Source organism: Lontra canadensis, unplaced genomic scaffold, assembly GCF_010015895.1.
Source record: "Lontra canadensis isolate GAN:19392208 unplaced genomic scaffold, GSC_riverotter_1.0 scaffold88, whole genome shotgun sequence".
NCBI classification, from domain to species: domain Eukaryota; kingdom Metazoa; phylum Chordata; class Mammalia; order Carnivora; family Mustelidae; genus Lontra; species Lontra canadensis.
In genome coordinates this window covers 313,471-425,746 of record NW_022631082.1, presented here as the reverse complement: position 1 = coordinate 425,746, position 112,276 = coordinate 313,471, and the positions used below count along the sequence as shown (strand labels likewise).

At 59.4% G+C, this 112,276-nt stretch overlaps 3 protein-coding genes across 6 annotated transcripts in view; 2 read left to right on the top strand and 1 right to left on the bottom strand.

Annotated features, from left to right (window-relative positions):
- LOC116882830 (small integral membrane protein 24-like) overlaps positions 1-560 on the top strand; it is a 7,439-nt gene extending 6,879 nt beyond the window's left edge. Inside the window, exon 4 of the mRNA XM_032883461.1 lies at positions 413-560. Coding sequence (XP_032739352.1) covers positions 413-560 — 148 coding nt within the window. The remainder of the gene's footprint in view (positions 1-412) is intronic.
- Positions 561-2,187: 1,627 nt separating this feature from the next.
- LOC116882892 (small integral membrane protein 24-like) lies at positions 2,188-3,539 on the top strand. The gene is made up of 3 exons (XM_032883540.1): positions 2,188-2,323; positions 2,438-2,549; positions 3,267-3,539. Exons 1-3 carry the CDS (start codon positions 2,188-2,190, stop codon positions 3,391-3,393), a joined length of 375 nt encoding a protein of 124 aa, XP_032739431.1. The 3' UTR covers positions 3,394-3,539.
- Positions 3,540-12,266: 8,727 nt separating this feature from the next.
- Positions 12,267-72,413, bottom strand: NFIC (nuclear factor I C). Of its 4 annotated transcripts, none has more exons than XM_032883536.1 (11): positions 72,283-72,413; positions 56,808-57,339; positions 31,043-31,114; positions 27,530-27,604; positions 26,635-26,758; positions 25,886-26,010; positions 21,107-21,232; positions 19,493-19,677; positions 18,743-18,890; positions 16,799-16,884; positions 12,267-12,474 (listed from the first exon to the last, which is right to left on the bottom strand). In XM_032883536.1, the coding sequence occupies exons 1-11, from the start codon at positions 72,283-72,285 to the stop codon at positions 12,457-12,459; spliced, it is 1,494 nt and encodes a 497-aa protein (XP_032739427.1). In that variant the 5' UTR covers positions 72,286-72,413; the 3' UTR covers positions 12,267-12,456. The 4 variants fall into 4 exon arrangements, with proteins under 4 accessions (XP_032739427.1, XP_032739426.1, XP_032739428.1 ...); XM_032883535.1 differs by lacking the exon at positions 72,283-72,413 and adding an exon at positions 66,174-66,306; XM_032883537.1 differs by lacking the exons at positions 18,743-18,890; positions 72,283-72,413 and adding an exon at positions 66,174-66,301.
- Positions 72,414-112,276: the final 39,863 nt, after the last annotated feature.

Genomic DNA, 112,276 nt, shown 5'->3' with positions numbered 1-112,276 from the left:
CACCCACCCATCCATCCACCTATCCACTTCCTGCACCCATGAGCCCAATGATCTATCTGTCCATCCACCCTTCTACACTCCTATCCAGCCATCCATTAGCCCCTCATTCTTCCCCTCCTCTAATTAACCTCCCATGCTGTGTATCTATTCAACCCTCCACTGCAACCTTCTGGTCACTTCTCTACCTATCTACCTATTCATCCATCCTCCCACCCATCTCCAGCCACCTGTCCATCCATGGGATGGTCGAGTCTTAGTTTCTGCCTTTGTGAAATGGAACTAGCAAGGCTTCCTCTGTTTTGAGGACTGTTTTGAGAATTCAGCAAAGGTCAGAACACCTGGCCCAGGTAGGTGCCAATTAAATGGGAGTGACTGTTTCTCATTGTGGTCTGGGCCCTTTGTATCCCTACAGTGAAGAAGGCAAGAGGGAGAGGAAAGGGGAGATAAAGGACCAGAAGGGCAAGATGGCTGAGAAAGAAGGAGAAACGAACTCAGGGCTGGAGCTGGAGGAGAAGGAGTCGTCTGGAGGTGATGGGAAGGTCACAGACATGGCCATGTGAAGAGTCGACACTCGCTTCCTCCAGGCAGCTGCCCACAGATGCCCCTTCCACACCGTGTAAGCAATGGCCCGGATGTGAAACCACCATAATAACTCCAATGAAGAGGCATGGGACGTGCCCTGCCCCGCCAGGGAGGGCTCCATGTGCGCATGTGTGGGCTCTTTCTGCCCTCCTTCCTGACTTGTCCGCCTAGTGATTCTTCTTGCACTGGGAGCATGTTCTTGGTTGTGGAGAAACCCCCAAGCCCCTACCATCTCATGGCTCCCCCTACTTCTCCCCACTGCCTGATTTCTTTTCCTTCTCCCTTCTATCTGTTGGCCAGAACCTACCCTGTCCCACTCAGCCCCGGGGACCAACACCGGGTAGGGGTTGCTTTTCCGAGACCTGCATTAAAGAATTGATAAGAGCCGTTCAGAAGGGTTCCTGTTGTCTCTTGGACTCAGTTTCCCCCTGGGGGAGGCAGATTTTGGGGTTGGGGTCAATGCTCGTGCGGGTATGGGAGAGCAGGCTGCACGGAGCCCAGATGCCGCCCCCCCCCCCCCCCCCCGCCCTCTCCCTGCAATCTTGATTTTGCTCCCTGAGCCCTGGACTTTGAGCCCCAGAGCACCATATCCTAGGAAATCCTCACTACCCCACCCCTCGTCTGGGGGTCACGTGACCCCATTCCTGGGAACTGGGTAGGGGAGGCTGCGTGCCCCAGGGCTCTGTGTTCCCCTGGGAAGGGGCAAGTACTTTCTCCTCCCAGTTTCCAGCCTCCCCTTTCACCTCACTTTCTCCGGGCCCTGGACCTTGCCCTGGATGTTAACTATTTCTTAATAAGGACCTTGACAAGGACTGGCGTCGGGGCTCGGTTCTGGGGCTGATCGCTGGGGTTGTTGGTAGGATGTAGCCAAGGCTGCTAGAACACTTCCAGAATCGTCCACCAGGGGGTGCAAAAAACATAAATAAAATCAAGATAATACAGGCCCTCAGAGATGCTCCCAGGGAACCCGGGGCATTTCCGTCCTCCGTCTCCATCAGTGCACAATTAGTCCCGTTTCCCAGCTGAAAATAGGGAGGCGTAGAAAGAGGGATGCCACCCGCCAGGCCTCGCGGGCTGCAGTTAGCAGAGCTGGGACGAAGGCCAGGCAACCCGCGTGATGAGGGAGTTTATAGGCTCTTTATAGGCTGAGGTCGGGTTTGGAGGTTAATGCCCTAGGATGGGAGAGGGTTGGAGTGCCGGCGGGGGGGCGGGGCGCTGTTCATGGATGGGGATCCTAGCTGGGAGCACGGTGTCCCTCTGGAATGCTGTGTGGCCCCGGCAAGGTAGCCCCTCGTCTGCACCCTGAGGACAAGAGTTAGGAGGCTTGAAGCAGTTTCCAGGGCCCAAGAGCCATGGCAAGGCCTGGCGCACAGTAGGCGCTCGGGAGATGAATCCCCACCTTTCCTGAGCCTCTCCCGTAGCTCTGGCTGTGGGGAGTGAGGGGGCCAAGGGGGACATTAGGGAGACAAGGTGCTGGATGCCCTGAACGCGGGATCCCTCCCCAGCATACCCAGAACCCAGGGAAGGGGGCCCCATCCCCCCACTTCCTGCAGCACTGGCCACACCCTGCCCTGGGGTGTCCCGGGCAGGCTACTTCCTCTTCTAATGGGGTGGCATCCCCAGAACCCGCTGGCTAGAGGCGAGGACAGACGGACAAGGATGGACAGATTCCGGATGACCGCTGGCCCAGTCTCCCTTCTGGCAGCTCTGGTCCTGCGGCCGGTTCAGGCCCAACCCTGTTGTAAGGCCTCGGGAGGGAAAGGAGGTGGGAAGGGAGCTTCGCCCACCCCCCATTCCCCATTACCGCCGCCCCCTCCATGGCCCAGCTGCTGACCCCGCCCCATCCTGCCCGCAGTGACCCAGAGGAAGCCGTGGCTGGTGGGGTTGGGAGCCATGCTGGCCGCCCTCTTCCTCCTCTTCATCCTCACAGTGGTCTACGCCATCTGGTGCAGCCAGTCCCGTGACAGGTGGGCCCCCGCTCCTGCCCGAGTCCCTCCCCTGTGGAACCTGAAGGGCTCAGAGCCACTCCCCTCCCCCCGTCCTGTCCTCGCAGAGCCTCCCAGGAGGCAGGGCAGGGCCCCGGGGGTTATTCTTTGATTCAGAACCCAGGGAGCCTCGTATAACCTCACTGTCTTCCCTCCTGACTCTCTGCCTGAAAAGCAAGGGGGCTTCCCTGAGTCCCCAGGGCTCATGTGTGTGTCAGATGGGATCCGTAAGGTCCTTATCACCTCCCTTCAAACCCCACGCATTTATCCGTCCCTCCGTCCAGTCCTGTGTGTGTGTCCCTCCCACTGTCTGCACCTCCGTCCACCTTCCCACCCACCCTCTGTCCGCATGTCCATCTGTCCATCCATCCACCCATCCACTCATTTGCCTGCCGCCCACCAATCAGCCCGTCTCCCTGGCTCTCTGCCAGTTCCCTCACCCACGGTCCTGAGACCCGGGAGGCCAGGCGGGGCCGGGTGTGAAGAGCTGGGTTAGGGCCCCGGAGCTCCCGAGTGGGCTCCCATGCGCGCTTCTTGTTCAAACAGCACCGGTGCCCTAACCTGTCTGAGCTCAGCTCAGCTCAGCTTCTGCACGGTGGGAGCCACAGGAGTGCAGGCTCAGAGGTTCGGGGGGATCGCGAGGCCTGGACACGAAATTCTTATGACGTGGGGTTTTCTGGACCCTTCTTGTCTCCGCAGCAAGAAAGAGAAGGAAGAGGGGACTGTGAGAGAAGAGGAGAAAGAAGCAGAGGGCAACGGGGGGCTGGAGCTGGAGGAGAAAGGGGGGCCTCCAAACCACGAGAGAGTGCAGAGCTCCTCTGAATGAAGGCTTCCCACCTGCCGCCTCCAGGCAGGCCTCCCAGGGATGCCCAATGCCTGTTCTGCACCCTACAAGCAAAAAGCTGGTCCTGGGGCCAGGGAAATGATGCCATGTGGGGTTCAGATGAAGTATCCCTGAGAGGAGGGCTCAGGTCCCGCCCCACGTCCCCCCCCCCTTTGCATTTACCTGGGCCTTTATACACCCCCTTCCCCAGCCCCCTTCTCAGGGGTAAGAGGGACGGTGGGAGGAAATTGCAAAGGCCCTACAGTGTTTGCGGGTCCCAGATCAGGCCCAGCTGTCCCGCTGAGTGGGCCCAGCACATGGCCATGTCCTGGGAGAGGAGGGTCCCCCCCTCTGGGCACTGATTTGCTGGTCACTGTCTGCAAGCTGTTCCTAGGTGCGGGTGCTGAGGTTGGGAGGGAACGCAGCGTCCTCCCCCCACCCCCGGGCAGCTCCCCAAAGGCTTGAACTCCCAGCGTCCTTGCTGTGCAGCCTCAGCGTGTAACCTAACCTCTCTGCGCCTAAGCTTCTTGTCCAGTAAAAGGGTGAGGGGAGTAACTTGATCCTTTATAAATTGTCACGAGGATTAAACGAAACAGTGTCCATGAAAATCCGAAGCACGGAGCCCGGAACCCAGAAGGTGTCTAATAAATGTCAGCTTTTCGGGAGGCTGAAATGGTGGGGATGCGGCCGGCGCGTGGGAGGCTCCCGCTCCGGGTGGGGGATCTGGAAGGGCACAGGGGGCGTGTCCAGGCCGCGTCCCCGCGCCCCTCCGCCTCTTGTTCCTGCCAGGGGCGCGGGTTCGGGTTCCGAGGGGGCGGTGCGGAGGGTCCTGGCGGGAGGCAGTGCCTCGGCCGCGGGGGAGGGGAGAAGGCGGGGCTGTGCGACTCCCCGCTCTCCGCGGGGGCCGGGGGGGGCAGACTTCTCCCCTAGGGGCGTCTGGAAGTTGTGGGGGTCCTGCGGCTGTCACAAGCCTGCACCCCTTTAATGGCCTGAAGTCGGGGGTCCAGGGCGGCGAGCGGCCTGCGGTGCGGGACCGTCCCCGAGCCCAGAGCGGCCTCACTCCGGGCGCTGGTGTCTGCGGAACACGGAGGCTTCCCGCACCGTGGAGGCCCGGTTGCCCCCCGCCCCGCGCCGGCCGAGCCCCGCCCGCCGGCCTGAGGGCGCCGGCGGACCCCTACCCCCACCCCGGTCGAGCTCCCGACCCGGAGCCCCCAAAGAGGTTGGGCCTTCGCTCCGCCAAAGAAGCTCCTGCTGGCGCCCCCTTTCCAGCTGCGGGGAGCGGCTGGACCGGGGGCGGGGAATGGGGCGCAGGTGGCTGCGGGCCCCTCCCCCCAAGACCCGGCTCCTGGGTCCAGAGCCTCGCCCGTCCACAAGGGGGCGCCAGAACCTCGCTGCTGAGGCGGAAGCGCCCAGCCCTGTCGGGGTTGGGACGCGGGAAGGGGACGTGAGGCATCTGGGGGGCCTCGGACCGCCCCGCCCCCGTCCCGACGACTGTCGTCTGTTCCTGCCTGGGCGGCGGCGTGGGGCCACGCATCCGCGTGTAGTGGAGGGCACTGTGCCTGCTGGTCCCTCTGTGTGTCTTGTCTCCCGGTTCCCTGGAGAAAAAGCCCAAGTCCTCCCCGAGGCCAAGACCCTGCAGGACCGGCCCATTCCCTCCCTGTCCTCCCCTCTTCCCCGGGCCCCTCACAGAGCTCCAGTCACGCGGGCCTCCTGGCTCTTCATCCAGCGTCCTGCCCCAGGGCCTTTGCACAGACTGTGTCCTCTGCCTGAAACACTCATCTGTCAGATTTCCAGGGTGCTGTGTCCCTCCTATTCATCTGTTTAAATGTTAACTCCTCACGCGAGACCCACTCTCCTTTCCCTTACTTTGCTTTACTTCTTTGGCACTTACCTCCTCTGAAATATATATATATATATATATATATATATATATATATATAAAAGATTTCATTTATTTATTTGACAGAGATCACAAGTAGGCAGAGAGAGAGAGGGAAGCAGGCTCCCCGCTGAGCAGAGAGCCCAATGCGATTCGGGGCTCTATCCCAGGACCCTGAGACCATGACCTGAGCCGAAGGCAGAGCCTTAACCCGTTGAGCCCCCCCAGGCGCCCCTCCTCTGATACATATCTTACTTATTCTTATTGTTTACCACGCGTCTTCCCAACTTGGAACTGTAAGGGCTATGAAGGCAGGTTATTTTGGGCGTTATGTTCCCTGCTGTGTCCCCAATACTTGGTACTCAGCAGATGCTCAGGAAATCTTTGCTGAATGAATGGGACTTTGCCAGGTGGAAAAGAGGGAAAGTGTTCTGTACATTTATGGAGAGAGCTGACTGCGTGCCAGGTTTTGTCCTTGAAGCTGGGGAGGGGGTGGGCTTTCCCGGCACAGAGCAGGTGCTGCACAGACGCCTGTGGGGTTTGTTGACTGAAGACCCTGGGGAGATCCAAGACTGGTCGGGGAGGAAGCTAGACTGGGGAAAGGTGTGTGGGCCTCCTGGAGGAAGAGGCAGTGATGAGCAAAAGAACAGCAGGAACCAAGGTTCAGGGCCGTGAAACAGACCAGTGTAGGGGCAGGGAGACCATAGACCACCAGGAGCATTGCAGGAAGGACCTGGGCCCTGAGCTCACGGATGTCAGCATGGAAATGGTGTCCCTCCCATGGGCACTGCGGACACGGATGTGGGTCCAGATTGCTCTCTGTGCGGGCGCCCTGGGTGCCTGCCCCCAGCCCTCAGTGCCAGGAGCCTCCCCCCAATCAACAAATGTCCCTAGGCACTGTGGAGGGTCCCTGGAGGCTGCTGGACAGAGGCCAAGGTCTCAGCCGCTGCCCGATTGTCCCGCAGCCCCAGCCCCTTCCCTTCCCTCTCACACAGAACAACCCAAAAAGCACAGAAAGGAGGACCCAGGACAGTCAGCGAGAGTTGAAGCATAGCTTGTTTAATTTTTATACATTTTTTTCTTCCTTCTTTTGTCTTTTTTTTTTTTTTTCTTTTTTTTTGATTCTTTTTTGGACCCCCCCCTTGTTTCTTTTTTTTTTATTTTTTCTTTTCTTTTTTTTTTTTTTTTTGCATAGGGAAACAAACAAACAAAATAATAACAGCCAGAGTCACTTTCTGTAAATGGTACGTAGGTAGGCGCATCTGCAAAAACCGAATGACTGCGTAATATACAAGGTTATGACCAGAATATGCTGCGGGTGGCGGCGGCGGCGGGCGGGCGGGCGAGCGGGAAGTCGGCTGGTCTGCCAGCCGTCCTGGGACCCCGTCCCCGAGGGGAAGGGAGCCGCGGGCGGCAAACCCAGCCGGGACCTTCTCCCGACCTGGGTTCACGAGCATGGGGTGTGTGTGTGATCCGGTGTGTGTGGCAAGCAGGAAGCGAGAGACAGAGTAAACTATCCTGGTAATATCAGTAAAATACAAAATGGGGGGGGGAACCTCAAAAAGTATCTCGGAGAGAAAAGAAAATGAAAGTGAAAAGCAACACCACCAAAAAGGTTTTCAGAGAAAGTTAGGAAGGAAGGAAAGAAAAGGAAAAGGAAAAGAAAAACAAGAGCGAAGAACAAGGAAACTCAGGGGGTCTCTGTCCTTCCTCCCTGCCCTGTGCCCTCTTGTCCCTCAGACCCTCTCGTCTTCCCCCATGTAGGGTCCTGGGCGTGGGAGGGCAGGAAGCTGGGGGCAGAGGCCAGGGCCCCTCGGATTTGAAGGGACTTTGGTTTTGGAGGCCTGGCTGGGACCCAAAGTGGGAGGATGGGGTGGGGAGTGGACTTCAGGGGCTCCCAACCGGAGGGGGCTGGGACAGCTCCCGTCCCCTTCCCGGGGGTCCCCTTCTAGCCAGGAGGTGTGAATGGAGGGCTACAGGGAGGGCAGAAGCTTAGGGGTGCGTGACTTCCTTCCGGTCCGAGCCCTGACTCCTGTTGGATCCTACTGCCTCTTTCCTGAGGCCTGGGGGGACCCCTGGGGAACAGGGGAGGAGGACCCCAAAACCACACCAGCAGACATGTGAGGCACTGCTTGGGAAAAGTCTTGTTTTGGTATCGCTGGCAACAAGTCCCGCTGGCACAGCTTTGGGTCTGGCCCCCCTGCCTCGCCTGGGGGGTGGGGGAATGGATGGAGGGATGGACCGGGGAGGCCGGGTCAGTGTAGAGGTGGGGGCCTCAGGGGTCCGGAGGGGCAGAAGCGGGGAAAGATGGGGGCCCGCGGAGGAAGCTGGATGTAAGGTTGGGTCTCTGGAACCCGTCTTCCAACACCCTCCACAAAGAAAAGGAGAAACCGGGGTCTCAGAGAGGGAATCCAGGTCAAAATAAGTAGCCATTGTAGAACCTGTATTATGAGAAAAAACTCCAAAAATTATATATATTTATATATATGCGTGTGTGTGTACAGAATAGCCCTAAACTGGGGGGGTCAGAGTACCGTGGGAGGGGCCAGAGTGGGGAGAGGGTCCTCGAGCGGCGCCTTGCGGGGGTCAGGAGCTGCTCCTGGCCCCAGGCTCCCACCTAACTGGTCGCCGTCCCCGGGGACAGAAGGTTCCAGAGCAGAGACGGGGAAGTGTGGGGCTGAGGCTGGACTTGTCTGCTGCTTGGGGGGTGCAGACACCCCCCAGGTCCCCTTCGGGGCTCCTCTTGGGTCTGATTGTCTAGCTCAGGGCCAGGGGTTGGGGTGGTCTGGGCTTGGAACTTGGCAGGAGCCTGGGGGCCCCAGACCCCCTTCTCTGCAGCGGGACAGGACTGGGTCTTCCCGCCCCTCCACACCTCCTTTTCCACCCTTGTCAGGAGCCCATGCCCTCATCCCAGAGAGGTGTGAGGGCGACGTGCATACATCTAGGAGGCCTCTCTGTTCTCTTCCTGCACGGCTGGAGCCCAGGGTCAGGCTGGGGGGCCACCCACTGGCGGGGAAGGACCACGGGTGGTGGGGGCAGCAGGCGTGGGAGGGGACGGGGTTGGAGAACATGTTAGTTTCACACACGTGAAAAACCATGCAGGGCCCAGCGGCCCCTCCCCGTGTCTGCAGCACCAGCCCCACTGAGAGCTGGGGAAGGGGTCTGGCTGGGTCCCTGTTTCTCGGTCTTATTCTGCCTTCGGCTTTCCTGGGGGGTGGGGGTGGGGGACACACGGGCCCAGGACGGCACTACCGACTCAGCGGGTCACACAATTGGGGGCAGGCTGCGGAGGGACGACGTGGTCCCCGCAAAGACCCTCGGGGAGGGGTCCGGGTGGGACACTTCCTCCCCTCCCCTGGGTGTCTGCTCCCCAATTCTGGGGGAGAGGGGAAAGGGATAAAACCCAGAAATCTACCGCATGAAACATGACACGCAGGGACGTGAGCTCTCGGACTAAAGGACAAATCACAGCCACGGCCACGGCCACTGAGAGTGCGACCTGCCCCCGACTTGTGGAGGCATCTTTTTAAAAGAAGGCATGGGATGAGTGTCTGATGGTGGATCGAAGTCGGGCTGGCCCATAGGGCTCCTCCCTGCTCCGGGGGCAGCCATCTGCCTGCTGTGTCCCCACAGGAGATGGGGGTGACGGGGGGCCGGAGCTTAAGAGGCCCAGCCCTCGGACACCCCGCTAACCGGCTGCTACTGTCTCAGCTTTGGTCGAGTAAAAAGCAAAGGAAATTGGGAGAGAGAAGAAAAAAAAAAGAACAAAAGCCAAACAAACCAACAACAACGGAGAAAGGAAGGAAAAGAGCATGTGGAATTAAGGACAAGACAACCGTGTGACAGCCACCAGACAGAGCAGCCCGTGCCCAGGGGTCGTCCCTGTGCCCGCGGGCTGCCGGCCAGGCCTGGGGTGGCCAAGCTAGGTCTACAGGGACAGACAGACAGATACTGCATATATTGGGTTTGGCTTCTGTTTTGTTTCATCCCAGATAACCGCCCCCCCCCCGCCCCTCACAGCTGGAAGACAGAAGTGGGTGCTGGGGCAGGAGGGGAGCGCCACCCCCAGGCCGGTCTCCAGGGATGGGAGGGGTGGCTGGGGAGTCCTTTGGCAAGAAGGAAGAGGAGTTGGGGGGAGAAGAGAGCCTGGGGGGGGCGGCAATGTGACCCTGAGCCAGGGGGACGCCAGCCTGCGGGAAAGGGGAGGCAGGACGGCCACCCCGTGGGGCCAGGGCTCACCCCTGAGGTCCGTCCGCTGCTGTGGGCGGGGGCCTCGGAAGGGACTCCTCTGGAGCCCAGGGGTGGGGCTGGGGGCGGCAGAGCACCAGGGAGCGCCCCCCACTGCAGCGGGAGGCGTGGCGACGGGTGGGGATGGGGGGACAGGGCCAGCCACGGAGCCACTGTTCTGTGGATAGCTTTTCTAAGCGTGGGATTTTCCTTTTTTTCTGTTTTTAATTCTTATTTTTTTATTTTTATTTTATTTTTTACAAATAGAAATACATCCCCCTTCAGTTTTTATTTTTTATTTCATGTCATTGTTTTGTCTGTGTTTTGGAACTACACGAGCAGAGCATGCAGCTATCTGTGCGCTGATATTGTTTAAAGGTAATACTTATTCTCGGAAGGCAAGGCACATCATGTGGTAAAAAATTTCGTGCAAATTAGGAAACATGGAGTTTTTTTTAAGGTTTTTTTTTTGTATCTTTTTTTTTTTTTAAAGAGGAGGGGGGTAGTGTTGGGGGGGGGGGGGGGGGGGGGGGGGATAGAGCCAGGTACGATTTGCCATGCAGGGTCAGCCGCAGCGAGCTGGCCTCAGGAGCCAGGTCACAGGAATCCCCGACGAAGCACCATGCAAAGTTAGGTAGCTGGGGGCCGTCAGATGCCCTCCCTACCCTGCCTACCCGCACCCTAAGGTTCCCGGCGAGAAGCTTCCGGATACCCCAGCTGCACGACCCACCCCCTCCTGCCCTCCGGGAGAGCGGCCCATGCTTTGGTCCCCAACAGCTACCCCATGGAGGGGGGGCCCTGGGGACAGACGGACGGACCAAGGGTTCTCGAATGCCTCTGGACAATGGGAGGGGGCTTGGTGGGGAAGGGTCTTTCTCTTGATGGTTGAGTGGGTTTGCCAAGCCCCTTGGGCTGGTTTGGGAGGAAAGTCCAGTTTCTGGGGAGGTTGGGGGGAGGCTGGCCAGGCCTGGGGTACCAGGAGAGGGCCAGAGGCGCCAGGCTGGGAGCAGATGAGGTGAAGGCCCAGCCCAGGGCGATGGCTTTGGCCCAGGCCAGGGGGTCAGGGGTCGTGGTGGGGAAGGTCTTCCCCAGGGCCAGGCATGGAGGAGGCCGGTTGGGACTCAGATGGATGGGGTGGGAGGGGTCCCTGTGTTCGGGCCTCGTGACCCAAGAACACCTAACACCCCCTCCCAGGCTCCCCCACCCAAGATAGCCATCCTGGGGTGGGGGTGGGGATGGGGCCAGGGAGCCGGGGTTGGGGGGGCACCCGGGGTCCCCAGCTTAGTGTTTTTGGAGCGGCTCAACGGAAAACATTTAGCAGATGGGAGGTCCCCCACATGGCCACAGGGGACCCCCCCAGGTGCCGACCTCCCCTGCCCCAGACAGAAGCCCCCAACCCCACCCCTGGGCTCATGCGCACCGTGGGTGCCCGGAGGCCTGGCTCTGATGCAACACCCCGGCTATGCCCCACTTCGGCAGGGGGAAGATGAAAGTGCAAACCGTGGCCCCCCTTTGGGCTGGGAGGCGCCAGGGAGGGGTGTCGCTCCAGGATGTAAGGCACTGGCAGAGGAGGCAAGGGAGGGCCCGCTGGCTTCCCCAAATCCCACCCCCGTGCCCGAGCACGGCAGGGCTTGAGGAGTCTAGCTCTGCCCCTTGGGCCACCTGTGGGGAGGGTCCCCATCTCTCTAGCTCTGAGGGGAGCACAGCAATGAGGGTCAGCGACTGGAGGTGGCTGAGTCAGGGGAGGGAACGGAAGGGGCCCGCGGCCACTTCCCATTCCAGCTGGACAAAGGGGGGCGGGCGGTGGGAATCAGGCACTTAAACCACTCGCTCCCACCTCCCACCTCCGTGGGCTAAGCGGGGGCAGGGGGGTCCTCCCGTCCCAGGGCTCAGGCGGATGGAGGCTCCAGACAGGGTGTCCCCTCCCCAGGAGCTCTGAGTCTCTCCACTCTGCCCCCCAGCCCCTTCCTCGGAAAGTGCATTTCTTACAGTGTGTGCAACGTGGGTCCCTTCCCGGGGGTGGGGTTGGGGGTGCGGAGCAGGGCCAGCGGTGGGATGCGGGGTGGGGGGCCTCCTCTGCCGGGGGTGGAGCTGGGGGGCAATTGCATAGAGACTTTTCTTCCCAAACAGGGTAGGCGCGCGGCTGCAAGCCCAAGTCAGAGCCGGGCCGGCGGGGCCAGGCGGGGGGCCCTCGGCCACAGGACGCTCCTGATAATGCTCCCGCCACGTGTCCCAGTGCCCTGGCGACACCCAGGGTCTCCCCACAACCCTCTTCTGCCTGTGTCATTTCCCCGCCCACCCAGGCCTCCACATCGGCCTCTGCTGCCTGCCACCCGCCCCCGACAGGACCCCCCCAGCACCCGCCTCCCCACTCGGCAGACACCGAGGCCCGGCGGGCATCCCGGGCGGCGGGGGCACAGGGAGAGGTGGCTTTGCTGGGTGTCCTGCCCGGTGGGGCCCGGGCCGAGGCACTGGGCCGCGCTCACCTGGTCTGGGGCGGAGGCGGGGAGCGGGCGCCCGCCCTCGGAGAGCAGCAGCCGGAGATGAGTGAGGACTGAGGACGGCGCCGCGCGGCGAAGCGGGCCAGACGGGTGGCGGGGCCTGGCCGCGGGTCGGCCGCGGCATCCCGAGAGTTCTGAGGGGTGGCCGTCTCTACTGTTCGTCGTCTTGGATGGGTGGGTTTATTTTCATGGTGGTTTTTTTTCTGTTTGTCTTTTTTTTGTTGTTGTGGTTGTTGGTGTTTTTTTTTTTGTTTTTTTTTGGTTTTTTTTTTTGCCTTTTTTCTTTTTGCTTGTTTCCCTCCTGCGTGTGTGCGTCTGTTCTGTCCTTCCGGCCAGGCTGGGAGTCGGCAGGGTCGTCTCGCTCGCTCTAACTTTCCACTGAAAACGTGGGCCGGGGCCGGCAGTGCGGCCCCCTGGGATTCCCGCGACGGAGGAGCAGGGCGTGGGAAGAAATCTTTCTTATCCCAGATACCAGGACTGGGTGCCCAATGGGGACACACGGAGAGAGGAGAGAGGAGAGAGAGAGAAATGGGGGTCAGGCTCCCACCATGGACCGCACTGGCCACTGCCCGGTGCACCCGCCTCCCCGGGACCCGTCTCCCGTGTCCCAGACATGTCATAACCTGCTAGAGGGCCCCGGACAAGGCTGCTGGATGAAGCGCAGCGCGCCCAGTGGTACCCGATCTCTGGAGAAGCCACCGAGAAAACGCGTTTACGGGGTAACTTCTGGCCTATCCTTACGCCGCACCAATTTTTTGAAACTTATTTTTATCACTTGTTTGTCTGGGATTTAAACCTATTGGAGCCTCCTGGGGTTCTGCTTACAATTGGGTCTCTGCGCCTCGGTGCCCCGAGTCTACAAAGTGGGGAGAGGCTGTGGCTCTGACCCGGTTTCTCTCTGCACCCCGAATCTGTACCACGTGCCACACCGTCCAGGCGACTGGAGCTGTTCGCTTTGTTTTTGAACAAATGCTCTCCCATTTAACGATCCCCCCACCAGATCCCCCATGAAGGAGGGACTATGCCTCCGGCCATCCTGTTTCAAATAAGAAAATATGGGCTCAGAGAAGTCAAGGAACTTGCCCAGGGTCACCAGCGTGGGGGCACCAGAAGGGAATTCCAACTTGGGCCTACGCGGCTCTGGCCCTTGCCGGGCCCCCGCCTGGCCCTGGAGAGATCATGACCTCCACTTTCCATGGGGTGGGGGGGGGTGGGGGTGGGAGGGACTGGGGCACTGGGTTAGGGACGGTTCTAGCCTGGGTCTCCGCAGGGAAGCCACAGAACAGCCCTTTCCTGGAAAAGCATCCAATCCACCTGCGGGAGGCCGGCCCGGCCCCCCCCCCACTCAACTGAGGCTGCCGCAGCGTCGTCCCGCACCCCTGCTATCAATCAGTTGTGCCTCTCCATCCGCCTCAACTGAGGCTGCTGCAGCGTCGTCCCTCACCTCTGCTATCAATCAGTTGTGCCTCTCCATCCGGGACGTCCCTGTGGGCCATCCCAGTGACCTGGCGCCCTGGCTCCCAGCCCCCCACCTCCAGCCAAGTTCAAGTTCATCTTGGCCATTACCTCATGTCTGGTTTCTGTTGGCAACCAGACAGACTCTGGGCGTGACCCTCCCCCATGGTGGCCTCCCCTCAGCCCTTCCTCCTTCCTCCCTCCCAGGCCTCTGGTCCCAGTAACTTAACATCCTCCCCCTGGGCTGGGGTGCCGGGGGCGGGGGAGGTCCCGGCTCTGGGCCCCCCGGCCCTGCTGGAGCCACCAGTGTGCCTCCAGCATGTGGCTTAGCCCCTCTGGCCCCGGCTGACTCATCTGCTGGGTGGCGCCATGTGCTTCTGGGCAGAAAGGGTCCTGGTACAAAATGTCAGCAGGGCCCCGTGGGGGGGGGTCCCCATCACAGCGGAGAGGGGGTGGAGGTGTATGGGCCCATGGAGCCCCACTCTGGGGACCAAAGTGATGGAGGGCTCAGGACTTGGGAGGGGTTGGTGGGGGGAGATGAAGAAGGTAGGTAACTGACCAAGGGGGAGGGGCTGATGGGGAGAAGGGGATGTTGATCAGGGGGAGGGGTACTAGTCTGGGAAGGGGAAATTAACCAGGGTGTAGAGGCACTGCTCAGGGAGGGGGATATTGAGGGGGGAAGGGACACTGCTGGGAGAGGGGTTGCTGATGGGAGAGGGGCACCGAAGGGGGGGGAGCACTGCTCGGGGAGGGGGATACTGATAGGGGAGGGGCACTGTTGAGGGAGGGGCTGTTGATGGGGAAGAGGACATTGGCTGGGGGAGGGCACTGATGTGGGGGGAGAGGAAGACAGAAGATGGACAGGTGTGGGGGGGAAAGAGGCTGCTAGAGCCTGGGGGGAGGAGCTGGGGGCTGGCAGGGCGCGGGGGGGGGGAGACAGGAAAGCAAACGTCCTGGGAATAATGATGGGGGGAGACAGAAGTGCTGACTGGGTCAGAAATGAGAGGCCTCGAAGCTAAGAGCCTTTTGCATCAGGGCTCCAGGAGCGGGCAGCAGGGTCTCATGGTCTCCTCCCTTCCCTTAAGGGTCTGCAGGGGGCAGGGAGCAGGCGCCTGACCCCACTAGGGAACTGGGGCACCCTTAGTCCAGGGGCCAGGGGTGCAGCTGGCTGCAGGGGCTCCCCTGGAGTGGCAGTTCCCGCTCACCCAGGTTGGGGCCTCACCTTGCCCACATCGCAGGCCCCCTCGGGAGCCTCTCACCCAGCTGGCATCTCCCTTCCATGTCCTGTGTGCCCCAGCAACACCAGCCCCAGAAAGTTCTTTCTCATTTCCAGACCCAGCTGTCCCTCCCTCACTTAAAATCCTTCCATGGCTCCCCACGGCCCTGAGGACGAAGCCCACCTTCAGGATGTTTCTCCAGCATTTCCAGCCTTTGTCAGTGCCAAGCCTCTGCCTGGGCACCCTTGTCCTGCTCTCCTGCTGGCCAGCCTTTGTACCAGCTCCAATCCCTCCCTCCCCAGGCAGGGCGCTAGGTGCCTCTCCCTGAGCTTCCCTCCACACCAGCTGGGGCCCACTGGCCAAGGGGCGGCCATGAGAAGTACAGAGAACCAAAGTATGCCCTGGCCTGCCTCGGTTTCCCTCCTCTTCCAGAACATCGGCTGGAAGGTAGAGGCTGAGCATGGGGAGGTGAGGGGTTGGGAGCCCGGAGAAGAGTTAAGCAGGCAAGGTGTCCCCTGGCCACTTCCGTTTCGGAAGCAGATGGGACATTCCCAGCCTCTAACTGGGGGCAGGCGAGGAACCACGGGCTCCGGAGCCCTGGGGAGCGGGGGTGTCCATGCTGGGACTGACAGAGGGTGGCTACGGGGTCCCCAAAACCCAACGTGCAGAGTCCTGGAGTCGCCCCAGCTTTCTGAGGGCCCCTGACCAAGGGGTCCCTGTCTGGATCCCAGCGGGAGCTCTCCCGAGGCGGAGTACTCAATATTCGGAGCGGGCAAGGGTATGTGGGGCCATCTCTTTGCCCCTGGGGGGCCTTTCTAAAGAAAACTGGTCCAGAAGGAGCGCTCCCTGGGAGGTGTCTGAGGCCAGAAGATGAAACAGAGGTTCAGAGTGGGTAAAGCAGAGCCAGGTGTGAGCCCCGGCCTCCCGACCCCAGCATCACTGCTGAGGCCCCGGCAGGGAGGGAGGGCAACGGCTTCCCCGTACACTATGGCCCCTGCCAGCTGCCAGCAGCAGCCAGGTCTGCCCAGGAGGGTCCCCAGCTGATTCTGGTCTTAGCTAAGGACAGGTCGAAGCCACCTCTCCACCTCCTTCTCAACCCCTGCCCATGCCCTGTGGCAGCAAACCCACCCCCAGCGACTGGAGGGACCACATGCGGCCTCGGGGGCCCACAAATGCGCAGGCTCTGGGACCCCGGCAATCTGGAGATGCTGGGGAGCCCCGGGCTGCTCGCTCTGCACATCTGGGCATTGGGGGGCCTGCAGAGCCTGGCTGTTTGACATCCTCCAACACCCTCCCCAACACATACTGGGAAGCACGGACTCCGGACTCCAGACCCCACCCCCAGGCACCACCTGCCAATATACCGCCAGCCAGCAGCGGCAAGGACTCAGACCCCAACCCCCCGAAAGCTGAGAGCCACGAATCTTAGCTCTGGACCCATAGGGGCTCTGCCCTCCCCTCCTGCGTGGCCTCAGGCAACTCGCTCTTCCTCTCTGAGGCTCCGAGTCTGGTCTTCAGCTCCCCCCGCCACCGCCCTGCGGCACACTCAGCCCCATGGGGCCCACTCAGCCTCAGCTCCCCTCTCCACATCAGAGACTGCAGCCCCAGGTGCGGGCTGCGCAGGCTACTGGGGGGCCCCGTCCCTGGCATGCCTCCATTTCCCTGGCTGCCACCGGAGTCCTCGAGTCCGCGGCTACCCTCGGTCCCCCTTTCTCATGCCCCCTCTGGCCAGCAGCATGGAAGGGGATGAAGGCTGGGGGCTGCAAGCTTGGGCTGACGTGCTGTGTGATCCTGGGCAGATCCCCTCACCTCTGCGGGCCTCAGTCTTCCCATCTGTACAAATGGGCCTGGGGTGGTACCAGCCCTGGCCTCGTGGCAGCTTGGCTATGAGGGTCTCCCTGTTGGGAAGCGGCAAGCGGGGCTGGGGGCTGTACCACGTCCCCGGGCACGGGCTCGAGGCCCTGGGAGGGTATGGGCAGCTGGACCCCCTACCATGCACAACGGCCACCATGCCAGGGGTACAGCCGGAGTGGCGTGGGACCAGCAGGCCGGCCTCTCCCTGCGCCCCCAGGCGGGGCCCTCTGCCCTGCCCCGCCCCACGCCCCCCCAGCCGGCCTCTCGGCCCCTACCTGTGCCTGATAAATGCCCGCTGGATCCCTTGGTCCTAATCCCACAAAGGAACGGTTTGCAGGGGACGTGCCGGGCGTAGAGTAGGCTGCGGGGAGGAGAGAGACCGAGAGCCCGTTAGCAAAGGGGGGCTGTGCGGGAGCACCCAGAGAGAGTGGCCGCTGCCCAGGGTCACACAGCCGGGCCTCCGCACCCAGCACCCGGCACCTCCAAACCTGACGCCCTCCCTGGCCGCTCCGGGCGCCCCAGAGAGCCTACAGCGCCGGGCCCTGGGGTCCCGCAGGCGGGGCATCTGCTGATGGAAGGCACGAGATGAGATCCAGAACCAGAGACCGCCCGTGCGTTATTCAGGGGCGCCTGCTCCTGCGGCCTGCACCCCGCGCAGGGCGCGTGTGTAAGAGAGGGCGCTTTACTGATTCCTCCTCCTCTTGGAGGCCGTATAGGGAAGGCTGGGTGTTTGCAGACACACGCGCACACACGTTTATAGTTACGCTCACGTTTAGAGTTGTGTCTTCTTCCCCCCAGCTACGTTCCGCTGGTGAGGGAATAATTCCCAGCCCGAGGCTGCCGGGGAGGTTGGGGGCCTGGGACAGGCTGGGCCCAGGGTGGCGGGAGGGTCCCTGCGTGGGATCGGCCAAGCTGCATGTGCCCCTAGAACCGGGTGTGGAAGGAGGAGAGGGAGTTCACGGCCTGGTCCCGTGGACCCTCAGAGGCCTCTCTACCTAGCGAGCGTGATGGCTGCTGGTCCCATTTTACAGATGAGAGTGGTCAGGGCCGGGGTACCCAGGCCAGTACTCTCTGCTCCCTGCCTGGCGTGGCGCTGAATGTCCTCCCTGGTCTCGCTCCTCCCCTCGCTCCCTGCCAGCCAACTGGGTACCCTGCGACCTCGCTATTTTACGTCTGAGAAAACAGGAGGCTCAGAGGGCAAGGACATTTCCGTGAAGACACACGGGGACGGAACTTCAGAGACGGGATTCAAACCCGGCACCTATACCACACCTGGCACAGAGAAAGCCTTTCCACTCCTGCAGCTGCCCTGGGTCCTGGCTGGCCCTGGATGGTGGGGGCAGGGGCGCGCCTGCGGGGCCCCCCCATCCCCGGCCAGGAGTGGTGAGTGTGACGGACAGACTGAGAGGTCTGGGGTTTCGGAGATCACCTGCTCGGGACAGCAACTGAGACGGCGTTGGGGGGACGGCCCAGAGCATGGCAGCCCGGAGGAGCGTGCATGGCCCACCCTGAGCCTGCACTGAGGTTCAGGGAGAGCCACTGCTAATGGGGGTGGACTCTAGGACTGCGATTTTCAGAGCCACTTCCCAGCCTGGAGCAGCCCCGGCCTGGGGGGTGCAGGAGGGCCACCAAATGGTCATCTGGAACCACATCCAAAGGACGGAAAGTTCTAGAAGGCGAGGCAGTCAACTCCAGGCCTTGTAAGGTCAGGTGGGCAGGTGGGGACTATCCCGTCTAGAGGCGTGGCCCAGCCTGGGTCACCAGCAGGAACAGGGCCCATCAGGGCTGCCTTTTTTTGTTGAGAACCCACAACTCTGAAATTTTCATGTGAACTATCCTGACTCTGAGACAACAACAAATTCTCATTTTCCACCAACAGAAGGCATCTGGGGGCTACCTCTGCCCCCAAGGCCACCAGTCCGAGATCTTTACCTACTGCCACCTGCCTGCTGCATGGAGGAGGGCGGAGGGGCTGGGAGCGGGCACGCGGGGACCCCAGACGCCCCTCTGGTCCTCTCCTGCCACTCCCTAGGGCTGCCTTGGCCCCAAGTGGGCCCGACCACATGGCCCCCCCCGGGCCTCTATCCGGGGACCCACCAAACTCACCGGTACCCCGCGGGCCGGGCCCGAGCCCCTGACCCCAGCAGTCGGGGAGGGGGGAGGAGGGGGCCCCTCAGGGACGCCCGCCCTGCCACGGGCACCGCTTCCCGAGTGCTTACAGGGCGAGGTCGGCGACGTGCTTCCTCCCTCGGAGGTGGGTTTGGTGGCGGGGGGGAGCGCCAGCCGCGGGAGCCCAGGGGGCGGGGGTACCAGCATCTGAGCAGAAAGGCAGTGACTGGACATTTTGAGCTGACCACTTCCATTTAACTGGGAGGAACAGAGAGACAGGTGGTTAAGGCGGCGGGCGCCCCCTCTGCCTCGGGCAGCCAGCGACAGCCCTGCCGGGGGAGGGCCGGGCTTGGCGTGACCGGGCGAGTTTGGTGGGTACTGCTGCCGCCCCCTCGCCTGGCCCCGTAGGCTTCTAGAAGCATCCTGGGACCCTGTGTCTCCTCCTGAAGCCACTCTTTACCCATCTGTTCCTTCCATGAGACGCCACCTAGACCTGACCGGGGTCTGACCCCATGGGTGGGGCTGTACACTCCCCTCGTCCGCCTCGCCCACAGCTCCAAAATGCAGAGGGCTCTGAACCCCGAAAGCTAGTCTGGAGAAGGTGGGCCTGCGCGGAGGCCCCAGACCGTGTGTGACTGGGGGGCAAACTGTGTGCTGTCCATTCCGGCACCTGGAACAGCCTTTGTGCTGACCTGGCCCGGCTCCGGGCACTTCAGGCAGGGGAACGCGGCCCCACTGTCCACAAAACCATTTAAGACGGGGGCTGCCTGGCGGAGGGCCCCCCGGGGAGGTCCCCTGGAGCCCTGTGTGGGCAGGTGGCCCCGTGGGGCAGAGGCGAGGCCCAAGCCCCCCAGACTCACCGGTCCAGGCTGCTGGCTGGCTGGGTCACAGGCCAGCGACACGAGATCTTTGAGCGGGTCCTGGGGGTTGAGGTGAGGCGGGTAGCGGATGGCCGTGTGCGGGAAGTAGGTAGAGGCCGTCTGGGGCAGGATGGAGGTCGTGGGGAAGTGCAGGGCGGAGGACGGGTGAGGGCTCCGGGCGATCCCTGCGGAGAGCAGGTGGGGCGGTCAGTGCAGGCTCCGGCTGGGGACATGGTCTCTCTGCGACTGGGTCTGCAGGCACGAGCCCGACGACACAGCAAATCCCAGCTTCACACACTCAAGCTTGAGTACTTCTACCATAAGCCCATGGGTTTCTGGTATCACCATTTTTTAAAGCAGACTCCACACCCAGCACAAAGCCCCACGCGGGGCTTGAACTCATGACCCTGAGATCAAGGCCTGAACTGAGATCAAGAGTCGGACACTGAACCAATGGAGCCCCCCAGGCACCCCGGTTCCATCTGGTTTTGAGACAGGACATGGTGGCTCTCTGAGGTTACGTTCCCCACCCCAGACCACACAGCCAGCAGATGGCAGACCCAGGGAAGGGCTGCCCCACAGCCCACCCCAGGGCTCAGCCAGCTCTCCGTAGACAGTGCACTGGTTTCTAGCACATTCTCTGGGCAACCAGTATGACAATTCCTTTCAGGACACTCCCATCATCCTGAAAAGCAACCCTGTCCCCATCAGCGGTCACCCCCTGTGCCCTCCCCAACAACCATGAGTCCCCACCGGCCCCCTTCCCGTCAGTGGAGGAGCCTGGTCTGGGCGTGTCACATGCGTGGACTCACACCCCGTGTGGTGCGGCCTTCTGTGTCTGGTTCCCTCCCCAAGCGTCGTGGGCTCGGGGTCCGCCCGTGGGGGCACCTCACTCCTACTCACGGTGAGTAAACGGGCCTGTGTGATACTTGCTTCCTTTTCTTCTTCTAAACCACCCAGTAATTCCTCGTATGTTCACTCTCTTTCTAGAACATTTCCATCCCCCTCAATGGCAGCCCTGCTTCCGTGACCACTCCCTCCCCCTCCTCTCTCCAGCTGCCAGTGAACAGTGTGGACTTCTGGCTTCTCAGGCCCCAGGTTCTCCTGCAGCTACTGGGCTCTGCCCACCACTGCCTGGGAGCTGCCACAGACGGCGTGTCCACGGGTGGACGCAGCCAGGCAGCCATGGAACCCGTGTGCGTGTCTGCCCTTGTGGGGCACTAGAGCATCATCATCGTGACAACCGGCTCCCCGGCGACATTCAAGCCCTCGATCTAGCTCATCTGATCCTAAACACAGTCCCCTGTATCCCCTGGGTGGCCTTCACGTGGCCTGGCCTGTGTCCACCCCCTTCTGGGATCTCCCAACCCTGTGCGGGCTGAGTGTGAGATAAGGCGAGCAGGCGGAGGGGGCAAGCCCAGCCCAGAGCTCCTTCTGGTACAGACGGGGACACTGAGGCCTGAGAGACAGATCAGGGCCAGGCGCCCCGAACCATGGCACCTCCAGGTGTTCTTGCCTGGCCGGGAGGCGATGGCAATAGGACTCATGTTCAGAGGGCCTGAGGGACGTCCCTGGCCGAGGGGGACCTGGTCAGAGGGACCGCCGCGTGCTCACCGCTGTGCACGGCGATGACAGGCCGGTGGTGCTGGGTGAAGCTGGAGAGGCGAGGTGAGTCCTGGGGAGATGGGCTGTGGAAAGGTGACTTGTCCATCTCTGTCTTCTTTACCGGCGACGAGATGCCTGTGTGGGGGGGAGTCAGAAGGTCACAGGGCCGCAGGCAGACAGAGCCCGGCCCTTCCTTCTCCCAGCAGCCCGGGGGGCGAGGGCCGGGGAGCCCACTGTCCGGGGCGGGGGTGGGAAACCAGGGCTCCGAGCACAGAGTGGGTGGTCGCCCAGGGTCACATGGGCCGTGGAGCGAGGAGCCTGGTGCCCATGGAGGGCTGCGGACACCAGGCCTGGCCCCCGTCTTCTCTCCTTCTGGACACAGGCAGGTCCGCTCGGGGCCCCGACCCCCTGGGCCACCAGGGCCCTGGACAGAAGGCCACAGGGTCCCTCGGGAAGGTCCACCGGGCAGAGATGTGCCAGCAGGACGTGTGTGGACCTCATCCTCGCTGCAGTGAGGACAGAATTTCCTGTGGGGCCATTGCGAGGGGCAAGGGAGATGGGACACAACAGCTGTCAGACCAGGGCCTGGCACCCGCCCAGCCTGCAACCCCAGAACAGGGGCCTCACCGTCTCCCCAGGGCACCCGGGGGCCCTCCAGAATCAGGCGAGCCCCCTGCACCCCCACCCCTGCCATCGCCCAGATGTGTAGGTGGAAGGTGATAAGGGCAGAGTCCCAGGCCCAGCTCCACCCCTGCGACCAGGGCACAGGGTCTGCAGATAGATATGCTTAGAAATGATTTTTAAGAATATTACTCAGAGTGACATGTACCCACAGAGACCCAGAGTGGACTCAGGCGTGTTGGGGGTGCGCCTTCCCTCCCACTGAGCACTGCGGACGTAGGGGCCGGCCATCCGGGGTGGGGGCATCCCGCCTGCTGCAGGCCAGGCAGCATCCCTGCCCAGCAGTCCCCACAGTGTGACAAGCACACACTCGGTCCCTGGGCCGAGTCGCCCTGGTGGGAGCCACTTGGTTTCCGGGATATCTGGTCACACAGGCCCCCCAGCCCCCTCCTGTGCTGTGTTCCCTTGGCCACGCTGCTGGGTCCTGCCTCTCGTGGCCCTTCCCACAGCCATGGTGGTGGTGACCAGATCTGGGAACCAGCGCCCCCCTCCACAGCCATGGGGGCAGCCAGGAGGTTCTGCTGTTACAACCCTGCTCACTAGACCTGCATGCACACGGCGCGGGGAGTGCGTGAGCCCCGGGACCCGGGTCGGTGGGCCTGGACGCTGGGCAGCCGGGATTTCCCAGGGAACCACTCTGCCCCGAAGAGCCATCAGCTGGCCCCGTCACTCTCTGGGAGGGGCCAAGGGGGCGCTGAGCAGTGTCCCCAGCCCCAACACCTTGGAGCCAGGAGCCCCTTCCCAGAGCCGGAGCAGCGACAGCCCTGTCCTGATGTCGGCCTGGGGTCCCTGGGGGCAGAGCGGGCAGGGCACGTTTGGTACCGCTCCCAGCAGCCCCGGGCAGGGCTCCCAGGAGTCACCCTCACTCCACAGATGGGGACCCTGGCTCAAGGCCACCAAGCTGAGAAGTGGTGGAACTGACTCCAACCTCCACCAGCCACGCTCTGCACCCCTCCTGCCCCCACCGCAGCTCGATGAGAGGAGAGGGAAGCCCCCCCACGTGACAGAGAGAGCAAGGAGTCGCCTGCCTCACCCAGTACCATAACTGTATGTGGGGGGGCCCATGCCCCTGGCAGGATGGCCCCAGGAGCAGCAGGAACCAAGCAGTCTGGAGGGTGCCCCTTTCTGGCCCTCAGGGGTGTGTAATCAGGGAAGGCCTCAGGAGGGGGTGGCCAGGAGGAGGAAAGGCACTCCTAACCTGGGCACAGAAAGGGCAAAGGCCTGAGAGGTGGGGCTGTGGGGATGCTGCTGGGGGCAGGGGGGACATGATCCCTCCCCCACTCCCAGGCCTCTGCTGCCCCGGTAAGGGATGCTGGGGTGGGGTGGGGGGGCTGTTAGCTGAGCACTGCCCTTGTGGCCAGAACAGAAAAAGGGAGAGAGTGCTATAATCAGCTTAACCCTCTTAATGAGCAGCTAATTGGGGGCTGTCTAGACAGGAAGCTGGAGGAAGCCAGGAGGAGGAGAAAATGGGGGAGGGGGGAAAAGATGGGAAGGAGAGGAGAGGGAGGAGGGGCAGAGGAGGGAGGAAAGGAAGAGGGTGGGGGGAGGGCAGAAGGGGGAGGGGAGGATGAGGAAGGGGAAGAGGAGGGGGGAGGATGTGAATCTATATTCCCCACCAGGCTGGGAGCATCTGCAGGGGCCCAGGCACCCACACAGCGGGGGTTTATACTCAGGGCCTTGAAGGAGAGAGCGAGTTTGCCATCACCGGAGGCAACCAACTGAGGCTAGAGGGGACAGATCCCCTCTGACATTTCCCTCCGGCCCTGTACACAGCAAAAGCGGGTGTGGGCTCCTCCCCGTCTTCTGCCACGGCTGCCACTTCATGCTCAAGGCAGGAAGTTGAGACCAAGCTCCAGTGACTCTCTCAAACATTTCCTTCCTTTTAATGTTTTTGGGGTTTTTTGGAGCTTCCTGCATTGAAAGCTAGCTTTTTGACTTCCACCCCTTCTCTTTTTCTCATCCACAGACTCAAGGCTATAATTTTTCCTCTCGGGACTGCGGTGGCTACATCACAGAGGCTGTCCTCTGCCTCTAAACAGCATGTTCCTATGTAGGCTGTCTCGCCAATCAGAGCCAGTCTCCCCAGTATCTGCTCTACCCTTCTTCCTTAGTACCAGAACCCTTAAATTTGAGATGGGCACATAATTGTTGAAAATGACATCTCCTAGTCCCTTGGAGCACAGTGTGGCCATACGACCAACTCAGGGGCACAGAGATAAGCAAAAGAGGTTAAGTGCATTTTCTGAGCATTATTCTTAAAGGGCAAGGACATGCTCAGACTTGACCCTTCTTCTTTCCTGCTGGCTGGAAAACAGACATGATGGCTGGAGCTCCAGCAGCTGTCTTGGACCATGAGGTGGGAACGAAAACCACATTCACTGGAGCATAAGGCAGGAGCCCAAGTCCTGCACACGATACATGTCCAGGGTTGCTGATGGCTGAACATTTACTTTTGAGAGAAATGCCCCGTCCTTTTAGGTTTTCCGTTTCTCACAATCAAACTTAGAGCCTATTAAACGCAGGATTTTAATAGAGGCAAACCTGACAGAAACGGGGAATGCACAGAGAGAGCGAGTCACAGAGACACTCTGACCCATAAATCAGAGCGGGTAATAAGTAGATCTGCCCAAAGTTAGGTAGCTGCTCTGAGAGCTGGCCCAAGGGAAGAGCAAGGACTCTCGGGGCTCGAATGCTACAACCAGATGTCTTAGAGACCGACTCCTAGAGATGAGAATTTTATAAAGACACAAACAATGAACTGTGCCCCGGGCACTTACTCTGTGCTTTAAGAAAGTTGCTTTAAGCACGGGCCTCCTTCCACCTCCAGGAGAGAACAGTTAGCTCATCAATCCCATTTGGGACATAAGGAAACGGGGGCTCAGAGAAGTCAAGTCACCTGCCCAAAGTTACACAGCCCAGGCAGCGAGCCACCGAGCCAGCGGCCCAGCCGCATTTCAAACCCCGGTCTCTCTGCTGTCCAAACCTGCTCTAACGGTAATGTTAACTGCCTTCCAGGAATCCTGCAGGTGCAACGGACACTTTGTATAGACGGAGTTTTAAAGACAAGCAGGCCCTCGGGGTCAGGGGGGAGGAACAGAGGGGGAGGAGACAAGCAAACCACTCTTCGGGTTTCGTGGGTGTGCAGGATATGCCAGGCTTGTTTTAGGGACACCAGAGGCATTAACTCAGGTAACCCCCACAACAACCGCAGGCGGGGACTGTAGGCACACTAACAACCCCATTTCACAGAGCAGGAGACCGAGGCTCAGAGCAGCGGGCTCCCCAGCGTCCAGGTTGGCAATCCCAGGCCAATCCGTGGCGCGAGCCCCCATTACGCGCAAGAGTCGGGACGTGGCGGTGCTTCTGAAATCTGGGGCGCGGGTCCCGCGGAGGCTCTGCGCGTCGCCAGGGACGCCGTGCCGGGGGAGAGGCAAGCCCAAGGGCCGCCCTGCGCCCCAGGTCGCGACAATCCCCGAGGCCGGCGCGCTGCAGAGCAGAAGGCCGGATTCCTCGGAGGAGAGCCGCGGCGGAGACGGGGACCCCCGGGGAGGGAAAGCCGCACAGGTGTCCCTGGGGAGCCGACGGACCCGCCGCCCCCCAAAACGGGACCCCCGCTGCGGAGGGCCCACGCAGGCAGCAGCGCGACAGGCGGACACGAGGACACCGGGGGAAGAGCGACGGGGCCCGGAGGGCGCGGCACTCACTCGCGGGGATGCGAGCTCCACAGGACCAGGAGGACCCAGGCAGAGGGGACCCCCCCTGACGACGGTCTGTGGCCGACCCCGGGGGGCAGAGTCCTGCTCAGAGCGTCCAGCTCTGCCGAGTCCACTCCGGAAGCCGCGGAGACGGACCCACGGGGATGAAGCCTTACCAGGCAGCGCACACGCTCCGCTCTCCCCGTCTTGGCGGAACCAAAAAGCTCGGGAACGACAGCCCGGACTCCCAGCGGCGAACCGCCCGTGCGACTACAATTCCCAGGAGGCTCCGCGGCTCCACACCCCGAGCCTTCCCGCACCCGGGGGCCCGCGCAGTGCCTGCCGGAATATGTAGTCCCGGCCGCCGTAAGGCCGACCCCGAGGCCGGCTCCGCCCCCGCCGCCAGCCCCACCTCCTTCCATGTCCTCAGTCCAGTTGCGGCTGCTACTCGTGGGAGAGCTGGGCGAGGTGTAGTAATCGCCGCCGGGGCTCGTGTCCACGTCTTCCTCCATCGAGCCCGATTTGTGCCGCTTGCTCCTAAAGGGTGAGGGAAGGAGAGAGCAAGCCGGTAACCACGGACACCCGAGGGTGCTGGGCGGGCGGCGCTGACTTCCGGGCCCTAGAGGGCAGGGCGGGCGGGGTGCTCTCGCGAGACGTCGCGGGAGCCGCGTGAACACCTGCCTCCTCTTGCCTCCACCTGCCCATTGCGCGGACGGGAGGCGCGCGGCCGGGGGCAGTGAAGGGCTCGGGCGGGGCAGGCGGCAAGCTAGCGGGCTGCGGACGGAAACCCCGGAGGCCTGGCTCGTCCCCGGGTCTGCCGTAGACCTCAGAACACCGCGGCCGGACCACGGTCCCATTTTACAGATGGGGAAGCCCGCGCAGACGGTGTGACCTGCTCCAGGTTGCAGAGCGAGACCCGGTGTCTGCCTTCTTGTGGGCTCTCAAGGGCCGGGCTCATGGGACTCAAGGCTGGGGGAACGCTGCCTGGGGCGTCGGGGCTGGGGAAAGCAGCGCTTGGGGCTCATTTTTGAAGGATCAGTAGGAGTTTACCACGTGGCCCTTGAAAGCAGGCACTGCTGGGAGAGGAGTGAGCCAGCGGGGGTCAGATGGGCGTGGGGGAGGGGTCGTTGAATGCCCCCGAGGCGGGGACCAGGCACGTACCCGCTGGAGGAAGTGCTGGGTAGGGTTCTTCTCATGCCCGTGCTGGCTGGATTCAGGTCGTACGCCAGGTGCCCCTGGAGCTCCCCCAGGGAGAAGTTGGGTCCTGTCCCAGTCACCACGGGGGCTGCGGAGGGCAAGAGAGAGCAGAGTGAGAGAGGGTGCAAGGTCCAGGGCTGCCCTGTGCCCTGGAGGGTGCCGAGAGCCATCTGGGGGCTGGCCAGTCCCAAAGGGAATGCCTTCCCTGATCAGCGTGTTCCTAATTTGGCTGAAACTGTCCTTATCCTATGGATCAGAAGAGCAAAGCTGGCAAGAGAGGCCAGGGGCACGCTGCTGAGGCAGAGCCAGAGCTGGGGGGCCAAGCTTCCGAGTGCTCCCTGAGGCCAGGCTCTGCTGATGGACAGGGAAAACGACAGGGTGAAGGCGGGACAGTGCCCAGGACTCCCTGGGGTGGAATTGAGTCGGGGTGTCACAGGAGTAGGTCCCCAGCAGGTCCATTAGGAAGGTAAGGGAACAGGAGGCAGAGAGAGGAGGGGGGTGGGGCCCTTTGGGGTCTCCTCCTGGAGGGGTCGGGAGGCCCCAGGAAAGGACACAGGGGCAGAAGGCTTTCCAGCACCCTCCATCCAGCATGTGGAGTCTGTTAACTGGGAAGGAGCGTGTCGCCCTGACCTTGGGCTCTAGGGAGGGCCTGGATGCCGCCCTTCCTAGGAACCTTGGCTTGGTGACAGGGGAGTGGGGCAGGGTGAGGGCTCCTCGCCTCTCCCTGAGACCCTTTCTCTCTCAGAGCCACCCCCCCCAAAGCCCCTTCTTCTCCAGTGCCCCTCCCCTGTGGGGGTCCCTCCCCTGTGGGGGTCCCTCCCCCTCCGGATCCCAGCACAGGGTGGGTGGGGACACTCACTCCGGGACACTTGGATGAGCTCTGTGACACTGAACACACCGGAGGTAACAAAGCTCTCCTGGAAATCTGTGGTGTCTGGAACAGGGAGAAAACGGGGCTCACTGGATCTGTTTCCTTCTTCGACACGCCAGGCGCTGGAGAGGTGGCCACATCTACCCCTGCAGCCCCGCGGCAAGACGGAGGTAGAAGCTGGATCCGGGTTCGAATCTCAGCTCTGCTGTCCAGATCTGATCTTGGGCAAGTCACTGCCCATCCCTGAGCCTCCCTGCTCCCTAATCTCGGAAGTGGAGGCTGCACACCCCGCCATCTAGGGAGGCTTACACGTAGAAATCAGCTGCCCAGGAGGGGCTGGCTGGCTTTCTTCCCGTCACTCCTTACAACACGCGATGCCCCATCTTCTTACCCCTCCCCCTTCAGACTGGGAGCTCTGTGATGTTCTGTGTGCCCAGGTCCCACAGTGTCCCTAGGCCCAGACCAGAGCCTGGCCAGCAGCAGCGGCTCAGAACCAAAGGCTGAATGGAGGTCTCCCTGCAGCAGTTAAAAATCCCCAGTGTCCCCAGAGCCACTTCTGCCTAATGTCAGAGGAAGAGGGACCCACCTCTCTGGTGTGGGGTGGCCAGGACTCATTTTATGGGTTTGGAAACAGGTTGGCTCCGAGAGGGCGGGAGGCCTGGCTGACCTCAGACAGCTGGGAGGCCTGTTGTGCCCCCAGAGGTCCACTCGGGCAGGACTCACTTACTTGACAAGCACTGACCAAGTGCCTTCAGTGTCCAGCTCCAAGCTAGGCGCTGTGGACACTGTGGGAACGAGGCAGACACAGTGGCCCGCTCTCCTGGGACTCACTGTCCAGTGTGGGCAGTGGACACCACGTGACATCAGTAAGGCATAAAACCCTGTATGTAAATTGTGCACAGAGCCGTGGTTTATGACAGCCCCGACTGGAAACAATCCATCAGCATACTAACGGAGCCACAAAACGTGGTCCATCCACACAGGGAGCGTCCCTTGGCCGCGAGCAGGAGTGAGGCGCCCCACAGGCTGCGCAGGGACGGACCCCAAGCCCATGACGCTCAGGGAGGGAACCACATGGGGTGTGAGTCCACGCGTGTGACGCATCCAGAACAGGCTCCTCCACGGACAAGAAGGGGGTTCGTGCAGGCTGGGGGGAGGGGATGGGGTTGCTTTTCAGGTGATGGAATGTTCTGGAACTAGACGGTGATAGTTGCACAACAGCGCGAATGCACTTAATGCCACCAACTGTACCTTTGCTGTTACGTGAATTTAACCATGATAAAAATAAATTTAGGATCATGAAGTCCAAGGTGCCACGTGTCATGCGGTGGTAGGCAGGCAGGGCTGGGGGGCCTGCTGGAAAGGGGAGCTGCTTTACACAAAGGACTCTCAGGAGGCCTTGCTGTGGGTGACATTTTACCAAGACCTCCTGGTAGGGGTGGATAAGAGGAGTGGATGCATTAAAATTGAGGAGATGGAAAGAATGGCAAGTGTTGGTTGCCATGATTGGAGTGATCTTAAACTTGCTGTTTTGCTGCCTCCCCGGGCGCCACAGTATTCCCACCGGTGGCCCAAGCAAAGGCCCTGGGGTTGGAGGCCAACAGGGCTGGAGTGAAAGGAGCCAGGGAGGGTGGTCAGAGTGGGGACCAGACCAGCAGGTGGGCAGCTCTAAGCTTTTTGGGGTGGTGAGAACAGTTCTTCCCCAGGCCCCCAGGGGGCAGCACGGGCCACAGGGAGCTGACCTTGATGCCCAGCTTCCCCAGCTGTGGGAGACCCAAACCCTGGCCCGTCCAGAAACTGCAGCCTCCCTGGTTAGGAGCTTTGCGAACACCATTTCTTGTGCAGTTAACTATATTCCCAGCCCCGTGCTGGGGGGCTCAGGGCCACAACATCCCTGGGAGGGCAGGGTGAAGGCCCCCCAGTGTCCAGGGGAAGTGGCCATGGCCATTTCCTGCCACCCAGCTGGCCAGCTGGTGTCAGCACGCCCCTCCGCCTTCCCCCCACCGGGGTTTCCTGTTTGTGCAGCACTCGCCCAGCTCCATCTCCTGGGGACTCCCTGGCGGGTGGGAGGAAGTGCTTTCCTCTGCCAGACGCTGGAGCTCCCCATGGGACCAGGCCAAGTGCCGCTGCCCCCGCCTGCCTTGAACATCTGGCTTGGAGGCAGGCGCCTGGAGATCACAGGAGGCCAAGGAGGACTCAGGGTCACAGACGCCCAGTGGTGAGCAGCCTGGGGGGCTGTGAACCTCCTGGAACCCTCCGGCCTCCCCATGCTGGTCCTTCCCACAGGGATGTCCTCACCCACCGTCTCTTTCTTCTATTTATCCTTCCTTCCTTTTCATCTCTCCTCCCTCCTCGCCCCTGGTATGCCATCGCTCTAGTTTCTCTTTCTCTCTGCTTCTTCCCTCCCTCTCTCTTTTTCTTTCTGCAAATATTTATTGAACACCTGTTGTGTACTAGGTCCTATTCAAGGCACTGAGGACACAATAGTGATCAGGATAGACAAAAGCCTCTGCCCTCAAGGAGGTGACGCTGCATTAGAAGAGAGACACACATGTGCGGTCACTAAGCAACTAAGCAAATACATATGCACTCACTAACTTCCTCAGAAGGAAATAAAACAGAAGGTGGACATTGAGAGTGGCTAAGGCTGCTTGAGATCAGATCTCAGGTGAGACTCAGGAGATCCAGAGGCAGAGACAGAGAGAGAGCACAGTTAGCTGTCCAAATAGCAAGCAAAGCACATGCAAAGGCCCTGAGGCAGGGACTGGACCTGGATCGTTGGAGGAACAGCCAGGAGGCTCATGTGGCTGGAACAGAAAGAGTGAGGGGGACACAGGGTGGAGGGGAGGGCAGGGAGGGTACAGGGACAGGTCCTGCAGGTCCTTAGGGGTCAGGGAAGGACTTTTACCCCCAGGGAGGTGAGAACCCTCACAGCTGTGAGCAGAGGAAGGCAGGACCTGACTCAGGTGCCCACAGGTGCTCTCTGGCTACTTCAGGGAGGACAGATTGGGAGTGAGAGGACAGAAGCCAGGGGACCAGGGTAGAGGCGACCGCTCTGGTCCAGGGAGCAATCATGGGAGCAGACCAGAGCAGAAGCCGGGCCTCTGCAGCTTCTGAATCCTTTCTGTTCTCTGGGGCTCTGCTCCCAGCCCTGCCTGAGGCCCTCCCACTTCCCACCAACGTAAACATCTGTTAAATGTCTCACAGGACTGCAGGGCCCCCTGGGGCCTCTCTTGTGAGGTGAGCACCTCAGGGACCAGACACTGGGAGCTGAGGGTCGTGGGTTCCCACCCCATCTTCCTGGGTGCCCCAGGAAGGCCTTTTAACCTCTCTGAGCCTCAGCTTTCCCATCTACACAATGGATCAACAGGGGCACCTGTCCAGGGCATGTCTGTGGAGAATGAACCCAGGAATGTCTGTGAGGTGCCCATGCAGGGCCATGCAGGGCCACGCAGAGCACACAGGGTCCTCCCGCTCACCCTACGCTGTCCCCAGACTCACCCAGTGTGATGGGCTTGCTGTCCTCCTGGTCGGAGCCCATCCCTGCCCGGGGACTGCCACTCTGCTCCGCGTCTGCAGAGAGAAGGGGGAGGAGGTGGTGACACTGCAGGAAACCCCACCCCAGGGGGAGAGGTGACACCCGTGCTGGGGCCAGGCTGGGTAGTGCCGTGGAAAAGTGGTCCCCGATGTGCCCGGGCCCTGGGATCACCGCTTGGCCCCTTCCCTTGGCTGCTGCCCCACGGGGTCATGGGCGTCCAGAGGGTCCCCTACACAGCAGAACCCATGTGCACGGCCTGGCTCAGTCGCAGGCTGGAGATCTTCCCCTCCCTGAGCCTGTTTCCTCTTCTCTGAAATGAACGGAGCTCATTTCCTAACTCGTGAGGGTAACTCACTCACCCTGCCTTCACCCAGGAGGCAGGAGCTATGGTTTATGCCCATTTTACAGATGGGGAAACTGAGGGCCAAAGAGATGAGTCCTTGAGCCCTCAGCGCACCCCCCCGGCCTCTGCCCTTGAGGTCCTGGGGGTCCAGCCCTTGGTCTTGGGTTGTCACGCAGGGGCCCCCAGGAGGGGGCAGAGGGGCTTCCCCCTGCCGCTACTCTACCCCTGCCCACCCCCCTGGCTTGGGGGCTCCCTCCCACCCTGGCGCCCGCCTCTCCATCTTATCTAAAAATAATCAGGCTCCTTGGCAGACGGGCGAAGCAGACAGACGCTGAGCTCAGCATTATCAGCTCTGGAGGACTGGATGGCGAGCAGCGCCAACCCCCCTCTGCACTCCCTCCACATCCACCCAGGACCAAGGCAGGGGTTGGGGGGAGCCCATGGTCAAGCCCAGCCAGACAGAACCCCCGGCCCTACCTAGTCATCTCTCAGGTCAAAGACCAAGGTGGTGGGAATCACCATCGAAGGCCAAAGAAAGAGAATCTGCTCCTTCCGCCTGCTGCATCCCAAAGCCAGACCCAAATGCTGTGTGACCTCAGGCAAGTTGCTGAACTGTTCTGAGCCTCATTTGTCTCTTCAAATGGGTGCAAGCACCAAGAGGTGGGAAAGAGAGACTACCGAGAACTGGTTCCCTGGGGCTGTCCACACGTTGTTATTATTGTTGGTGTCATGTTTCAATCCCGAACACGACCGTCAATGTGATGCTTCACTGTTCCCATTTGAGACGTTCCCTTAAATCCCTAAGAGAGCCACGCATCTGGCGTCGTCATTGGACCCATCTTACAGACAGGAAAACTGAGGTTGAAACAATGAAGGAGCACCCACTTCTCCCTTAGGAGGTTGATCTGCATTAGTTTGCATGCGTGCCCAGACATCCCCATGCGGCCATGCCTGACGCGTCTGGCTTCTGGGCTCAGACGCTGGGTGCCCATCCCAGCTCCGAGAGCCTCAGCGGTGAGGACGGGGCCCCCAGCAACCCTGGGGTCCGTGCTGATGCCTCCCAAAGCAGCCATGAGCCCTCACCCTTTGCCCGGTGGCTTTGCACATACTGTGCATTGAGCATCTCCGGGCTGCCCAGATTGGCGGGGCCCTAAAGGGCACCAGAGCGAGGACCGGTGCCTCGGTTTTCCCACTCACGACAGGAGTGGTTGAGGGAAGCCACAGTCGTGACCCACTGGGCCGGGCACGGCTGGGCAGCGGCTGAGGGGAGTGTACCTGGCTCGGCCCCACGCCCTGTGGCTGCTCCCGGGCTGGGCAGCCAGTGGCCCCTTGGCGCTGGCCACTCCTGCTTGGATGCCATGCGGCTGGGCACGGGTGACTCCTGCGTTGGGAAGAGCCCAGCCTGGGCAGCCGGCCGTCGGGCTGCGGGCCTCGGGCACAGGACCCTCTTGCAGAACTGGTGTCCACGTGGACTTAGCAGGCGGCAGTGCCCGCCTGGCACGCGGGTGCAGCCCCAGGAGGGGGGCATGTTCCCCGAGCGCCGTCCGCAAGCTAACGCCGGGGAATCAGGGCGCTGGGCCTGGGACTCACCGCTCCCTGAGCCTCACTCTTCTCATCCGGCAAGTGGGCGCAACTCCAGCTCCTCTCTCAGAGGCCGCGCTGAACCGGAAGGGTGGTAATGGGGGCAACATGCTGGCCCACACGGTGGGGGGCTCACCCTCAGCACCTCAGCAATCGGAAGGGGGCGTCTTATTATCATCAGTGCGATTTCCCCCATTTATGTTCCGGGCGCTGGTACTTTGCACCCACCGAGAGCGATGGCCCTGGGCTAAGGCTGGCTCCAGCTGGGAGCCCTTATCCCCGTGTTCATTCACTCTGTGACCTTGACCGCAACCACGCGACCTCTCTGAGCCTCCGCTTCCTCAGAGTGAAACGGGGAAGATAGTAAAACCCGCGCCCTGGCTTTGTCAGGGCGCCAAGTCAGCTAATAAGACGTGCAAAAGGGTTGGCATGGACTGACATTCAAAAAATGGTAGTTTGGGGAGCGGCCGAAAACAATGGTGTTCTTAATTTTGGTCTCTAAGTGTTCGTTGCTGGCATGGAGAACGGGGCCCGGTTTTGTGTGTCCATCTTGTATCCCGCAGCCCCACTGGACACATTCGGTAGTTCTAGGAGATACTACGTTTGTATAGATTTCCTTGGAATTTTCTTAGCCCAGGGCCATCATGTCCTTGATAAACACGTGCCGCTTTCTCTCTTCCTCTCATCTGTATGCCTCCGATTTCCTTTTCTTGCCTTATTGCTCTGGTGAGGACCTCCAGCACAGTACCCAACACAAGGGCTGAGAGCAAGGGTGCCTTCTTGCTTCTGATCTGGGGAGGGGGGAGCTCCCTCAGTCTCTCACCACTGAGTACGAAGGTAGGCGTGGCTCTCTGCTGACCCCCCTCACTAGGCTACAGGGGTTCTCTTCTCTTCCTAGAGTCCCGAGAGCTTTTTCTTTTCTTTATTTTAATGAAATAAGTGTAGTTTCTAAACAATGATGCTGTAATTATATGCTATCTCATTACATTTTTAAAATTTAGTTTTTAGATTGTGCTTAAAGATACACAGCATACACTCTACCATTTAAACCATTTCTAAGGGCCGCCCGGGTGGCTCAGTTATTGAGTGTCTGCCTTCAGCTCGGGTCATGATCCCAGGGTCCTGGGATCGAGCCCCGCGTCGGACTTTCCCACTCCCCCTGCTTGTGCTCCCTCTCTCGCTGTCTCATACTCCCTGTCAAGTAAATGGATAAAATCTTAAAAAAAAAAAAAATTCTAAGCGCACAGCTCAGTGGCATGAAGCAAGCTCTTCCCATCCTGCAGCCACGCCCACCCTCCATCTCCAGAACTTTCCATCCGTCCCCACGAAGCACAGACTCCCCACCCCCTGCCCCAGCCCCGGCTCCCACCCTCTCCTCTCTGTCTGCGAGGACGGGACTCCTCTGGGGACCTCCCGGGAGTGGGGACCTGCGGGACGGGTCCTTCTGGGTCTGGCTCCTCTCGCTGAGCCCCGTGTCCTCGGGGTCCCTCCGCATGTGGCAGGGGTCAGAATGTCCTTCCTTTTAATGATGCCATCTTATTCTTAATTACCTCTCACCTTCAGAATCTTTCTCATCCATCTGCGGACCGTTTGCCTGTCATTCGACTCCTGAACCCTCCCACCTTCCACAGCCATCCAGCGTGAAGGCCACTAGCCACGTGTGACTTGAAATTCACACCCACTAAACTGAAACTGAGTTAGAACTTCCAGACTTCAGTGGCACGTGTCACCTCTCAATGCTCAATGGCCCACGAGCCTTCCGGTGACCGAACCGGATGGCACCGAATGTTGCCATCCGCACAGAAAGTTCCACCAGGCTGAGGGCCCCTGGAGGTTTCCATGAAAACTCCAGAGCAAAGGGGCACAGGTAAGCCCTCCTGTCCCGTCTCCGCACACAGCCGGCCCTAAAACGCACTCTCAGGTCTGAACAGATGTGCCCAGAGAGGACAATGTCGAAAGGATGGCTGGTGTCTGATGCCCCACGACGCCCCAGGCCCCAGGCTAGGAGCTTTCACGAGCCGAGTTTCACTGGGTGAAAAATTTCCGGCACCATCGGATTCAACCCGCCTGGCCGGTGGGTTTGGTAAACTGAGGCCCACCTCAGAAAGTCTATACCCCAAAGCTGATGCCAAGTTAAAGAAACTGTGTGCCTAGCACTGAGTACCTTTGCTGTTCAGGGCAGTATCTGGGGACGTCCCTAGGTCGCCATGACAATGGGGGTGCTCCTGGCATCGAGTGAGTGGGGCCAGGGATGCTGCTCAGTGCCCCTCCCCCCAGTGCCCAGGACGCCCCTGCCCCTGCAGAGAACAACCCGGCCCAGAGCCGGCAGTGCCAAGAGGGGAGACCCTGGTCTGGACACACCCATTTTCAGTGGGGATGAAAGCGCTTTTGGTGGGGCGCGGGGGATGGAGAAGCTGGACAATTTTGCTCTTTTGTGTATAAAACATGAAAACATGAATATAAATACGGCACCGGAATAGATATGTACCTGTGATATGAAACCTTCATGGGTTGCAGGGATTAAAGGAAAAAATGTCTACAAAGGATCTGCTGGGGCGGCAATGATAAAAAGAGGGGGTACATTTTGTACCCTAGTGAATTTTTAAAGGACTGTAAAGGGAGAAAGGAGAGTATGTGACAGAAACTGGATGAGACCTGCCAGGTCGTAAATATTGACCCTCTGGGCCTTTACTGAAAGTCAGCTGACTTCCCGCTGTGTGTCGTCCGGCAAGTTCTTGACATCTCTGAGCATCCTTTCCCTCATGCCTAAACTGGATGTGAACCACATGACACTTATTCCTTTCCTTTGGAAAGGAGCTGATTGATGGGCACCTCCTGGGGGACACAGCAGTGACCAAGATGGACAAAAGGCCTTGCCCTCATGGCACTCATGTCCTGAGGGGGGAGCGACAGGCCATGACTAAGTAAGCAAATACGCCAGGAGGAGAACCTCAGGCTGTGCCGAGTGCAAGGGAGGCCAAACCACCGGGAGGGAGAGGGGCTTAGGCCAGAGCTCCTGGGAGGGCTGATAAGGCCACTCCACGTGAAATGGTCCATTCTGGTAGTTAATACTTAGTGAGTCATTTCTTTGACTATACTGGGCCACCATGTTTCACCTCCACTGACTTATTTAATCAGCAAAACTCCCCCAGGGGGACAACATGGATGGAGCTGGAGAGCAGAACAGTGAGAGAAGTAAGTTAGAGCAAGGGAAGTATCATAGGATCTCATCCATGTGGAATTGAAGAAATAAACAAGCCAGTGGTGGGGGTGGGGAAGAGAGAGAAAGCAGAAGACCCACTGTGGACTGTAGAGGACGAACAGGTGGTCACCAGAGGGCACGGGGTGGGGGACGGGGGACACAGGTGATGGGGATTAAGGACTGCACTTATCAGGACGAGCACGGGGTCACGTGTGGACTGCTCACTCACCATATATCGTATCCCCAAAACTGGGGTGAACTCACCCAACACGGTACCTTAACTAGATCAGAATTAAAATTAAAAACTTACTGGGGCGCCTGGGTGGCTCAGTGGGTTAAGCCGCTGCCTTCGGCTCAGGTCATGATCTCAGGGTCCTGGGATCGAGTCCCGCATCGGGCTCTCTGCTCAGCAGGGAGCCTGCTTCTCTCTCTCTGCCTGCCTGCCTCTCTGTCTACTTGTGATCTCTCTCTGTCAAATAAATAAATAAAATCTTTAAAAAAAAAAAATTAAAAACTTACTTTAAAAGTTTACCCTGACTAAAAACAAACAAACAAACAAAAAACCCAACTTCCCCAGGAGGGACATTCAATTCTCATCCCCATTTGCCAGAGAGGGAAACTGAGGCACAAGATAGCTTGGAAGCAGGCTCCTCGTTGTTTCCCGTGCTTGCTGACAAGGTGAGGCCTGGCGGGGGCCCTGTTCCAGGGGTCCCCTCTCTTGTCGATGGTTTGCAGTGATCCTGGGGGTCCGGACCCTGGTCTCTGACCCATCAGATAAAGCCCCTGGCTGGGGGTCCCAGCTCAGCAGAGCCCCCAGACCCTATTGTACAGGCCAGTGTACCACCTGCCTTGCAGGGTCGGCTCCTCACGTGCCAGATGACCCCCTACACGGCAGACATCAGGTGATATGGCTGACACCCTAGAGCAGCAGTGGATGGAGTTACTCAGAGAGGGTGAGCAAGTTACCCAAGGCCACACAGCAAGACTGGTTTTCTCTCTCTTCTCTTAGAAACACATATATGCAAACATCTTCTTGGGTTTCAGACCACATCCACCGCTAGCTCTAAAATGCTGTTTGCTTGTGTTGTGAGTTTCCTCAGGACCTGGTCGACTCCCCCACTGCCCTGAGCACGCTGTTCCTGGGGCCCACTTCAGACCCAGCCTTCCCTCTTGGCACTCAGTGTTGCTCAGAAGGTCTTCTCCACACGAGGAAAACACAAGACGTGTCTCCTATGTGAAAACTGAAGCAGAACATGGCCAGGCAGAGAGAGAGGAAGAAGCAGGCTCCCTGCTGAGGAAAGAGCCCGATGCGGGGCTCGATCCCAGAACCCTGGGATCACGACCTGAGCTGAAGGCAGAGGCTTTAACCCACTGAGCCACCTAGGCGCCCCTTTCTAGAGCTTTTAAAACACACTGGAGGCCCGAGGGAGGGTGGGCAGCTCCCAGGCCAGGCTGGTCTCGGGCGCCTCATGGAGGCCAGAGACGCATGCGGTCAGTCCTGGCCCCGGCGTGTGACCTGGCACAAGTCACATCTCCCCACTCTGAGCCTTGGTTTCCCCATCTATAAAGGGAATATTCTCAAAGGGCTGCCTTCCTGCATGGGCACGCGGTGGAAACCTGAGGCACTCTGGAAGAGGAAGGGCCCATCACAGATAAGGGGTTTGGTGACAGTATTTTTCCAAACTCAGAATTTAAATGAACTGAGTCCTTCCTTTGCCAACTGCCCTCCAGGGCTCCCCTCTCCCGCGCCCCCCCCCACCCCGTCCCCCAGGCCCTGCAAGACCTGCCCCGTCCCCTCCCCGCTCTCCCCTCCTCCTGCTCCTCCCCTCCCGTCGCCCACTCTGCTCCAGCCACACGGGCCTCTCTGGCTGGTCTTCCAACAAAGCAGGCAACTATTGTCCCCAGGACCTTTGCACAGGCTGTACCCTCTGCCTGGAACTCTGTTCCTTCCGCATCTACAAGGCCAACCCTCTCCCATCATCCTGGGACCTTCCTCAAGGGCCTCTTTCTCCACGAGACACACGAGGCACTTCGGCTCCCACAGGAAACAGCCACACTCGTGCGTGTCGAAGGGACACTCTGGCCACCGACTACAGCCATACTGCAAGCGAGTCCCTGAGCTGGCCTGGGCCCAGTTCTCCCGACTTCCTGGGTCTGCAGGGAGTTCCCGTGCGGCCAGAACGTCACCACCTCCTGGAGCTTTTTGCTCAAACAAGCACATGACCGTGGTGACAGTAGAAATGTACACTGGAGCCCACTGACGGAGTGTACAGACTGTTCTTTCCTGTCCATGGCCATGAGCCCAAATTTGGTCTGTCCCAGCCCAGGACAAAGGCGCCGACGGGCCTCCGGTCCCGCCCTTCCTGCCCCGGGAGCAGCCACCCCTTGGCACCAGACAACTCCCTTCAACCTGGTGGCTCCAACTTCCGCCGCTCATACTGGGAGATCAACGCACAGCCGGACGGTCACCTCACAGACGTTTAGCGATCCTTTACCACTCGCCAGGCGTTGGCGGGAGGCGGGGGGAGGATGGCAGCGCGCCAAGGGAGGGAGAGACAGGCAGGAAGTGAACACACAGAGGAAGATGGAGATAATTTTGCCTGGTTCTACGTTCCAGCGAGGTCAGAAAGCTGGGTGAGGGGACGGAAAGTGGCTCTGGGGGAGACTTTCGACACAGATGTCAGGCGGGGCCTCTAGGAGGGGGCCTTAGCCACGGCGTCCTAGGAGCCGGGCAGAGGCACAGTAAGTGCCAAGGCCCTGGGGCAGGAATAAACCTAGGATGTCTGAGGCCATGTGGCTCCAACATGGTGAGCCCAGGGGAGAGAGCTGGGCCGCACAGGCCACGTGGCTGCTGTGAGAAGCTCGGGCCCGATTCTCGCGTGCCACGTGGAGTGCCATGATTTCAGCTCTGGTAGGTTCGACAGCACCACCAGCCAGGAGGCCAAGCAGAAGCCGGGAGCTTGGAGCGTGGCAGCGGGAACGTGAGATGGGGCAGCCGCTCCCTCGGAAAGTTAAACACAGAGTCCCCATGACCCAGCAATTCCACTGCCGCATGTCTACCCCAGAGAGGGGAAAGCAGGGACTCCCCGGGGATATTCACACCCCTGTGTGCACGGCAGAGGGGCTCACGGCCGCCACAGATGGACGTCACGCCAGTGTCCTCAGTGTGTGGACACACACAGCTTGGTCCGTCCCCACACGGGAACACAGCCCAGCCTTAGAAAGGAAGGGACACTGACCCCTGCCATCACGCGGAGGGACCCCGAGGACACGGGCTTCAGTGAGAGGAGCCAGACCCAGAAGGACCTGTCCCACAAGACCCCACTCCCGGGAGGGCCCCAGAGGAGTCCCATCCACACAGAGAGGAGAGGGTGGGAGCCTGGGCTGGGGCAGGGGGTGGGGAGTCTGTGCTTTGTGGGGACAGAGTCTCCGTGTGGGGGGATGGCAGGTTCTGGAGCCGGAGGGTGGGGGTGTGAGAGTACTTTCCGCCGCTGAGCTGTGCGCTTAGAGACAGTTAAGATGGTACACTTTATGTTATATGTTTTTTTTTAGCCACAAGAAAACACACACATTAAAAAAAAGTCTCTGGTGCTGGGCGAATTCTAGAATCTGGGTGGCTGGGAGCCCAGGCAGGTGTCCCGGTAGACGGAAGAGCCCGGCCCAGGGTGATGGCTGGGGACGGACAGACGGGTCATTGTTAATTTGTCATTGGGACATAGAAAGGACGGGATCTGATGAGATCAGAGCGACACTTCTCTCAAACCTGGCAGGGGGCTTGAGACGTGGGAGAGCCCAGAGTTCCCGCCTGGGCCCTGTGGCGTGTCCGCCCGGTCGGCATGGGCTGCCCGGAGAGCGAGCCGGATTTACGTTCCAACCTTCGCGGGCTTCCAAACGTAGCTGGCTCTGGCGGCTGCCACGTCTGCCTTTCGACACCAGCCAGCAAGAGAGGAAACCAAAGCCAGGCCCTGGAATTCCCAGCTCCCGGGTGTCACCAGCCATTTTTAAACATTAGCCAGCTCAGGTTCAACTTTCTCTGTCCTGGAAGGCCATGCCGCACACAGGACCCTGGCCTTTGTCCTTCTCGCCGCCGCTGCCCTGTGCCTTTCCTGCCCCCTCCCCCTCGGGCAGGCTGCAGCTACCTTCCCTGGCCCCGTTCTAAGAGCTCCTTCTCTGAACACCCTCTCCCTTGGCCCCTTGTCCAAGCCTGTGCCCTAGTCCCCAGCACACTGGACTGAGTCTGGGCTATAAATATATGCAGTTCCAAGGTCCTCCCTCCCTGTGGCCCCCAAGGCCCTGCCTAAACTGCCCTTCCCCCTACTGCCCCGTCCCCTCCCTACCCTCCCCTCCTTCCTCTCTCCCCTTGCTCATTCTGCTACAGACACAGACACACACACACACACACACCGCTCCCCACAGGTCCTCCAACATGCCAAGCCCGGTGCTGCCCCAGGGCCTTTGCACAGGTTGTGCCAGCTGCCTGGAATGCCTTTCCCGTAAATGCCTGCCTGGCTCATCCCCCTCAATTTACTCAAGTCTCTGCTCAAATGTGGTTTATGTGTCCACAGCCTCCGGGCACAGGATCTGGGCTTGATGTTAGAGAAGTTTGGGAATCCACTTCCTCATGTCCCTCCCAAGAAGTGTGACAACAGACGCCCATGTATGTCCAGTTATGTGACGACCGGCTTCGTGCCCCTGAGCCTCCACCCCCATCCCACACTAGTGTCTGCGTGAATCCCAGCACAAGACGAAACTGTGACCCTTTTATTTAACACACGCACCGAGCACTTACTGTGCACCAGGCCCTATTCTAGGCTCTGCGGACACAGCAACAAACAAAACAGACCCAAAGTCCTGCCCCACAAGGTTCACGGTCAAGGATTTTGTGCCCAGTATCCCAAGGAGGGCCGGGGGTCAAGCGGCAGAAGGAGGGCTTCAGGCTAAACTTGGACTTCGCTGGGAGCGTGACAGTGGGAGCAGAGGTTAGACCGCCCTGGGCTGTGAGGAACTCCAGCCGGAATCCCCGCTCCCCCAGCAGAGCCCCAGGGGGCTCAGAACACAGACTCCCAAACCCAGCAACAATGAAGTCGACCCGCTGTGTGACCTCCGCAGATGTGCCTTCCCTCTCTGAGCCCTCATATCTCCCTCCAGAGGATCCGAAACCCCTTCTCCAGGGGCCATTTGGACAAATCAAAGGGAAAAAAAGCGAGACGCCTGACGTCCAAGGCAATGCGCTCATCGGCCCCCCGGGGAATCGTCTGGGAAACGCCGACAAGAAGCAGGGGACCCGAGAGGCGAGGGAGGGCCCGGACGGGTGACCTCGGGGACGCCGGTCTCCGCCGGGGCCTCCCTCGCCTTGCGCTTCCTGACCCGCGTGTTCCTCGAGTCTGGACCACACTTTCCCTCTTCCTCTCCCTGCCGCCGGCCGCCTGGGCCTGAGCCAACCTGCTTCGGAGTCACTTTCAAAGAAAAGTTTCTGTTTTCTTCCCACCCGGCCCCAGCCCGGCTCCCGCGCTGCCCGGCCTGCTCCGTGGCCTGGCTCCAGCCCCGCCGGGCGCCCGTGGACACCGAGGGCCAGCGGGTCAGGGTCAGGGCCCTCCACCGCCCCCCCCGCCCCCGCTGCCTCCCCAGCACCAGCCCGAGGCCCTGGGCTGCACTTGGGGGTGCCACCCCGTCCCCGGACGCCCGGCGGGAGCTCCGGCCCGGCCGTTTCGGGGCGCCCGGCCTGAGCCCCTGGTGGGGAGGTCCCCGCAGGCCCGAGGGCCCCCCCGGAGGCCTGCAGGCTGGGACTAGTCCCACCCCGGGACGCTTCTGGCCGCCACGCCACCTTATGACATCATTCTCTGGCGGCCATTTTCTCCACGCGCCCTCCCCCGGTTCCAGATGCTTCTGCCGGCCCCAGCGGCCATTTTGTCCGCGCAGGAGGCGCTGGCTGGCACGGGGCTGGGGCTGGGGCGGGTGGGGCGGCCGGGGGGTGCCCCTCGGGGCTCCGAGGGGTTCAGCGTGCGCCCGCCGGGCGGCCCTCGCTGCCACTCGCGCTCCGCACTCCGGGTGGCACCGGGGCCGGGAAAAACAGGTTAAAAATACCCACACGCTTGGCTTCCCCCCCCCCAGCCCGGTCCCCTCCAATGTCAAATGTGTCAACGCCACCCGGGGAGGGGGCAGACTTAAAATAACTTGCTGTTTACATTTGGAGCAAATTCTTGGCTCCTCCAGCAGCCAAGCCAGGGCCTCCGCCCGCCTCCCTGGCAGGCCCGCCTCGGCGGCCGCTGTGGGGGGACCAGGGGGCGAGCTGGGGGGGGAGCTCAGGGGCCACATGGGCCCGGGCTGAGCACACATGTGCGGGCCCAGGAGGGGACGGCCAGCCCCGGCAACATCTGTGACGGCAGGGTGGATGGCGCCGGCGGGAGCGCCAGGGAGCACCAGGGAACACCCTCTTCCCAAAAATGGATGCCGGGGTGGGGGCTGCCTGGCCAGGCTGGGGGGCATCCGAGGGGCCACGGCCCCTCCCAGCTCACCCCGCTTCACGTGTTTTTTGGGCCGCACCACACACTCAGCAGTCCCGGGGCAGTCAGGAGGCCAGAGGCCAGCAGCCTTGCCACAGGAGGCGGGCACCAAGGGAGGGCCTCGGAGGTGGGCAGAGGCCTGTTCGGGGGCTGTGTGGCCGCAGGCCAGTGCTGCCCCCTCTGGGCCTCCCAGGAAAGCACCCTGGCCTTGGAGAGGGGTCGGTAGAATGGGCCCCATCCCAGCCTTGTCTGGAAGAGGCAGGGGGTCCCCAAAGGCTGCAGGCCCCCTTTGTGCCTCTGTCCCTTCCTGTACAAAGTGAACGTCAGGTGCAAACACCTCAGACCTTGGGCACTCCGTGTGACGGAGGGGCAAACTGAGCGCCAGAGACGGGCAGGGGCTTGGCCCAAATCTCACCACCAGTAAGCGGACAAGCAGATCCGAGCCCAGGGACCCTTGTTCTGGTGCCCACGCTTTAAACCCACTGCCTCGAATGCAGGCAGAGGTTGGAAACTCGAGGGCCCGAGCCCAGAGGGAGAGGCAGTGGGAAGACTCTTCTACTCTCCTGGCCTTCCTGAGACCACTCTTTGGGGAGCCTGGCACACAGTCGGTGCTCAATCAATGCTCACATGTAGTTGGCACTCAATTGATGCTTGCAGACCAGTGATGACCCTTCCAGCAGGGGCCAGCACACAGGAGGTGCCCAATACACGCTTGCCGCATGAACGACTGCAATTATCCTAATAGGGCTTGGCATACAGCAGGCGCAAACTAAATGCTTGTTAAAGGCATCGGAGGACTGCTGGGAAAACTGGGCAAATATTCAGAGGGAAAGGCCAGATTGAGGGCGATACAGACTCCCATCGGTGTGACACAAGAGGTTTCTGCCCAGGACAGAGCGTGGGATGTCACCCAAACACTCCCCCTGGGTCCTCTCAGGCCCCTGGGTCCTCTGAGGAGCAGCAAAAATCCTCTTTTGAGTAGGTCCCCCCACTGCTCAGGTCCTAAATATCAGAGGGGGGGACCTGCAGCTGAAGAAGCCCAAAGAAGTAACTGAAATCTGTCCCGGGGGGCCCAGGAAGGTTTCCTGGGGGAAGGATACACGCCGCCCTCTGACCTGTGCAGGGAGGCTTCGCCTCACCACCTGCCGCCTCCCTCAACGTGTCTGGCCCTTGCCGGCTCACAGTGGGCAAGATGGTCTTGCGCCAGTGTCTCTACAGAGTGCATGAGGCCAGGTCAGCCCCCTGCCCCCTGCCCCAGGGCCAGGCAGGGGCTGAGGTTCCCGGGCACAGGGAGCACAACAGCTCCCCCTCCATCAGCTAGAAAGCCTGAGCTACCTCGGGAGCCTCCAGGAATCTGCTCTCACATCATCAGTTGGCACCAAAGGGGAACTGGGTGTGTGTAGTGGGGGGCTGTGCTCGCATCCCCCGTGAGTCTCCCCAACACCCCAGGAGGGTGGGTCCGGAACCACAGGCTGGCCACGTAAACCCTCGCAGCCTCTTCCCTGGGTGGCCAGTAATTCCTATGGAGCCCAGGAGTGTGCCCATTTCACGGATCTGCAAACTGAGGCACGGTGAGTGGACTGGAGCCAGGGGCTCTTGTTCCCGGGGCATCAGAGCCACATGATGAGACGACCCCCACCCCGTCTTGCCTCAGCTCAGCTATGTGACTCCAGCCCAGCCCCCTGTTCACTCTAGGTCTCAGTTTCCCCAGCTGTCACATAGGGGCTGGGGAGCACACCATTAGCCTCAGCACCTTTTTCTGCTGGAATGTGGCCAGGCACTGTGGGGATTCTGGGTCTGTGGTCCCATTTTATTGGAACAAAACAGTGCCTCAGAGAGGGCAAGTCAGTTACCCATCTGCTGTCCCATCTCAGTGACTATGGTGGGTCTCCACTTGCACACCTCCCATGCCGGCGGGCTCTCTCCCTTCTGGGTCTCCTGCCTTATTGCCGCTGGTCACTGGAAAGGCGCCTGCTGTATGCTCCACGCTCACTGAACCCACCCAACAGTTACAGGTCGTCACTCCCATTTCGCGGAGAAAGAAACGAGGCACTGAGCCGGGCAGGAGCTGGGCCAAGGTCCCCTACAGTGAGAATGGGGATGAAAATGGGCAAAATGCCGCCGTGCGGGGGCTGGGCACCTGGTAGCAGCTCTCCTGGCCCCCCAGAGCCCCGTGGGCCTCCTAGGATCATATCCAGCTTGTCTGACAGCAGCGCCCGGCTCCAGGAGAGCCCCTGAGCATGTCAGGGGCGCCCTGCCCTCACTTCAACCCTCTCTCCCCTGCATATGCCCAGGCAGGTGCCTGGCCGCAGGCAGGGGGCAGGAGGCCCAGTGCCAGTCTCAGAAGGGCCACGTGATGCAGGTGACCAACTTGCATAGCCCCACTGAGCCCAGGCTGACAGCCAAGGGAACCAACTAGCAATAGGGCTCCTGCCTCTGCCTCCATTATCCCTTTCCTGAACCCGTGCAGTGGCCTGGGTCCCTCAACTCTCAGCACCTCCCTTTCCCACCAGTGTGTGTGCTCCCCACAGTGGCCAGAGGGCGCCTGTGAGCCCTCCAGGGCTCCCACCTCCTTGGGGGAAAGGCCCAAGTCCTTGCAGATGCCCCCAAGGCCCTGCCCATCATACCTGCCCCGTCCCCTCCTTCCCCTCCCCTCTCCCTCCTCTCCCCTTCACCCACTCTTCTCCAGCCCTTGCTGCTCCTCAAACCACTAGGCCCAGTGCTGCCCCAGGACCTTTGCACAGGTGGTTCCTCCCACCTGCAGACGGCCCCCTTTCTATTCTGTTGCCTTTATTTTTTTGATAGTCCTCATCATCAACTGACATTTCATTCTTGTCCTCTGTCTGTTTCTCCCGGTGACTGTGAGCTGCACAAGGGCTGCGGTTCATCTGTCTGGTTCCCTGCAGGGCCCCAGGCCCCAGAGCTGTGCTTGGCCCATCCTGAGCACTGAATCATATTTCCTGACTACCAACTGGCTGAGCACGGAGCCTGTATGTGCTCTGTGCTGGCCTAGACCTCTCGCAGGTCTTAACTCATTGCTCCCTCGGCAACCCCACGAGGCAAGTGAATTTTACAGGTGGGGAAACTGAGGCCCAGGGAGAGACGGCGCTAAGTAACGTCAGAATCAGAGCAGGCCAAGCCAGGGCTCTGTGCCCCAGCCGCTGACCTGCGGCAGCTGCGAGAGACCGGAGTCAACCATAAACAACATCAACAGCAGTAATAATAACGAGGACAAGGTGGCAGCGACGAGCCCGGAATCAGCCCGTTGACGAGGTTCCCCAGTGTGGGTTAGTGCAGGAGCCCCAGAGGGGAGACTCAGGGGACACCGGCCCCTTTAAGAGCTTCCCCCTCCCCAGCTGGGCGCTGGCCCGGCCTCCCCTTATGTAAGCAGGCCAGCTGCCCTTGCATAACCTGCTTACATAAGGAAGCAGGGAACAGGCTTGTCCATCCGGCAGCAACCTGTCCTGGGCCGTCTGTGGGGCCGGCCTGGGGCACAGGAGTGCCGAGGCCACCCAGAGTGGCCACCGGGTGCAGCCCTGTCTAAGGACCCCTGGGGACGCCCCGGGCCCGCAGACTCAGCGTCCTCTGTGCGGGCAAGCGAGAGGCTTCTAGTCTGCAGGCAGACGGGGGCTGCTCCCATTGCTCTGAAGGGGAGACTGAGCCCCAGAGAGGGCAAGTGGGCAGCCCCACGCTTCCCAGGCCTGAGCAGGGGACGGAGGTGGCAGGCCTGTGGTGAGAGGCAGACGGTGTGGCCCTAGCCAGAGCCTCTGCTTCTGAATTTCTCCGTGAAACGGGGCTGAAAATGGGAAGATTCTCCGCAGGGTCTGGTATGCAGCTGGTACTCCATAAATGCAGCCTTCAGCTCAGCATGGGACATGCTTTAAAAGCCTTTTAATTCTAGTCACCAGCTTGCCTCTTGAAAGTACACATGGCCACTGGCCTTACCACCCTGAAGCCACAGGCCAGGAGAGAGGTGAATGCCTGAGCCTCAGGTACCACAGGACAGCCCCATGGGCTTGTGTAGAGTGCCGACTGCATACCAGATTCTGGCCCAGATGCTGTTCTGTCTGCCTAACAAGCCCCGGGGTAGACGCAAGGAGCCCCGGAGACAGACGGGGAAACTGACTGAGGCTCAGAGAGCCGGGATTTGTCTGAGGTCAAAGCCAAGCCCCACCATGCACAAACCATCTCCATCCCTGGGCGGCCCCCGCCAGCCCCCGGACCACCTAACTACGAGAGCCTGGGGATGTCTGGGTATGGAACCCCCACAACGGCTCCCACCCTCACATATCGGTTCTGCCATCTTTGGGAGGGGTGTGGCTTGGGAGTGGAGGCGGCCCCTCTCCTTCCCCTTCTTGCTGGGCACTGGCCCTTTAAGGCAGCTGCTGCCAGGGCTTGTCCCGGGGTTACCCCAAGGGGCGGGTGTGGTCAGGAACAAGGGGCCCATTCAGCTGCTGCTGCCACCTCCGGGCAGCCCACAGGCTGGCCTGGGTGGGAGGCAGGGAGGAGACTGGCAAAGGCAGGGACAGACTCGGTGTGAGCAGAGACAGAGACAGTCACCAGGAGAGAGACAGAGATGAAGAGACAGGGACCCAGAAAGAGACACCTGGCCTCTAGGCTGTGCCTCCTGCCTCCCTGGTTCCCCTGAACTGAGAGTTGGAGGCAGGTCCAACTCCCAGCCAGGAGCAGCCCCCAAAGGTGCTCCTTGATCCCACTGAACCTGGCACCCACTCACTAGCATCGAAGTCCTGTAAGCCCAAAGGGGGGATCCTGGGACATTCTGGGGCGGTCCCTATCATACCTCAAACAGCCCCTTCCCAGGGGACCATTTTGGGCCCTCAGATCTACCAGAGCTGGGTGTGAGTCCCGACTCAAGTCTCTTAGCTATGTGACCTCAGGCCACTGGCTTTCCCTCTCTGGGCCTCAATTTCCCCAACTGTTTTTTTTTTTTTTAAAGATTTTATTTATTTATTTATTAGAGAGACAGAGAGACAGCACAAGTAGGCAGAGAGGCAGACAGGGAGAGAGGGGGAAGCAGCCCCCCGCTGAGCAGAGAGCCCGATGCGGGGCTCGATCCCAGGACCCTGAGATCATGACCTGACCTGAAGGCAGAGGCTTTAACCCACTGAGCCACCCAGGCACCCCAATTTCCCCAACTGTTAAATGCAATTCATGACCATCTCTACCTCGCTGGGATTATGATAAAATGAAACGGAGCTAACAGAACTGAACATCTGCTGAGATCGTAACTTGGTGAGCCCTCAGGCCACCCACAAGTGCCCCGTACATGCACTCCACAGACCAACACACTCGCGTGTGACTCTGCTCCCATCAGGTGTCACGCTGCCTTCAACTGAGGACGTACTGAGCACCTTGCCTGCTGTGAACAGGAGCTGCCCTGGTGTCCCCTGGCTCCACAACGGCCTCCAGAAACACGCCCAGGGTTCCGTGTCCCCACAACCAATAAGCGACAGACACCTACCAGGGATCAAATGAAATCTCGATTCCTATTCCTGGGACTGCCTGGTTTTAGACGCTCACAGTCACACACCCCCACGAAATGCTCCCAAACATCCTGCCCCCAACTGGGGCTGCCAGCCAGCCGGCTACCCCTAAGAAGGCAGCCCCTGCCCCTGCCTGTCAGGAGGGAACCTCAAAGAAATGAAAACCTGCCTCCTTCCCCTCCATACACATCTTTTCTGGAACATTCTGCTCGATACCCTGGTCTTAGGACAGGCTTCCTCGACCGACCTGAGCATTCCAGATCTTTGACACAGAGAATTCTAGAACCTACCCATGGGAGCTCTAGAACCCAGCTCAAGAAAATCCCAGAGCCCATCTTTGGGCGTGCAAACACCCAATGTCAGGAATTCTGGGGCCTGCCCTCAGCGCTCAAAAATATACTTAACAGGTTTCTTGGGTATTGATGAAATCAGTACTTGATTGGAGAACTGCTGCTAGGTTTCACAGTTTGGGAATCCTCATAATCCTGAGAACCCGGCTTGGGATATGTGAGATCTGTTTCCAGTTGCTGAAAAAACTCCCCTCAGAGAATGCGAGAAACTGCCCCCAGTTGTTCCAGAACCCAACCTGCAGAATTCTGGAGCTTGTTCCTTGGTTGGCAAAACCCAACATAATACATTCTGGATCCTGCTTCTAGACACCCAGAAACCCCACCTCAGGAAATTCCTGATCCTGCTCCCTGGCAGTCAAGAACACACTGGAGGAATTCTCCATCAAGGAACCAGCTTGCTGATCAGGGTTCTAGATCAAGGCTCTGGAACAGTTTCCTGGGTCGTTAAATAACCCAACCTCAAAGAACTGTAAGGCTTCTCTTAGCACAGCGGTTCTCAACTGGGGTGATTCTGTCCCTAGGGACATCTGGAGATATTTTGGGTTGTCACAACTGGGGGGGTGGGGCACTCTTGGCATCACAGGGGTCGGGGGTTGGGATGTTGATGACAGCACTGAGGAGGAGAGACCCTGCCTTTCTATAGTCAAAAGCTCCAAGGTGAGGCCTTCTACAACCTTCCCCTTGGATTTTCAGGAAACCAGCTAGGGAATTCTAGAATCCCTCCTTATATATTCTCATATATCCAACTGGGGGCAGATTTGAGATCGGCCTTGAAATTGTCTAGACTTCAGACGCTCTGAAGCAGAGCTCTGAGCCCCGACACGTGGCTGGTCAGAGTCGGGGCGTGAGTGTAACACACCTGCTGAAAGTCAAAAACGGAGAACAAATAAAATCAGGTCAAACATCTCAATAATTTGTCCATACTGATTATGTGTCAAAACGACAATATTTTGGATGCCCTGGGCCAAACGGAATATGTTGTTAAAACTCATTTCCCCTGTACATTTGTACTTTTAAGTGTGGATACCAGAAAAAAAAAAATGAAATTATCGATGTGGCCCTCACTATATTCTCCTGGAGGGAGCAGTTCTGAAGCCCGCCTAGGGGAATTTTTTTTTTCTTAAGGAGGCTCTACGCCCAGCACAGAGCTCAATGCGGGGTTTGAACTCACAACCCTGAGATCAAGACCTGAGCTGAGATCAAGAGTCAGACACGGAACAGACTGAGCCCCCCAGGTGCCCCCCACCCAGGGGGACTGCAGAACTGCCTGGATGGTGAAGAACCCAGCTTAGAAGATTCTAGAACTCCAGCCTTGGGAACTCCAGAACTTGCCTCCTGCAGGATCTGGGAGCCACCTCAGCTCTGACATTCTAGAGTCCTCCTCCCCCCAGACTTGAAAACCCCCTCGCCATATGCAAGGCATTTTCGCTGAGGCCCGAGGGTCCCCCTGACTTCCACTTCCCAACACCCTCCAAGTCAGCCTGGAGCACAAGACGGGTCAGGATGGACTGAACACAGGACCCTTCCTGGGAAGCCTGGGGCCTTGCCCCCACCCCTCTCTGGGCCTCGGTTTCCCCATCTGGACAAGACACGCAGTGTCCCCGTGTGCCCCCTCCCTCATCCGTCACCAACTCTGACCATCTGTGACTTCCTGCCCACACCCAGCTGGAGGAAGAGGGGCTGGCCTGGCAGCTGGTTGGGGAAGGGGGGGTGCCCAAGATGTCCCTAGCTGCCCTTGGCCTCCCCTGGGCTCCCTGGGCAGAGGGCCAAGGGGGCAACTGCAGCCTCGAGGTGCCAGAGATGGCCGCCACAGGTGCAATGGGCTGGCTCCCCCTCCTGCTGGCTCCTTGGGGAGCCTGGCCCTGCCCGGCTGTGTGGATGCGCGTGTGCGCGCGCACACACACACCAGGAGCACTCTGCGGGTGGCCTCGGGAGCGTCCTCACCCCTGCCTGGGCCACAGGGGTACAACACCAGGAGGGGAGCACCTACTCACAGGCACGCTCCCCCTCCCCTTCTGAGTGCCCAGCACCACCGAGAGGTGGATGTCTTCTCCGCTTCCATCGCTGACACTCCCTGCACTCGACGTGCAGAAAGACCGAAGCACAAAGCTGGGTGCCCGGCTGGCCAGAGCTGGGACCGGAGCCGCAAGCCCGTTGAGGGTAATAATCACCGTTACTAAAGGACGACAGCGGACGTTTTTATGACTTATTTATCGTGACAGATACCCACAGAATGCACTATTATTTCTCAGGAACAGCAACAAATCATTGCTTCCATGAGGGCAAAATACACACAGCACCGTGTCCACTGTCTAACTGTCTCTGAGCACACAGCTCGGTGGCGGGAAGCACACTCATCCCATTGTGCAGCCACCCCCCCTCCATTTCTAGAACTTTCCATCTCCCTGCATGGAGACTCTGTCCCCACGAAGCACAGACTCCCCACCCTGCCCTAGTCCCGGCTCCCACCCTCTCCTCTCTGTCTGTGTGGACCGGACTCCTCTGGGAGTGGGGTCCTGCGGGACGTGTCCTTCTGGGTCTGGCTCCTCTCGAGGAGCTCCGTGTCCTCAGGGTCCCTCCATGTGGGGGCAGGTGTCAGGGTCCCCTCCATCCTAAGGCAACATATCACTTTTGAGTGCTTATTGCGTGGTACCCCCGTGTTCTAGCACCCTGCATGCATTCCCTAATTTAACCCCACAGGCCCTGCTCTTACCACGCGCACTTGAGAGGGAAGCAAACCAAGGCCCAGGCAGTGACGTCACTTACCAAGGTCATCCCCACTCTTCCCAACACTGCCAGCGCCCCCCTCGGGCTCCTGGCCTGCTCTGCGTGCACAGCCCTCACCTGCTGGCTGTCTCTTTGCTGCTGACCATGAGCCCGGAGGCCGGCCATCACTATAAATACACTGTCAGCTGGCGTCTGGGCCTCGGCCCCCATGCAGGCACCTTCCCTGCACAGAGACGGCCCGTACACCTGGCTGCCCGGCCCGGGAGGAATCCAGGCTGCCGGGAGCCCCTCACCCCTCCGCCGCCCAGACACCTGGAGCGGGTGACGTGGCCTGCTGCCAGTGGAGAGCCGGTCCTGGATCACAGGTGCCCCTGTGGGCTCCCTGGGAGGGGAGAACAAGGCCCAGGGTCGCAGAGCAGAACTGAGGTGCCCCCCCTCCCCCACTGTCTCCTGGAGCTGGGGAAGAGGATCCAAGAAAGGACTGAGCATTTATGTAGTGCTTCCTGTATGCTTTTTGAGGTCACTGACTCGGGTCCTCAGTGTGGTAGACGCGGTTCTCACACTCCTCATTTACAGACGGGAAACCGAGGCTTGAGACAAGAATCCATTCCACAGGGCCTGCAGCAAGCACGGGCATAAACTGTGTCCGTCACCCACATAAATGGGGGCCCTCCCACCCTCCGTCTCCCAAGGACCCAGTGCTGGGATGAAGATTAAGGGGGGTGGAGGAGGCAGGGGGGGCCTCGGTCGGGGGCCGGCTTGCTCCTCTCCGTACCCCACAAGGTCCCACCTTCCTGCCTTCAGACCAGAGAGGGCAGGGCAGGGCCTGCGGCTGACCCAGGCCCCCTTGCTGCGGACTGAGGCCCCTTCTCCTGCCATCTGAGCCCGGGCTGCGCTTGATGGTTACCTTGGCCCCCAGGCTTGGCCGCCTGTGGGCTCTGGGACGTGGCTCACTGCTCCTTATTCATTCATTCCCCGTGTGTCCAGCACCCCCTGTTCTCGTGGGCGGCAGGACAGGGAGGGTGTGGGTATCACCCAACAGGATTCTGTGTGTTTGAATTCTGCTCAACCTCGCAGGGGCTGTGTGAACTTGGGCCCCCGTCGGAGGGTCTCTGGGCCCGCCTCCCCACCCGTCACATGGGAGGAGCTGACAGTCCCTCGCTGGCAGGCCGGTGGAGAGGATGGAACGAGCTATAACATGTGATGAGCTCAGAACCGGGTGCTCAGTGCTTGGCACACGTGGCACGCGTTGGCTGTTACCAATACCTCTGTCGCGATGGCCTGCTTCCCGCTTCCATCCAGGAGGACTTAGGGACCCTCCCTGGGGCACCCCGGAAGCCCCTCCTGCAGCCACAAGCTTCCCAAGCCGGCCCCTGCCCACAGCACCATTCTGGGCGGTTGGCACCGCACAAGGCGGGAACGGGAGGCCAGCCCGCGGCCGCGTCACCAGATGGGCACCATCTGGGCTGGCGGCTCGGGGCGGGCTGGCAGCTGCTGGAGAGGGCGGGCCTGGCAGCCCCTCCCCCGCCTGAGCCTGGCACTGCGCCCGCCCGCGCCTCAGGTTTCTCAGGCCGCCAGAGGGGGGTGGGGAGGCCTGGCTGGGCTTCAGGGCTGGGCAGGCAGCTTCCCTCTCTGGGCCCCGGTTCCTCCAGGCTCCCTCCCAAACACAAGGCAGGTGGAGAAGTGCCGGGCTCACCCGCTGCTGGCCTCTCTACCACCCTCACCAGGAAGCCACGCGGCAGGCCTCACTGCCCCCCACAGTCCCTGGAGGCCTTCCTGCTCTGTGCCTCAGGCTCCAGGCCATGCTGGCCTCTGGGCCTTTGCACTGGCTGTGCGCCGCGCACCCCCTCCCCCCTAGCCTCGTGCCTGCCACACTCACGCAAATCCCTCCGTGGCTCCCTTGAATCCTTCAGGCCTCATCCTAAGAGCCACCTCCTTGGGGCCTCCCTCTCTCCTCACTCCTCAGTCTGGGGCTTCCCCCCTCCCTGCCCCTCTCCACACTCTGCCCCTGCTTTGTTTTCCTGCCCTTGTTCTTGGTCACTGAACTGCAAATTGTCAGTTTCCGGGTCCCCCACTCGGTTGCACACCCCTCTGCACCCATGTAGCAGGTAGCCCCCTTGTGCCCCAAAGTAGAGCTCACATCACCCTCTCATCGTGGTCCCCTCAGCTGGCCCCTAGGCTGCCCCCAGGGCACACTGAGTCCAGCCCCTGGAATCAGGGCCCTAGGGTGCCTAATGGACACCTGGGGTTGCCCAATTTAGCCCTAGGAGGTGCCCCAGGCTCTGACCCACCTGGCAGCCCCAGCAGAGAAAGGGCCTTCTCAGAGCTCATTCCCAGCCCTCCATCCCCCAAATAAAACTGAGCCCCGGAGAGGAGTGCCCCATCCCCCAGGGCTCCATCCTCAGCCTCCTCATTGAATCCCTGCCCTCCCAAAGGGGCTCCTTGAAGGGGGTCAGGCCACGAACCGTCCAGACAGAAGGAGGAGGGCTGCCAGCAGCTGGCTCTCTCTGCTGTCAGACTGACACCTGCCCGACCAAGAACAGAGACTTCACTGGGACCCAGAATGAGGCTGGAGGTCCTGGAGGGCGACCCCGGCCTGTGGGAGCCTAGAACGCAGCCCCAGCCCCGGGGTGCCAACAAGGCTGCCAACATTGTACCCCACGATTTACCTCCCTCCTCTTCCACCACCATCCAGGGTGGAGGGCTGGAGCCGGCCTCAACAGTACTGCTGGCACTCACACACCCCCTCTGTCCCCCCTGGGCTCTGGGACCTCAGGCAGGTAGGGCCCTTTGCTGGCCCTGTTTCCTCACCTGCGACACGAGTACAACAGTGATTCCCGCCAGGCTGCGGAGAGAATGGGAAAGAACGCCGAAGCCCTCAGAAAAAATATCCGGGGGTGGGGGAGAAAGTGGAGTTAGGAGTCAGGGCTCTCAAGCATACATAGGAGTTTTCTATATGTGAGAGGCCTGCCTGGTATGGGGAGCACTGAGGCAGAGGGTGGAATCAGCAAATGGTAACCGTGATGAGGATGGTAGCAGGGCTGGTGCAGGGGGAGGACAGGGGTAAGAACAGGGGCCCGCAGAGCCCTTGCCCCAAGCCTGGCATTTCCCCCTGCCCCCCCAGGGGCTGCCTGTCGAGCACTTACCACGAGGACCCAACCAGGCAGCTAATCTGAGCGTCCCATTTTAAAGACAAGGAGAGGGGGCGCCTGGGTGGCTCAGTGGGTTAAGCCTCTGCCTTCGGCTCAGGTCATGATCCCGGGGTCCTGGGATCAAGCCCCGCATCGCATCGGGCTCTCTGCTCAGCGGGGAGCCTGCTTCCCTTCCTCTCTCTCTGCCTGCCTCTCTGCCTACTTGTGCTCTCTCTGTGTCAAATAAATAAATAAAAATCTTAAAAAAAAATAAAAATAAAAAAAATAAAGACAAGGAGAGAAGGCACAGAGAGGCTAGGCGACTTGTGTCGGGTCACCCAGCTGGCCAGCCGCCGAGCCAGGCTTGGAATCAGCCCTCGCCTCAGTCCCAGCCAGCTGCGGCTCGGGCGGCTGGGGCCAGCTTGAGCAGGGGTTCCCATGGGGATGATGGAGCCTGCGGGAAGCAGGGGTGGGTACAGCTTTGACCTTCCCCAGCCCACGAGCCAGAAGGCCGATCACACTGGCCGCTGGCCGGCAAAGGCATGGCAGCCGGGGGGCAGCTGGACTAGGAGGTGTCTGGGGAAGCCTGGAGGCCGGGCCTGCCTGCTGAGCCGAGGGGGGAGGGGAGTGGCTGGGGGAGGGGAGGCGCCTGGAGATTGTGCTGACACCGGCAGAAAACTCGCTTCAAAATTTTATCAGCTCAGCACGGAGGAGGTGGGGGCGGGGACAGGCTTAGAGGATGGAAGTGGTGGGAGAGGCCTGGACCGGCATGGCAATGCGTCTGCCACCGAGGCCACCCCTGCCCCCTGCCCCGGACAGCCAGTCACTTTGTCCACCCCTCTGCCTCCGCGGGCCCTAAGGCAGCTCCGCTCCAAGCCCTCAGTGGGTCTGCGGCTGATGGGTGGGGGCGGGGGAGGGGGCAGAAAAGGTCAAGGTCAAGGAATCAAGGTCGAGACTGGGAAAACCGCCCCCACGCCCTGGAGACGGGAGTCCTACAACCTCATCAAATCCTTATCCCATCGCTGGGAGAAGCGCTGCTGTTACCCCCACTCACAGAGGAAACAGAACAGTGATGTGTCCCAAGTCACCCAGCCCACAGGGCGCAAGACTCCCGCTGTCCCCACAAGACCCCACCCCCCACCCCCTGCCCCCAGCCTTCCTTCCTTCAGTCTGTCTCTGATAGTGTGCTCCGTGGGATCTGCCAGGGCTGGGCTTACAAGCTGGGGGCACCCACCTGACACGCTCAGGCTGCCCCCCGGGGTGTGTACCCACATGGGTACCAGACTCAGCCCCGGTGGGGGGGTTGCGGGCTGGTGGGCACGGGCCACGTGACCATCAGGTTCTGTGAGCACACCTGACTCCATCCACATGAAGACATTCCCAGCTGACACCTGCCACGTGGCAGGCCAGCGTTCACATGCCACATGCATGATCCCGCGACTTCCCTGGGGCCTCATCCAGCTGGGAACTCTGATAATCTCCATTTGATAGATGGGGGAGACTGAGGCCCAAGGTGGCCACACAGCCAGGAAGCAGCAGGGGCAACAGATCCCGCCGCCCTCCCAGCCAGGCCCGGGCCCTGGGCCACGAGCCCTGCTGACACCCAGAGGCCTCTGGCCTCTATGTCTTGGTCAGGCTGCCAACCCTCTGGGACACCCCACACTCAGCACTGTCCAGCTATCCCGCAGAGCTCAGCTCTGCCGCACCACTTCCTCCAGGAAGCTGCCCTGGGTTTCCCCACCCTCACAGGTGCTGCTGGCCTCCAGGTGGGGCGCTGACCCTGGATCCAGCACACACCCAGCTAGAATGGCCAGAGCCGGGAACACAGGGGACTAGAGAGGGTGGTAACCCAGCCAAAGTCACACAGCACCCATCTTCCCCCTCTGCACGAAGCTGGGACCCGCCAGACCTCCGCTGAAGGTCTGAGAGTTGATCCACTAGCATTCACAGCGCCCAAGGCCAGCCCTCTCTCAGATGGTCTCTCCCAGTGGTCACCGGCGTGTCCTCACCTCTATTTCCAAAAAGTCCTTAAGTTGCCCCTCGGACCTCCTGGGCCAGGATCTTACCTCCTGAGATCTCAAGAGCCCGCCTCTTACCTTCAACCCCCTGGGGGCTGAAGACCGCCTCCCCACTCAGACTCTCCTCGAACCGTATCTCTTGCCCTCAGACCTTCACAGCACAGGTGCGGGTCCTACCCTAACGCAGGCCAACAGGCCCCCTCGGCCCCGCCCACCGCACCTGCCTCCCCTCCCAGTCCAGCCTGAACCACCTCCGCAGCCGGACGCACGTGAGGGGGCGGCTATGCCCCCCCCCCCCCCCCCCCCCGCCCCCGCCCGCCCCGGCCCCCCCCCCCCCCGCGCCCCCCAGACCGTGGGCGCCCGCCTCACCTCGCTCGCGCACGAAGTAGGCCAGGTAGAGGTCAAGCTCCTTGACCGCCACGCCGATGTGGTGCGGCTGCACGCAGAGCACCGGGTGGCCGCACTGCGCCGCCTTGACCAGGCGCTCGCCGTCGGTGCTCTCCAGTGGGATGCCCTTGAAGAGGATGACCATGACCAGGTCCAGCCGCCACACCTTGTCGGCCTGGCGCAGGCAGTCGATACGGCGCATCTTGCCCTTCTGGTCGGGGTTGGAGAGCACGCAGCCCGGCGCCTTCTTGCCGGTGATGGCCAGCACGAAGTCCTCGCGGCACTCGGGCCGGATGTCCTTGCGCAGCTTGGCCAGCAGCCGGGACGCCCACTTCTGCTTCACCTCGGCCTTCTCGCCCAGCAGCTCGTCCTTCACCGCGCGCTCCTCGTCCTTGGACATGCGCTTCTCGTGCTTCTTGAAGTACTTGCGCTTCCGCGCCTGCAGGTTGAACCAGGTGTAGGCGAAGGCGCGGACGTGCGGCAGCAGCGCCTCGATGAACGGGTGGAACTCATCCTGCAGGCAAGAGAGGCCGGAGGTCAGGACGCACTGGGGACCGTGGGCCCACTGCCCAGCCCGGGGGACTGAGGCCTGGAGTAATTCCCAGGAAGACACCAGCCCTCCCCCAGGGAGGGCCAGGCGCCTGTGGGCAGGGGGCCACTGCAGACCCGGTCACCCCTGGGGGAAACTCGAGGCCGGAGGGGACCCAGCAGAAGTGCGTGGGGGCCAGGCGCAAACCCCTTGCCCAAATGGGGAGACCAGGGCTTGGACTGTGTGGGAGGCGCAGGCCAAGCAGAAGTTCATGGAGGGCTGTCTTGAACCCCAGTATACAGACAGGTCAAGCTGAGGGTCCCCAGACGCTTGATGGGGGCTAGCCCATTGTACAGACGGGGGAAAGTAAGGTCAGGAGAATGGGGGATGTTATGGAACTATTCGCTGTCTACTAGGATGGGGGCAGGGGCAGCAAACCCCAGTCTGAGAGCACCTTAAAGAACAATAGTGAGTATTTCATTCTGCTGCAACTACTCAGCTCAGCGCGGAATTAGCCCTAAATAGGACACACAGATAATGGGTGAGGCTGCTTTCTGATAAAACTTTATTTACAAAAACAGGTGGCAGACACTGGGCCCCAGGCCTGCAGTTTGCAAGCTCGTGCACTAAAGTATGAGCTCCAGGGGCGCCTGGGGGGCTCAGTCGTTGAGCATCGGCTTTCAGCTCAGGTGACGATCCCCTGGACCCCCAGGTCCAGGGCATCAAGCCCACATCCTGCCTCCGCCCCTCCCCCTGCTTGTGCACATGCGTGCACTCTCTCTCTGACAAATAAATAAATAAAATAAAAATAAAGTATGAGCTCCAATGTCGAGAGCTGGGCCAAGCACACAGCAGGTGCTGGATGGCAGGAGAAATGAGGCTCAGAGAGTGTCCCCAACACCAAAGAAAGCTGACACTGGGCCGGGGGGAGCGGTCTGAGGGCTGCCTCTGTGGGCCCTAGGCACAAAGAAAACAAAAATGAGGTCTGGGGGTCATTTCTATAGACCAGCCGTGCAGAAAGGCCCCCTCTGAGAGCAACATGGGGCCGTGGAGACCCCTGTCCCCTCCTGTGGGGGTGGGAGGGCTGTCTCACTCTCCGTTTTTCATCCAGAGGAACTGAGTCTGCAGATCTTCTGGGACCTGGTTTCTCAGCCTCCAGGAAAAGGGAGGACAAAGAGAACCTGGGGCTCGTGCGGGCTTCCAGAACGGGAGCGCTGCGGTCTCTTCCTGGGAGATGAGCCCTGTCCTTGCCCAGCTCTGGAAAGCCTGCACTAGACTCTTGGTACTATCCCTGACATTGTTACAATTGTTCCAGTCGCTTACAATCTGCCAGGAGCAGGGAAGGGTCGGGGCTCCGCTCCCCATTGCGTGATGGTATCCAAGGCCCAGAGAGGGGCGGAGACCCAACCTGGGGGTCCCACGGGGTCTCCGAGCCTGTGTGAGGACCGGAGCCCAGGCCCCTGGGCGCCGTGAAGACCATTGGCTGCTCTTCCAGAACAGCCTGGGGTCTCGGGGAGATGCTCGGCCTTCTGGTTGGATGTGGCTGGGGTTGGTCCCACCTCCAGGCTGGACACTCACAGGAACCCCCACCCAGTGCCCTCTCTGGGCTCTGTGCACCTCTGGCCATGGGGTACCGGGGGAGGAGGGAGGGGAATGACCTCGGATTTCACCTATTACTGAGGCTCTGAAAATAGCCTCCTGCCCTGAGCGGGATGGGGGGTGGGATGGGGCTCAGTATAGCCAGCCCCGCTCCCCGCTCTAATGTCCCCCAAGTGTGAGTCACCATAACAGCTGTGGCGGGGGACTGGACCTCAGGGCTCTCTTCCTCTGTCCACTCCCCTACCCTGGCCGGTCTGCCGAGGCCAAGGGAGAATGGAGGGGCCTATTTTAGGCTGGTCCGTGTCCAACCTCCACAGGGCCTTCCGGTGCCTGAATGCCACCTGGCCTGCCGGCCCCAGAGACGGGGAGGCACTCGCCCAGGGTCACAGAGCTAGGCAGCAGAGCTGGGACCAGAGCCCGGGCTGCCTGGCCGGAGGGGCTCGGGGTGGGGAAATGAGAGAGACCCAGGTCGCTGCTCCTGATGGCAGGGATGCCAGGGCGGCTAGAGGCCAAGCAGTGGTGTTGACGCTGGGCCACGGCTGCCGCCCAAGGTCGGTGCTTTACTGGGACAGTGATAAGAGGTGGCTGGGAAGGGGCAGCTGGACGGTCAGCCAGGTCCCCAGCCTCCTCTGCTTGAACCGTTTTCTCTCTGAACCCCGCCCCTTCTCTGGGCCCTACCCCTCTGGGTCCACTCTCAGCAAAGGTGCCAGGGAGGTGGGCAGGGGCGGGAGCCCACGTCACCAGTGACCCCAGCTGGTCCGGGAGGAAGGAAGACAAACAGTCTGTAACTGGGTCAGGGACCTGCTGCCCTCTCCTCCCTCATTCTCCCTGGGAGGTCAGCCCAGGTGAGAGGCAGGTCTGTTACCCTCTTTGTCCCACAAGACCTGCCAAGGCCAAGGCATTTTCCTCAGGCACCTCCCAATGCCCTCATTGGCTGACCAGGCAAAGGAGACAGTCAAGGCAAGCCAGCTGCCAAGAATCCTCCCGAACTCCTACGCATCCCTCAAAGCCCTGTCTCCAGTCTCCTTCTCCTTCAGGTAGTCTTTCCTGCTCCCCTCAGGGATTCCCCCAGACATAGCCTGGACCATACAAGCTGGGGTTCTGAGTCAGGCTCTACTGCCACCCATTCCCACCCTCCAAACCTGAGGCCCAGGGCTAAAGCACTCATGCCTGACCCCGGAGCAAATCACTGCTCTGCTCTGGGCCTCAGTTTCTCAGTCTGTACAACGGGCAGAATGAGATACGGCAGCTGCAGGGTGTTGAGGGTTTTTTTCCGGTTCCTGGCAACCGGAGAGGCAATGTTGCGGGGAGGGGGAGCAAGGCCAGGCCTTTCCCCAAAACACTACTTGTCTCCCTGGGACTTCCTGGCCAAAAAGGGCAGCAGCAGCTAAGTGGTGAACACCTGGGTCCGAGCCCTTGCTGGATGGGCTGGGTCATGAAGCTCCTATTCACAAACCACAAGTTTTCCCGGAAGGATTCTGTCTCCCTCATTTGTTCAGTGACTCACCAAACGATACTGAGAACTATCTTAGCCCCTCCTAAATTCGTATCCCAAACTCCTAAGCATCCTTCAGAGCCCCGGTTCCAACGTCTTTTCCACTAGGTTCAGGCCAGATGAAGTGGCAAAAGCAGAGCTCACATTCAAACCCAGGTCCATCTGGCACCAGAGCTGGTGTACCTAATCTCAAGCAATTCCTCCCCTCCAGCTCAGGGCATCACAGTGTAGGCACGACACCCACCTAACGAGGGTGAGATGCGTGTGATTGTTCAACATTTACTGAGTGTGCCTGCTGTGACGGCTTCATGCATGGTGCTGTGGACCCAGCAGTGACCCGGGCTCAGTCCTCACCTGGATCCTGATCTGGGGCAGGGAAGGATGTGAAACAAGCAGACAGATACGTAATAAAACGTCACTTGGAACAAAGCACCTTGAAGAAACCTAAAGGCGTTTGGGGAGAGTGAGGGAATGCCTTGGGGTTGTGTTTTTAGCTGGCAGTGCTCCATGAGGGTCTTTCATAAGAGATGACACTTGAACAAAGACCTAAAAAATGACGGGCCAGGGTAGGAGCTTTCCAGATAGTGAAAACAGCATGTACCAAGGCCCTGAGGCAACACCGTGCCCCATGTTTTGCAAGAATGGTGAAGACGGTGGTGTGCTGAAACAGAGTGAACAAGAAGTAGAGCGGAGGGGGTGAGGGCGGGGAGGTGCCGGGGGCTGGATATGAAGGGTCTTGTGGGCCCCAAAAAGGAATCTTCATACACGGAGTGGTGGGAGTGAAAACGTCCCACCAAACTGACCAGGGAGTCTGAACCCTGGATCTCCTGCCTTTCCTCTCGGTGCCTTTATGTCCCAAGAGGATGACGGGGGTTGACCCAGAGGGCCAGGGAGAGAGAGACAAGGTGTGGGGTCATACCTTTCAGAGGCTGAGCATTTACTGAGCTATCAACTCTGCAAAATAGGGACTAGCCTTGCATCTGCTTTCTGGAGGGAGAAACTGAGGCCCTGAGCACTGAAACCACCCACCCAAAGTCACGCAGCCAGGAAGGAGCCAAGCTGGGGCTTGAACCCACGTCCCCAGGACTGTGGACCTCTGGACTCCTCAGCCCCATTCCTGAGCCCTTCAAGCCCGTGGTCTGGCCCCATCACTGGGACTCCCCAGAGATATGCGTCTCCGAATCCCGTGTGACTCCCTTCCCCTGCTCAGTCCCAGGTCATGGGCCATCTCCTCCTAGCCAAAGTGGCAGCCTGGCCGGGCCTCTGGACTGTGGCCCCTCCAGGACAGGGATTTGGTCCTTCTGGTTCACTGCTGTGCCCTAGCACCCAGTCTGGATCCCTGGGGGAGCAATCCCATCCTAAGTGACACCTCCAAGCACCCCACACGACAGAGGATGCTGCCACCACCACCCCCCCACAGGTTTGGTTACACTCAGGAAGACCCTGGACAAGACTGGGCAGGGGCAGGGGCCATGAGCCCCGAGCAAAAGCCCTCAGGGCTCATGGCTGTTCCTGTCACCTAGCCCAGACAGTGACCGAATAAAGAGGAGGGTATGTTGGAAATGCCTCCAGGATGTTTCATCCAATCATTAGCTGAGCGACCGCCATAATCATAGCCACGTTTATTTGGCACCCACTGTATACCGAGGGTGAAGCCTTGGAGGAAGGCATGATTGTCCTCCCCAGGTCACGTGGGCAGAGACTGAGGCTCCGAGGAGGTCCTTCTCTCGGCTGGCAGAACCGTCCATTCACTCTTCCTCCCACAGATAAGTAAGCACCTACTATGTGCCAGGCCCTGCACTGAGCACCTCACAGGGGTCCTGCCTCCCCAAACCGTCCGGCGGGGCAGGCAACTGAAGATTACCATTGGCTTCATTTCACAGTGAGGACAAGGGGGGCCCTGCCCCGCACTTTGCAGCCGGAAAACCAATAACTTAGTTCCTGAGCCTCTAGAGCAAGGCCCATATGCGTATCCGAGACGCCCTCAGTCTCTGCCTTGGTGCCCCCCCGACCCCCCCCCCCGTCAGGACCCATCGGAGGCAGGGCAGGGCCATGGGTCAGTAAGCACGCATGTGGCACTAGAGGTCCACCGAGGGGAGCAGGGAGCACACGCGTGTGTGGGTTGCCAGGAACACGTGCCTTTGCGTGTGAGGGCCGTGCGGGGCAGAAGGACCCAAGATGCGGTGAGTGTTTTCCATCCTTTTGGTGTGAAACAGGGAGGGAGAACGGTTCAGGCTGGGGGTGGGGTAGGGACAGAGAGGGAGGAGGAGAGAAAGGAGGGGTTGGGGGAAGAGAGACAGAGACAGAGGGAGTGAGAGAAGGAGAGGAGGAGGGAAGGAGACAGTGAGAGAGAGAGAGAGAGAGAGAGAGAGAGAATGCTGACTCGGCCAGAATCCCGCTTCGTGATTTACAAGGCGCCTGGCCCTGGCTCACCGAGGCACCTCCGCAGAGCAGGGAGGAGGAGGGAGAGACCCAGACACAGGGACGGAGAGAGGGAGCGCGACCTGGAGCGAGGCTGTGCTTTCTGCAGGAGCCAAGCAGAGGCCACCAGACGGGGTGTGTGTGTGTGTGGGGGGGGGGGGGGGTGTTCACCGGGAACGCCCACCTGTCCAGGCTGGCCTCAAAAGCCAAGTGGGAAGTGGTCCCAAACCCAGCGTTGCCAGCCATAGTGCTGTGCCACCCTGGGCAGGCCCTGGCCGTCTCTGGTCTTGGCTCCTCTCCTAGCCCCAAGATGCTGGGGGACCCCCATCCCCCAAAGCTCAGGCCAGGCCTAGGCTCCACAGAGGCACTTAAAAAAAAACCTACTAAACCTACCAAAAGTCAGGGCTGCCCTCCTGACTCGATCTCCCCGCTGGAGAAAGGGCCGTGAAAGGGGTACCACGCTGAGAGGGATCCCAGGGCAGAAATGAAGGGAGGAATGAATGAATGAGGGAGGGGCCCTGGCGGGCTGGTGTGGCCGGCCTCAGCCCGGGGAATCCTGGGCACTGCAGCCAAGAGGGATTTGGCCCCAAACCCGGAATAACTAACGTGGCGGTGCGGCGGGCGGGCCGGGGGGGTGGGCGGGGAGAGGCAGGGAGGGAGGCCCGGAGTAGGGCCAGCGCGGGGAGGCCGGCCTTCCCGCCGCCAGGATTTATGGAAGTAACGGCTGCTCCACACAGTTCCTCTTAAGAGTAAAAGTGAAAAAGCTCTTGAGTCACCACTGAAACAGGGACGGGGCTCCCAGAATCCTCCAGGGCTGCCGCCACCGCCAATCCCCCTTCAGCGGGCAGGGCTGGGGGCACGGGGCGCGGGCACCGGGGCACCACTCCCCCCTGCTGCTCTCCAGCGGCTCCCTCCAACAAGGATCCCGGTCGGATCAGCTAAAAGGGAGCTATTTTTGGATGGGCTCAGGTTGTAAAATTAGTCGGGCAAAGGGGGGAGACGGAGGCCCAGAGATGGGGAGACACGCGGGAGAGATGGAATGGGGGAGAGAGACGCAGAGACAGACGGAGGCACGGAGAGAGACACGGAGGCAGAGACAGGGAGACGCAGACCACAGAGACCGAGAGTGATGGAGGAGAAACAGAGGGACGGGCCAGGGAGATGGAGATGGTCAGAGAGACGTGGGGTGGTGGCCCGGACAGCCAGGAGTGCACGTCCTAAGAGGGCAGTCGGGGTCCTCCCAGAGGGACCCCCAGCCGGAGACCCCAGACCAGGCTGGGTCTGCAAGGAGCTCTGTCTGGGGGGGGGGGCAGTCCCAGGGCTCTGCTCCTGGGTGGGGGGCGCAGGAGTGGAGCAAGGGAGGGCGGCCCCCTGCATTTGGGCCACTCCGTCCCCACCCTAGCGGGGGTGGGGGGTGCTCTCGGGCTGTCTCTGCCTATCTCTGTCTCCCGTGTCCCCATCACTGGCCCAGGACAACCTCAGATAGCGTTCACGGTCCTGTCCACCAGGCTGGTCCTGGGGATCAGCCTGCTCCTGGGGAGAGCCGAGCCCGACCCCGTGAGCACACAGGCTCACACCGGGGCTCAGGTTCTCGCTGCCATAGCCTCAGCGTGGATGGAGGCCTGTCTCCCCAGGAGTCCTGATGGGGGAATTCCAGGGCTCAGTGACAAAAGGCGGCCTTCCAACCTCCTCCCCTGGAATAGCCTCCCTGGCTCAGCCCCCCTGTGTGGCTCTCTGGAGCTGGCAAGCCCAGGAAGGGCAGAGGGGGCGGGGGCACCCACAGCCACCCAGGCTGCCCCGCAAGACTGGGAGGCCCAAGGTCACACGGCAACCCTCCCTAGAACCCTACTTGCCTGCAGGGAGCCTCAGGACAACTGGGAGGCAGAGTTGGGGCAGCAAGGACAGCTTCCGGGGGCCCCCCAAAGTTGTTCAGAAGGGGAAACTGAGACCTGGACAGGGGCATGGACTTGTCCAAGGTCACTCAGGGGATCATGGGTAAGACAAGCCCTGAGACCCCCCCCCTCCTTTTCTGGGGGGAGCCGGTAACTCCCCAGTGCGGCAAGAAAGGCTGTAGCCCGAAGGAGGGGGCCCCCAAGCCCTGAATAGCAGACCCTTTCCCACACAGACGGGCAGTCCCTGGGGCCCAAGCTAGGCATCCACGTGCTCCCCATAAGGGAGAGAGGAGGAAGACGGGACAGGCAGCCTCCGGATGGACTCCCACCTCCCAGAGTCCTGCACTTGGCAATCTGGAGGCCGCACTGCCCCGTCTCCAGAACCTGCCTTATTCCTCAGGAGAAACTGAGGCTGCAACCCCATCGGCCTGAAGACACATAAGGATATGGGGGAGCTGGAAGGAGACCAGCCAGGGGCGGGGTGTCCCAAAGGGAGCTGGAGGAGGAAAGGAGTCCCCGGGGGTGCGGCCTGGGACAGGGGCAGCCGCCCCCTCCCCACACACCCCCTTCGCCGTTGCACAAGGGCTCAGCCCGGGGCAGTCTGGGAGCACCGCCAGGGGTGAGAGGCTACGGGAGGGGGGCAGGGGCAGGTGCCGGGTGCCGGGTGCCGGGCTGGCGAGGGCGTCCGCAGCGCCGCAGTGCCGGGACCAGACCCCGGAACGCCTGGCCTCCCGGCTCCTCCCGGCGGCGGCGGCGCAACAATCCAGAATCGATGCAGCGAAAATATCAGATCGGTGGGGGGGGGGGGGGGGGGGCGGGGGGGGCCGGGCCGGGATGTCAGCGCGCCCCCCCCCCGCTGCTGGCGCCTTCAACTCCGCGCGCCCCCTCCCCCCCCAGCACACGTGGGCCAGTAATGGGGGGAAAGGCGTCCCGGGGCTGGGGTGGCGGGGCACAACCTTGGCGGGGGGCGGGGGGCGCTGTCTGGGGAGCACATCCGAGGTATCCTCTCCTCAACAGGGCCGAGGGGTCGGATCGGGACCCCTCGATTCCTCCTAGGGGCAGGCCGGGTCCGGGCGGGGGGTCACGCAGAGGCCCGGCTCCGGCCATGGGGTGGGGGGGAGCGCCCCCAGACCTTCCCAGGTGGGGTGGGGGCTAGCGTCCCGCCAGCCCGCTCCCCGAGTCCCGCGTTCGCGTGGGGAAGAGGCCGGGGCGCCCGGGGCGGGGCGGGAGTCCCGAGGGTGGGTCGGGGCAGGGGTCCCCGGCCCAGCCCATCCCCCACCGGCCCCTGGCCCGCGGCGGGGGCACCCCTGGAGGGGCGGCGGGAGGGACGCGCGCCTTTCCCGTTCCGCCTCCTCCGGTTTCGCGACTACGGGGCCGGGCGGCGGGGGGCGCGGGCCGGGCGAGGGGCGTACCTGGGTCAGGCAGAGCGGGGACGAATACATCCCGGGCGCGGCGGGAGGCGCAGGGCCGGCCGGAGCGGGCGCGCTGAACTTACTGAGTCATTTTTCCAAACCCCCCCCCCCCCGCGGCCGCGGCCGGCGCGCTCCTCGCCGCCTCCTCCCTCGGTCTCCCTCCTCCCTCCCTCCCGCGCTCGCTCTCTCTCCCTCTCTCTTCCTTTCCTGTCCCCCCTCCCTCTCTCCTCCTCCGTCTCTGTCTCTCCGTGTCTCTGTCTCTCCTCCCTCTGGCAGCCTCCCCCCTTCCTCCCCCCAATTTCCCTCCCCTCCCAGCCGAGCCTCCCACTTCTCAACATCCAACTTTCAAAGAAACGAGGGAAAAAAGAGCGCGAGCGGGGAAGGAAAGCCGCTCCCCCCCATGCCCCATGAACCCCCATCATAGCTATTATTACGAATTACGAACCGCCCCGGTCCCGGGCACCGGACGGGGACCAACCGGCGGCGCAGAGCCCGGTAGCCGCGGGTCTCCCAGGACCGCCCACCCGAGTCAAGTGGGGAGGGGGTGCTGGGCTGGTGCTGGACACTTTGGGGCCGGAGGTGGATTTTTAAGACCCCCCCAAACCTCCCCGCGCTGGCCGGGAAGTTGGAGAAAAGAGCCAAGTTGGGGGGGGAGGGAAAGAATGAAGAAGTGACGTGTGCAGAGGCCCAGCGCCAGCGCGCGTCTTTCCCCTTAAAGATGTACGACCCGGGGTGCAGGGCAGGAGAGGTGGGGCCCCACAGCATCCTCTCCCTCTGCTCCCCTTAGAGCCAGACACGGGCTGCAGTTCCCTGGGCAGGGAGCTTGGCTCCAAGTGCACTCCTCCCCCACCCCACCGGCCCCAAAGGTCCCAACTAACCCCAGAGCCTCCAGGAATCTGCTCTCACCTCTTCAGTTACCACCAAATGGGAACTGGGTGTGTGTGGTAGGGGTGTTCTAGCATCCCCCATGAGTCTCCCCAACATCCCAGGAGGGTAGGTCCAGAACCTCAGGCTGGCCACGTAAACCTTCGCAGCCTCTTCCCTGGGCGTCCAGTAATTCCTATGGAGACTAGGAGCGTGCCCATCTCACAGATCTGCAAACTGAGGCACCAGGAGTGGCTTGGAGCCCCAGAACCCACCTTCCTAAAGCTCCATTGTTCTCCCTCTAGAGTAACTGGGCGCAGACCTGACCTCTCCCAGTCTAAGCCCCCAGGGTTCCTGATGACCACGACCTCAAGCCTTCCCCATTCACCCCTGAATCCTCAGCCTCCACTGCCACAGCTCCCATTCCCACCCCACAGACTGCCCCTTGGTATTGTCCCCGGTAACGTGCACTAACAGTGCCCGCCCATGGGGTCCATGGGCATAAGGGTAATGACACTTAGCAGAGCCTTGACCTTCTGTCAAATGAGCAGCAAGACATTCTTAGAAAGCCTGGTGATTTTCATTGGTCTCTCCCAGTGTCCTGATGCCAAATGAAACCCTCTTGCCAACGTGGGGCAACTGCCCCATGCCCAGGGTAATGGGAGGGGCCAGGAATCCCGTTATTTTCCCCTGTTGCGGGGAGGAAACAGGCTCAGGGTCCCAGGGCTAGACTAGGAGGGAGCAGGGTTCCTACAGAAGGCGGAAGGCGTATATCCTGGGCCACTCCGACTCCGCATTGCATTATTATTCAAACAAACTGTTAGAATTCAAACAATCAGTGCTTAGCATATCAGGAGCGCTTCGCAAAGGTTTGAAAACCCCTGGCTGCTGTCAGGCGGATGGGGGGGGGGTGCATTTGAAACCCCAGGATGAATGGGGAAAGCAGGTGTCTAGGAATCCAAATGCCAACATAACATACAACAGGATTTTATTATTTGAAAGTGGCTAGGAACACAGAGAGCACAAGATTCCAAATTCACAGACATTTAAAAGTTACACTTGACTGCAGACGGTTCTCCCAGCTCGGCCCCCTCATTCCCGCCCAGCCTGCCACCTGAGCTCCTTTCCAAGGTGAGGTCCGGAGAGCACAGACTGCCCGTCTGTCTCGGAGCCTCAGTCTCCGAATCTGTAAAATGGCAACAGTGCTGGGACGCATGGAGGAGGGTTGGAGATGGGAACCCTGAGGTTACTCGTGTGAACGCTGTGGGCACAGTGCAGAGAGGAGAACTTTCTGCAAATTCCCGAACGCCGGCAGACTGTTACAAATCTGCATATTCCATAGTTCGGGTGGGAGGGGCCCTGCAGTGCACACAGTAGGTCCACAGCTGCCAGCCAGCTCTAGCGCAGGCTTGCAGCCTGGTCTACGTCTCCTCCGGCGGCAACTACACTCCTGTGTGCCTCAGTTTCCCCTCGGTGAAAAAGGGTGAAGGGAGTTCCCACCCCTTGGGTTATTATGGGTGACCCAGAGGAGACTGGGCTGAGGTCAGAAGAGGGCTTTGCACCGGGCAGTTACCTTAACAAAGCAACTGGTGAATGTGGACCTTGTTTGTGCGAGGGCCCGGAAGGGGAGTGGGCCATGTGATTTAGCAGTGGCACTTGGGAGCACAGTTGAGCTCATTGGCTAAAAAATTAAAAATGCACTCTCCTTAATCATTCATTCTGCCTTTCCTCTAACTGTCCATGACCCAGACGCACAAGCGTGTCGACTACCACTCTCTACCACTACTGGTGACAGCCTGGGAACTAGCCAGGGCGTCCCTCTGCAGGGGGCCAGGTCAGTAACGCCAGTGTGGGAACAGGCCGGACTATTACGCAGCTCCGTAAAAGAATAAGAGGTTCCCATCTGCAGATATCACAGGGGGAAACAAGCCGGAGACCAGGGCTTCTCCCCTAAGGGTGCTCTGGACCATTCTCTGCCCAGGGATCCTGGACTCTGTGGGGGAGAGGTGCTGAGCCCTATCCCTGCCTGGAGCACCCCCAGTCCTGACCACCAGCGACATCCCCAGACATGGCCCAGTGTCTCCCTGGGGTCCCACACAGGTAGGGGTGAGGAAGTGGGTTGGCTTCCACTGGGGGTAGTTTGGTATATACTCTTCAGATGTTCACAAATGGTTTGTGTCATTAAAAACAAACTTTTAAAAAAGTGCTTGGCATTCACAGAGCAGCTGAGGCAGGGGAAGGCCACCTCCTAGGTGTCCACCTAGGAACTCAAGGGCGACCACCCCTGGGGCACAGAGGGCACAGCGCCATGCCAGGCCTTGGGAACGCACGCTTGGCACAGCATCACCACGCCCCTATGTGTTCCCATTCTACGGAGGAGACACTGAGGTTCTAGAAGGGGATGTGAAGGTCTTTGGTCTTGGTAAGGAAAGGGAGGATGGGACCCAAGGTTGGCAGAGACGCACACAGCACATACAACGTGCCACAAAGAGACATTCAGGCATACACACCGTGCCACACAGATACCCATGTCACACACCTAGCAACACAAACACATAGGGATTCCCCTGAGCACAGGCCCACCCACAAACATGGACTTCCGCACACCTGGCCTCGGGCATCACAACAGAGGGCACCCGGGGACTCACAGACTCACACAAAGCACACGCATACACACAGATATGGACACACACAGGGGATGCACAGACCCACTCAAGTGTACACACAAACATGGCCACAACACACAGACACTCCTTCACAATCACACACTCAACCCAAACACTACCATACACACTCACGATCACACACGCCCACAAGCAGAACCCCTCCCAGTATCCCTATGCAGGTGCACGGGCAGAGGGGGCACATACCCATGAAATAACCACATCCCTTTCCCCTCCCAAACACCACCCCCCAGCCGGCTCAGAGCTCTCCAGGTCTGGCTGGGGGGCGGGGTGGCTTGTCTCTCCAGCCTCCCAAGTGCAGGTGCCTGGCCACAGCCATGTCTGCCGGCGGCTGCGTGTGGCTGTGTGTGTGGACCTCTGTGTGCAGTGGAGTTACCTACACCTGTGTCATGGGTGTGTGCTTGTGAATGTTCCTGCTCCCCGTGTGTGCCACCGCGCTGGGCGGCAAGGGGAAGGGATTGCTGCAGCCAGGGGCAGCCCAGGAGTCCCACTACGCAGGAGTGGGGTAGGGCTGTGGGGGGGGCGGTGCAGGGGAGGATGAGGACTGGCAGGGGGCGGGAAGTTTAGCAGACAATGCGGTCCTGAGGGATGGGGACCAAAGCATCCCCGTGTCCATGTAGGACGCCCTTTTCCCTTTCCCAAACCGCCCCCCCACCACCACAATGGGATGCAGGTACAAAGCAAAAAGCAGAGACTCCGGCCTGGCCTTGGTGCTTTTATATTTAGAAAATTATATAAAGTGCCCTGGTGTGGGGGTGGGGGTGCGGCGGGGATTCCCCTGCAGGGGAGAAAACAACACTTTGTGCCCGCCCCGTCTGGCCTCGTAGGGGGCAAGTGCAGGGAGGCAGGACTGGGGGGGGGGCTCCCAGCATAGGGAGTGAGGGGGGTTTCCGCGGCCACCCTCCTGGGCCGGAGCTGGCCCGTGCTCTTCTGTAACCAGCCATCCCTCGGGACCTCCTCCGCCGCGGAGTCGGGGGGACACCCCCCCACCGCCCCGCCTCCCTCTGGGGCAGGTCCCCGCGCACGCGCAGCCCCTGGCGGGAGAAGGCGCCGCCACCGTGCGACCGTGTCCCGGCGCCACCTCGCGCCCGATCTTCAAGCCAGGACCACCTGGGGCCCCGCGGATGGGGTACCCCGAGTCGGAGGGAAGTGGAGGGAACGGTGTGGGGTGGTGGTGAGATGAGGGGACAGAATTTTGGCATGGTAGAGGAAACACCCGTTCCTCACTCAGCAACCCCGGTTACAGGAAAAAAGGAACCTGGGGGGGGAGGGCAAGGAAGAGTGTAGACCCATCCCCAGGAATAGTCACTCTGTGCTGATCACACGCACACAGCGACACCCAACTGTCCCCCGGGACGCAGGCATACGACACAGTTCTCCACTCACCAGCAACCCCCAGGCCGCCACACATTCACATGGGGACACCCCACGGGTCACCCAGGGACATCACGGCCCTCGGGGACACACAACCCCGCCGTACAGCTTCACAACACCTTCCCACAGAGACGCACGGTTACCCAGACACACACACTGTCCCTTAGCCGCACAATGCTCTAACACATACGCAACACAACACACACAGCCACGTGGATGCGCACACACAGACACATAAAGGAGAGGACTCGACTCGCCGAGACCCACGGACCCACGGCCGGCGACGGGACCACCCAGCCGTACAGACACGCGGGCGCATCCCCGGCATCCCGTGCGGACCCGTTTGGGAGCACAGAAGCCCCCAAACGCACCCCTCGAGTGCCGGATGCCACCGACGCCCGCGGACTGGACACCGGAACCCTCAAGTGCAGCCACCGACGCTAGCGGGCCTGGGGCGCGCCGGGCCGAGACCTGGTGACCCCTCCCGGCTGGGACCCCGCGCGCGCTGCGGAGGGGCCGGGGGTCGGGCCGGGGGCGGGGCTCAGGCATCTCAAGGGCAGGCGGGGTGGCTGCCCCCGCGCGGCGCCGAGCGCAGCCGCCCGCCCGGCTCCAAGTTCAAGGCGCCCGGCGGCGGCCGCTGCGCGCTCTCCGCCCCTCTCCGCAGCGGCCATTTTCCGCTAGCTGGCGCGCCGCGCTCGCCCGGGCCGGGGCACCCTGCGGGGGCCGCCGCGACCCCCGCCCCGCATGGCCCAGGCGGGCGCCCCCTCCTCGACCCACGCTCCCCCGCGGGCTGCGCTCTCGGGGGGTCTTGCGCTCCGGGCCGCGCCCTCCCGCCTCCGGCCGGAGCCAGGGAGGAGGCGGGAGCCGGGTCTAGGGGGGACCCTCTCCCGGGAGCCCCGCCCTCCCCGCCAACTCCGCTGCGCCCGCGAGGCGCCCCCCACTTGGGGTCCCCCGCTGAGCCCCGCGCGCCAGCTCCGCCCCCAGCCGCGGGCGGGGTGGGGGGGGGGAGATCGGCGGGCGGGGGTCCCGCAGCCGCGGGCTGTGTTGGGGGGGGCTCCCCGCCTCGGGCCCCTCCTCTGGGCGGCCCTCGCCCCCCGCCCCCCCCAGACCTTGCAACTTTCGCCGGGAGCCCACGCACCACCCCAAAAACTCCCCGGGCGAAAACGAAAGTGGGGGCGGCGACGTACCATGGCGCTGCTGCGAGGAGGCGAGGCCGGCGCCGGAGCGAGCGCGCTCGGTCCCCGGCGAGGGGGGGCCGGAGGCGGCGGGAGGAGGCGGCGAGGGAGGGCGCGCGGGGGAGGGAGCGAGCGCGCGAGGGAGGGGGCGCGCCGCGCCCGCCCCCCCGGCCCGCAGGACCCTCCCCTCGGCCCGCCCTCCCCCCGGCCCCGCGCGCCGCCCGCGCCTCAGGCCGCTCCGCGCCCCGGCCCCGGCTGCGGCGGCTCCCGCTGCGGCTCCATCCCCGGCCCGGCCCGCGCGAGGGGAGGCCGAGCAAGCGGCGGCCGCGGCGGGTCGTGGGGCCCAGGTCGGGCTGGCTGCGGAGGAAGCGGATCCACCTTCGCCGCGGCGCGCGCGCGCTCACACACACACACACACACACACGCGCGCAGAGGGCTCAGGGACACTCGCGGCCCGGGCCTCCTCGACTCCGACGCGGACACACAACGCACACCGACGCGCGCAGACCCACACAGTCGCGCTTGCAGCGTGTTACAGACACACACAGCCTGCGGGCTCATCCAGACACACGGGACCCACGCTCACAGCCGAGGGATGCACACCTCCTGCAGGATGCCACGAACACAGACTCAGACAGCCTGCGGGTGTCACCCAGGCAGACACTCGGGGACTCACAGATTCACAGCCTGGGGGGGGGTCACCCAGACAACCACAGCCTCCACGCTGTCACATACACAGACTCACAGCCTGCAGGGTGTCACCTGGACACTCACGCAGATGGACAATCCTAGAAAGACATTCCAGACCTCGGACCGACCTGCACACGGACCCCCAGAACCCCTCCCCCTGGCGATCGCGCCAGCCACCCGGGCCCGTGAGTGCAGGTGTCCCGCAGTAACGCAGTCACAACAAGCACGCATAGCGGGGAGACGGGACAGATGGGGACACAGACAGAGACTCGGACACCGAGGGCGACAGACCTGGGGGGCGGGGGTCCCCTGGGGGTCCCTCAGGGGCTCCAGCGGGGCGGGGGGCGGGGAGAGCGCGCTTCGGCTTCACAGGTAGGGGTGAGCAGGCGCCCCCTCCCCGGTCAGGATTAATGGAGGTGCCTCTGCAGCGGGGGGAGGGGCGGGGCCGAAGAGGGTCAGCCCCCCGCCCCTGCCGCGCCGGCCACGGTGAGATGGGACGCGGTGCCGCAGCGCCCCCCCCACCCCACCCCTGAGCGCTCTCCCGCAGTCCCCCTCCCCCGGCAGCCGCAGAGCAGGCGCCGCCCCCCCCTCCCGCCCTTCCCTGCTCTGCGTCTGGCGCAGCTGGGGGACGACGGGAGGGGTCTTGCCCGAGTCCGGGCGGGTGGAGGAGATTCTGTTATCGTCCTACTGTCTGTGTTTCTTTCAGCCTGCGACCCCGGTTCCCCGCACTGGGGCTCCAGGACTCAGGGACCCCTTTGGAGAAGTGGTTCCTAGCTCCTCCGGGGAGGACACCAGGGGTTAGCGTGGGGGCCAGTGCCATCTCAGGCCGAGAATCAGGCCCTGGACCACACTTCTGGAGCCATGGAGGACTCTGGGGGCTTCTGGAAGTTGATCTGCGGTTCTGTGTGCGCTGCTGGGCGTCCCAGAGGCTGGGAGATCTCGGACAAATAAGATGTGACAGCAGGCCTGCCTACCATAGTAGGTGCTCAGTAAGTCTGGGCAGAACTGATCACATCTGCTCGCTCTCCCAGCTTTCCAGAAGGGAAAACTGAGGCCCAGAGAGGGGGCCTTATCTTCCCCAGGTCAACCAGCACGTTGGAAGCCTGAGGACCCTAACCCCAGCTCCTTCTCCAGGGTTCCCTGCTGCTGGGAGGGGAAGGCTGTGCAGGTGGCCTTTCCTCTCACAGACCTGAAGCCAGAGGAAGTAGGGTGGCGGTGGTGAGGGAAGGATTAAGTGGATAGAGACCCCTTCCCCCACCCTCTGTCTCTTTTACTCTCTCCCTCTTTCCACCCGCCCCCCACCATCTCTAAGCTGCCTCTGTTAATCCCCAGCTTGAATCCTCCGCCCCTCCCTCTTAGAGACCTGAGAGTTGATAGCTGCCAGACCCCAGGAACTGGGGTCCAGAGGACAGCCGGGGGGGGGCGGACAGAAGCAGCCCCCACCCATCATTTTTCCCAGAGGCCACCCCTGGGCTGCGGGAACAGTGCTTTAGGGAGCAGTTCTGTTACCCTTCCCAGCAACCCTATGAAATGGGTGCTGTTAACATTCCATCCCCTTTTCATTAATGGGGAAACTGAGGCCCAGAGAGGTATAAACAAGTGCCCAAGGTCACCCAGCTGGTCTGGAGGACACTTTCCTGACTAACCTCCTCATAATTTTAGCTTCTTTTGTGATCTGAATAGGCTGAGAATCTCTCCAGTCATCAACTCCTGTTTCCTGAGTTTCTGCCTCTGCAGAACAAGCACACACACACACACACACCCCGCCCCGGCCCCTTTCCTCCAGATGTGTTGGCCCGGAGTTCTTTGACTCCATTACATTCCTGGGAGACAGACTGAGTAGTAAATGTATGAAAAGTATCCAACCTTACAAAGACCAAAGAAAGGATAACAACCCATAAGAAAATACCATGCTCTGGCACTCATCAAATTAGGTAAAGTTTTTACATTGATAAAAGCTAGTGCTGGTGAGGATGTGGTGAAACAGGCAATTTCATAAAGTGCTTGGAGGTGAACTGGGAAAGCAGGTTGACATGCACGGCAGAGGCCAAAGACAAGTTCAGGCCTTGCAGTCCAGCTTCTGGGAGTCTGTCTCTAACTTAACATGTGAATGCCCCTGGAGATGTCTCTTGCCCTATGCTTGTGCAAATTGCTCCAAAACTGTGTTTCACAGCCCTTTTATTCATGATACTCCCTCTTGACTTTTTCTTTCCTGGTTACCTCTCATGAGTTTTATACCACGTATATACTGCATTTTTGTTTTTATACTCTCTGTATATCTCTGTTTCGTACATTAGGAGAGTAAGATTTTATGCAACCTCCCCCATCCCCTGGACCCATTTTTGCCCGTGTTGAGAAGGCGCGTTCCCAATCATGATGTCACCTTCTGATGAAATGTGATATGGTCCTTTAAAAAGAATGAAGTTCCATTAAGAACAGGACAACCACTCGAAAGGAAAAGCGTGCAGAAGGAATGAACAGGCATACTGTGAATGAGGAGACAGGAGTGGCCAGCAAGGGAATGACGCTGTCCAACCTCCTTAAGGATCAAGGGAATGCATGGTCAGGCCATAACAAGGCCCCAGGTCCCCCGATTCATCGCCATAAACTAAAAATGTCTGGCAGGGCACTTGGGTGGCTCAGTGGGTCAAGCCTCTGCCTTCGGCTCAGGTCAGGATCTCAGGGTCCTGGGATCAAAGCCCACATCGGGCTCTCTGCTCAGCGGGGAGCCTGCTTCCCCCTCTCTCTCTGCCTGCCTCTCTGCCTACTTGTGGTCTCGCTCTGTCGAATAAATAAATAAAATCTTTAAAAAAATAAAAATAATAAAAATAAAAATGTCCAGCAATACCAAATGTCAACAAGGTTGTGGGAACACAGAGCATTTCCACACTCCATTCGCTCTGGAAAAGAGACCAATGTGAATCACAGCCCCGGCCATCCACAAGCCACGTACCATGGCCTTTCCTCTCCCAGAGACATATCCACAAGAAACCTTTGCTTGTTGCTTCCGGGAAGTATGCCCCCACAACAGTCTTCGCTGCACCGTAGGAAGGCAAAGACCCAGAAACCACCTGAACGCCCATTGCCGAGAGAGTGGAGAGATGCATTGTGGGAAATTCACCTCCTGGCATATTAATCAGGGGCCCAGTGGTGTCCTCAGCCACAGGCGAACAGTATGGAGGGACGAAGCCACAGGACATCCAGTGGGCAAGGAATCCCCAGTGTTACACAGAGCATGACGGCCTCCTTGTGAAGTTAGGGTACTGAAATGAAATGATATTTTTTTGGGTGGGGGAATAACAATTGAGATACACTTATTTTTAAGCAGGGGGAAAGGATGAATTCCAGACTGGGGAGTGGGGTCCCTTCCAGAGGGAGAAGCCACACAGCAGGATGGGGTTATTGCCAAAATCTCCATATCCAGGTGGTGCTGACTGGGTGGGTATTTGTTCTATGAGCCAAGTTTAACTGCGCATACATGGAACAGTGGTGAGAGTAAGTTGTGAGTCAGACCGGGGCTCAACTCACGCCCACATCTGAAGCCCAGACAACATGCTGAACCATTAGCTCAGAAGCGTGTGCGAGAGGCGACAGTCACCATGCGGCAGGGTTGGCGGGGGGTAGAGGGTGTCCTTCTAGTCGGCTCCCAGCTGCGTCCCTGACCCTGACAATAGTTCCTGGTACATAGTACGTGCTCAATGAATCTTTGTTGCATGAATGAAAGCCTCAGAGGGACCCAAGGCCTTGTAGAATCCCAAATCGCTGGGGCACCTGGGTGGCTCAGTGGGTTAAGCCTTTGCCTTCGGCTCAGGTCATGATCCCAGGGTGCTGGGATCGAGCCCCGCATCGGGCTCTCTGATCAGCGGGGAGCCTGCTTCCTCCTCTCTCTCTGCCTGCCTCTTCTCTGCCTACTTGTGATCTCTCTCTCTGTCCAATAAATAAAAATAAAATCTTTAAAAAAATAAAAGCAAATCGCTGGGGCACCTGGGTGGCCCAGTCGTTAACCGTCTGACTCTCCTTGCTTTTGGCTCAGGTCATGATCTCAGGGTTGCGAGATCAAGCCCCACATCGGGCTCCGTGCTGGGTGTGGGGCCTGCTTAAGATTCTCTTTCCCTCTCCCTCTGCCCTCCCTGCCTCCCACTCTAAAAAGACAGGAAAAGAAAAGAAAAAGCCAAATCACATGCATATGAGTATATAATATATTGACATGCGCTACGTATTACATAAGTATACAAAACTCATGTATTACTTACATAGTGTATTTATATAAAATGTCTATGGTTCAAATATGTTATGTAGAATACATACGTATGTATGCAACATATCTTACGTGAAATGTAAATGCATTCGAAACTATTATGTATTGTTATATATTCTATAATGCATTTCATATATTATGTATGTGTGTCTATTAAATATGTTAATTAAATAATTAAACATATTTAAAGGAATCACACACACCTCCCCCGCACCCTGGGGTTACTCAATCGCAGCCCCAGCGTGAACGGATTTCCAAGATGCTTTGTTATGGGTGGGGAAAAAATGAAAACCCGGGTCACTGAATGATGAAGCCATCCTTTATGCCAGATCAGAGCCAGAGCCCTGGGGGGGCCACGCAGCGGGTACCCCCGCGTCCCCATCCGGCCTGTGGGGCAGGAGCCGTGCCTAGCCCCATTCTGCAGTTGTAGGAACTGAGACCCAGAGAGTCACTGATTACCCAAAGCTCCCTTCTACCCTCCCCTGCCCCCAGGAACGCAGAAGCCCTCCAGGACAATAAGTAAGCCCAGGGGCGCGGCCGTGCGACCGGTGTCTCTCTCTCCGCAGCATTATTTGGAGGCTCATCTATCTGTCACATACCCCAACTGCTCATGTCTTTCTCTCTTGGGCCGGCGTTCCGCTGTGCAGGGAGAGGTCACAGCTTGCTCACCCGGCTCACCTGCCCACGGGCGTCCGCAGTGTCTCTGCACGGTTACAGTTTCGTGAAGCTGCTGGACCCACTGGGAGCCAGGCCTCGTGAGTGCTCCCTTTCACTCCTCCTGGTGCATGTCTGGGAGCGGAATGGTCCTGGGCTGGGGCGCTGGCGTGGAAGTGCGCGCACCTCGGTAAGCTTTCCTTTCTCCTGGGTTAAGACCCCGGGGTAAGATGCTGGATCCCATGGTGGCAGGCCCACGTCTAGCTTTTTAAGAACTTGCCAAACTGTTTCCCACAGTGGTGGCACTGCCCATCAGCAGGGACGGGGGTGCTCGCCACCCCACCTGGGGCAGCTGAGCTTGAACAGAGAAGCAGAGGGGACCTTTCAGATGGGGCAAATGAAGGGGGAAAGGAGCAATGGGGGGTAGGTAGCAGGCAAGATGACAGATGGGACTGAGCAGGGGCTGATTTTGCAGAACCCTGCTGGCCACGTCCCCCAGGTCCCCGTGAGAGAAGCAGCGGCCTGTCTGGGGCACAGCCACTGTGCCTGGATTGCAACGAGGGACTGTTGCTTCCCTACCTGGCAGGCAAGGCCCATTCTTCTGACGGCGCTGGATTCTAGGACCTGCCCTTGGGAGGCCCATGTTGGGTTTCCAGAGTCAAACCTCACATTGGCCCTAAGTAACCTCCATATGTATACCGTGGTGGGGGGGGGCAGCGTGCCAGGGAACAGCCAGAACCTTTTAATCCTGTCTGCCTTTGGTACAAGTATTTGGCTTTTGGCTCTCTACCTCAAGGAACCAGGACAGCAGTCAAGGTACAGACAGGAGTCCCCCAGCCTGGGTTTGAATCCTGCCCGTGTGCCCCTGGGCCAGTCGTGGCAACCTTCTGAGCCTCCGTGTTCCCATCTGTGAAGCCAGAGGATCACAGTAGCCGCACAAGGACTAAATAGGTTCCTATTTGCAAGGTTCCTGGACTGGACCCAGCACGCAGCAGATTATAGGGGAGTGTCTGACTCGTGAGACCAAAGCCAGCTGGAGGTGTGAGGCTGGGCGACACCAAGCTCTGCCTCAGCAACGGGGAATAACCTCAGTGCCCAGCGGCGGGGGGCTGTAGAGGAAATTCCGCAGGATGGGGGGAGTCAGGCAGGCTTCCCAGAATTGTCAGTGGTGTGGGGAAAATGCTGGTGATGTGACATTTAAAGGAGGAAAAGTAGCATGCGATTTTTGTACAAATCACGTATTTCATAACAATAGCAAGTACAAGTTTACTAAACTCATTTTGTGCCCTGCACTGTTTAAAGTTACTCAGGGGTCAAAAACTTCCGTAAAGAGCCAGAGACTAAATATTTCCGACTTTGCCAACCAGACGCACCGACTCAGCTCGGCCCTTGTAGCTTGAAAGACAAAAGCCACCAAGGATGGCATATCAACCGTTGGGCCGTGTACCAATAAAACTTTATTTATGAACACCAGACCGTAAATTTCACGTAATTTTCACGTGTCACAAAACCTTATTCTTTAGCTTTCTTCTAACCATTTAAGAACGTAAAAATAATTCTTAGCCCGTGTCGCACACAAAAACATCTGGTCCTTGGAATGTAGTTTGCTGATCCCGGCATTCACTCATGGCTACTGCCCCATGTGAAATGTAATTGTCATCATTGTACAGATGAGGAAACTGGGACACAGAGAGGTTGAGAGACCTGCCCAAGGTCACACAGCCAATAGGTAGGAAACCTGGGAGTTAGAGCTGGGCAGTCTGGTCACAAGGGCCATCTGCCTACCCCCCAGTCTTAGCTTCTGGCTGGTAGCTGTGTAAGAGGGTAGGAGAAGGGAAAGGTGGAGGAGGGAACAGACCAGGAGAAAAGAGATTACAATCACAACAATGGTGTTAGCTGATTTTTTTTTCTGAACTCTCCTTTTCAATGTTGCCGTAGGAGGTGTTCCTATAATGGAGGGGAGGAGGATTCACACTTTGCAACAGAACCCAGTGTCCCCACCTTTGCAGAACTTTCTCAGCCCTCAGAGTTTCCCCCTCGCAAAGTCTCGTCATCTCCCCGTCAATCCGCCAGAACCCTGGAGGTTGTGCAGCTGTCATTACCCCCATTTTATAGATGAGGAAATTGAGGCCCACAGGTGGCCCTGGGGCTCTAATAAGAACTCTCATTGTGTAGGCAGCCATTTCCGGCTATTAACCCATTTAGTGCCCAAACAGCCCTGGTGGCAGGCAGGGGAGCCCTGATTAGTATGTTTGGTACAAGAGGCATCTCTCAGGCCAGGAGAAGGAAATGACTTGCCCAGGGTCACACGGTGGGGACGCTGGTGTGACCAGGTCTGCTGGGGTCCTGTTCCCTCGGAGAGGCTGGGATGGCCCTGTGCGCTCAGTGTCAAAGTTCTCAGTGCGGGGAGCCCATCACCCACTTAGGGGTCTCCACTGGGACCCCCACCACCTGGGCCCCCTTTCTCAAGGCTCTCCCCTCTCTGGTGTCTGTCTCCAGGACTGGGGGCCAGACCTGAGATCTCCGTATTTTCAGCCTGGCTGTTGCCGACCCTTACACTCGTTGACATTTTGGACTGGGCCCGGCACAAGCTAGATCCTCAGAGCCGAAATGAGGGTGAGGCACTTATCAGGGGGCTATGACGTTGCACGGAGGGAGACACCAAAAACCCAGTCCTCAAAATGGCTCATCTCTGGACACAATCTTGTTAAGAATCAAAATGGTCACGTTTCAGTGAAGACAAGGTCAGAATTACTGATCGGTGGTTTTTGGCCTCAGGCTCGCACCTAGCACTCCTCGGCCCTGGAGGTCCGGGGGGATGGAAGACCAGACCCCAGGGGGCTTGGAGGGGTGCCCTGCGGTGGACGGGAAGGCAGCTCAGGCAGAGGGAAGAGTCCAAGCAAAGGTACGGAGGCAGCTGAGTCTGTTGAGTAACGAGTGGCGGGGGGGGGGGGGTTGCAGCAGCTGGGGGGGCCTTGAAGGTCATGTCCACTGTCCTTTAAGGAGGCCCCCCCTTTTCTGCAAAATGCAGGGATGCGTGTGGATGATGAGAGCCTCCAAACTCCCTTCCCGCCACCCCCACTCCCAGCCGCCAAGTGCAAGGCCAGGAGTGTGATTTTCAGGGTGAGCCCAGCCTAGGCTTCATTCCAATCCCTTCTTCCTGCCAAAGGCTCTCTCGCCTCCTTTTGATTCTGTTGGGGGAAAAAAAAAACAAAAACCCTTTCCCTCCTCCCCCCCCAACCGCTGCTGGGAGGAATCTGACCTGGCAGAGGGCCCGGGTCTCCGCCCTCCCCCAAGCTGTCCTCTGCCAAGTGCAACGTGGCCAAACCAGGGGACCCTCTGCCTATGGTATCCCCCACCTTGGGCACAGAGGCGTGGAGGTGCTTCCTGCCTCAGTTTCCCTCCAGGAAGGCAGGAGGGCTGCTCCAGGGACCCCCCGGCCCCCTTCAGGGCTCAGCTCCTCACCTCCCCATCTCCTCCTCCCAGACCTAAGACCATCTGTTCATCATTGAGAACCTCCGCGCTGGGGTTTCATTGGCAGAGAGATTCTGGCGCTGTGGGCCAGGAGCCCTGGGCCCAAAGTGGAGGAGGAGAGGGCTGGCCCAGGCCTCAGCCACCTGACCCCCTGGGTCCAAGCTGGGCTTCTGGGCAGGGTGGGGTTTCGAGACCCCCACACTTGTCTACACATACCCACATGGACCCATGTCCTCTGTTCCCCGGGATCCGGGCCGGATGACTTCTGACACTGGCCACAACCAAGGCCCAGCTAACGGCTTAGCCAAGCCTCGCAGGCCACAGAACCTCCCCACAAACCCAAGCCAGAGGCCGCCTTGGTTCCTCCCCCACCTCTAATTCAAACAGGAATCCCGTGGTGCTAGACAAGGGGGCCGGAGCCTGCCAGCACATGGAGGTCCTGTCCAGCCTCTCGAGGCACAGAGTGGGGGGACCCCTGCCTGGTTTTCTGTGCCACGCCTGCTTCTCCCTCTTGTAGCCCAATGAACCCCTGGAGTTCCCCTGGGGCTGGGGGGTGGGGCAGGACCAGAAGGGGCACAGATACTGACTGGAGCATGAGATGGGGGGAACAAGGATAGTTACAGTCATCGTTCATGAATTCATTCAACATTTGTTGTATGCTTGCTGTGTGCCAAGGGCCACTCTGGGCCCTGAGGATGAAGCAGAGACCAAAAAGTCAACATTTCTGCCCTCATGGAGCTGACGGTCCAATGGTGGGAGACAGACGGTGTGCAAGTTGGAGAAGTGGAATGAGAAGGGCTGAGGGGTGGTATGTCCCAGGAAAAACCCTGCGGGGGGAGAGAGGGAGGGGAAGTGGGGGTCAGGCTTGGGGGTGCACTTTGAAGGAGCTGAGATGTTGGGAGGTGGAGGAGGAGGCTGCAGGTGGATGTTTGGGCGGAGAGGGTTCCAGAGGGAAGTGTCCATGCAAAGGTCCTGGGGCACAAATGGGCCTGGCATGTTGGAGGAACAGCCAGGAGGCCCATGTGGCTGGAACAGAGTGAGTGAGGTGGTGAGAGGGACAGGGAGGTAGGTCGTGCAGGGTCTTGGGGGCCGCGGGGAGGACTTGGGCTTTCACCCCCAGGGGCTTGGGAGCCCTGTAGGGCGTTGGTAGGGAAGGGCGGGACCTGACTCAAGGACTCAGGCGCGCCCTCTGGTGGCCGCTTCAGGGAGGACGGGCTGTGGGATGAGAGGGCGGGAGCCTAGGGACCGGGACCCACGGGACTGCACTGCTCCAGGTGGGCGAAGACGAGGGCTGGAGCAGATGAAGGCTGAGCTCCTACTATGTGTCAGCCCCCCTCACTTGAGCCTCTTCACGTCAGCTCCCCAAACAGGCATTATTACTCCCCCTTCTGATGGACGAGGAGATTACTGCCCAGAGACGGAAAGGCCTTTGCCGCAAATCCCACAGGGCCTAGGTGGCGCATCATATCCACAGTCTAAAGCCTTCCCCACAGCCAACAGGCCCTGCAGGGAGACCTGCCCCGTCCCCTCCCTGTCCTCCACCGTCTCTCTGCCCGCCGCCCCCCTTCACTCTGCTCCAGCCGCAGGGGTCGTCTGGCTGTTCCTCCAACACGTCCTGCAAAGAGCTGCCCCAGGATCTTTGCACGTGCTGTGCCCTCTGCCGGGACCCGCTCTCCCTCTATTGTGGTGTATGAATGACTTAATGAACTTTTAAGCATCACAGATGAGGTTTGCGAGTGCTCCCTCCAACCAACCCTCAGTGGCCCCGTATTAGGAAGCCCTAGCAGAAGGACAGTTGTAAGGGACCGACACGGCTGGATGTGGGGGACATAAAGGACCCACCCCCAACGCTTTCACCGCGCCAGTGGACTCCCCCGGGGGTGTGGCCTGACTCGCTGGGGCCTTCTCATTGGCCAGGACGTACCCAGCTTCTCCCCATAGGCCACGCAGCGGGGCGCAGGCTCCGCCCGGGCCCCGCCTCTCCCCCTGCCAGCGGGTGCCTGGGATTCCAGCCTCCGTCCTGCCGCCCGCTTCCGAGTTGCCTTTTCTTTCCCGGCGGTGCCCGCGGGCCGAGGCGGTGGCCCTGCCCAGGCATGCCGGCATGCCGCCCTCCGATGTTGCAACAGTGGCATGCCCTGGGCTCCTTCTGCCAGTTCCTGGAACCCAGGCATGGCCAGGGTGCTGATGCCCACCCCTCCCCAGGTGCGCCCAGAGTCGCGCGCACGGCGGGGACGCCCCAGGCTGCAGCCGGGCTGGCTCCTCCCCGGGTGCGGTGCGGCACGGCCCCTCTCGGAACCTAGCCGCCCTGCCCCGCTGCTCGGGGCGCTAACGAGGCCAGAGAGCAGTGGTTTCCGAGGGGGCGGTGCTGCCCCCCCCCCCCCAGGCCTGGGCCATCTCTGGTTGTCACAACACGGGTGCTCCAGGCAGTTGTAGGAGGGGGCTAGGGATGTCTCTGGGGCCGCTCTGCAGCGACCCTGCGGGAGGTCAGACGGGGGGCTGGCGGGGAGCAGGGGAGCGCGTGCAGGAGCGGCCTAGCCTTTAGGAGACAGGAAAACACAGCATGCGGGAAAGGCGCTGCCTGATTATTTACTCAACGAGCACTGGCTGCTGCAGGGAGCCCGGGTTTCCAGTCGTGAGAGCTCTGGGAGGTGCAGACAAGGATTATCGCGCACCTACTACGTGCGTGCTGAGCGCCGCGCCCGCCTCTTCTGCCCAGGAGCTCGTCTCACACCCTCCAGCACAACCTATTTCACAGTTGTGCAAACAGCCTGAAGCCAATTTAGGAGCCCTCCACCTCAAGGCCAGGTCCTGCCTGGGGCTCGGTCCCCTCCCTGGTGACCACTGTCCTCTCCCCTGCCCCCCACCGCTGCCGTGGGTTGCGCAAGAGTGCCGGGCAGTCGCTCCTGTGGTCCAGCCCCTATTGCTTGCCTGGGAGCGCGCCACCATTCAACCCCCAGGGGCCCGTCCCCAAAGGCCACGGCCAGCCAGTGTCTGCTCTCATCAGTCAGCCTGGCTCTGGTGGGTGTTGAATGCTTTGGGTGGCATCAAGCGTTGTAGACAGACTCACTTACTCATACCATAACAGGAATATCAATGATGAATATTGCCAAAAGCCTGCCGGACGCCAGACCCGGAGCTAAATCCTTTACACGATCTACCGCACGGACCCCATTTTGCAGATGGGGAGCTAGGGCCCAAACAGGCAGGCATCTGTTCAGGAGCTCTGCGGCCTCCTACGACACGCGGGTTCCCACGTCACCTCTGACTTGCCCCGGGCCCTGCGGGGCCCCAGGATGGGACACCCAGAGGCTGCAGGTCTGCCCGGGGCTCTGTCGAGCTGGGCTCCCGCAGCCTCTCCGCATCCCTTCCCAAAGGCGGGATGTACTGCTGTTGCCGTGCGCAGGGCTTCGGGGTTCCACTCCGTGGCCCTCCGAACAGCTGGGAGGGGGAGCCAAGCAGCAAGACAGACGGCACTGAGACACCTGCCAGCACTTCCTGGGTTTGCAAATCCGTGGAGTGGGAGATGTACCCAAATTTTCTCCCCCCGTGGACACATTTCACGCCCTTGAAGGTGGAGCAGGTTAGTGAGGTCACTTTGGGGAGAAATAAGGAGACTGCGGCCTAGGCAGGTGTAGCCCCTCGCCGGCGGGGTTGGGACTCCTGGCAGCCCCGGGAGTGGGGCCCTGAATTCCTTGGGATTCTGCAGACGTTGGAGTTTGGAGTTGGGCTGAGCTGCTTTAGCATTTGGTTGCTGTGTGGGACAGAGCTCGGGCTGCTCGGGGACAGGGCAAGGCCGAGCAGCCAGCCGCCAGAGTCAAGCCCAGACCTCCATGGAGGAGACGGGCAGAGGCCTCCGCCCAGCCCCTTCGCACCTGGGTGTGGGCACCTGGGTGTGGGCCCGGGCACCGCCTGGCAGGGCAGAGCCTGCCCGCACACGCCAGCCCCGGGCCCAGCCTCCCGAGGCCTGCGCGCACCTTCAAAGGGAGGAACGGAGGCCCAAGCGTGCCAGAACCTCACAGGTGGGAGCCAGCAGAAGACATGGGGCCCGGGGACCCTGCCTACACGTGTCCCCATGACTGCCCAGATTGGGGATCCCCCTATGGTGGGAACTTGGGCGAGTAGCTTCTGTGTTCCTGGCCTCAGTTTTCCCATCGGTCCAACAGGAGCTCGCTAACAAGCCTGGCAGGGCTTGCCGCAGGGGAGAGAGAATGATCTGCTTCTGGGCCGAAATGTGGGGTGGGGGTTGCTATTGGGGTTTCTGGCCCCACAGAGCCCCCCCAAGGCCTTCCTCCCTGACTCCAATCCCATGCCCAGGGTGGTCAGGGCTTGGGAGGGTCAAACGCCAGCTCTGAGTGGGTTTGGGCAGGCTGCCCAAGTAGCATGCTCGCTCCGTGCCTGTTTCCCCATCTGTAAAACGGGCCCAGCCACATGAAGACTGTGGCCATCCCTCTTGGCAGGACTGGGCTGGTAGCCTCCACGTTCCCTTCTGCAAGCTGGGGGACAATTTCTGCTTCTCTCCCCCTGCGAAGGGGACTCCTTGCCCTTTGCCCCTTACCCTCCAGTGGCAAGGAGAAGGCAGCCAACCAGCAAGTGACCTCCCAGCCAGGTGGCAGGAGGGAGCAGGGTGATCCACGGGCACGAGGTGGCTGTGCCCATGGGGGGGATGTCTCCTTGTTCTGCCACTGTGGGACCAGGGAGGCGGTGGGGGGCGGGTGACGGGCACCCAAGGTGGGTCAGTAACGGCAGGAAGTGGGTTAAAGAGGGAGAGAGTCGTTGGCACTGTGATTTCCGGCTGTTGAGGGGCGGGGCAGCAGGGTGGGGGGCAGGCACCCGGACACCACCACCCACGCCCTGCCCGTCCCATCTGCCCAAGGCGGGAAATGCAGGGACAAAGCTTACTGTTTTGGGGCCACCGGGCAGGGCAGGGCTTTGAATCCGGCCGACTGGGGCTGGGCACCCTCCATCCCTCCTGGAGGAGTGAAGGCAGCCGACTTAGTTCCTCAGCTCCCAGCCCTGCCTTTGACCGGCTTCGTGAACCCCAGCCTCTGTTTGCCCATCTGTCCAGTGGGCCCGGCCTACCTATTTACTTGGGTATCAGTCCTAACTTTCTTCTTGTTAGCACACTCTGTCTGCCCGCGCCCATTCTAAACTCTTTCTGTGGATTTCTCAGGGACCTCGGAGGTGAAGGGGACACTTTCACGATCCCCCCTTTACAGACAGGGACACTGAGGGGCAAAGGGCCCAGGATGGCCCGGCTAATAAAGGAGCTGAGATCTGAACCCGGACCGCCCTGTCTAGACCGCCCGGAACTCACACTTGGGGGGTTTCATATTGGCCTCCCCATTCCGCAGATGGAAACCACGAGTCTTAGTGAGGGCCCCCAGGTCTGGGGGCCCCCAGGGTGGGTGTGGGCGGCATACACACTTCTCGGGGTTCATAATGAGTGGACAACCAGCACTGAGTGGGCGCCTACGGTTTGCCAGGCCTGCTCCTTCCTTTCAACCACCAGGAGGTCGACACTTTCGGGACCCCCATTTTCCGGAGGAGGGAGAAACTGAGGCACAGAGACATGCCAGGGTCAGAGCAGGGCTGGAGCCTGACCTCAGTGCCCTGGCTCTGGTCCCTCGTGCTCCCGTCTCTCAGACACGCTCGCCCAGACCGCCAGAGGCTGCCCCTCAAACCAGGTGGGTCCCATCTTTAGGGGGCCAGGGCCCCAACTTGGATTTCCACGGAGAGGGAACAGGGTGGCCGGGGCTCAGGGAAGGGCCAGTCGGGCTGCGGACCCTCCTCCTTGAAGAGGCCAAGCCTGAAGTACCCACCTGCAGTCCCGCGAACAGGACGATGGGGGGCCAGATGGGGGGGCCAGATGGGGGAGGGGCCAGATGGGGGGCAGGTGGGGGGGACAGATAGGGGGGCCTGCAAGAATTAAACAAACAAAGGGAGAGGCCGGTTTACTTGATCTCTAGTACAATGTGTCCTCTTGAGGCAGGATCAGGCGCTGGCATTCCCCAGGCAGCCCTGGGGGTGGGTGGCTGGCACCCTGCTCCCGCCCTGCCCGCCGCCGCCGCCGCCGCCCACCTTGGCCCTGGCTCGGGGAAGCTCCCGGTGGAGGGCCGGGCACAGCTGGGAGGGTGCGGGCTCTGCCTGGGAGGGGGTGGGGTCCCGGAGGCTCGCACCTGGCTGATCGGCTCCCGGCCCTGCCGGCCCAGCTAGAGAGGGCCCTTGCACAGACCCGAGACCTTGCTTTGTCCTCCGGGAAATGGGCTCACGGGATGACGCGTCCGGAGCACAGTACACAGTCAGTGCTAAATAATCGCGTGCCTTGGAAGGCTGTGGGCGTGGGGATGCAATGAGAGGGTATTGGGGGCGGCCATCACGACGAGAGCAATGCAAGACCATTCCTGTCTGCCCCGCGGTGCTCAGCGCTCCTGGACATTCTGTGCTCGTGCCCACCGCCCCCTCCCCCCGCCTAATGTCCCCTCCACGAAGGCAGGTGCCTTTAGGGTCCAGAACAGGAACTGCTCCCCTAGAGGCCCCTGCCCGGGTCTGGGGAGTGGGTGGCTGAAACGCTGGTGTGTGCTGGCCACTCGATGCCACAGGCCATGCCGTGCCCTGGGGAGACACGACTGTCCCAGAGTCTCCCAGAGCGGTGGCGGGGGCAGTCTCACAGCTCCCATTTCCCAGAGGAGAGAACCAAGCCTCAGGAAGCGGGGAGGCCCCCAGCTCAAGCTCAAGTTTAACCCCAGAGCCTCTCGATGTCCAGGCTCCTGGCCCCGTCGCTCACTTCCTGCTCCGGGACACAGGTGCACCGGGAGCGAGGCACGGGGAGCCACGGGGCAGCTGGGGGTGCCCGGGGCTGCTCTGCGCCCTCCCACCAGGCCTGGCCCGAGCCCAGGTGTTGGGGGCTGTTGCCACAGGGCCCCCCTGCCACAGGACACGGGGCATGTGGGTGCATCGGAGGCAATGGAGGACATGCAAGTGGGAGACCCTCAGCCCAGTCCCACAGCCCCTACCTCCAGCGGCCAGACTGGGGAACAAGCCCGTGCACCCCGCTTCCCGAGGGCACACAGCAGCCCCTTGGCGGGCACAGCTACTTTTCCAGTCACCGTTACTCAGCCCAGGGATCTGGGAGAAAGGTCACAGCCTCCCCTCTGCCAGCCCCCGGAGCCAGACTGGGCCGGGAAGCGTCCAGAAGTCCTGTGGCCCAGACTTGGAGCCTGGCCAGGGCTGCCCCCAGTAGGTGTCTGTCGTCCCTGGAGGCAGGGAGGGGACGGGAGAGGCTCCCTGACCCCAGATATGCCCCAGATGGTCCCATGGGCTGCCCCTCTCTCCCCAGCACTCCCCCCCCCCCCGCAGTCCATGTGGTCCCACCTCGGCCACCATCTCCAGACCCTGATAGGATAGTCACGGCAGCCTGGGGTGGGGGTGGCAGCTTCTGGGGCCCTCCCTGTGGCAGGCACGGAACAAGACAGCAGGAAGGGCAGTAGGTGGGAAAGGCTCCTGCCCCAAACCCCATTTCCTCCAAGGGGCAGTGGCAGGATTCCGGCCACGGCTCCCGCCCCTTGGCATCCGTGCGGGCCCAGGGCAAGCCGCCGGCAGGCACACGGGCATATCTTGCCTCCAGCTCAGCTCAGAGCTTGGCTGCATCCGGCTGAGACCTGTGCCCAAGGACGTCCCTGGGGCTCCTGCTTCGCTGTGTGAGTGGGTGGGTGCCCTGAGTTCCGCTTTACAGGGGAGCCCAGAGGTGCAAAAATGGGTCTCCCTGGTCTCCTTGATTTCAATCCTGCCCCATACCCCCCTCCCATCCCTAAAATGCCTCTTACATTCTCAATGGCTCCTCATTGCCCTTCAGATAGAATCAAGTCTTTTTTTCCAGGGGCCCACAAGGGCCCCTGCCCTACCGTCCTCACTCTCTCCCTGTAGCTCACTCTGCTCCAGCCACATGGGCCTCCTGGCTGCTCTTCCAACATACCCAACCTGGTCCTGCCCCAGGGCCTTTGCACAGGCTGTGTCTTCTGCCTGGAACACCTTCCCCAATGCTACCCTCTTCTCATTTTTCAGGAACATTCTCTCCTGCCCTCCCTTCTCCCCGCTGGCCACTTGTCTGATGTTATCCTATCTGTTTACATGTCTGTGCACATTTGTCTTGGTCACTGTTGGATCTCCAGTGCCTGGAACAGGGCTCGGTACCCCATAGGAGCTCGATAAACATTTATTTCACTAATAAAGTTTTATTGGTACATGGCCATACACACTCATTTCGTGTCATCTGTGGCTGCTTTTGTGTTGCAAGGCAGAGCTGAGTGGTCCCAACGGAGACCGTCCAGCGCACAAAGCCAAAAGGACTGACTGTCTAGCCCTCTACACAGTTTGCAGCTCCTGCTTTAGATTAATGGTGAGACATCAAGCAGATGAAATCCCTCAGCCCTGTCCCAGCTTCCAGGCTGCCTCACCCCTCCCGCTCCACCAGCACGACTCTGGCAGCACTCTCCCTCCCCAAGCCTCAGTTTCTCCACCTGTCACCTGCAGAGTATGGGGGTCTGGCCGCCTGACAGACGTTCCCCCAAGCGGGGGCCACCTAGGTTAAGGACTTATATGGGAAAGTTCCTAGGAGGAACTGGAGGGGAAGAGCTTCATGGCTTGGGAACCAGAAGGGGTTTCTTAAGTAGAACTTGCGACATGTGTGTGCATTTGACAATAAAGGGAAGGATTCCCGTCCTGCGACAGGTGCTCCGAACAGAATGGGGAGTAGCTGGCCGGGCACACACGAACATTCACGGCAGCTTCACCACTGGGAACCCAGCCCCCCCAAAACACTCGTATTTTGGAACCCTAAAGGAGACAGGGTCTTTCCAGAGGTAAGCAAGCTAACAGCATGGTCGCTGGAGGGGCCCGCAGTCCAACAGGCCCGGTGTCTTCATCAATGGGAAATGTGGACAGAGATGTACACACGAGGGGAACACCACGGAGCGGGAGGACTCGAAGGTGGACAAGCCGAGCAGAGAGGACGGAAGCAGATCCCTTCTGACGCCCCTCACAAGATGAACCCCTCCCACTCCTGCCCCGGTTCTGGTAAATGCACACCTGTTTTGTAGATGTGATCCCTGATTTATAATCAGCTGACTTTAAGTGAGGGAGACAGATGACGGCGATGAGGGTGGGCCTCACCCAATCAGTTGCAGAACTTAAGCGCCGACGCTGAGGATTCCCGGGAAAGGAGTTCAGCCTCATAGACCATAACAGAAAGCCTGCCTGAGTTCCCAGCTTCCCAGCCGGCCCTACATGTTTTGGACTGGACACCACAACGTTCATTCTTACCTGAATTTACAGCATGCTTGCCTGTCCCACAAATTTTGGACTCTCCAGCTGCCGCAGCCCATGAGACAACTTCTTAAAATAAATATCTTTATCTCTTTATGTCCATATCTCCATGTCCATTTCTATCCACCCACAGGAGACACGCACGCAAGCACCCACCCATCCTGCTGGTCGGGTTTCTCTGCAGAACCCGGGCCATACACGGCCCACCCCTGGCTTTTATAAATAAAGTTTTATTGGTGCGTAGCCACACCCACTCACTCATGTAGCCCTTTCCGATGCAAATTACGTCTACGTGTAACCCACAGCAACAAGATGCATTTTTCAAGGACAGGTAGAAGTAGAAAAGACACACTGGCCACTGAAGACATCTGAGTGTGCAGGGAAGGTAACGGACTGAAGGATCAAAATGGGGAAAGGGGGAAAGGGGACAGAGATACACACGTAAAGCAAACAACAAAAAGGGAGGAACAGGAGAAGGAAAACCACCCAAACTGCAAGGGGCCGAGCAGAGCAGGAAAGCGGGTCTCCCAGTCCTGTGCTGCCCTCTCGTGGGGACTGCGAGCACTGCAGCCTTTCTTGCTTGTCTTGGTTACGCCAAAACAGCCGGAGCTGGACCTTGTTGGAAGCTGCAGTGGGCCATTGCAGGATGCTCGGCGGTTTTTCAAGATTGTGGTTAAATAGACGTTATCTGTAATTTGCCCTATTAACCATTTTTAAGTGCACAGCTCAGGGGCGTCACTCACACCGTCATGCAACAATTCCCACCATCCTTTTCCAGAACCTTCCATCTCCCCACAAGGAGAGACTGTCCCCGTGAAGCACGGACTCCCCACCCCCTGCCCCAGCCCCAGCTCCCACCCTCTCCTCTCTGTGTGGACGGGACTCCTCTGGAGACCTCCTGGGAGTGGGGTCCTGAGGCACGGGTCCTTCTGGGTCTTTCTCCTCTCACTGAGCCCCATGTCCTCGGGGTCCCTCCGTGTGTGGCAGGGGTCAGTGTCCCTTCCCTTTTATGGCTGGATTCCATCGAACGGTTGGGCCACATTTTCTTTATCCGTTTATCCATCAATGGACGCTTGCCTTCCTTCCAACTTTTGGAGATCGTGAGCAACGCTGCTGTGAGCAGGGGTGTACAAGTCTCTTCAAGCCCCCTCCTTTGATTTTTGGGGATAAAGACCCAGAAGTGAAATGGCTGGGTCATATAGTCATTCTATTCTTAATGTTCTGAGGACTGGCCATACACGGTTTCTTTAAGTCAGTCTCCCCTCGAGACTTGTTTTTGTTAATTCCCGTTTCTTGGCACTATAAACGAGATTGGGAGGACTTCCCTCGCCTACACAGATTTGCAGACATTTAAGATGTATTACAAGAAGTGGAAATGGTGTTCAAAGGTGTTTGCCCTGAACATTTTGGCAGATGTTACCAAGTTACCTCTGAAAGGCGTATGTCCTCACACATGGTACACAAAAGAGCTTGCTTTCTGATTGATACTTTGGGCTGGATCATTCTTTGTGGAGGGGGAGGCCCTCTGTGCACTGCAGCGTGTCAAGAAACATCCCTAACCTCCCCCTACTAGATGCCAGTGGTCTCGTCCCCTGAGTTATAACAATAAAAAATGTCTCCAGTCATTGCTGAGTATCCCCTAGGGTTGCAATCACTCCTGGTTGAGAATCCACGCCCTAAGCCCATACGACTAGTGTACAAGGAGACTTTCACTCTTCTCAGTCAGAATGGTCGATATCCCTTTGTTGTTTTAACGTGAATGTCTCTTCCTATGAATAAAGTTAAACATCTTTTCCTCTTTTGTCCAATTTTATCTGTTGTCTTTGTGTGATGGTCTGTCCCTGTCCTTTGCGGTTTTTTTTCCAGTTAATCTTGTCTTATCGATTTGTAGATGCTCTTTACATATGTGTGGTCTGGTAAATAATCTTTTGCAAGTATGTTTCAGATATTTCTCTCACGTTTGTTTGTTTTCTGGACTTGTTGCTGTGCATAAAATTTTAAATTTTATGTAATGAAACTTAAATCTTTGTTTTATGGTCTCTGGGGCTTTCTTCTTGCTTAGAAAGGCCTTCACACTCTGATTCTATAAACCATTTCTCCCATATTTTCTCCTAGCATTTTATGTTTTAATTTAAAAAAAAATTTTTAAGAAGATTTTATTTACGTATTTCAGAGAGTCAGTGAAAGAGGGACCACAAGCAGGGGGAGTGGGAGAGAGGGAAGCAGGCTTCCCACTGATTAGGGAGCCCGATGTGGGGCTCGATCCCAGGACCCTGAGATCATGATCACAGGCAGATGCTTAACAACTGAACCACCCAGGTGCCTCTTATGTTTTAATTTTTAAATAGCTAACTCTTTGACCCATTTGTGATGCAAATTGTGAGTGATAAGGTATAGGGAAGGAATTTATGTCCCCCCCCCCCCAGTGGCTAAAAAGTTGTACTACCCACAGGAGCCCTGTGAAACAGCTACAATAGCAGAGCCAGGAAAATCAGAGCAAAACCCTCATAATTCAGTATCAGATAAGAAACAAAAGCATACCATTAAGAAAGATGTTCACATTAAGGGAGTCAGGTGAAGGGTATATGGGACCTGTCTGTGCTACCTTTACAACTTTTCTCTCAATCCAAAATTCTTCCAAAATAAAACATACGAGTTTTTTTTTTCCCTTAAAAATTTACTGAAGAATCTGTCATTTCTCCACCAAATGGAAAAGCCCCCAAATGTGTTGGGGTCTATTTCTGCTCCTTGAATCTGCCTTGCTCCATATATAACCAATTCTTAAAAACAGAAAGTTAAAATAACCAGAGCAGAATCCATGACGTACTATTTAAAAATAAGCCTTAAGTCAGCCAGGGCAGGGGGAAACGAGGTGCTGAGCTGCGAGATCGGAGCTCAAGCAACCGTTTTGTCCCATGTTGCTTCTATGGTATTCATTCGTCCCTTTGTTCATTTACCTAATAAGCATTTATTCAGCATCTGCCGCGTGCCACGCCCAGTGCTGAACGCTGGGGACCCAGAGAGGACCACGGCGGAAGTCAAGTGCAGGATGCCGAATTACACAGAGTATAATCTCAAAGTGTGCTTATTGCGATCGTGAGAATGATGGGAGCGGGGCCAGAGACAGAACGACAGAGGAAAGAGACAAAACCAACTTGGACAACGGGATCTGGAACAGAGGGCACAGCCTTTGCAAAGGCCCAGGGGCAGAACCCGACTGGACTGTTGGAGGAATAGCCAGGTGGCCCATGTGGCTGGAGCAGAGTGGCTGAGGCATGACCGGGAAGAGAGGAGGGCAGGGAGGGGGCGGGGTGGGTCGTGCAGGTCCTTGGAGCCTCAGGGAAGACTTGGGCTTTTACCCAGAACGAGGTGGGAGCCCTGGAGGGCTATGGGCGAGGCGCGTTGCTGACTCGGGGGCTCACAGACGCCCTCTGGTGGCCGCTGTGGGGAGGCAGGACTGTGGGGACAGCGCCGCAGCAGGAGGTGGGTGGAGGGGAGGGGCAGCGGGGTGCCCAGAGTAGAAGAGATTGTGTTGGCCCAGGCCAACGGGGATGGTATGGGGCCTCAGTGACCCCACCCCTAAAATGGGATTGCTAGGGTTTGGGGACCAGACTCGGTCTGTTACCTGGCACATAATAAATGCTTTGCACACACCAGCGGGCTTTTAATAGTTCGCTTAATCCTCTGGACAGCCTTATGAAGAAGGGATTATTATTATCCTGGCTTCCAGGTGAGGAGAGTGAGGCACGGAGAGGGAAGTGGCTTGCCCAAGGACACACAACAGACCAGTGACAAAGTGAAGTCCTTGCTCTTAACCCTTGCATATCCAAAAGATAACATCATGGAATAAACCAACTGGAGGAGTGGATCTAGTCTAGGAGGGCTTCCTGGAGGTGGGGACATGAACCTGAGACCTAAAAGATGAGCTGGAGTTACCCAGACAAAACGGAGGAGAAAGAGCCGGTCGGCAGGAGGTACTGCCTGGCCAAGATCCTGAAAGAGGACCCGCGGGGATGCGGGGACCTAGCGGAGTCCATCCCTAGAGCCCAGGGACATGTTTTCCCCTGACCCTCTCCCCGCCCCGCCCTCAACTACAACCACCATATGGCTCTTTCCCCCTCCCCAGCAGGACTCTTTCCAGAGACCACCCCTCCCTCTCCCTTTCAGATTGGGTGGCTTGGCTCTGACCCCCTCCCCCAGCCACCTCCAGCTGGTAACAATCCCCAGAAAGGGCTCATTAAGTGGCCCAGCTGAGGCCGCCGATCACCGGCACACAGGCTCTATTTTAATTTTCCACTGATTTGCCTGCGGTGGGCCCCCCAGAGCTGAGCCGTGTGTGTGTGTGTGTGTGTGTGTGTGTGTGTGTGGACGGGAACATCAAATCCCAGAGCCGATTATAGGGAGTGAGGGCAGAGCGAAGGGCTTGGGTGGGAGGGCCTCAGTCAGAGACAACTGTGGGGGCAACTGCTCTGGTTTCTGGGACCCTGAGTCTCCCTACCCCTGCCTAAACTGGGGGCTTCCTATGGCTGTGCTGACCCTTGCTTAGGACAACCACTTGTCTGTAGCTTCCAATCACCCAGCCAGCCAGCCCTCTGTCTATCCACCCGTCCTACTCATCATCCTTCCCTCTATCCATCCATGCACCCATCAACCATCCGTGAATCCATCCCTCCCTCCATCTATCCACACATCTATCCATCCACCCACCCATCTGTCCATCCTCCCATCCATCCATCCATCCATCTACCCATCCCCCCTCCCTGGGCTCACTCCTCCTTTCCTCCATGCCTCTGCCAAGCAATTATTGATCACAAAGGATGGACCAGGCACTACTTGAAGCCCCAGGAGGCTTCTCCACACCTTACTCCACATTCTCCTAGCCCCGAGGGTCTCCCAGGGTCCCTAGACCTCCTCAAACCTGCTTCTCCTCTAGCGTCCCTGTCTCATGGAAAATTCCACCGTTGTTCCCCATCTCTGGGGCAGGAATCTGAGCATTGACCTTGCCTCTTCCCTCCCTGTCACTCTCCGTGGACTGTTGGTTCCCAGGTTCTGTGCATTCTCCCTCCTGGGGTCCCTCCAGCCGGGGGTCTCCCCCTTGTCCATTCCGTGGTCCTGACTTTGGCTCAGGTCTTCCTTTCTCCTATCCTGATCATGGCTTCCGTGGTCCCCACTTCAAATCCCACCCCTGCCTTAGATCTGGCCACGTTGCTCCCTGCTCGAACACCTGCCATGGCTCCCTCGTGCCCTGGAAAGAAAGCCCCTGCTCTACAACTCAGCATTCAAAATCCACACTGCTCTCACCTCCCACCCCTACCTCACCTTCTCCCTACGGTGCCCAGCACACTCCCACCACCACACCTTTGTCTGAACGGGTCCTTCTGCCAGGAACGCCCCGCCTCCCATCTCTTTGCGTTCAAAGTCTAGCACCCTGCTTGGCCTGGCTCAAATGCCGCCTCTAACAGGGACCCCCTGACCAGGGGCCACTCCCCTTCTCCCTGAGTTTCTATCAAGGACCAGATGCCTTCCTCTGCCCTTCAGGGAATTCCCTTTGGAGGCTGCGAGGCCACCAAGTGCAAAGGTGACCGAAAGCACCGCGTCACGAGCTCACGAGCGGGTAGCATGGGGCGGGGGCAAGGCACAAACCACCGGGCAAGGCAGCCTCCCAGAAGAACACCCATTCCCGGAAGGCAGAGCCAGACGCTGACCTCTCTGCTTGCTCTGAACCACCACATGCCCTGGTCACTTTCCTCGACCCCATACAGTGACTGCCCGGTTCTGGGCCTCAGTTTCCCCACCGGTAAGATGGTGATCACAGCAGTTCCTTCTTCCTAGGCTTAGCAGGAGGACTGAATAAGATGGCAGGTGGGAGGCTCCGCCAGCCGTTGGTGCCAACTGGCTGTTATCTTGCTGCCTCTGTTCAGGGCTGTGAGTTTACGGGTGGGCTGCTCTGTGACCTTGGGGAGAGTGCTGACCCTCTCTGGGCTGCGGCTTTCCCTTCTCTGATGACTTCTAGAATGAGCAGTGCCCCAGGTCTATCCGCCTCCCGGAGGGGCAGTCGCAGGGACCCCCAGGGGAGAGTCTGAATGCTGCGTTTGTCTGCCCTGGAGAAGAAAGGAGGAAGGGGAGTCCAGGTGGCATCTGAGGAAGGACTGCTAGAAACTGGAGAAGTGCTGGGAGCTGGCAGGTGGGGGCTGATGGCTGCCACCCGGTTTCAGGTTTGTGTCAGGCTGAACTGGGGGCCTGGCTGGGTGGCGTTTGCTGCCTTCATTCACTCACACAGTCGGCTCTTTCATTCACTGAGGAAGGCTACCCTGACCCCTTCGCTAGGGGCCAGCCGTGGAACCCTAGCTCCGGCCAGGTGGTCTGGGTTCGAATCCCAGCACTGCCTCTCCTCAGCAGTGTGGCCGCGTCCCTTCATGGCTCTGTGCCTCAGTTTCCCCATCATGAAGCGGGGGGCATCGTGGTACCCAGACACGGATGATAGCTTCACCATCGGTGTCCAGCGATGCTGGGGTCCGCCCCCCACCCTGCAACTGCCTTCTGTGTCTCCCCGACTTTCTTCTCCGGGGCTCCCCGCCCTTTCCCTCCCCGCTGCCGACATTCCCGGCCCGGGCGCTCCGGGAAACATTCCGTGGTTTGCAGCAGACTGTCCGGCTCCTCGGCGCCTCAGATGTGGGCAGAGTGGGCGGCGGCCGGGCGGGCGCAGGCTGGGGACTGGGGAGACTGTGCACCCCCCCGACCCCCCACCCCAGCGCCGGGCACACGGCGGGGGGAGATGGCAGGCAGCACTCACAGACAGGCAGATGGGGGAGGCCCTCCCCTGCTTAGAGCCCTCCCAGGGCTCCCTAGTGCCCTTTGAGTAAAGCCCAGCCTCCCCTTCCACCCCACCAGACCCACAGGGCCTGCGCGACCTACCCCGACCCCTCCTTGCCCTCCCTCTTCACTCTGCTCTAGCACATGGACCTCCTCACCACCACCCCCAATGCACCAGACTCGGTCCTGCCTCAGGGCCTTTGCACGTGCTGTGCCCTCCATCACTCAGACTACAATGCTGCCTCCTCAGAGAGGCATGCCCTGGCCACCCGGCTTCTGTTACCCTCTTCCCAAGTCCTGTAGCCCTCCTCCCCAGTTGAAAGTCTCATGCGTTTATTCCTTTTCTCTCTTACTGTTTCCTGGGCTGGACTGAGAGCCCCGGAAGGGCAGGGCTGGGGGGTTCTGGTGCTCAGTGGCCGGTGGCCGGAGCGCACACTCACTGAAAAGGCAGCAAGGCCACGGAAGTCTTCTTGGACTCCGACCACAGTCTCTCCTGCTGTAGCTGCTTGAGTACCACCCGCGCCCTGGGCACAGCCCTTCACAGTTTGCAAGACACCTCCCGGGCCATCAGCTGACCGGATTTCCTGCAAAATGCCGTCGGGAGGAGGCTCCATTCTTCACGGCCCGCCCTGCCGTGCAGAGGAGGACCTGGAGGCAGGGAGGTGGTAAGCTTTGTTCTTGGACCAGAGGAACCGAGACACGCGGTGAATGCGGCTGCACGGGGACCTCGGAGGGACTGACACACTCCTGACTCCTCCATAAAAATCAAAGTATTAAACATGATTGTTACACACCCAGGCCGGTCCACGACCATAAAGTTATTGTTACCGTGTGTACTGTTTCTCTCTGGTTGCACCAGAAGTTAAAATAACGACATTTCCTAGGGCCTCGAGCATCTCTGCAGCCCGGGCGCTGGGCCTTCTCTGGCCACGGAGACACTGAGGCTCCCTGGGACTTGGGGACCAAGGCTGGAATCCCTCCGCCTTCTGGTCCCATATGTTAAATGTTGCCTGGAGCCCCTCAGCCATGTTGGGGTCTTTGATGTTCTGAGCATAAAGGGACCTCTTTGGAACTGTCTGGCCCACTCTGCTTCTGACGGTGGAATTCCCACCAGTCGAGGCTTGGTTGCCTCTCGTCTTGGTTGCCTCATTACCTTTCACCTGGGTAGAAAAAAGTCTTTACCGCAGTGGAGCTGAGGCCTGCAGAGGTCAAGCTCCGCCCTCCGGGCCACACAGACCCTCCTGCTGGCCCTCCTTGACCTCCTGTGCCCAAGGGCGGCCCCGTCTGCGGATCTCAGACCCGTCTGGGGTCTGGCTGTCCCAGCTCTTGTGTTTGGGGCTGCTCATGGGTGGGGCTCAGGCTGAGCTCATTTGAGGGATCCCAAATGACACAGCTTATGGCTGAGCCCAGAGGAAGGTTTGGGAGAACATGGCGAATTTGACGGAATTTGCCCAGTTTCTTGTGTTTTAGGCTGAAGCCCAGACTCTCTGTCTTTCCCTGCAGGCCGATGAGCCCTTGCTTCTTCCTCTTCAGGATATGCCCCAGTTTGACACCTGGATCCAAACTTCCCCTGTACTGGGGCTCCTACCTCTTGATAAGACCTCAAGCTTGCACAGAGATGTGTCTCATGCTGCCAGTTCTGTGTGACTTTCCCCTGACGCTGGAGATGGGCGATGGGGACTCGCTATCCTCCCCTCTGACATCTAGCCACACGCCTCTTCCCCTTCAACCCGGTTCTGCCCTCCACTTGCCATGGGACTCCATTATCTGCGTTTTCAAGTTAATTGTCAAGTTCCCGCCATTCTTCCTCCCACCCCTAGGCCCCCATCATCACTGGCCTGATTGCTGCCCTAGGCTCCCCCTGGTCTCTGGCTGCCACGTCAGCCCCAGACGATCCCTTCTCCCCACAGAAGCCCAAGGGAGCTCTAAAAAATGTAAAACAGGCCTCCTCCGCCCACAGTCCTCTAGGGCACCCAGCTCCCTGGGGTGGAAGCCCAAGCCCTCTGCACAGTTCCTAAGGTCCTGCACAACCTGTCCTCCCCTCCCCTTACTCTCCCCCTCGTTCATGCTGCTTCAGCCACATGGGCCTCCTTGCTGTTCCTCCAACAGGCCAGGCCTGGTGCTGCCCCAGGGCCTTTGCACGGGCTGTTTCTGCTACCTGGAACACCATTCCCCCTTCTCTTCGAATGACTTCTGTCTCATTCAGACCTCATCAGCTCTCAGCTCAGATGTCACTTCCTCAGTGAAGCCCTCCTAGATTGCCCAGTCTTATTCAAAGCCTCCAGATCCTTACAACCCTCTCCACATTCATGGTTGCCTTACTTTGTGCCCTGATATCTTCATTTTGTCTCCCCCACTGGAACATTACCCCAGAGAGGACAGGGATCTTGGCCTAACTCATTGCCGTGTCCCCAGCCGGCGAACAGGGCTGGAGACACAGTAGGTGTTCAGTAAATGTTGGTTGAAAATGAGGAATGAAACAGGAAACCAGCATATGACCCTCCGCAGCAACGCGGGGAAAATCTGTCCCTGTGGATCCCAAGATGGTGACACTGACCTGAGGAAACAAATCCCACTGCCCCCAACCCAACCAAGTCAGATGAACCCGAGAGGTGGCAGGTACGGGGTTCGTGGTAGGTCATGGGGTGTCATCCCCCCTCACCCCACCTCCAGTCCGACCTCCTCAGGGACCAGCAGAGCTCTGGCAGAACAGCCTCAGACATTCAGGCCCCAAACCATTTTCCCAGTGGGCAACCTGAAGGCCAGAGAGGGTAAGCCACTGACCCAAGGTCACAGAGCATGCCCAGGTCCAAACCCGGGTCTGTAGGATCTACAACTGTTGAGAGAAGTGCTCAGGGTCTGACTATGGGACATGAGCCAGCCCTGGAAGGACGCAGGGACGGGTCCCAGTGGGGCAGACAATGGCGTGTTGGCCTCTAGTGTGCTCATGCTGGCTCCAAGAGTGTCAGACCCTTCCAGCAGGAGCCTCTGCTGCCCACCCTGCCCCATCTGCGGGATCCTAGCTCGGGGAACTTGGTCACACTCCCTGGAAGCTTCTGGAAGGGTGCTCAGTTTTAAGGGTGGATGCTGCAGGGCGTCCACTCCCTCCCTGGGGTCAGGGGGAACACAAATGGGCAGAGCCCTGGCCAGCCTGCTCATCTACTCCCCCTACACCCCCGTCTCTGCATGCCTTCCCCAGCCCTCCCTGCCTCGGAACTGCCTGCCACAGGCCCCCGGGGCGACAGGAGTCAAGGCCGGGCCTTCGCAAGGTCTAGGCCTGCCGACCTGCCAAGAGGACACGGCCCGCGGTGCCCTCCGGGGCCATGCCACGGGCGCCCGCCGAGCAGCCCCGGACCGGCTTCTAGGTGGAAGGCCCGGGCGTGCTGTCCTCTCCGGCGTCTGGCCTCAGTTTCCCCCCTCGTGATCACCTCTTCCCATCTTGCAAACGGCCCGGGAAGGATGGCACAGCCGCAGCTCTGCCTGGCCCTCCAGCCCCGGTGCCCAGGGGTCCCCGAGTCCGAGAGGCCGGAGCGCGCGCCGGGTCCCCAGCCGCCCCCGCCCGCCAGCCGCCCCACTCACCATCCACCACATCTTGGCCGTCACGTCGTAGCAGAGCTGCCATTTGACCGAGGTCTCTCCTGGCTTGCTGGACACGGGGGGCCCGGGCACCTCCATGCTCGGCCAGGGGCGCGGGCGGCCGGGGCGCCTCACTCGGAGCGCAGCGCGGGCCCTGCCGGCCGCCGGGCGTGCGGGTCTGGGCTACCGGCTCCCATGGTCCCCGCAGGGCCCTCCCGGGGGGCGTCGAAGGGGGTCCCGCGGCTCAGCTGGGGAGCGCGCGCTGCGGGGAGCGCCGGGCAGGGCGGGAGGGGTGCGGAGGCGCTAATCTGAGACACGCCGGGCCATCCCCGCCGAGGGGCCACCCACAGCCCCAGGAGGCCGTCGCAGGCCGCGCGCGTGTGTGTGTGCGCGCGCGTGCGGCGGCGACCAGCCTGAGCGTGGATTTGTGAATGAGGCTCTGATTGGGAATATCCCCCCGCCCACCCCCGGAAGGAGTGTGGCTTGTCCGGGCGGCCCCCGCCTCTCTGCCTCCCCATCGGCTCCATCCTCCATCAGGGAGGGGCGCCTGGGGCCAGAGGGCGTTGGGGTCCTGCAGCCCTAGGCCAACCCACCACCCACCCACCCACCTCCCCATCCCAGTCGCCCTGGGAACAGGCCCGAGGCCTGAGGCAGTGGGCCGGCCCACGGTAAGGTTTGAGAGGTTGGATGCCAAGTGTGGGAAGAGGGTGGGACTCCGGGGCCCTGGATCTGGGGAGGAGGAGATGGGTGCTGAGCTCTGGCTGTGGTGCTCGCAGATGAGTGGCTTCCCCTCTCTGGGCTCCAGGCGCCCTGTCTGGAAAAGGGCAGAGAATCACTGAGGATGGGGGTGAGGGGGGGGGCGGAGACAAAATCCCGGAGCCCATAGGAGGGGCTGTTACTGTCATTTTATTTCTCGTTTTCCCTTCCTTCTCCCAACCCCTGAGAAGAGGCAACCCTCGGAGATTCTCTCCAGGTCATCGTCTAATCATTGCTGTGCATTTATGGAGCGCCGAGTGTATGCCCAGTCTCAATGAGAAGGTCCCTGCTCTGTGTGGGTCAAATGTCCTGGCCTTGCACTGGTGGTAGGAGGGATCGAAGGTAGGTAGCAGGAAGGACTGCCAGGTGAGGGCTGCCCACGGGCTCTGAAATGGCCAAGAGGGTGTCTGGCTGGAAAGTAGTTGGCTTTGGGTTTTCATATGACCTTGCAGTTGGACGAGTAGGAGCGGGCAGAGGAGGCAAGATCTGCTGAGCCCCCGGTGGTGCACACACAGGGCAGCACAGGGGGAACATGGCTGCCCAGGCTTACCCTCTCCGCTCTGTCCCCCAACGACCAGGACCACTCTTCCTTAAATGGGGCTCTGACTACTTTCACCTGCCTGCAGCCCTCCATGGTTCCCAATGTCCCCCAGTTAAGGCCCTGGGGACTTAAGGGCCTGGCTTCCCTGCATTCCCTCTGCCTGGCACACCCTTCATTCTTTTATCACCTGGGGACTCTTACACATCCTTCAAAACCCAGCCCAACATTCCGCTCCTCCCTCTAAGGGTGACAGAGAGTCAGAGAGAGACAAAGAGAGACAGAGATACAGAGACAAAGGGAGAGACAGAGATGGAAAGACAGAGAGAGTGAGAGTCAGTGAGAGAGAGAGAGAGAGAGCCCGCCCTGCCCACAGCCTGGGTCAGACACTTAACTCCTACCCCAAGGGGCTTGGATTATCAGCCACACTTTCCTCGACAAGAAGACACCCATGTGATCCACACTTTCCCAGGCCCAGGCCCCAGCTCTGAGCACACAGGATTGAGAATATCTGTGCCCCGCTTGGGGGCCCGTGGAGGACAGGACCAGGAGCTGAGCCCTCACGGGGACTCTCGCATCACCCCGCACGGGGCTGTTACTAACCACTCACGACGAGCCAGGTGTGAGATCACCTGTCCAAGAGCCACGGCAGGGGGGGGCAGTACTTTGATTGTTCCTCTTTTACAGAGGGGAAACTGAGGCTCAGAGAAGTCCGAACAGGAGCCTAGGGACACGTGGCAGATAGAACTCACCCCTGAGATGTGGGAGGGCCGAGTATCCACCCCCCGATTTCCCTCATCTCCTTGAGGTCTCCGCTCCGATGTCCCCTCCAAAGGGAGGCTCCCTCTGACTCCCGTGTTTAAAATTACTGCCCTCCCGGCTTTGTTTGCTCTGTATTACGATTATTTATTTCCTGCCTGCATCCCCCGCGGAGGGTCTGCCTGCGGAGGGTCAGCTCCCGGCAGGCAGACTTTCCACCGTCTTCTTCACTGCTTTGGCCCCGGGTGTCTGGAACCTCGCCTGGCACAGAATGGACGCTCAGTAATATATCTGTTGAATGGGTGAGTGAATGAATAAATAACAGGCCAGGGTTTTGCAAACAATGGCATTTCCTGCTGACTTTCACAAAAGGCATTTTCATCTTGCCGCAAGAGATCCAGGTCCTGCAAGTGGGGTGGGGAGGGGCAAGGAGCCGGGCACCCGCTCACAGGGGCTGAGCGAGGCCGCCCCTCGGCCTCAGCCGCCTTATCCAGCCGAGGCCAGCACAGCCCAGCCCAGCGGACGCGGTTCGCCCACATGGAGGCCCCCGCCCGTAACTATAATTTGCCTCAGTACCTTGTGGTCGTAGGAGACAATTACCCCACAGATGTGCGGTTGGAGTAAGGCATTCAGACGGCGGGTCAGAGCCCGGGCCTTGGCGGAAGGCAGATGTGGGAGGCAATCTTCAAACAAGAAGGGAGGGAGAGAGAGACACAGAGACAAAGAGACAGAGGGAGAGGTGGGGGACGGGGAGAGACAGAGACGGCAGAGAGACGAACTGAAACAGAGAAAGACATTAACACAAGGACAGACCAAGAAAGGCCAGGAGACCAGCCACACCCCATCTGACTGTCCAGGTGGGAGGCTGCTGGGTCACACACCCCACACTCCCACCCCCCTGGGGCTGGCTGGTCAGCTACAGTGTTTGCTCAGGGAGACTGAGACCCCTGAGAACCAGCCCAAAGCCTCAGCCACAGCTGAGCTAGGCCAGGGCCTGGATCCCTGTGAGTCCCCCCACTTCCTGCCCTCTAATACCAAGGGCAGAGGGCCCAGGTCCCCAAATCTTTGCCCACTCCGTGCCTCAGTTTCCCCAGGTGCCGAATGAGCAGACTAGATTAGGGAGGCCCCATTCAGCCTTCAGTGACTCACCCTCTCCATTTTGTGCGTGTATCACCAGACATTTTTCTTTCGATCACACTGTTTAAGTAAAAAGACTGAGATGTATTTAAAGAGAAAAGTATAGCTCACCACTTGGGCTGCCATGAGTCAAGGTCAGCAGTGAAGATAAATGCACCAGACACTGCAATCTAGCCCTGACCCTGACCCTGATCCTGACCCTAAAGCTTGCTCTCTCTTTGTTAAAAGGATAACCAAATATTAAAGAGGTTTTACAGATGGGTTAAGAGCATCCCAGGGCTGTGGGACAGGACCAAATGACCTAGCACACATATCCTCAGAATCCCAGAAGAAGAAAAAGAGGCGGAAGAGTATCTTAAGAGAGAATGACCAATAATTTTCAAAAATTAAAGACATTAAATCACAGATCCCAAAGTTTAGAAAATAGCAAACACAATAAAGATCCCCCAGCACATATTCAGATATGTCATATTCAAAACGCATAAAATTAAAGATACAGAGAAAAATTTTGAAGGGGGATGAGGACAAAGAGACACGTCACGTACAGAGCACAGACAGTAAGATTCACCACAGGCCTCTCATCTGAACGTGGACAGGCAAGATGGCAATGGAGGGATATCTTGAGGACGGGAAAAGACTGCCAACTCCGAATTTTATACCCAATGAAAGTATCACTTGAAACTGAAGGCGAAAGGAAGGGTTTTCAGCAAACAAATGCTGAAAAAATTTCATGATAGCAGGACACCCACTTTAAATAAAAAGACAGATGAAGTTAAAGGATGGGGGGAAATGTACAAGAGAACATGAAATTCAAATATGCTGGAGTGGATACATTTAAAGCAGATAAAACAGACACTGGGGCAAGGTGGATATGCCAGTGATGGGCTCCGTGGGCTGATCCAGAAAGTGTGTGCAGCTAAGCACCTACAATCAGCAAACCATCTAAGAACGGGCAGTTAAAACGTAAGAAATAAAAACAGAGCTTAAAGGAGAAATTGGCAAGTCTACAATTATACTTGGAGACCTCCTCACTCTTCCCTTAGCAATTGATAAGGGAAAGGAGACAGGAAGTCTGCAAGCCTCCAGAAGAGCTAGATAACACTGTCCACCAGCTTGAAATGACACGTACGGAACACACCGTCCACAATAGATTATGCCTCCTTTCCAAGTCCACATGGAACATTCCCCATGAGAGACCATATTCTTTTACATGCTTATTTATATTCCTGTGTCTCTCTCATAGGGGGACCATATCCCCTGTGAGAGACCAGAGGATGTGAAATGAACCTTAATAAATTTAAGAGAATTCAAGTCACCCACATTATGTTCTCCGACCATAACAAAATTAAACTCTGTATCAATATCAAAGAGACATGTGAAAAAAATTTCCAAATATTTGGAAATTAAACAACCAACTTCTTAATAACCCAGATCAAAGAGGAAAGCATAAAACATAAGAAAATACTTTTAATTCAATGAAAAGGAAAAAACAATATATTAAAGTTTATGAGATGCCACTAAAACAGGACTTAGGTGAAAAATTACAGCATTAAATGCTTATATGATAGCTTGTGTGACTGTGCTTAGTGCCATTAAGCTGTATGCCTAAAAATGGTTTCAATGATAAATTTTATGTTACATTCATTTTACCACAATTGGAGAAAAAAGAGGGAGGAAAGTAACCTTACCATGGGAGTGACACCATCACCTTAGCCGTACTCTCGTGGTTATGGCACTCAAGGGCTGGAGGGACCCAAGGTGGGTATCTGTGAAATCAGCTGCCCACAGCGCTCTTCTCTGTGCAGGACAGACTTCTTTTTTTTTTTTTTTTGAGGTTTTATTTATTTATTTGACAGACAGAGATCACAAGTAGGTAGAGAGGCAGGCAGAGAGAAAGGAGGAAGCAGGTTCCCCACTGAACAGAGAGCCTGATGTGATGCGGGGCTTGATCTCAGGACCCCGGGATCACAACCTGAGCCAAAAGCAGAGGCTTTAACTCACTGAGCCACCCAGGAGCCCCCAGGACAGACTTCTTAGCTCAGGACCTCTTCCCTGACACTTGGCCCCATAGGATCTTCCCCTTGGGTTGCCAGCTGATTTCATCCTTCACAACCTCATGCCTTAACTCTCGCTCATGCCTTCCTGTAGCCAGGGCCCTTGTTCTGGCCCTTGACTCTCATCCTTCCAGGCCCCACCCAAATGCCACCTTCTGTGGAATGAGACCTTCCATGACCACCAGAAGACTTGTTTGTGTATGCCCACATTTGCTCAGGCAAACCCCTTCCCTTCCTTGAGTCTTAATTTCCCCAACCGTAAAATGGGTCCAATGACGTTTTCTTTGCAGCTTTGCTAGAAGACCCAATGCGGCGTCGGATGCCTCCCAGCCAGGGCTCTGGGCACGAGCCATTCATTCACTGATCCATCAGACTTCTGCTGAGCACGTGCTGTGATGCTAGATCCTGTTCTGAGCCCTGGGGAGCATAGCAAGACCAAGGCAGGCTCCAGTCCTGCCCTCGGGGTGCTCACAGTATGCTGGGGGAAATGAACATTCGATCAATATATATATTAATATATAAACTAAATATTAATATATAATCAGTTATATAAATATATAATTAAATGTTAGTACATATATAATTAAAATAAATAAATAAATTTATATTTTTAAAAAAATTATTTATTTGAGAGAGGGTGTGCATGGGCACAGAAGTGAGGGGAGGGGCAGAGGGAGAGAATCCTCACGCTCCCAGCTGAGCACTCAGCCCTACGCAGGGCTGGGTCCCATGACCATGAGATCACTACCTGAGCTGAAAGCAAGAATCAGAGGCCCAACCGACTTTGCCACCCAGGCGCCCTTATATATTCATATTCAAATGACAAAGGTGGCAAATTCTGATGAGGGGATCTCTGGGGAGCTCTGGCCTCATTATTATTATTATTATAAGCCATTATAAGCCACATCATTGTTTGCCTGGAAGCCAGCATGAGCCTCCTCTTTTAACTTAGCTCCCCTTGCACTGTGTTTACCACACAGCAGCCAGGGAAAGACCTGAAAACGCAGATGTGCTTGACTCAGCTCTCCCTTGGGTAAAATCCTCCTATGGTTCCTTACTGCCTTCAAGATAAAGACCAGTTTCATCACCGGGTCTCCAGAGACTGTGACATCACTAGTTAGCCCCCTGGTAACTTCCCCCACCTTTACTCCTCTAAGGCTACCCCTGTGTGTGAAAAGAAGGAGAGAATAATTTGCAGGTGAGTGTCTGGAGGAAGAGCGTTCCAGGTAGGGGACACAGGCTGTGCAAATGTCCTGGGGCAGGACCTGCCTGGAGTGTTGGAGAAACAACGAGGAGGTCCATGTGGCTGGAACAGAGTGAGGGGGAAAGAAGGAAGGATGGGAGGGGACAGGGATAGGTCCTGCAGGGTCTTGGGGACCTCAGGATAGCCTTGGGCTTTTACTATCACAGGGAGGTGGGAGTCCTGGAGGGCTTTTGGCAGAGGAGGGCGGGACCTGACTGGGGTGATCACGGGCGCCCTCTGGTGGCCGCAGTGGGACGGACAGACTTTGGGGTGGGGGCGGGCGAGGGCATTAGCAGGGTTTGGGGCGGAAGGGACTGCGCTGGTCCAGGCAGGGGCGGGGGGCGGTGATGGAGGCTGGACCAAGTGGAGGTAGAGAAGGGGAGAGAAGTGGACAGGTTTGGGAAAGAATTTTGAAAGCAGCGGTGACAGGACTTGCTTATTATAGATTAGATGTGGAGAGAGCAAGTCACAAAGAAGTCAAAGATAACATGGAGATATTTGGCCCCCGCCCCTGGAAGGATGGCACTGCCATGTGCTGAGATGGGGCGACATGGAGGAGCGGGATTCGGGACCAGACACAGTTCCGTCCTGAGGAACGTCCCCTTGGAGATGTCAGGTGGATTCTCGGATCTCGGGCTGGGCTCACTGAAGGGTTTGGTGGGGGGCAGCCAGGCAGAGAAAGAGTAGACCCTTGGATGAGGGCCTGGGGTTCTTTCTGGATCCTGTCCCCAGCACGCGCTCCGCAGTCCCCCCAGCTGCACAGGACCCTCCGTCCATCCGGGCCCTGGATCTGTCCACGACCCCCGGTGCTGAAGTTCTAGCTGCGCGCTGCAAACCCGGGGCTGGAGTCAAGTACTCGCTAGGGACTGAGCGCTCGAAACCTATCCCTGGACTTCACCCGGGACGGCAAAGCTCCTTCGGTGCCGTTGGTCTGAGCCGGTTTCTAATCCGGGCACACGCCAACCTGCAATGTATAGACCTCCAAAGAGAGGCAGGTGTGTGTCACTCTAAGTTCCAGACTCCCTTCTCTATAGGCCGTTACTGTCCCTTTAAGGATTACTTAATGCGTCACTCACCAAGGCTCTAAAGACTGGCCCGAGTCCGGATGAGGATTGGCTGATGAGCTCATGAATATGTAGATAACCCACAGCCATCTCCTTTTGGTAGGCTCAGGAAAGAGAGGGGGCGGAGAGAAGGCGGGGCTGGGGTCGGGGCGCCGTGCTGGAAGCCCCCACCCAGTATTTTGTGCATTTTGATTCCTGCGGGGCCTCCAGTCCCTACCCAGTGTGCTGCATACAGCAGGTGCTCAATAAATCCTGTCGACGCCCGGATCCAGTAGGAGTGATGTCTGCGTTTTCGCTTTTCTGATTCGGGAGGAGGATCTGTCTTGTCTTAGTCGTATCCCATTAAAATGACCGCGGCTTTTATGTGCATTAATTAATCTCCCGTAGTCCTGCATGGTGCATACCCTCACGAGCCCCATTTTACAGGTGAGGAAACTGAAGTTTGGAGAGAGAGAGGCTGCTGAGGGCAAGCAGGCCTCGACTCCCCCAGCAGGTCCTGGGAACCAGAGGTGGGCGTGCCAGTCCACGTCCTCGTGGCCCGCGCGCCCCATGTCACCCTAGTTTGCCCGCCATGCACCCTGTTGGCGTCATCTGCAGCTCTGAGGCCAAGCGGGCCAACGGGCCCCTGTTCGTCCCTAGGACCTGGCTAATCCCTCCCTCTCCGCTTTGGCTTGTGATGTTCTCTGTGCTCGGAGCATCACGTGTGCCGAGGTCCCAGCCTAGGATCTTAGGATCCGGGGCGGGAGGGAGAGCCAAGGCCGGGCAGCCGGACCGCATTCAGCCTGCAAAGGAGCAGGGCCAGACCGCAGGTGGGGCTGACCCCAATGGCTTTGAGGGACAGGCTAAGAAATTTGGGCAGGATAGCTTTGTAATCCCAGCAGAGAGCCCGGAGGTCCCTTCCCTACCTCCCGAAGCCCCCAGAGCAGTGCGGGGCACACAGTGAGTGCTCAATAAATGCCTGCAGCCTTTCAAGATGATGACTCCAGTCCTGAACGGAGGCGTGGGTCTCTGCTGCCCCCTGCTGGTGTCCTGGAGTGAAGCCTTTGGAAAGGAAACTTTCAAAGGGATCGATTTGACGCTTGTGTAGGTCTGACTCCAGGCTTTCTAAATATTAACTCATCCTCCCCAAAACCACCCTCAAAACGGGGTGCCCGGTTAGCTTCATTTTACAGAGTGGGGACACTGAGAGATCTGAGCCAAGGGACCGGCCTCTGTTCGGACAATTGTCATAACTGGGATTCAAACCCTGGGCTAAAGACCTCCAGACTTAACTATTGTGCTTTTGGGACATTCAGCCAACAGCCGCTATGTGCTGGGTTCTGGGGAGTAGGGAAGGAGATAAAACCCGCAGGCATCAATGGCATGCTGATTAGGGAACCGTGGCCGGCAGGTAACTTGCCCAATGACCAGCCATTCGTTTTGGCACATTCTGGGCTGGCTTCCCTTACAATTAAATCATCTGCGTGACTTTGAGAATCAGTTTGCCCAGTTCTTTGGAAACTCTTGCGGGGATCTGGACTGGGTCGAAGTTCCCTTTTAAGATTGGGAGTCTTAACCTCAGCGGCTTAAACCATTCATTATCTGAGTTTCTGTGGGTCAGGAATCTGAGGGTGCTTAGCTGGGTTCTCCGTCTGCTTCCAGGCCTCTCCTGGGCTGCACTCAAGGGCTTGGCCGGGCAGGGTCTCATCTGAAGGCTCGATGGGGGAAAGACCCCCTTCCAAACTTGTGTAGTTGTTGGTGGGACTCAGCTCCTCGCTGGGATCTGGACTTTGCCATGCGGAGCAGTTGTGTGAAATGTTGGCACTTTCCCCAAAATGCTGCCCATATCTGCCTTTTCCATTCTTGCATCTTTACAAAATGTATTTAAAATGAATTTTTAACTTCTTAAATGATGCTTGACTGTATTCAGCTTGTGAAGATCGCAAGTGAGCCTCAACTGTTCATCCTCTAGCTCCCCAGTTTCTCATCCCCTGAAGTGTCCTCCTTCAGTGTCCTGGTGGAATCGCTTCTAGTCCTCCTCATCCTTAGGATCATAAACACTCCTCCCACCCCAGCCCAGCCTTCAGATGAGGCAGCCCTGGGGGAGCCTATGGGCTGACCACAATCTCATGAGAGACCCTGAGCCAGGACCACCTGGCTACGTCTGCTCCTGGATTCCTGACCACAGAAACCACAAGATAACCAATGCATGTTGCTTTAAGCTACTTACTTGGATGAATTTGTTATACAGCAATTACTAACCGATATACCCCGCATGTTACTTAGCCTAGCCCCCCTGTGAACGCCGACATTGCAGCAGGGCTCAGCTGTGTCACGCACACGCCTGTTCACTCCATGGAGACACCCAGCCAGGACTACTGTATCGTAAGGGTGTACAGTCCAAACGTTCGACAGCTCGGGGTTACATTTAAAAGCTTCAGTTGGGGGGTGCCTGGGTGGCTCAGTGGGTTGAGCCTCTGCCTTGGGCTCAGGTCATGATCCCAGGGTCCTGGGATTGAACCCCACATCGGGCTCTCTGCTCAGGGGGGAGCCTGCTTCCCTTCCTCTCTCTGCCTGCCTCTCTGCCTACTTGTGATCTCTCTGTCAAATAAATAAATAAAATCTTTTTTTTTAAAGCTTCATTTGGAGTATTACAAATAAAAACTTGAACTACAGTCTAATACATTTGACTTTTAGCCACTACATAACACAGGGAAGCAGGTGAGAGCCAGCCAGAGGGCCAGAGCCCCCTTCCTGTGGAGCTGCCTCGGGCAGGCACTTAGCCTCTCTGGGCCTCGGTTTAGTAGTAAGTGCTAGACCGGGACGGGGCTCTCATCAGGACCTCCCTAAGAGGGTGGTGGTGGGTTACATGAGTCGAGTCGCAGAAAACACCGCACCCCACCCCCTGCCCCACCCCGTGCTGTCCCCAGGAACTTTGTGCAGCAGTGGATGTGAAGCTCTCGAGCCCCTGAAATGGGGGTTCATTTGGCCAAGGAAGTGAATTTATAATTTCGTAGATCGATTTAACTGTCAACAGCCACATGCGGTCCGTGTATGACTCAGGCTTGAAACAATGCGTGGCAAACCATAGGTGCTTAATAAATGCTTGGTAGGCATATTTCCCTGCCACATTATCTTCCAGAGTGCTGATCTGCATCCCAGCAGCAGCACAGAGGTCACCCTGGTGTCCTTCTCCAACACCAGTCTGATGATGTCTCTCCCCTGCTCAAAGCCCTTATGTGACTTCTCATTGTCCTTAAGATAATGGCCCAGATTGGTTAACCTCATTGCAGATACAACTTTTAGCACACTCTGGAATTACTTTTTCCTTCAGGGCTGGGTTTTTGCCCACCTTCCTCCTTGCCTGGGGCCTTGGCAGAGTGGGGACAAGGTCCGGCACTTGGTAGCTGCTTAATCACCAGAGGCCCTCTGTAGCTGAGTCCCTCCCACCCTACATCTTCTTCTCCAGCCAGTGCTGCGTCTTAGCCGGACATCCAACCTCCACAACATCTCAGCCTCTGAACCTTTGACCAGGCTGTTCCTTCCATCCAGAAAACCCTTCCAGGTGGACTCAGACTCAGCTTTCCAGCTCCCACCCCAACTGGGCTCATTCTGCCTGAGGTGCTGGAGCAAGGTGCTTGCTGTCTCTGGGCCTGTTTCCTGAACTGCAAAATGGGATGAGTTATTGAT

What these genes read in the sequence shown, in the direction of transcription:
- LOC116882892 (XM_032883540.1), top strand. Translation starts at nt 2,188, where the DNA reads ATGGGGTGGCATCCCCAGAACCCGCTGGCTAGAGGCGAGGACAGACGG. An exon ending in GGTTCAGGCCCAACCCTGTT is followed by an intron (nt 2,324 to 2,437) that starts GTAAGGCCTCGG and finishes TCCTGCCCGCAG; the next exon opens with TGACCCAGAGGAAGCCGTGG. An exon ending in TGCAGCCAGTCCCGTGACAG is followed by an intron (nt 2,550 to 3,266) that starts GTGGGCCCCCGC and finishes TTGTCTCCGCAG; the next exon opens with CAAGAAAGAGAAGGAAGAGG.
- NFIC (XM_032883535.1), bottom strand. Translation starts at nt 66,203, where the DNA reads ATGTATTCGTCCCCGCTCTGCCTGACCCAG. An exon ending in CCCCGCTCTGCCTGACCCAG is followed by an intron (nt 57,340 to 66,173) that starts GTACGCCCCTCG and finishes TCTTGCCTGCAG; the next exon opens with GATGAGTTCCACCCGTTCAT. An exon ending in CACGTCGCCGACCTCGCCCT is followed by an intron (nt 16,885 to 18,742) that starts GTAAGCACTCGG and finishes TCCTCCCCGCAG; the next exon opens with CCTACTCTACGCCCGGCACG.